Raw genomic sequence first — 108,631 nt, 5'->3', positions numbered from 1 at the left:
CTCCAAGGATCCTCTCCTGCCAAGTTTTGCCCTATGGGGGGCTCTTTTCTCTGTGTAGCGAGGCCTCAGCTCTCTCTTTTATCTTCTCCTTTCTCTGTCTAGTCTTCTGCAAGCATCCGTCTCTGAATTTCTCAAAGTAGTTTTGTGAGGGCTTCCTGATGTATTCAGACATTCTCATGTAAGGTGCAGGCCTTGGCCACACAGTTCTGAGATAAGTCTACGCTCATATGGTGTATTCCAGAACAACTATGATCCCAGAGCCTGAAGTTTCTAAGAGTCTAAGCTGTCCAGTAATTGAGGAAGTAGTGCGTGACCTGCCATAGGAGGTATGCAAGCAGAGCCACCTTTTAGAATGCTGGACTGGGGCCTCCTCTGGTAAGCCAGAAGAAGGGGCTGCAGAGTGCAGGGCCTTACAGTTCCTACAGCAATGAAAGGAGGGATACCGGGCACCAGGAAGGGAGCTAGGCAACTAGCCAAAGACAAACGATTCAACAAGCTATTATATGTCAAGCATCTAGAGCTGTACCTAACACACAGTATTATTATTGTGAACGATCCACAGACTGTAATGAAGGCGCTTAGAGATCTAAGTCCCTCACTCCCACACCTGATCATGCAGTACATGCCAGAGTACCTTGGGGGCTGGGCTGGGACTGGAACCCAGGTCTCTGTCTCCCAGGAGAGGCACTGCACAAAGCCAGGCTGTCTCCTCGGGTAGAAGGAAGAGCTCTAGGTGGGCCTCTGCTGACTCTTAAGAACCAAGCTGGTTTTCAACTCTTGGCTGGGCAGTTGAGGGTAAGGGGCAGTGGACTGATGGCAAGACCTGAGCTAAGAGTGTCAGGTGTCTCCTGGGGAAGAAGCTCAGGAGTCAGCCCCATGTCTTGCCACCACTTGGAGCTCTAGCCAGCACCCGACAGACAGCCTTCTTTTGAGAAGTGTTTCCTCTGCTGTGATTACAGTTAGGGCTGTATTTCTGCCCTGTACCTTAACCCATTAGCTCCAATAAACCACCCAGATTAAGGGGGTGGAGTGAGAGTAGCCAGTGCCAGGTGACCTGAGCTAAAACAAGGAAAGACTTTCCCAAGAGACTGAGTTCCCCGAAGCCCTCCCCACTCTGAGGTTCCTAGCCTAGCCCAGGAATTCTGGGCCTAGGATTCTCAGAGCCCTGGGAAAACCTTGGTGACCCCACCCTGGAGAGCTGGGCCAGACATGACCACATCAGCCAGCCCTCCACATGGCCCAGGATCTCAGGACAAAAAGCCCTCCCTGCCCCATTCTGGCCCAGTTCCTTCCACAGCCTTCCCAGGAGCCATGTGGCACCCAGACCACAGCTTCCCACCAGGGCCTTTAGTTTGCCTCCTTTATTTTACCAAAAATAACAACAATAAAATTTCCCTCTGTTTCACAAAAAAATACATCCCCCGCCCCCTGCCGCATAATCAGTACTGGCCATAGCCTAGACTCCATCTTCCAATCCACAGTCCTCCTTGGCAGAACCTTTGACACCACCCCCCACCACCCCCCTCACACCAGAGCTTCTGGCAAAGCTGCTGGGCCAGTGCTTCCCTCGGGAACTTCTCTGGAGGCAGCTGTCCCAGGTCCAGCTGGCTGGACCCAGGAGCCCCATCTGCTTCCCCAGAGATCTGGCAGCTGCGGGGCCATGGAGAGGGGCATGATTTTGGAGTTTTGGCTCAGCAGACAACCCCAGCAGACCACAGGGGTGGTGCGGTACTCTGGCATCAGACTAGAAATCCTTGCTCAAAGCAGGAACAGTTGTATCCTGGAGAGAAGCTCCCTCCTTTGGAGTGCATCTCATCTCCCTGTGTAGCAATCCACAGGCCAGGGGTGGGAGTCAGAACCCCTGGTTTCCACTCCAGCTCCACAAAAGCTTTGCTGGGAGGCCTTGGACAGCTTCTCCCGCCTCTCCTCTGGCTTCAGTTTCCTCCCATGTACGTGGATGATTCTGAGTGAGACTGGATGATCCTCAGATTCCTTCTGGCTCTCCATCCTGGCCCCCCAGCCTGGAGTCTCCAGGAGAGGAGGGCCTTGTCCCTGCCTCAGTTTCCCCACCTGTGGGTCTGGGCGCAGGGCTGGGCATGGCCAGTGTCTCTGTGGACAGCTATGCTCTGAGATCCAACCAGCTGGAATATTTCAGGGATGGTTGGGAAGGAGGCAGGCACTTGCAGGATGGGGGCTCTCCAAGCCTGGAAGAGTCCATTCACAGCTATGTGGTCCTCAATGTCTCAGGTGGGAGATAAGGCTCCGGAGCTTCCCAATTCAAGCTCACTAGCTTTGTGGGTTGGAGGATGATCTTGTGCTGGGCTTCAGATCCTCACAACCACATCTGGAGATTCAGGAAGCTAGACTGGAGTGTATGATTCCTGATTTAAAGACTGGGGATCTTTGTGGACATGAAGAATCACCCCTGACGCCCATGAGGCTATCTATAATCAGGCCTTCTGGAGGCAGAGGGATGGGGGAAATGACAGCTCCTGGGCATCTCTAGCTGAGCAAATCAGAACCTATGGTGGGCCAGGATTTTAGTCAGGGCAGGGCCCCCCTTCCTACCTCCCCCCATCAGTGGCTCCCCAGAGCTCATGCTGATGGAAGATGGTAGCCTGGAAGATTCAAACATGGAGCCACATCTACCACCACAGTTCGTGTACTTACACACACAGTCAGACACACCAAATGGGGAGACTGACTCGTCATCATTCCTAAGTGGTCATGGTCCGATGGCCCTAATCCCTACTTCCTTCCTTCCTTCCCTTCCATCCATCCATCAATTTACCTAACATTTATGGAGGGCCTACTATGTGCCAGGAACAGTCTAAGGCACGTAGCTCTCACAGACACACCCCACAGTCAAAATCATACACGTACACACCGATACACACGTGTCATCCGTGTCCACTCACTCACAGGCTGCTCATGCTCTTGCATCTTTCTTGCCGTCACTTCAGCCACATCCACGTTCCCCAAACAGGCTTGGCAACCACCGTGGAAGGGTCAAGTGTCAGAGCAGACTAGACTTCATGCTAAGGGTTTAGCTGCTCCTTTTTACCTGTCTGCCCACCTTTAAGCTCTTCCCTACTCCACTCACAAACAGTCAGGGGGACATGTGGGCAGACTCCTGAGAACCAGAAGTCCAGGGGCTTTGGGTGTGTGGAGGGGCCCCAGGGCCTTCAGGTCCCTCTGCTACCAGACTTCTGAGGGTCCCCTCCCTGGCCACTCTGTGTTCAGATGGTCCATCTGATGGGCAACAAGGTCCAGGTCTGGGCTCAGTGACAGATCCGCTCTGTCATCTCCCTCTGCAGAGACACAAGGTGGGGAGGGGTCAGTCAGAGCTCAACCTGCCAGGCAGCCCGTTTCCAAACCACAGGGCCTGGCTACTCTTCTGCCTGAGCCTGGCCCCTTCCCGCCACCACCGCCTCCCAACTCCAGGCTGCAGATCTGTGTTTGTAAACTGATACTTGAATGGAGTCGCTATTAAAGTACAAAATCCATTGTTAAATGAATTGCGGTCCCCTAACATATCCACTTGGATATTGGATTTTCTTAAAGCAGGTAGCCTTCGGATCTGAAAACTCAGAGGCTAGCCCTGGTGGGGGAGGGCAGTAGGGGCTTGGCCTCACCAGTGGCTCCAGCTCCCGCTGGTCCACCAGGCTGAACTCACGGATGAAGTAATAGAAGTGCTTGTAACAGGTGTTGACGTGCGCCTCGGCCCCCATGCTGAGAATGCTGTCGAAGTGGTGGATGTAGACATGCACAAAGACGCGGAAGAGGCGGGTCAGGATCTTGGTGCAGACCTGCTGGAAGTTCTTGGGGAAGGGAACTCCTAGGGGGCGGGATGGGCAGATATGGGGCATCAGCAATCTGATGATGAAACTCTGCCCAACCCTGCCCTCCCCGACACAGGCAGCCTCTGCCCAAGATGGCCTCTTCCCTAGCACACTTCCCTGTGGGAAACAAAGATCAAGGTTTGCTTTCTCCCATACTTCCCTTTTTAATGAAGCACTGTGCCTCTCCTCTGCTGAAATACAAATCATCTTCTGATTTTCCCATCACCCTGAACAGGACTCTGCTACTTTGTTGGGTCACTGACCAACCCTTCTTAGACTATAATAGAAGTTATGCCAAAACTCTCCCCAGAAACATGCGCATCTGTAGGTGCTCGCACACAACACCCTTGGATGCAATTCCAAGGAGAGTTCATCAATATCTGGGCTCCATTTTTAAGAATATGGGCCTTCAGGATTGAGTCCTAACTTCCCAGCATGGCGCCTGCTCAAGGCCTTTCATGATCTGATCCTGACTTGCCTCTCCAGCCCTACCGACTCCTTCCCCTTCGCAACATTCACACGGCAGGCCCCAGACGCCAATCCTGAGAATTACTAAATCTTCATGAACAAGTTCTTATATCTCTCAGTCCTTCAAATAGTCAATAAGACTCACAAGAACCTTCCATCTGTGAGCCAGGCCCTGTGCTGGGTCCTTTGCACCTTTAGCCTGGTATGATAATGGGTATGGCAGCCATTCTAGATCTGATAAAACAGAGGTGCATAAATGTGGAACCACTTGCCCAAGGCCACACAACTATTAATTAATACAGACTGGAGGCAGGATTCAAGCCCTCTTTGCACTGCACTGCAGCACCCCTCGGATAAATGCCACAGACCCTGCCAGAGACAAGGTCCAGGACCTGTGAAAAAGGCACAATTTCTGTACAGTCCCCCATGCTCACGGTGGAGATCTTGGGGGCTACTCTCTCTTCTCTGCGGTGGCAGAGCCATCCCAGAATTAAGGCACAGGCACCTGGGATCGCACAGGCCTGGGGGTGAAGGCTAGAAGGGAACAAGCGGTCAGACGCAGGCCCACACTGACTCTCCCCACTCCATGAGGCCCTTCCCCTTCCTCACTGCTCTCGGGTGGGGCTGAGCCCTGTCTCCCTGTGAGCCCTTCCAGGCCCAGCCCAGGTCCCTCAGACTTGTCCTGTCCATCTAGATGTGGGGCCCTGGGCCTCAAGAGACCTGAGCTGGTTCTGAGTCCCTCCTGATTCGGTGCACTCTCCCTCTCTCGGCCTGTTTCCTCTCATGTGAAGTGAAGATACCCATGTTGGACCTGATAGTGCAGGAAATGGAAGGCCACTGACTGTGGAGGGGCGTGGGCACTGATTTGTGACTCAAGGCCCTCAGCATTCAGACTTCTCCCCTCCGGGCCTGACCACCCTGCCCCGCCCATCTCTGATTCCCATAGCCTTTACACAGATGAACAGGAGGCCAGGTGGGGCGCGGCTGCTGTGATGAACACAGGGTCATGCCTGCTCAGCTCCTGAGCCAATACCGTGTCTTGCTGCCCTTGGGTGGGGAAGCCGGACCAGGATGACATCATTCATCTCCTCTCCCCACCCTCACCCGCCCAGGCTGCCCAGCTGAGAAAAGAAAAGGCTCCATGGATTGGGCTTGACAGGGAAAATTCTGCCTTCAGAGCCCACTGAGGAGGACATACCGTCTGGCCCCCATGGGGCCCCACCCCTTTCCCTTTCCTGGGGCCAGGAGTCAGAGGGGACTCCCAGGAGGCTGCAAGTCAGATCAGCCCAAGCAGGGCGGGCGACCTGCTAGGAGCACCTTGAGGCACTTGTTCTGGAAGGTTTTGAGAATCACAGTGGTCTTGCCAGGGTGTTCCCTGGAGGGACACTCAAGCTTCAGACAAAAAGAGGCCCCAAACTGGGAGCCAGGCAGCCCTAGCTCAAGATGCTCAATCTTGAGCAGACACGATCTCCCTGAGCCTCCGTTTCCTCTTCTACAACATGGCTGTATCAAGCTAAATGCCTCATCTGCGTGATGGGCCCCGCTGGCTCCCTTCCTCCCTAGCCAGGCCTGACCTGCCTGCCAGGCGGCACTCACCCACGCGCGTGGGAAAGACATCCTCGTCGTTGATGAGGCCCTCAATCCAGTCCATGAGCAATGCCATGTAGCGAGGCGCCGAGAGCTTGGCCGGCCGCCGGTACTGGCGCTCGTCCTGCCAGCGGTACTCGTAGCGGGGCCCGCCGGCCATGACCGGGCAGCTGCTCTCGCTGCAGCGCTCGGCCATGGTACCGTAGATGAGGTTGATGCGGTTGAAGAAGTCCACCACGTGCACGGCGATCCAGTCGTCGATGTTCTCGCCCGGTGGCAGCCTCACCACACTGCGCAGGTCCAGACCCGACTTGAGCGACGCCTGCGCCTTCTTATACAGCTCAAAGCGCTGTGTGCCCGGCTCGAAGCGCTTCCGCGGCCTGAACGTCTTGTCTTTGGCGAACACCTGCTTCAGGCACAGCGCCATGGCCAGGATAGGCCGAGGGCCAGGGGTCCAGGGGCAGGCCCTGCGGATGCCCTGCCAGGGCCAAGGGCATGGGGGAGCATGGTGGTCAGGTCCTTACCAAATGGGCTTGACTTCCCAACACATCATTTCCCTCCCACCTCTCGGCTTTTGGCCTGGAATTCTCTGCCTGGAATCTAAATCCTCCTCATCCCCACAGTCCAGCATCCTGCCCTATTTCCAGATACCCTAGCTCCCCCTGCCAAGCGTCCACAGCCCTCCCATCTTGTTTAGTTTCCTCTCCACTTTCATTGTGTCTCAGAGAGGGCTGGGCCTGGGCTCCAGACAGGTGCTCCTCAGACTTGCTGTGAACCATTAGAGAGCTGGCAGAGGCTTCCTGCAGGCAGAGGCCCCTGCAGGAGGCAGAGGCCTGGACAAGATGACCTCTGGGGATCCCATGGGCTAGTTGGTAAAGCGTGGGAGAGCCGGCCTGCATTGTCCTGGGGCTAGGGGGAGAGCCCCCACCCTCGGCTTCCTCTGAGATATCCCGCAGTCCATCCGGCCACCGGGGATTCCCAGGGAGCACAAGGGACTTTTCTACCAAAAATGTACTTTCCTTTTATTACCCTGAAAGGAAAGAGCTCTCGTATGGCCCGCTGGGTGGCCTCTGAGTGTGGCTGCAGGCACTGGAGGGAGGGGGAGGTGGCAGGTCCAGAAGGGCACCACTTCCTCCAGCAGTGGCTGGAGATCCTTCCTCCCAAGCTAGCCTCCTCCAGCCTGAAACACAAACCAGAACAGCCGGCGGCCCCTCCCACTGCACCTGACATTCAGTAGACATTCCTACAGCACATACTATGTGCCCGGCACTGGAAGGTAGGAAAATGCAGTCAAATCACCCAGCTGGGCCCATCCAGAATTCAGAAGGATTTGCTTTGCCTCTTAGAATTGAAGGATCTCAGTCTCCAAACAGACTTTGGGGACGGTGATAAGAGCCCCAGGCTTTGAGGCTGGAGACCTGGGTTCTAGTCTCATCCACCACTGCTGGGTGACCCCTACAGCAGGCATGGATTGGGCCATGCAACTTCCTCCGTCAGTCACAGGCCAAGTTCCTGGGACTTCCAGGGTAGTCACCTCATCTCCCCTGTGAGTGTGTGAGCTCTTGGGAAATGCAGAGCCAAGTACCCACTGGAATTTAGCCACATGAGCACTGATCCTGACCCCAGACTGAGCACTAAGGCTAAGTGTAGGCTAAACACTGAGCTTTTGGGCTGCAGGCTGAACTATGACCTGGCCCTGACCCTGGTCAATTTGAGTCCTGGACTCTAACCCTAGACTGAGGCTTGAATACAGCCACAAAGCCTGGCCTTGACCTCAGAGCTGACACTGGAGTATTTTCCTTTCTCACATCTCTAGAAATACTGCGACAGGTTTGGGGAAGGGAGGGTGGGAACAAGGTGACAATTGGATGTAACCAAAGGTACATGTGGGTCATCATGTCAGACAAGTCAAGCTAGTGGAGAAGTCTAAAACACGCAACACACAGGCCATGAAGGGGAAGTCAAGTAAAATGAGAGGAGTTTGGAGAGTAGGGGCAGGTCTCCCAGCAAGATCTTGTCCTCTTGAAAAAACCTCAAAGATGTGGCAGGTCATCCATCCCCCACCCCTCAACTTCTCACCCAAAGAAGTTCCCAGTGTGGGACTTCCTGATCCAAGAGGAGATTTCCATGCTTGAATTGCAGCCTGCATTCTAAACTCTGCTTGGGGCAGGACCTTCCAAAATCATTCACACTGCAATTAGGTTGGGTCCCTGGGCTCTCCACCTTTGCACAGCCCCCCTCAGTGACAGCTACCAACAGTCCCTCACCCTGGCATTCAACACCTCACCCTAGCTTTCCTGCCTCACTTCCCTACAGAAACTACCCTGGGCTTCTTCCTGATCCCTGAACATGCCCCCAACTCCTGCTTCTGTGTGTTTTCTTACACTGGTCCCTTGGCTTGACTCACACTGTCAGGTTGAATGCTACCTCCTCCCACAGCCCCTCTACTGAACCCAGATCTCTTTGTCCTTAGGTGGAGATTACTCTTTGGCCATTTGGTCCCCCACCAGCCCCACCCCCCAGCCTCGGTCAGGGCCTGGCACATAGCGGATGCTCAGGCTTTAAGGAAAGCTCAAAATCAAGAATCATAGGATTGAAATAGCCCTGAGAAATCAACTGGCCCAACCCACTTCTTGTATGGATGGGGAAACTGAGGCCCAGTAAGGGGACTTGAGGAGACTGCATTCACACAGCAAGTTATAGGCAGGGGATCTCCAATGGCAAAACTGGACACTGGGATAAGGTGGGGCATGACAACTAGTAAAGGGCCATTTTCCTGCACTGCCTGGTCGCTGGTCTGGTGGAGATAAGGGGAAAGGAGGGGAGTGAAGGGAAAGGGGAAGCATCTTCCCATCAACTAGACCAACCTAATTCCTGTTCCCCCAGCACACCGAGCCTTCCCCACACCCCACAGCAACTTTGGTGTCCTAACCAGTGAGCTAGAGTCCCACCTTCCTGCTGCACAATTTCAAGGCCCGGGTCTTTCCCCAGGAAAATGAAAGCTTGGGGGTGGGGGGATGGATAGATGCCCTTGTATCCGTGCCACTTGTCTGTCTTCACTTCCCACTCCCATCCCTTTACTGAGTTTCTAACTCTCACAGAATCTCTGTCCCCTCCCTGAACTTCCGAACCATGGCCATTCCCCCTCTTGGCCCCCGTTTCCTAACTCTGGATGTCCCTTCACTCCTAAAGTGGCTAGTGATGGCTTGCTCCCTGGGTGAGCATCTTGGTTTCCCAAATGAAGACCACAGAGGGGCCCTGCCTGCTTCTGATGCTCAGCCACACCTGCCACTCCCCCAGGCCTGACCCAGGATCTTGGCCCCAGTCTGAAGCCAGAATCCAGCCTAGAGTAGTGCAGGTGTGTGTGTGTGTGTGTGTGTTGTGTGTGTTGTGTGTGTTGGTGTGTGTGTTGTGTGCGTGGTGTGTGTTGTGTGTGTGTGTTGGTGTGTGTGTGTTAATGTGTGTGTGGTGTGTGTGTGGTGTGTGTGCATGTGGTGTATGTGTGGTGTGTGTGTGTGTTGGTGTGTGTGTGTTAATGTGTGTGTGGTGTGTGTGTGGTGTGTGTGCATGTGGTGTATGTGTGGTGTGTGTGTGTGTTGGTGTGTGTGTGGTGTGTGTGCATGTGGTGTATGTGTGGTGTGTGTGTGTGTTGGTGTGTGTGTTGTGTGCGTGTGTTGGTGTGTGTGTGTGTGTGTGGTGTATGTGTGGTGTGTGTGTGTGTTGGTGTGTGTGTGTGGTGTGTGTGTGTGTGTGGTGTGTGTTGGTGTGTTGGGGGTGGGGGCAGGCGGGAGGGCTGAGGGCTGAGATCCAAGAGAAAAGTAGAGGCGAGGACTCCCAGCTCTTCCCCGCGGCGCTTGGCCACCTACGACCACTCCTCGGCCTCTCCCAGGACCTCTGACGCCCCTGCCTCCCCAGCCCAGACGCCAGGACAGACGGGTCGTAGGACCCAGAGGAGCAGGCCTGAAATTTCCGCCTCCGAAGACACGCCCTCCTCAACCGACTCGCCTCAACCCCAGCCCCGACTTTCCAGCTCAGAGCTTCGGACACGGACCGAGGGCTGTGGCCAGCCTGCTCGGGCACAGGTCGCCTCGGGACGGTGCCACGCCGGGACGGCCGGAGAAATGAAAGTGGAAACGAGGCTGGGCCGTGTGCGCGGCGGGGCGCGAGGGGCACTCACGGGGTCCGCCGGGTGGGCTAGCGCGAGTCCACTCTGGCCGCGAGGTCACATCCCCAGCAGGCGGTCCCCTCCTTTTGCTCGTCGCCGGCCGCGCCGGTCCTCTCGCCCGTCTGCCTGCCGAGCCCGCGTCGCCCTCCCGCCCCAAGGCGACGCCAACTCCGCCCCGGCCCTCCCTGCCCGGCCACGCTGCGGCCAGGGGGCGGGGAAGGGGCGGGGAGAGGGGACCCCCCCAACACCAATACCCCCGCCTTTCCGGAGAGTCTGTATCGCTCCCCCAGCTTCCCAGGGGCAAAGGACTAAGAGCTGGCCCTCTCAGGAGGGCCAAGGAGGCAGCCTCAACTTCTTCGACTGTAAAATGGGGACAAGCCCAGCTTCTGTCTGGAGCTGGATAATGGTGGTTTCCTTGCCCTCCTAGAATCTTCTGTGTCTCGTGTGTCCCTGAGCTGGAGATCACTATGCACTCCCATACCCTCAGCTCCTGGCATAGTGCCTGGCACATAGCAGGCACTTAATGAATGAATGCCTTGGGTACAATGAGCTGAGTCCCTTACCCCAGCACTGAAAGGACTGGCCCTCAAGAGTGCTCAAATCACAGACTTTCACCTCCCCCACCAGGGCTGGGGTCTTGACTTAGGCTGGGCAGATGGTCCTCACTCCTGGGCGGAAGTCACCCCATTTCCCCCACCACATTTTTGTTCCAGCTGTTCCCACTTTGGGATAGCTTCTTTCCTTACTTTCTTCCAGCCAAATCCAAAGACTTCAAGACCTGATTTGCTTTTGCTACTTTCTACTTGGGTTCTTCCCCTGAGGGCAGACAAATATTCTGCAGCAGCACAAAATGCACACGGTGCGCCCCAGGCCCAGGGACCAGTTGGCTGGCTCTGCCCTAGGGTGGTAGGGAAGGTTCGAGGCCTTCTAGGGTGGGAGAGCCAAGGCAGACAGATGGGCTACAGAAGTCACCTTGGAGGGGTATGAGAGGTGAGCAGGCAGGGATAAGGGAGAGCTCGAGGCAGGAGATGGGCATTTACATGGCACAGAAGCCCCACTGGGCTCCCCTTGTGTCTGGATCTTCTGCTTGCTGGATGGCATGAGAACACACTGGATCCTTAAACATCTTAGCTCATAGAACTGAAGATTCTTTCTTTTGTTGAATACCTATTTTTATCCCAGTCTAAAGCTCTCTTTTTTTTTGGTGTCTGAGTCTTAACTCAGCCCCAGATCCTCTATAGGCCAACATTTGCATGCTCTAGTGTATGCAGAAGGAATTCAAACCTAGTCCTTCATTTATTTGATATCGTAATTAATACCCTTTATTCAGCATGGCTGTGCACTGAGAGCAGGGGATCAGGTGACGGAGCTGACCCAGTTGCTGGCCTCAGGTGCTGACAGGTCAGCTGGGGGGTCAACACACAGAGATAACACGAGGTCCGAGCTTAGTCATCCAGTTGTGAGAACACGGTTATGGACTGACAGCGAGCACTTGGTAAGTGTGGAGTTATCGGCGTGAAACACATGGAATACCCAAAGTGGGTGCTTTGAGGAGAGTTTAAAGAAAGCAGTGTTTACAAGTATAGTCAGGGTGTAAGGAAACCACAGGGATAGCATATCACCAAAGGACTAGTAGCCCTTTGCTGTCTATCCTGAGCTGGAGGGAGGGGTAAAAGTGGGAGCCATGAGGATGGCATTACTGACCAGAGCTGTGGCCCGAGCTTGAGGGACATACCCAGCCCACAGCAATCATACCGCAAAAGACTGGGGGTAAAAGGGGCCCCACTTCCCTCCCTCTGATTTCTGGCAAGATTTCCCCATTGGCCAAATCCTACCAGAAGCCAAGGGCAAGGGAACCAGTTGATGCAGCCCATAGAGGTCAGCCTCCTGGGACCTAGAGCTTGGAGTGCATCTGGAGGGGCAGCGGAAGATACTCAGCACGTGGGCCCAGGGACTTTGACTTCACAAAGGAAGTAGAAACTGCTTGTGCTTTCCTTATCATTCAGTTCTAAATATTTCATAATTTCATTGTCATTTCCTCTTTAACCCATGGATGATCTAGAAGTGTGTTTTTTAGTTTCTCAACCTATGGGAGGTTTATATTTCTTGTTGACTTCTAATGGTATTTCATTGTGGTCAGAGATCATGGACTGTAAGATTCTTTGGAATGTGATGTGACTCCCTCTGTGGCTTTGTACATCGTCATTTGCTGTACCTCTGAGCTGGGTTTTATAAGATAAGCAGGAGTTTGCTTGCTGAAGAGTGAAAAGCATGGAATCTTACACTGTGGGAAATTTAGATGATCCATTTTGAAGAAACTTCAGGAGTTCCCAGCTTATCAACAGAGCCCCTGGGTGTCTGCCTCAATACAAGCTGACAGGCTGGCATGTGGGATGGGAGGCAGGTGGAAGGGTTGGGAGAAGCCAGAGATAGCCCAGATCCCACAAACATCCTGTACCCCCTTCCTATGACTCTCAGTCTGGGCTAGAGAGACTGTGTTCTTCCAGGAGGCTCTGTTGGGGCTGAGAAGACCCAGACCTTGGAGAACAAGGTCCAGGCTTTACCATGTATTAGCTGTGTCCTTGGGTTACTCCTACCCTCTCTGATGGCATGCTGTAATACCACAGCACTGCCTACCTACACAGGACAGGCACTGTTCCCTGACACTGTGTCCTGAGTATGATAAGTGCTCATATAAGGCCATCTCTGAAGCTTGGCAGGAGTCGTCAAGGACCTAGTTGAAGATGTACCCTCTCCCACTGCACAGCCCAGGCTCCTTGATGGGAGAGCCAAGTGGCAGTGGAGTGGTGTCCAGACCTGGGCTCCTGCCCTGCTCTGTGTCTCTGGGAAAGCCTCTGCCCCTCTCTGGGCCTCACTTTTCCCCATCTGTACCACAAAAGCATCTTCCAGCCATACCATTCCAAGTGCCTTATCAAGACCAGCTTCCTGCTCCTGCCTCTGTGGGCCTGTACCCAGTGACTCCACTGATACAGAGTGACCTCTCCCTGTGAACTCCCTAGCCCCTCCCATGCCAGGAAAGGCCCCCCAATCCCAAACTTCTCCCAGAATGAGCAACAGTAGTCCCAGCTCACCCCACCAGACTACAGGCTTCTCCTGTAGTCTGATGGGGCCCACCTTCTCCTCACTCTCCCAAGAAAAGGTTTCTATTTCAGTTTCTGCCCCTCCCTGCCCAGAAGGTAGGATCTCCTATCCTGGGTCTTCCATCCTGGCACACTGAGGAAAAGCAAAGGACACCCTCATGGCAGTAAGAGGAATTAAGGTTGGACTTCCTTTAGCTTGAAGAAGACAAGTTTCAAGGGAATGTGACAGGGGAAGACAAGGTTGAGAAGTATGTACATCAAAATTCTGTGGGACCTCTCTGAGCCTATTTCCGCTTCTGTAATACAGAAACAACAACAACTGGGACTTCCCTGGGGGTCTAGTGGTTAAGACTCCACGTGTCCACTGCAGGGGGCATGGGTTCGATCCCTGGTCGGGGAACTAAGATCCCACATGCCGAGTGGCATGGCAAAACAAAACAAAACAAAACAAAACAAAGAAACAACAACAACAATAGTAATAATAAGCCTCCCATGGAAGAGCTGTGAGGATCAGATGTGCTAGTCCTCATAAGCAGCAGAAGTCTGCAGCCAGTCTTTCTAGGGGTACTGCCTTCAAGCACCCTGCAGGCTTTTGTGTAGAAGAGGGACTGCACTTATTTCTCTGGTCCTGGAGGGCACGGGGCAGAGACCATGATAACACGAGGAGACACTTGGCACATCAGAGCTCTCCAACCATGCAGCTTGGATGGCTACACTCACTTCTCCGGAGGGAAGTGTGCAAGCGAAAATGGCACAGCCCCCCTGTGACATGGGCTTCAAAGGGTTTCAGTCCCTCTGAAGAGCAGGAGTGCCCTCTTGACCTTGAGAACCTTGCCCATGCTCCAAGGTCCTCCTCCCTCTCAGCTCCCCATCCACCTCTCGAGTTGGAGGCAAGGAGACCTCTAGAGGCTGTGGTGGAAACCTGGGGTGCATAAGGGCCTTAGGACAATTTCACAGCCCCCCGACCTGACCCCCAACATGGCCCTGCTAGGCACTGCCCCCTCCCCCAGGTGCACGCCCTCCAATCACTTGGGTTTGTTCTCAGCTCAGAAGTGTCCCATGAGTGGAGGTGATAGTCGGGTGGGGGGAGGTTCACCAGTGTCCCAGGCTCAGACTTCCATAGAACCCACCACGAAGCCTGCACAGGACGTTCTGTCCAACCCTAACCGCTCCTCTGCCACAGTGGTGCCTCACATTCAGCCTCTGAAGCTGCCTGCCTGGAGCACCACCCCAGTTCATAGCCCTTCTCCTACAGGCAAGCCTCTTCAGACTGCTCCAGTCCCTATGGCATTTTCTTCCTTCCTCCGCAGTATCCTTTCTCCAAGTGTATTCAGTAACATATGCCTCAGAGTTGCCAGTAGGGATGGAGGTTCCTTACAGAGAACCATCTGATTCTGACTAGGCCTGGAAATCTAACTATCAGTTATATAAAGGACTGGGAATAGAGGAACAAGTGAAATGACACTGGGGATGAAATCAGCAAAATCCAGAATGAGGAAAATTCTTAGGTTAGATTCTCAATAAATAAATAGCAAGAAAACAAAAGAGATGAGGGGACACCTATTAGTTAAAAGTGACCATATGGAAAATTACTCAGCAATAAAAACAAATCAACTATTGATATTTGTAACAACTTGGATGGTTTCAAGGGCATTATGCTGAGTGAAAAAATTCAACCTTAAAAGGTAATATACTATATGATTTCATTTATATAAATTCTCAAAATAACAAAATGATAGTGATGGAGAGCAGATCAGTGGTTGCCAGAAGGTAGAGTTGCCAAGGTGCATGCAACTATAAAGACATAGCACATAAACCATAATGGAAAAGACTATGAAAAAGAACATATATACATATATATATATATATGTATATATATATATGTGGATCACTTTGCTGTACAGTAGAAATTAACACAACATTGTAAATCAACTATACTTCAATAAAATAAATTTTAAAAAAGAGATCGCACAGAGGACTTTGTGGGTGACAGTTCTGTATCCTGACAGTTCTGTATCCTGACAGTTCTGTATCCTGACAAACCTATGCATGTGATAAAATTTCATAGACTTATATACAAAAGGAGAAAAATGAAAAATGAGTACATACAAAAACTGGTAAAATCCAAATAAAGTCTGTAGTTTTAATAGTATTGTACTGGGCTTCCCTGGTGGCGCAGTGGTTGAGAATCCACCTGCCAATGCAGGGGACATGGGTTCGAGCCCTGGTCCGAGAGGATCCCACATGCCGCGGAGCAACTGGGCCCGTGAGCCACAACTACTGAGCCTGTGCGTCTAGAGCCTGTGCTCCGCAACAAGAGAGGCCGCGACAGTGAGAGGCCCGCGCACCACGATGAAGAGTGGCCCCCCCTCGCCGCAACTAGAGAAAGCCCTCGCACAGAAACGAAGACCCAACACAGCCAAAAATAAATAAAGAAATAAAGAAAGAAATAAAAAGAGTGCCTCGTGAATAAGGCAAGTCAGAGAAGCCTAAGGAAATTGAGCAGAGGTCACTCACTAGTGAGGCGATAAATTCAAAAAAAAAAATAGTATTGTACTGATGCCAATTTCCTGGTTTTGATAATTCTACTATGGTTATGTAAGGCTATCATTGGGGGAGGCTGGGTAAAGGGTACACAGGAATTCTGTATCATTTTTGCAACTTTTATGTGAGTCTAAAATTGTTAAAAAATGAATTTTAAAAAACTGACTTAAAAGACTATCCAGTTGCAAGGTATGGATCTTATTTGGATCCTGATTTGAACAAACCAACTGTAAAAAGAAAAGTTATAGGACTAACAGATACACACTACTATATGTAAAATAGATAAACAGCAAGGACCTACTGTATAGCACAGGGAACTATATTCAATATCTTCTAATAACCTCTAATGGAAAAGAAACTGAAAAAAATACATATATATATCTCAATCATTTTGTTGTACATCAGAAACTAGCACAGCATGGTAAATCAACTAGACTTAAATTTTTTTAAAAAACCACCAAAAATTAGGAACACTATTAATAAAATTCATCATTTATAGATCTAGGGTGAAAATCAAATTATCTCCATATGTACTGGAAAAACATTTGACAAAATCAACACTTGATTTTTAAAAGTAACTCTATAAGATAGAAATCAAGGGCATTTTTCCTAATGTGATAAAATATATGTTTTTCAGAGCCAAATGGAGTAGTTATGGTACTAATATTTATTTTTTTAAGAACTGCTAATTGTTAAGCGGTAATTCAAGAATCATTTCTACTAAAGTCACAAACAAGATGAGGATGCCCACGTCTATTATTTAACATTATATTGGAGGTAATAGCCAATGCAATTAGGTAAGAGAAAGACATCAGAAGTGTAAAAATGGAAAAGAAGGAAAATGCTATTATTTGCAGACAGTACGGTTGTCTCCCTAGAAAACACAGGAAGTCAACTAAAAATTTACTATAAACAATAAGAGAACTCAGTAAGGTAGCAGAGTACAAAAATATACATAAATAAATAGCTTTCATATATTCAAACTACAGCTAGCTAGAAAATATAATGGAAAAAGAAAGTCCCACTTACAATGGCAACAAAAAATGATAAAATAACTAATAATAAATCTAACAAGAGATGCAAACCTATATGAAAAAACTTTAACACTGATGGATACAAAATAAGCTGAGCAAATGGAAAGATATGCATTCTCAGATAGAAACACTGTCATTATTAAAGATGTTGGGACTTCCCTTGTGGCGCAGTAAAGAGGCCGCCTGCCAATTCAGGGGGCACTGGTTCGAGTCCTGGTCCAGGAAGATCCCACATGCTGCGAGCAACTCAGCCTGTGCACCACAACTACGGAGCCTGCACTCTAGAGCCCAAGCTCCACAACTACTGAAGTCCACGTGCCTAGAGCCCGTGCTCTGCAACAAGAGAAGCCACCGCAATGAGAAACCCACGCACTGCAAGGAAGAGTAGCTCCCGCTCGCAACTAGAGAAAGCCCGCTCACAGCAACGAAGACCCAACGCGGCCAAAAAAATTAATTAATTAAAAAAAAAGATGTTGATTTTCCCCTAAATTAATGAATAAATTTAATCTGATTTCAATAAAAATTCCTATCATGTTAAAAAAAGTTATGAGACAATTGGGGAAATTTGAATATGACTGCACTTTTGATAGTATTAAGGAATTATTGTTATTTATTTTAGGAATTTTTAAAAAGTACTTGTCTTTTAGAAATATAAATGGAAGTATATATGGATGAAACAATATGATATCCAGGATTTGGACGAAAAGTGGGTGGGGATATAAATGAAACCAGATTGTCATGTGTTGAAATTTTTAAATGTTGGATCATAGGGACCTGGTTTCATGCTATTATTGGCTCAATGTTTGAACATTTCAACAATAAAGTGTTTAAAAAAGGAACTACACTAAGGGCAGATTTCTGGGCCTCTTCTCATAAAGATTTTGTTTCAGTGTCTCTGGGGTGAGCCCATGAATCTGCCATTTACCAAGCTCCCCAGTGGTGTTTATATAGAAGACTAAGGTTTGAGAACCTCTATTATGGACTGAATGCTTGTGTCCCCCCAGTTTCATATGTTGAAACCTAACCCCCACTGTGATGGTATTTGGAGATGAAGCCTTTGGGAGGTGATCAGGCTATGAGGGTAGGGCCCTCAGGAATGGGATTAGTGCCCATATAAAAGAGACTGGGAATCCCCTTCCCCCTTCCACCATGTGAGGACACAGTGAGATGACAGCTGTTTATGAACCAGGAAGGAGGTCCTCACCAGACACTGAATCTGTGGATGCCTTCATCTTGGACTCCCCAGCCTCCAGAACTATGAAAAATACATTTCTGTTGTTTATAAGCCACCACATCTATGGTATTCTGTTATAGCAGCCTGATGGACTAAGATAACCTCTTCCCGTTCCCCATATACTATTGGTACTTGTGGGTGGGGTAAAAATGGGAGACTTCCAAGAGGGCTAGGGTGATGTCTTCTAATAATAAAAGTGGTAAATTAGTATAGTTTTAACATCTTACAGAGGCAGCATGGTGGGGTGGAAACAGTATATCTATTTCATTCATTTGTTCATTCATTCATTTATTCCATAAGTATTTACTGAGGGCTCATTAGATGGCAGGCACTGTTCTGGGGCCAGGTGCAGATATTGCCCTTGCTTTGTAGGTGATGACAAAGCCTCAGTCTTCTGAGGAACTTCCACTAGGCCCAGGTGTCCCACTTCATAGCTCATAAGACTGAGGCTGCAGAAGATGCTAAGTAAGCAGCAGGTCAGAGAGGGGGTGGTTCTTAAAGGGGAAGGGTCCTTGGCTATCACTCAGTCTAATCTCAACAGAGTACATGAGAAAACTGAGGAGCAGGGAGCAAAAGGGATCAGCCCACAGATAAATACTGATGATGACAGACATTCTCTGAACCGTCTCTACACATGTGCTGGAGATGCATTTTGTCTTTTCTTCCTCTCATCAACCCTGGGAAGGAGGGAGATTTGTCTTTCTGTAGCTGTTAAGTTGTCCTTCCCTCCAGAGGGAGGGATGGAGGGGCATGAAAGAGAGAAAGACAATCCCCTTAAGGGGGAAGAACGCCCTGGACATGTTAGGATGACACCCCAAACTCTGCCCTGCAGTTCTCTTTGGGAGAACCCCTAGGTGCCTTTGTGGCTTCATTTCCTGGAAATGGGAAAACTGTGTCCCCCACATCCAGGAAGCAGCAATTCAGGCAGTGGGCGGGAACTACTTCTTGGTGGAGACCCACACTGCACTCCGTGGAGTCTGGATTCCATGGCAAGTACAGCCTGTGACTTCCTGAAGTTGTTATCCAGCTGGTCATGGGCTGCATTTGGGCCTTTTTCAAGAAGCATCTGTAGGAGCACAGTATTGCCCAAGGCTAAGAGAACTAAGGGCGTGTGCTTTTCTCTTCCAGGAAGTCTTCCTGCCTTATGCCAGCTGCCTGGAACCCACCCTCCTCAGGGGGGAGCCCTTGGCACAGAAAGTTCTTAGTGCTTTGCAGAAATGCTCCTTGCTTAAGCCCATGAGATTATTGTCTTCCCTTTGGATTGTAAACCCTTAAAAGTGGGTTCTTATTTCTTTTACCTTCTCCCCTGGAACACTGTAGCAATAACTAACTGTTGTATGGGATTTTCTGGTTCACAAAGTGTTTTCATCACTCCAGACGTTTTTGAGTCCTGCAACAACCATGGGAGGTGAGTATTGGCAGCAAAAGGTGAAATGACTTGGCCAAGGGGTACAGCCTGAAAGTGGCAGAGCTGGGACTCAAACCCACGCCTCCCAACTCCATTCATGGTCCACCCCCTTGCCCAACATTGCCTGAGCGCTTAGCAGATGTAGTCACATGACCCACCCTGTAGGTTAGGGAAAGGAGAACAAATTTGAAAGGGGGTAGGCACTTTTCTAAGTGTTCTGGGAAAGTAGATGAATGCAGACATGTGTACCTGGATCCGTGTTAATGCAATTAACAGCATTAAGATCATCAACCATCCTCGTAACCTTGACACCACCTTAGATTTCTTGCTTACTCTTTGATACCCTGGCGAAATCTGCTGGGACAGGTCATACTCCATACAGATAGCACCCAAGAAAGTACGTCACTTAGTGTGAGCCGAGGGTAGAAAAGGAGAAGGAGATAGGGAGGAGACCAAGTACAGAGAGAAGGGGTTCAGGAAGCAGAAGGCTACTGGAGGGTCACTTGGCTTCTAGGGTGGAGGGTCGCCTGCCTCTGGGAATAAGGCACGTGGTAGATCACCTCTGAGATACCCAGAGCTTCCCTGACCGTGAGAGCAATTCCTTCTCCACCGGGGCACCCAGAGGACACAGTGCAGGCTGCTGTCTCTGAGAAAAAGTGAGAAGGGCGAGAAAGTTGCAGCCAATCAATCCCAGCTCCAGTGGGGTGTGAGTCTCCCAGCTGAGCTTTGTAGCTGAGTTTCCATCCATTCTCCATCATTGCTGCCTGCCCAGCTCTCCGTACATCATCTGCCTCTGCTCCCTCACCACAGGCGAGAGCAAATGCACATACGATGGATGGAGAGCTTCAGCCTACACAGGCAACACACAATTCTCCATGCAGCTACAGGGGCCAGGCACAATAACCCAGTGCAACAGATAATCCAGCATTGGGCTCCAGGGGTCATGGGCCTGGGGAATTCTCAGCTCTCACAACTGAACGAGGAAGCTATCTGGACTTCAAGGGTCAGAAGGCCTCTGCTTTCCTCTGTCGTCCCTCAAGGTCCTCACCCAAGACATGCTAGGAACAGCTAGTGTCTCCCCAGAAATTGTCCCTAGAAGCAGACAATAATCAAATCCTTATTTTTCAGATATCTTCCACTTGTGTTGCCTGGGACAAAAGTGCAGAGAAAATTTGCAACAAAAGGATGGAAGGAATGTTGCTACCAATACCCTGTGTGATGTAGGGGAAGTCATTTCACCTGGTTTGGGGTCTTTTTCCTCAGCTATAAAATCACTAATTTTTGCAGGGGTTCCCAAACCAGGCTGAGCCTCAGAATTACCTAGAGATTTTTTTAAAAATTGTTTTCCAGACCAAAAGAATCCATATTTCAGTGGTGGGGCCCAAGAATCAACGTCTTTGGCAAGTTCTTCAGGTGTTTCTGATGCCCAACCAGGTGGGTAAATTACAGGCTTTGGTCTCTTTAAGCTGTAAACTGTTATGTGCAGTGAGTCGACAAGGAATTAAGTAAGTAGCGGTCTGTAATCAGGAGTAACTTGGTCTGATAAGCCAAATAATCTGGCAGGCCCTGCACCTTGGCCTGGAACTTCAAGTGCCACCTGGCTCCTGACCCAGATGTCAGCTCCCGGGCTCTGAGTCCTGCATCCACGCCTCCCTTTCTTTGTCCAGGTATGGGCACTGGGTCCAGCCAGCTGGTGGTTAAGGAGAGAGAAATAGTGGTCACTCCAACCTGTATGCTCTGGTCTGGGCTTAACCCAGCCTTCCCCTCCTTGCTCCCGCCCGCCAGCTTGTGAATCCAGCCTTGAGATTCCCCAATTCCTAATGTCATGCTCTCTGGCATGATTACTATTGCTCAAGCCTCTTTAAATTCTTGGAAGAGAATTTCTGAAAATGGCAAATACAGTGCAGGAAAAATAGCACAACAGAAACTTGTGTTCTAGAAGTAGAAGATCTATGTTCCAGAAGCAGAAGTTCCCACCTCGTCTATATAGGAGACGTGTGCCTTGAAAAGATAAGAACTTAATCTAACAGCTACTACTCTGTACTTGTATTATGTGTGAAGTATAGAGCTAAGTACTCTACATGTATCATTTAATTATTTTCTTAACTTTTGAGATAGGAACATTAATTTTTAAATTTACAGGTGAGAATACAAAGCCTCAGAGAAGACTTCCCTGGTGGCGCAGTGCTTAAGAATCCGACTGCCAATGCAGGGGACACGGGTTTGAGCCCTGGTCCGGGAAGATCCCACATGCCTCAGAGCAACTAAGCCCGTGCGCCACAGCTACTGAGCCTGAACTCTAGAGCCCGTGTGCCACAACTACTGAAGCCCATGCGCCTAGAGCCCATGCTCTGCAACAAGAGAAGCCACCGCAATGAGAAGCCCCTGCATTGCAACAAAGAGTAGTCCCTGCTCTCCACAACTAGAGAAAGCCCGCACGCAGCAACGAAGACCAAACACAGCCAATAAATAAATAAATTAATTTTTTTAAAAAAGGCTCAGAGAGATTGAGTAATTTGTCCAAAGGCAGAGCTGAGATTCTAATTTAGTCCTTACTCTTAACATCTTCGATGCTGTCTCCCCAGTGTCCTCATTTGTAAGATGGGAGTAATGTTATCCTCATAGTATTGTTGAAAAATATCAAATGGAAGAAACTTAGGTAGTGGAAGCAAATACCTCAGTCTGTTGGAAATCATACACCAAGTGAGACTCAGGAAAACACCTCTGTGCTTCCTCTTTTCCCCTGCGAAATCAGTGTCAAAATATAAGATCTGTCAGCTTCTTCCCACCTGACCAGAGGCAGAGCCAAAATGCGAAAATAAATGTAGATTGAAGAAATAAGAATGCAAGGTGAGGATTCATGCCAAATCATGAGTGTCGGAACAATAACAACAAAAGTGATCTGGGGGGCTTCCCTGGTGGCGCAGTGGTTGAGAGTCTGCCTGCCGGTGCAGGGGACGTGGGTTCGTGCCCCGGTCCGGGAAGATCCCACATGCCACGGAGCGGCTGGGCCCGTGAGCCACGGCCGCTGAGCCTGCGCGTCCGGAGCCTGTGCTCCGCAACGGGAGAGGCCACAACAGTGAGAGGCCCGTGTACCGCCAAAAAAAAAAAAAAAAAAAAAAAGTGATCTGGGGATCACAATGGACCAAAAGTCAAACATGACCCAGTAGTGATGCTTCAAACCAAGGCAAGGATTTTTGTGTGTGTGTGTGGGGGGGGGAGGGGGTGGAGTAAGTGAAACACTTGAGGGGACACCTCTGATTACCTCTGATTACTGCCATGGCAGGTGTAGAAGAGCACCAAGGAAAAGCGAGTATCACATCTGTAGGGAGGGACATGGGTTCCCGGCAACAGGCAAGGTTCAAGTCAAGATGTGATGGGAATGCTGGGCTGAAACCAGTCAGATGAAATGATATAGGGATAAGTGCAGAGACCCAAAAGTCAAGAGTTCCAGGTAGGAAAAGCCATGTTTGACAGCAGATCCTGGGAAGACAGCTGAGGGTGGAAGTGGGGACGAGGTTGAGGGGAGGGCACGGTGGAGAGGTGACTTCAGAGTGGGCCAGGCCAACTTCCAAAGGACTTCCATCCTAAATCCACTCTGGTCACCCCACAGGATTATCTTTGGCTTAACTCTAGGCCCTAACGGTGAAGCAGACTCTGGTGAGTTTGTCCAGAAGCATGGGCTGGGGTTTTGGGTCATATAAGGAAAGACAGAAGGTTGCTCCATTTGCTGAAAAGACTCCAAGGCAACTTGAGAGCTATCTTCACACATCAGCAGGAGATGCTGTTGGGTAGAAAAGCCAACAGACTTTTCTGGGAGGCTCCAGTTATGTGGGGCAGAACAAAGTCCAGTGAGGGGAGGGAGACATGGTTAGATTTCAGTGCATGGTGGGGACAAACTCGCAATCACTCAGAGCTGTCTCTGCAGGGCCCAGGTCAGCTAGCAGGGTAGAGAGCTTGCAGTCCCTGGAAGTTTTCGAACAGTTGCCCAATGGCTTGGAGATGCTGTAGGCAGGGCTGCTGTGGTGGGTGGGAGGTTAAACCTGACCAGGTTTTCTTCGTTCTTTCTTGGAAACGGTTTCTTCAAATGACAGCTTATGGGAAGCCCAGTACAAAAACAAAAACAAAAACAAAAACCTTGCTTCTCTCTGGGTGAGCTGGGGATAAGGACCAGGCTACCAGGATCCCCACCTCGAGGAACTGTTGGGATGTTCTTGAAGTACAGTTGAAAACTAGTTACTAGATAGTGTATGAGATCTTTTTAATGCTAAGCCCTGGTAAGCCAAGACAGGAGCTTGAACGTGCCAGGCTGGTAAAAATAATTGTTTTGCTCCCCAAGTTTGTTCGCTGTCTCAGTTCCTTTTGCTTACAAACCCTGGACCAGCTGCCTCCTCTGATGGCTCCTTGGCTTTGTTTTCACATGCAGCCTCTGCAGTAAGAACAAGCGAAATGGCCACTGCCTGGGGCTGGCCTGGGGCATAATCGCGATGGGTTTGCCAAGGCTGGGTCTCATTGTACGAGGGATGTTTGCGGACACAGGTGGTCTGAGCTGAGCAGTCATCCAAGAGGAATTTATTTAACAGTCACTGGTATCTTCTCTCTCTGTGCTGGGCTTCATGCTGGACCCTGGGAATACAATGTCCAGTAAGATATGATCTGTGTCTCTGAGGAGTGTCCAGTCTCTGGGAGAGACAGCCTTGTAAAGGCAGAGCACAAAATGCTGGGGACGCTCAGGGGAGTACACACCAGCTGGGGACAGCGTAGAGGGGGTTAAGTGCCAGGGAAGGCTCTGGGAGAGATGTTTCAGTGGAGCTTTGAAAGACAAGTAAGAATTAACTTGATGAAGGGGGAAAAGCTGGCAAAGTCTATGCTAAGATCAGAGCAGAGGGAAGAACAGCAGAGTGTATTTGGGGAACTGCCGGTCATCCGGACTGGCTGGAGCTAAGGGAGTCAGAGGGGCCTAGCAATAGATGCGCCTGGAGAAGTCACCAGAGACCAGTTCTTAAAGCTCTTGTGAGCTGATCCAAAGGGACTTTGTTCTGAAAGCTCTAGGCAGCTTGGGAGGATTCGTAAGTCGTATGAACTGATTTTTGTTGTGGCTCTTGCAGTTCCTGAGGCCCAGAGGGCTCAGCAGTAGCCCTGTGAATTTGAGGGATAAGCCTGCTCAGTGGGCGTTACCAATGATACCATTAAGTCTGGAGCACGGCCTTCTATTCCTGGCTTGGTTCCTGAAGCAGCGACCTTCAAGTCATCTCTTGCCTTTTCGTGCACCAAGTCCCTCCTTTAGCAGAATAGGGATAAACATGCTGCCACCACCCTGCCACATTAAGAGAATTGCCAAGACCAAAATGTTCCACGTGGTATGAAACAGAGCACAAAAAGGTCCTCCTTTAGGTAGAACATGATGGCTCTTGAAAGAAAGTTTGGATGAATCACAAATGTATAATGAGTGCATTCTGTTCTTAAGTTGTTGGCAGGATAACTGGCACACCTGTTTCTCAGAGCAAGGGCTCGTTCAAGAGACACCCATGACTTCTTAAGGCCTGAGCTGGCTATTGGAACGGGTTTGGGGTGATTGGGAAGCTGCCCTCTTTTCTGAGCTGGAGGTGGGGGAAGGCAGGGGGTGCAAGGAGAGCAGCAGCACATCCCACCAACCAGCAGGTTTCTGCTGATCTCATTGGGTTGTTAGAAGGAATGAGACGATCCGAGTAAAGGGCTCAGCACCATGCCTGGCTCATGGTAAGCCCCCAATAATAGATGTTAGTGGTATTGTTAACGTGTATATATTTTGAGACCAACTCTGAACTCAGAGCGCCTCCTGTCTCTTGGATGGAATATATATTCTTTGAGATTTTAATATCATCTACCCTCTATTCCCTGTTAAGCCATGGGTGCTTCAGGGCAGGTACCATGGTCTAGCAAGACATGCATTCCCCACAGCACCCAGTAGTGTTCTCTAACCCTCCTTGCCCCTCTTCTGAGATGGCACTGGTCAGTTTGCCTTGTATTGTAGTTAGTATTCATGTCAGTGTCTTGCCTCACTGAACTCTGAGCTCATCAATGCTGCACTGAACATTTAAATCTGTGCCCAGAGACAAGCGTGCTTAGCTTGGCCCTGCTTCAAGGCCTCAGCACTTGCTGATCTCCTTACCTGGTACTTTCCCCAGCTCCAGCATCAGCTGTAACCTCTGCAGAGACGGTGCTCCTGACCATTGAGTTATTGCCTTCACTTCACATTCTATCATATTTTAAAATTTTCAGTATTTGAAATAATCTTGTTGGTTTATTCATTTGTCTTCTCCACAAGAATATAAGCTCCATGAGAACAGGGGCCTTAGTTGTCCCTTCATTGCTGTATTCCCCAGTTTCCTATAATTGTGCTTGGCATATAATAGGTGCTCCATAAATATTAATGAATGCTGAATTGATTCTAAATTAAATGGCTGGGGGAGTGGGCCTTTGTACCTCTTCTCCAAGACTGAACAACAGGTCAGTATTGCAGAGATTGCAAAAAACAGAGCATGTGGCTCCTGCTTCCCAACTGCTTGGGGAAGAAAGAAACAGCAGTATAAACATCATCAGAACAAGACAAGGCAAACTCTTACCAGGCGCTAGATGTGAGGCACAGAATCAGAGGCAAGAGACACAGGTGGTGGCTGGAACACAGCTTGAGTGCAGGGACCATCGTACTCACTCCACTATGTCAGCACCTAACTCAGAGGTTGTAGAGGAAGTGCTCTGTGAGCGACTATTGAATTGCACTGAGCAGACAGCCCACCAAAGAAGTGCAGGAGGTTAGCTGAGATACAGAGAATCTGTGTTTAACTTGCTATCTTCCTACTCAGTTAAGTTTTCGACCTGTGTGTGTCAAGAGAGCCTCTTAATTTCAAACTATTTAAATATAAGCATATACAGAACAAGATAATGTTTTGGCTAAAATCCATGTCATTTATTTATTTAACAAAAACCTGAGTATCTTCTCTGTTCCAGACCATGTCCTTGGTGCTGAGAATGGAGATAAACCCTGGCCCTCAAGGAGCTCACATCTGGGGGAAAGATACGTACATGAGTAAATATAATGTAACGTATGCCGAGGGGACCCCTACAGGAGGCAAAGAGCAGAGGGACCGGATTCTACGGTTCATGTCCACAGGAACGAGAGACCTGGCTAACGGGTATTTTTTGTGAAGAACAGATAAGGTAGTGGTCCTCAGAGTGTGGCTGGCTAATTATCTACATCAGAATCATCTGGAGCACATATTAAAATGCAGATTCCCAGCACTTCAGCAGGTTGGGCTTTGGGACCTGGGAGTCTGCATTCTAAAGTGCTCTAGGTAATTCCACTGCAAATTAAAGTTTGAGAACCCGTTTGCTTATAAAACTGGAATGAAGAATGATCTGCACATCTGAAATGCTCATTTGTGTTGGCCTTTGGTGAGAGGCAGGGCAAGAAGGGAGGAAGAGGGGAGATGACATTTATTAAGCTCTATATAGTCTCTATATAAGTTAATTTAATTCTCACAATAATTCTGTGAGGTAGATATTATTACTCTCATTTTACAGATAAAGAAACAGAATTAGAGAGCTTAAATAATTTGTTCAACATTTGGAGCTAATGAATCCCAACACTGAACCTAGATTCACTTAACTGTAAAGTCTGTCCACTTTCTGTAACACCATGTTGTACCAGGGGACTGAGTAATGTAACAATTTTCTTTTAGTTCTTTGCCAGATCTTGCTAGGTAAATATAAAGAACAGCCAGATGGTACTCTGATCATGTCCGAAGTAACTGGCCATGGATACATACTTCTCTGGCGAGTGGGGGACTCAGGGCAAAGCTGGGAGGAACAATAAAATGAGCAGCCAGTTCTGGCTTCTTTCCCCATCATTTTCTCACCTTCTGGTGGAGGTGTTATGAAAGGTACTATGGCTAAAGCCTGGGTCCATCTGGAGGGAAAAGGAAACATATCCATGAAAGTAACTCCACCTGATAGCAGAGATTCCTGGGACTCCAAACATCCAGACTCAAGTTTCTCAAAAAAGTTAACTGTCAGGAACAGAGGCCTGAACTTGCATTAGGAAACAGCTCAACCTTAAGAGAAACTGTGAAAGACCAGCAACTTTTCCAGGTTAAACAAACACTATCTCTTTCTACACACAGACTCAGAAGTACAGCAAAATAAACACAGCTCAGAAAATAATGGGAAGTCCAACCCCCCATTTTATAAGCCCAACTTATAAAAAGTCTCCTGTAATAGAGAAAACACACACACAAACTGCAAATCCTGGTTAAATTCCCACTCACTATATTGTGTCATTCGCCAGACCATAGGCAGGAGCAGCGAAGTGGAGCATGTTAGATGAAGAAAAGGAAAGGTGTTATAATAGAGGCAGCTGACAACAATACTGGGGGCGGGACACGCTCCGGGGCCTCGAGTTCAGAAGGCAGGTGTGTAACCGCCACCGGCTTCTACCGCTGAGCTTGGAGCCACAACAGTGGCACTACTAACCAAACCTGAGTTTCCTGGGCTGGAGAGCTTCTTTCTTATTTCTGGCATTTCAAGCAACTGCTGAGTCCAAAGATGAGTTTTGATGAAATCAGTCCACAGTACTGACGCTATGGATAGAACACAGCTTAGATTTCACTATTTAGTGTAACAAAGATTATAAGCCAGACTTTATTTTATTGCTACATTTTCCCCACACCCATTATGGGTACATTTGCTTCCACCTACCTTTTCTATAATACTGGCATGGTTTAGAGTTGTTAAAAAAAAAAAAAAAAAGCCAGTCTGGATTCATCCTCTCTTTACAAAAGTGTTGATTTATTTATACTGCACTTGATTCAGCCCCTCCAAATACACAGCTCCCAACAGGCAGAGTTAGAGAAGCAGGCACCACAAACCATAGTTTAAAAATATGCAGGCAGCAGGCACTGTACCCGTTTAACTATAACTGAAAGCTGCTGATACTTCAAACCAGCTACACTAAAGCCATCTCTGGGGGCATCTAGACGGAGTCTTAATCCTGATGGCAATATCTGGTTGTTCTAGAGTCTAACAGGATACCTGGGTTATGCCTTTGGCCAGCCAAGTGGGAAGAGTACGTAGAGCCCACATCTAACTACAGCAGGTCTTCAAGCTTATTATCCTGTCACAGTTTATAAAGATGAGGAACTAATCATTTGGGAGCTGTGCAGTCAAAATGTCCAGAAAACAAATATACTATTACAGTGTGTAAAATCAAGTCAACCATCTTGTGGATCCTTGGCTGTCTCTGGTCATGACCTCAAACACTTAAAAAGGAAACCTCAAGTATGCTGGGAGATAATGATCAGAACGCTTGGGTACCTTGGTTCCTGACTATCAAGTAACAGGGCTCACCGCCATGTTACTTCTTGCAATAAGCATACAGGGCAACTCCTTAGAGACTGCTCATTATCGATGCTAAGCTCCTGAGAGGTCAGGGGGCGGGCAGCCTCAGGACTATCCAGGGCTGCGCAAACTCTGTAAACCAGCCTTATAGCTCTAGGTCTTATCCTGGTTCTGAGAACATTTCAGTTCTGTTCCAAGTCCGCTTTGTTCCAATTCAGCGATGACAGACATATATTTGAACTCGTTTGGTCTGAAGTTAAAGGTCTCCACTAACCCGTAGGTCTCTTTTCGATCAGTGGCATAGAAGAGCTGAACTTGGTTGGCAATGCACCGTGCCTCAGCAACATTCTGAAAGGTAAAAAGAACAGTCAGGTCCCTTCCAGCACAGGGCCATGAAGCTCTGTGTCTAAGTCCTATGGCAGTTGGGGGCCCTCATCCAGGAGTCACTGCTTGCAGAAAGCTTCCCTGACATCCCAGGTCTTGGTGAGGTGCCCCTTTTCTGTGCATTCAAATTACCCTACACGTCCCTCTAACATATATGCATCATACTGTATTGTATCTGTCCTTTTTTTCCTCTTTTTCTTTTTTGTCCGTCTTCCTTTGTGTGAATTTCTCAAAGTATGTGCTTCTTTTACATCCTGTACCCAGTGAAATCTGGTGAATGTTTGCTAATAAATTAATGCATATGTTAAAAATTTCCCTCTTCATTCAGTTCTTTAGTAACTGTTAAGTTTATCTCAAGGGGGAAAAAATAGCAATAGTTACCCAGCTCCAAGAACCAGTTTGTGAGTTACTACTAAGTTCTTGACTAACCAGACATACTTTGAATAAAACCTGTTCCTCATACCACCTCAGTCAAAAAAGTAGTGCCAAAGCCAGCTGTAGTTTTACAATTCGTCCATAAAGTCTATGACACAATGTTTTTTTCTTTTTTCTTTTTGACTGTGCTGCGTGGCTTGTGGGATCTTAGTTCCCTGACCAGGGACTGAACCCAGGCCCTCGGCAGTGGAAGTGCAGAGTCCTAACAACTGGACTGCCAGGGGATTCTCTATGACACTCTTTCTTCCCTGTGATGGAGCCTCGTTTCTCTTTCCTTGAGTGTTGGCTATACGTAGTGACTTGCTTCTAACGAATGGACTAAAGTGGAATGATGAAAAATGACTTCTGCTATTCAGTCACAGAAGACATTGCAGGTTCTGTCTTGCTATCTCTCTTGAATCACTTGCTTTGGGGAAAGTCAGTTGCCATATCATGAGGACATTCAAGTAGCCTACGGAGAAGCCAGTGTGGCAAGGAAATGAGGCCTCCTGCCAACAGCCATGCAAGTGGGGTCAGAGGTGGGTCGTCAAGCCCAATCAGCCTTCAAATGACTGTCGTCCTTGCCAACATCTTGACAGCAACTTCATGAGAGACTCTGAGCCAGAGCCACCCAGACATGCTGCTCCTGAACTCCTGACACACAGAAACTGTGAGGCGATAGATATTTGTTGTTTTAAGCCACTAAGTTTTGGAGTAGTAATTTGTTATGCAGTCATTTCTAACTAATCCACCCGCAAAGCCCCAGGGAAAAGAAGGGGCCACCTTCTCTAAAGCTCAGTAGCAGGGAAATGGTGACCAGACCACTCTGTGTAACAGAAGTGGGATCAGGACACAGGCTACACTCTTGAAACCTTACAAGAGAGTTACTTCAAAAACTCTTACTTTTGTTTCCTATACATTCTCTGGTGCCAGCTGATCAGAGGCACTTATTCATGATTACAATGTTCACACAGCCAAAACCCAACCCCAAGCGATAATGGAAAATTCCTACTAAAACTGTCAGAAGTGTGCTATGCGTAGCTACAGTGATGAAAAGAGGTTTATAAATACCACAGCCTGCTTCACCTCCATTCCCTCCTATGGGCCTTGCAGGTCATTTCTCATAAGCAGGCACTGATCTCTGAGACTGGATCTTCAATCAAAAGCCATTTTCCAAAATGCTGGCTATTTCAAATTAATAGAATTTTAGAGCTGGAAGGGGCCTTAGAGATCACCCAGTCCTCATTTAATGGACCAGGAAACCAAAGCAGATGAGGGTCAGGGATAGACCCAAGGTCATATGGCTAACAAGTGGCAGACCAAGGACCAGACCTCTGGACTCCCAGGCTGCTACTCCCTCCACTTCACCCTGATAGTATTTCTGGTGGGGCAAATAATTAAGACTGATCAAGGTCGATAACTCTACTTCATCATTTTTATCTTTCTTATATTCAAACATGCCTCAAGAACAAACCATCTCTAAAGCAAGTGCATAATCTGAGGCAGATACCACCACTCTCTGAGGCCCTAAACTGTAGGGCCTGTGAGTCAACTTTTATTTGAGGCTTAGGATGGTGGAGGTAAGGGTGATTTCAGTTGTGTACATTCTAGAACAGTGCTGCTCAAACTGCAGAGTCCTAGGTGGAGGTGCCTCTGGTCCCTTCACCTCTCTTTCAGCTGTTATATCCTGGGGTTTTACATAATAAGATTCTGTGTGGATAAAGGGCTCTGACCACTAGTTTGAAGACCATTAGAATGGTGGGTAGAGAGTTAAGATATGGAGATATGTGCAAATGTCTCTCATGGAGGATTATGGAAAGCTCTCCTGCACCCCAACCCCTGCCCACTTATTCACCCCCTGCCTTTTATTCTCTCAACATGAAACAGTAGTCTCTTCCCTTTCCAAGACCCAAGAAGATAAACATATTAATTCCCTATGTTGCTCAACAAGGAGGTTTATTAACAAACCTGATTCCTCCCTCTTTTCAATCTTAATAGCTACAATCAAATTACCAAGTCTTGCCCATTTTATTCCCTATATATTTCTGGAGACATTCTCTCTCCTCCATCCCTACTACCACTGCTCTAGTTTAGGTCTTTACTACTTCTTGCCCAGACTATTGCAACTGCATTTTAAATGATCACACTGACCAGGCTAGAACTAAAAAATATTTAGGAAGCAAATACTTAAAGTTAATGGTCTTAAAATCCAACTCTTTATGGGTCAACCCCCATTCAAAACCCTTTAATGATCTTTTTGTGCCCACAGGATAAAGCTGATCCTTTAAACACAACCCACCAAACCTCCTTTTTTAATATACCAGTGACAGCAAACTGCTTGTAATACCCCAAGTCATTTTATGCCTCCTAGCATTTATGTATTCCATTTCCACCACCTGGAACATTCCCCTCCCCCTCCCCACTTTACCCTGCTAAACTCCTGCTAATCTTTGAGGTTCAGCTCAGGTGTCATCTCTAGGAAGGCTTCTTCCTCCTTCTGGGCCAGGAACGCTCCCCCTGCCCCCTCCCCCAATGCTGTGCATGTCTCTCTCCTAGCACTTACTACATTCCAATGAAATCATCTGTTAACACACATGTGGACACAAATAAGGCTTTCTAATACTATACTAAATTTTCATCATTAAAGTTAATCAGTTCAGAAGAAACCTCTAGTTTCCAGGTATTTCTATTCATTTGCTTTACTGTATTTGGAAACACTATGCCTAAACTGCAAACTCATGCATGAGTGTGCAGGGGATCATATATTTTTATTACATTTCTAGGTTTCCCATCTCTGAATCGTGTATCTCTACACTAAATTCTAACATGTCTAATTCTGTACTACATTAGAAACTCACAGTCAAGTTGACTTATACAAGGCAAAGGTGTGTTGTCTGGTATGATGTTAAATATAAGGCTAGGAAGCAAATTTTAATAATTATGGGTCTGAGACTACTAGGGTGAGGGGGTATAAATGCTAAAACAGAAAGCGTCTCCTCTGACCTCTAGAGTCCACTTCTAATACAGTTAGATATTATGCTTTGCTGAAGATCAGAAAATGCAGTATAATCTCTATGTCACTCACTCCTGTGGTCAAATTTTAAACTTTATCATTATTGATAACTATATCCCCTCCAAATCTCAATTTGAAACATCCGTACTTTGTCTACTATTTCCTATATTTAACACTCACTCCCAAATTAAAAAATCCTTTAACTCAAGTAGGACTCGCAGTTCTGTCTCTAACCTTTCTCATGTTTCCACTTCCCTCTTTATCCAACTTGCACTCCATTGTCAATAATTACAATCATTCCTTTGCATTCACTTTTAAATTCCTGGTCCCTATCTTGCTTCATTACATCACTTGGCTAAACCATAACCCTAGTTAAATCCAACTCTCGGTCCTCCCTCTCTGTGCTTGTACCCGCACACCCATTCTCTCTTCCATTTTCCTAGATCACACGTCAACAAACACTTTCTGGAAAGGGAGACACTGTTAATATTTTAGGCTCTACGGCCCTACAGTCTCTGTTGCAGCTACTCAACTCTGTTGTAGAGGTAAAGCAGCCATAGATAACATGTAAATGATAAACATGGCTGTGTTCCAATAAAATTTTATCTACAGACACAGAAATTTGAATTTCATATACTTTTCACAGGCCATGAAATATTATTCTTTTTTAGTTGTTTGTTTCCTCAACTACTTAAAGATGTAGAACACATTCTCAACTCATGGGCCTGTCCTAGACAACAATTTCACACTTTCTCTTTTCCACCCAAAAGTCCAACACCTATTCTTCCATCCTCACTCTCAGCTGACGATCTTTCTTTTCACTAAGCAATCTGAAGAGAACTTCTTACAAGCTACCACCACCTCTATTCATTTAACTGTATTTGTGTCATTATACCCTGGCTTCTCTCCTGTTGTTACGTTTCTGGCAAAGATCAACCCCTCATTCCCAAGACTCACCCCACTCAAAAACACCACTTCAACAACTCTCCAGCCTCCTTCTTGTCCATTATCAATATTTCCCTCTCTACTGGATCTTTCCATCAGCCTATACATATAATGTTATTTCTCTCATTTAAAACAAAACCAAAAAAACACTCTCATCCCCACTTCTTCCCCTATTCTCTCCTTCCCTTCTCAAAAACATCCCTTGAAAGATGTGTTTATGCTTACTCTTTCTCTTCCCATTCTTTCTTAAATGTACTCCAATCATGCTTCTGTCCTACCACTCCTTTGAAACTGCCCTTATAAAGGTCCCCAATGACTTCCATGTTGTGAAACCTAGTAAATTCTCAGTCCTCATCTCATTTGCCCTACCAGCAAGTGAGATTTGGCTAGTTGAGCACCCTTGTTCCTTGAAACATTTTATCTTAGCTTCCAGGGGCTTCTACCATCTTAGTTTTCCTCCTGTCTCACTGACTCTTCCTTTTTAATCTTCTTTGCTGATGCTTCCTCATCACTCCAGGGCTCAGTTCTTAGACCTCTTCTCTTTTCTACCTTAATTAACTTCCTTGGTGATTTCATTCAGTCTCATGGCTTTAAATAACAACCTGTATGCTGACTACTCTCATTTTTCTCTCTCTAGCTTGGACCTCTCCCCTGAACTCCAAGCTCATGTATCTAACTGCCTACTACTTGGATATCTAACAGGCGTCTCAGATTTAACGTGTTGAAAACTGAGCTCCTGATCTTCCTCCCAAACCTCTTCCGCCTGCAGTCTTGTCTGTCTCAGTTAATGGCAACTCCATTCTTCTGGGTAGGATTTTGGGTGACTTCCAGTTGAGTGTGATGGGTAGAAGGAAGAATGGGAGAAATGGGACTGAACAGTTACAGGAATAACAGACAAGGAAGGAGAGTCTCAATTATGTCCTAGACTTGGGACTTACTGCTACTATGAGATACTAGCTGAGTAGCATAAATTTTCCCTTTCTTGTATGCAGCTGATTAAGAGACAGAGGAAAAATAAGTGGGTGTTTTAAAAAAGAACCTCAGGAGGAAGAGGCACTAACGTGCCCACTGTCTTGAGGACATCCTGAACTTAAACCCTGCCAGATAAATGAGATTGAAATGAGCAAGGACTAGACGAACAGGCTGAACAGTAATCATAAAACTGCTCCTGGCCCTGGATATGTAAAGAACAAACACAACAGACACCATTACCTACGGGCATATGGTCAATGCTCTATCCCAGCAAATGGGAAAAGGAGGAAGGAAATTCACTATGTATGATGAATGCTGTACATGTGAACAGTGTGGAGGAAGATAAAAGATTAAGAACTATTCTAGACTTTGAACTCTTCCCTACATTTAAGAAGCCAATTTACTTGTCCATAGTCTCTTGCCTGAAACCCCTAGGGCCAGATGTGTCTTGGGGGCAGAATTACTGGATTTTAGAAAGGTAACAAGTGCAGATACCATATAACTGTATCTGAATACCTTCAGGGTCACCAGGTAAATCCAAAAAGGTAAAAGTTGATTCTTACCAGAAACGTGGAATCCATTTCTGCTGTCATCAGCACTATGCCCTTTTCTTCCTTAAGTTCAGGGTAGTGATACAAAATCAGCTGGCTGGCTGCAGCTTCCCCTCGGGTCTGTAAGGAGGAACACTTAATCAAGGCTCAGTAAGGTGCCACCACAACAAAACTGCGACTTCACAGCAACAGAGAGTCTGGAGGGAATTCTGGCTCTTAACAGCCCCTTGGGTGGCTGGTGAGTCGGAGGACTAGCACGTGGCGGTGGCCAGGTCTGCCAAGGCACATCGAAACTGACAGCTTGCACAGTGTTATTTGTGTCTTCAATTGAAAAAGGTTTGGCTTTTCTCCCGGAAAATGTTTACAGTAGGCAGTGAATCCTTCATCACGGCCATATATTTAAAAACAAAACGGCACAAGCAGCTACCAGATCAAGTCCTAAATAAAGCAATATGCCTGTGTAATTGCCGCCTTTATGGACTAGTGCATTTCACAGTTGAAATCTACTCCCCTTGGCTGGCTCTGAGGACTAAGCTCTTTTAAGCTGTAGCAAACAGCTGGAGAGTTTGCACATGGGCCAGATTTGTAATGTGCAGTTTTAAAATATAATCTGGGTGGGAGGAAGGGGGGAAAGAAGAATGGGAACATCATAATTTCATGAAGAAGGGACAGGGCAGTGGTGACTAGACCTCACTCCAGACTAGGAAGAGAGGCTGGGTTCAAAGCCTAAGCCCTCATATAGTATAGAAGGAAACAACTATACATTCAAAAGATCTCTGGGTTTCATCTTTAAAATTTCAGCAAAAGTCCTTTTAATTATCAATACCTAATTATTGCTAGGGTACTCTTAATAATAGTTCAGCCTCAGTTCTCTCGAACGTACTTCAAATACACATCATTTTGGTCATAATTATGTTTCTGGATCTTTTTCCTATACTTGTATATGAGCTTCACGAAGGCAGTCCTAGCGTAGTTTCCAACACAACAGCATAATGGTTAAGTTCATAGACTTTGGAGTCAATAACCTGGAGTCAAGCAACCCCAGCTCTACCACTTACCAGCACTGTGAACTAACTTCTCTGAGCCCACTATTTATTTTTCTTTTCTTTCTACTTTTTTTTTTTTTTAAAAAAACAAACACAATATAACTTTTGGATATAATCACAAGGGCTACAGTCATGAGCAAATTCTCATTCTGTTTTGTGCTCCCTTTACCCCAACTTCAAAGCCACTATAATACATTCTTGTTTTTGCCAGATTCAGCCTCCAAATATAGAATGTCAATCCTAGTGATGATCTCATTTAAAATACTTTTATTTTAAAAGCTTCAAATGCTTTGGATCAAACTTCTTCATCTAATACTTGGGAGTAAAACAAAGAAAAAGGAAGGAGGGAAGCAAACAAAACGACATCTGTGAAATGAAAACTATGCATCTAGCACCTTAGAAAGTGCTGACCTGGTTAATAAAACACACGTAAGACAAAGAGCCTACCTTAAGGTTATAAAGATAACCATCACCACTCACCCATGTTTGTTAAGCGAGGTACATGCAGTAAATGTTATAGACGTATGGGGAAGAGAGCAGAGAGCCAGCAATAGTCAGAGAACGTGTTTTGGGATCTTTTCAATTTCTAGGTAGTGAGCGGGGCCTAAAAAGCTAGCCCAAAAAAGTATGACAATTCATCAGTGCTACAGCAAATCCTGCTGGTAGTTAGTACATATTATGCGTCCTCAAGCCTCAGCAAGGGCTCATAATAACACAGAGGGGTAGGCCTCCTTCATCTAGGGGCTGAGCACAGGCCACCTACCTGAATATTTATAAGTGCAGTGAAATGGAGTTCAGTACCTGTCCACTGCCCGACAAAAAACTCATAACCTTCCCTTCTTGGCAGTGCACAAAGAAACTGTGGGAAACAAATACATGAGGAGACAGATGAATAAATAAAATCATTTGCTCTATGTCCAACCACCTGTGTCATTCACTCCATTTCTTCAAAGTTTGGGTTTTAAAACTTTTTTTAAATTATGAAATTCATATGTATGTGATAATGTAACAAACACTCATGCACTTCCCAACCCACCTAAGAAAGAAGGCATTAGAGATCCAATTGAAGCTCTCTCTGTAAACCCATTCTAATTCCATTCCAGTATAACAGGTAAACTGCATTTGGTGTCTGTCATTCCCTTTCAGGTTTTTATACTTTTAATGTATAGGTATACATCCATAAACAAGAAACAGTACTGTTTGCATGTTTAAAAAATTAAATCGTATCAAACTATATGTATACTTTTTTTTAACATCTTTATTGGAGCATAATTGCTTTACAATGGTTATATGTATACTTTTGCAACTCGCTTTTTTTTACTTCACATCATACTTCTGAGATTTACTCATGTTGATAAGTATAACTTCTAATTCATTATTTTCACTGTTATATGGAATTTGACTACAGAAATTTACCACAATTTTATCTATCCTTCTTTTGATGAACTTTTGGGTCTTTTTCAATTTCTAAACTTTCTAATGCTGCTGCATTAATTTTTGTCACAATTATTGTAATCACTTCATATTCTGCTATCTGAGGCTGATACTGAAGCATGTCTCTAAACACCAAGAAATAATTAGTTTTATGCTCAAGATGAATTGGGGAGGAGTGGTGAAGAGAATGGTGCCAGAACCAAACAAAGTATAATCGGTCCAATATGCATTAGTCATGGAATTGTCTCCTTACTGCTAACCACCAAGGCTCTGTTTTATTATTATCACATGAGATAACCTCAGTGCCTAATGGGTAAACATTTTTTTTAAAGCTTTATTAAGGTATACTTGAACTATAAGTTGCATATATTTAAAGCGTACAATTAGAATCGTTGTGACATATGTATACAGTGAAACCATTACCACAACCAAAGCAATGAACATATCTATCATCTCTAAAAATTCCTTTGTAATTCATATCTCCCTCTCTCCCACTGCTCTTAAGCAGCTACTGACTTGGTTTCTGTCACTACTGGTCAGTCTTCATTTTCTAGAATTTCATATAAATGAAACCACAGAATCTATACTTCTTTTTGGTCTGGCTTCTTTCACTCAGCACAATTGTTTTGTGATCTATCCATGTTGGTGCATATATCAATAGTTCATTCCTTCTTATTGCTGAATCTTACTCCATTATATATGTATTGTATATGATGTATATGTACACACACACACAATTTCTTTATTCTTTCACCTGTGATAGAGTTGGGTATCTTCAGTATTTGGTTATTACAAATAAAGTTGCTATGAACACTTGTATACACGTCATTGAACGGACATATGCTTTCAGTTCCCTTGGGAAAATATCTAGGAGTAGAATGGCTGGGTCTTATGGCAGGTATATGCTTAACTTTTAAAGAAACTGCCAGACTCTTTTCTAAAGTGGTTGTACCATTTTACATTATTACCAGCAATATATTAGAGTTCCAGCTGCCCCATATCCTCACCAACATTTGGGATGGTCAATCTTTTTAATTTTAGTCATCTTAGTGGTATCTCACTGTAGTTTTAATTTGCATTCCCATTATGACAAATGATGTTGAACATCTTATAACTTCCATTGCACTTCATTGGTGAATTGTCTGACTCTTTTGCTCATTTTTAAATTGGGTTGCTTGTCCGCTTATAAAGTTGTAAGAGTTTTTAGTATATTCTATATACAAGTCACTTGTCAATATATGTTTGCAACTATTTTCTCCCAGTCCGTGGCTTACCTTTTCATTTTCACAACAATGTCTTTTGAAAAGTAGAAATTTTTAATTTTTTTTATTGTGGTAAAATAGACATAACAGTTACCATTTTAACCATTTAAAGTGCACAATTCAGTGGCATTAAGTACATTCACAATGCTGTGAAACCTTCACCACCATCCATCTCCAGAACTTTCTTCATCTTCCCAAACTGAAACTCCATATCCGTTAAACAGTAACTCCCCACCCTGCTTTCCGCTCATCCCCTGGCAACCACTGTCCTTCTTTCTGTATATGAATTTATTCTAGGTACCTCATATAAGTGGAATCATACAGTATTTGTCCTTTTGTGACTGGCTTATTTCACTTAGCATAATGTCTTTAAGGTTCATGAATGTTGCAGCATGTGTCAGAATTTCCTTCCTTTATAAGGCTGAATAATGTTCTACTGCATGTATGTATCACATTTTATTTAACCATTCATCTATCAGTGGACACTTGTGTTGCTTCTACCCTTTGGCTACTGTGACTAATGCTGTTATGAACATGGGTATACAAAGAGAAAATTTTAATTTTGATGAAATCTCATTTATTGATTTTTTCTTTTATGGTTTTGTGCTTTTTGTGAGGTATCGATACTTAAATCTCTGCCAAGCCCAGGTCACTAAGATTCAATCTAAGATTTTTTTTTCTAGATCATTTTTTTTTTTTTGGCGGTACGTGGGCCTCTCACTGTTGTGACCTCTCCTGTTGCGGAGCACAGGCTCCAGACGCGCAGGCTCAGCGGCCATGGCTCACGGGCCCAGCCTCTCTGCGGCATGTGAGATCTTCCCGGACCGGGGCATGAACCCATGTCCCCTACATCGGCAGGCGGACTCAACCACTGCGCCACAAGGGAAGCCCTTTTTCTAGATCTTGAGTTAATTTTTGGATACTGTGTGAGGTAAGAGTAGAGGTTCATTTTTTTGCGTACGGATACTCAAATTGTTTTGCACAATTTGTTGGACATGTGTTGAAAAGATTATCCTTTCTCTATTTAATTACCTTGGCACCTTTGCTGAAAAACAATTGACCACGCATACACTGGTTTACTTCTGAATTCTCTATTTTGTTCCATTGATCTATTTGTCTGTCTTTATGCTGGTACCACACTGTCTTCACTACTGTAGCTTTATGAAAACATAGTCTTGAAATCAAGTAATGTAAGTTCTCTAAATTTGTTCTTCTTTTTCAAAATTGTTTTGTTATTCTAGGTCCTTTGGATATCCAAATAAGTTTTTAAAATTGGCTTGTCAATTAAAAAAAAAAGAAAAAAAAAGCCTATTAGGATTTTGATTGGTATTATATTTTATCTAGAGATCACTTTGGAGAGAAATGACAACAATATTGAGTCATCCAACACAGTATATCTCTCCATTTACTTAGATGTTTTTTATTTTCTCTCAGCAATGTTTAGAAGCATTTTTTGAGAATCTTAGAAATTAGTATAGACACCAAGTCAGCTGATCCATCTCACCTATTCCCTTTCTCTTAGGTCTTCTGCCAGCTCCATACCCCAGCAACAATTTCTTAATTCCTTTTAGGTATATATAATCAAAATAGCATGGCCAAAGCTGAAAAGAAACCGCCAATAAAAGAGAAACTTAAAGGAGGCTGAAAAGATTAAGGTCTCAGGTATTGCTTCCAACATTCACTTCTATTAATAAATAAAGATCCACATCAGAAAGGGCTGAGACGTTTCAGAGAGCTGAACAGCCACAGGCTCATTGGGCCAAACCCACATGATTTCATAAGGCTAAAAATCTTACTTATCAGTACAATCAATATGTGAGCATCTTTGTTAAATAACTATAACATGTGAGATGGTATGGAGCATGAAGAGATTGGTTAGGAAACATCCTTGTCTGGCAGCACTGATAAGCAATCCTCATATGGTCACTGGACACTTACTGTTGGACAGGACTGAGCTCGGTTCCAGATCAAATCAAACTTCTCTTTCTGTAGGTTAGAAAAGAATAAAATTCAAAAACAAGAAAACATAAAAGGCCACAATCACATTTAAATTCACCAAGACTGAACTCTAGAACTAAAATACAACTAAAACAACCCCAAGTTCCATCATCTACAAATCCCTCTTACAACAAAGAGGAAAAAGTAGAGGTACGCTTTCCTGTTCAATATCAGAATTCTGTGTGAAGAGTGGATACTGCAAATGCTCTAACTCTTCAGGGGACTCTGCCCAGTGTCAGAGACAACAGGTCACTGAGTTTGTCCAGGGAGAGCTAAGAAGGCCTGTTCAAACAATGAGTCAGCATTGGAGACCTAAAATATCATGAAAAGTGCCGAGCCTTCTGAATGTTGCACTCATGAAAGGAAAGGGTATATATGTAAAAGATCTTTTTATTTTCTTGAAAGAAAACAAAAGATAGCAATACTCTCACAACAACCAAAAGGCCTGGCTTTATTTTTCCATCTGTAAGTTTTCCTCCTTAAACTTACACGTGTAAGCTCAGTATATATTTGGGTGCTTGATATAAACTTAACCTAAAGCTACTTCCTCTTCAGAGAAGAACAATTAAAGAACTAGCTGATAACCCAGTACATTAAATGCTTTCTTCTGGTAGAAGGCAGCAGGACATAAACCAGAAGAAGTCGGCAGCCTTCCTTCCCAGTCACAGATCTTAATGGTCAAGCAGTGGCCCGTTACTATCTCCAAGAAAGCAATTTTGAGAAAGGAAAAAAAAAAAAGCCACTTGCTAAGGGGAAATGCCAGAAAAAGACTAGGAGGAAGCTCCAAGTCAGCTCAGGTACAGGTCACTCATAGACAGGAAGGGAAGAAAGCTAGGCCAGAGGCCCTGTCCTAAATTCCAACAGCTTGGCTGGAAAACACCAAAAAGAAATAAAAGACACTTGGAAATTGCTCAGCAACATAAACTTACACCATGCTCCCTTGTCAGAGACTTGACTCAAAGAGACATTTCTAAACCAGAAAGATGAAAAACAAAAGCCATAAATATACCATATGGAGCTCCCAATCTTTGGTGCTCAGGGTATAATAAAAACCCTCAGAGCTACAAATGTAAGTTCTCAAGAGGCAATAAACATAGGAAAAGTAAAAGCAACTGGCCTGCTAAGGTTAGAGCCCTGACCTTCATGTTATAACACTCTAATTTTCCCCTCCAAACTACTTACAGGAATAACTGCGTAGACTGTATCTTTTGCTGCAAAATACTGCTGCCAAATCTGTACAAAAAAGAGAGAGTGTCTGTGACCATCAGTAACCTTTTCAACCTGTACCAAGAAGTGGTGACAGCTTTCATTGCTCAGAGTAATATGCTATTTGATAACAGGGAGGAAAACCCAACGTAACACTTTTATTACTAGTACATGATTACAAAAAAGATTTAATACAACCTACTCTTCTAGATGATTAAACTGTAACTCTTAATAACAAATTCCTATCAGAGAAACGGATTCTGAGACCTTGTTAATCACTTCTCCCAAGGTGTGCCTTGTGTGTAATAGACAAGCTTTTTTTTTATCATATGTTCTCTCTTCTCTCCCAAAACCCGCACTGTCCGGCCAACTGTGGGCCCTCTCAGAGAGCCAGGATCAGTCATTCGGAACCCAGGGTCTGAAGTCAGGCAGATCTGGACACATATCCCAGCTCTTATCATTTGCTGGCTCTGCTACTTTGGGAAAACTACTGGAAATCCCTAAATTATATCAATATACTCATCAATAAAATAGTAATATTAACCTTAGAGGATTACCGTGAAGACTACTGAAATAATGTTTGTGCTTAGCACAACAGAATTACAATGCAAACCAAAGCCAAGGTGCTCCGAGGGCAAAAAAGAGGCACTTAATCCAAGTTAGGGAACAAGTGGCAGAGGAAGGGACACTTGAGCTGTATCCTGAAGAATGATCAGGAGTTAGCCAGGTGAACAGGGAGTCTGGGAAGAAAAACAGGTAGGAGAGAAGATAAGAGACACATTCTAAGCAGAGAATGACAAGCAGTAGCAAAGGCATAGAGGTTGGGGAAGGCATCATAGCCAAGGTGACACCTGAGGGAGCTGGTGTTGAAGACTGGGTCACCTTCCTTTAGAGCTGCTCTGCTTTGTCAACATTCCCATGAAAATGGGGGGGGGGGGAGGGAGGCAACTGAAGATACTAATCAAAGTGTGATCTCACCAACACAAAGCACAGAAGGACTATTACCTCCTAGGACCTTACTCTATCAATGCAGTAAGGTTGCTTTTCTTTTTTTCCTTTTTTTTTTTTTTTTTTTTGCATGTCAAAACACTGTCTCATTTTTTTTTTTTTTTTTTTTTTTTTGCGGTACACGGGCCTCTCACTGTTGTGGCCTCTCCCATTGTGGAGCACAGACTCCGGATGCGCAGGCTCAGCGGCCATGGCTCACGGGCCCAGCCGCTCTGCGGCATGTGGGATCTTCCCACCGGGGCACGAACCCGTGTCCGCTGCATCGGCAGGCGGACTCTCAACCACTGCGCCACCAGGGAAGCCCTGTCTCCTCATTTTAAGGACAGCATATCCAGCTTATTTTTATTTAATTTGTATTAGAAGATAGTTTATGAATCCACACTGAATTTATGAGACTGACAGACGTTCCCTAACATAGTTGACCTTGGTTACTCAAAATTATATTAATGAACACAAATTCGTATCTAAAAATATAGGTCTAAATGATATTTGTCATATGATTATCAGGCCTCCTGGGCCTGGCTTCGCTCCCCCCTAAAGGACATGCCTGGTGTCCACTTTCTATTGGCACTTCTTCCCAAAGGCAGTTTGAGGTCTCCCGGAGACTTTGCATTAAGCCTCTATTAACAGAAGTTAGAACTCTGCGCTGTTTTCTTTTTGTTTTTCTGTCTTTCCACTAGGCTGAAACCCCTTGAGAGCTGGGGATTCTCTCATTTATTTCTATGCCTGGCACAGAGGCTGACATTTAATAACTGTCTGCTGAAATCAATGACACAGCGTTCAAGGACACCCACAGCAATTGGCACAGCTTCCCGTAAGGGAATATGATGCAGAGTCAAACAGACAAGGCTTTGAGTCCTAGCTCTGCCACTAAGTTGCTTCATGTCTTTAAGTTACGGTTTCCTCAGCTGTAAATTGGGAATAATAGCACCTACTTTATAAGGGGGTCATGACAATACAATGAAATAGTGTATATAAAGCACTAAGTACAGTACCTGACACGTAGTATACTGCTTTTATTATTATTTTGATTCTCTCAATATACCTAAAATATAATTCATGGAACTATAAGGAATGCCAATAAATAGCTTATTATATTCTAATTAAAGAGAGAAGAATCAGATGTGAAAATGTAAATAGCATTTACAAATGCTAATTCAAGCAATACGGAATGCCTGGTATATGGAATGACCAAACAAGCGGAATAGATCACACGTGGTTTGAAGGTGTCCAGGAAGCTTCCTGCAGAAGGTCCTAAAATAATGGAGGACTCTGAATGTCAAGCAAAGGAATATGGGAAGTCACTGAATATTTGAGAGCAGGTTACTAACATAATATTTATTTTTATTTATTTATTTAAAAACACAAATATAGCACTTATTCTGTGCTAGGCACTGTTCCAAGTACTTTATAAATATTAACTCATTTAATTCCCCAAATAACTCCATGAGGTAAGTATTATTATTATGTCCACTTTACAGATAGGGAATCTGAGGCCCCCAAAAGTTAACTAACTTATCAAAGTCATTCCGCTAGTAAGTGGCAGAGCTAGGACTTAAAACTGGCAGCTTGGTCCTAGAGTCTGTGTTCTTAACCAATACACTATGCGAAGTAGAACTTTAGGAGGATTGAACTGGTGAGGATATGATAGGGGGAGAGGGGGTGGGAGAAATAAGAGCAGGGAAACCTATTTAGAAAGGTAATCATCCAGGCATAGAGGAGTGATGATTTTAAATAAGATGTGGACAACAGGAATGAAAAAGAAAGGGGAAATGTCAGTTGATTAGATATATAGGAGTGAGACCAAGTTTTTGTATGCACTATTTTTCATGTAATTCATCACTTTTGTTTTCAATGATTGCCTTTCATTTTGGCTAGAAAGAGGTGTCAGGAAATGTATGCTCCTTTCTACTTTCAGATTTGGTTCACAGAGCACACATTTTCATAAAGTATGACAATTCATTTTCATTCATTACCTGTTTTATTTCTTCTGCAGTTTTGTCTTTCACCATCTCAATGTTAAAGATTGAACTGAGGGTCTGAAAGAGAAAATAAAAGGCAATTAACACCCACAATTAAAAAAATAAAACCGTTTAACTCTATCTGTAAGCCTTGTGGGAAGCAACATGGGAGGACAGTACAGCAGATCTTCAATAAGTGGAGAATGAGTATAAGAAAACCCACATGCTCAGAAAAGGGAGCCCCCAGGGCAGGTTTCACAGTTCTATTTTCAGGGGATATCTACTGGTACTTCCCAAATGTTTCACGCTCACTAATAAGTGTTGCAGCACTTTGCAGCTCCTAAGAGGAGAAAGTTCGGTTGTTACCTTTAACTGCTATTCTGCCAGAAGTGGCTCCTTATTTGCAAGTTAAATGACAGAGTAAACATGTTTTTATTTGATTTTTTAAAACTACTTCCTGGGACTTCCCTGGCGGTCCAGTAGTTATGACTCCACATTTCCACCGCAGGGGGCACGGATTCAATCCCTGGTTGGAGAACTAAGATCCCGCATGCTGCGCAGCGTGGCCAAAAAAAAAAATCTACTTCCTATAGAAAGTAGTAAGTAGTACACTACATTTCCTTCACATTTCCTCTAGCACCCCCAGGACCCACACTATACTAGGAGTCACATCAAGGTCACAACAAAAATTCGTAGAAATATCTCTCATCTCCACAGTTAGAAAATCACAAAATCACTGAACCACAGTAAATATGTTCAAACTTGCAGCCTCTTGTAATAGATGTTCCATATGAATTTACGCTTGGATATTTAATTAAAAACCTACCTTGTCCTTGGTGAATCCTCTGCTCATACGCTGTTTCCCCAGTGTGTCTGTCTGAAATATACAGTGGGACAGGATATTAATCTATACTTTTAAGAAGAAGACCACCCTCCCTAGGTGAGGTGCCCAATAACTCATTTAGTAATGTTGCACCTCAGAACTCACTTCTCTCCACTCTATACAGTAACTGTACATACTGTTCTAAGAGTTACTGTTTGTGAGACGACTTTTCTTTGACTGATTCTGAGATACAGAGATGAGAAAGGAGCTCTTTGTTAGTAAACACCGTCTACTGGTACTGAGAGTCCATTATATCCCTGCCACCATGGATGAGGGAATCCTTCTCAGAACAAGCCTACTCGGGTTTCCTGTGCTCTCTTTCCCAGTGAGCCACAGAGGAGGTAAGAATGGAATGATGTATTTTCCAAGCTGCTTCTTATCTGTGACAGCATTTCTGAAGTCAGGCAACCTCAGCAGACTATTGAGTCTTTTCTAGTACTCCATCTTAGTATTCCCTCCCTCAAATTAGACTCCCCCTCAAAAAAGGCCAGGAACAACTGAAAGTGATTATTTTCTCTCCTAGCCCACTCTCAGATAAAGGTCACGGCCAGGAAATACAATTTTGAGTTGTTTCTGACAGTAGGGATGTGTTGTTCTGAGTTTTCCATTCAATTTCTGTGCCTTTCAGAGAGGAGTGCAATCCACACCTGGGATTCTGAAGCTGAAACATACTTTCTGCATTAAACCCTGTTTTTCATTACTCTGTGCTTTAATGAATCCAAACCTTTCATAAATGATGTCGGTAGAACCAGTACCCACAAACTAGACAAAAGCGTGCTGTAGAAAAACCTGCTGGATACACCCTATGTGCCCAAAGTCTCAAGAGCAATTAATGAAACATTTAAAGCATGTCTACTACAGATGCTTTGGAAACCTATGGGGACCTGTTGTTTTGTTATCACAATAATTGACTGGATGGTTTCACCTGCATTTATGGGAGAGGCAGTGGCGCTAAATGAGCTGCAATTTTGCAGATGAGTTCTACATAATGAATTTTCCCTCATCCCACACAACTTTCCAATTCTAGCCAGACCTTCCCTCCTTCCTCCCTCCCTCCTTCCTCCCTCCCTCCTTCCTCCCTCCCTCCTTCCTCCCTCCCTCCTTCCTTTCCTTTCTCTTTCTTTCTCCTTTTTTATTCAATACTGAATTTTTCAGAAATGCAACTACTATGTAACTTCAGAGAAGACTGTACATTGTGGAATCTCATGAGGGTCACTGATAACAACACTGTTTATGGTTTGGGAGTTTTTATAATTACCAACATCCCGTACCAGTTTGCATTTGTTGCTTACGTATTCATGGTGATTCCATACAGAGGTGAAAGAACCTTATGACGGTACTAGGTCTCACAGCATAGTTGTGCCCAAGAACTTACATGCTGAAATCTGTATTTTATTTAAAAAATACTTCCCTTTATTACAGTTAAGGCATTATATTTATTTTTCCCCCTGAAATTATGTGTGTAGGTGGGTTATATTGTCTACATTTCATTTCAGGGTAGAATTAGAGAGAATTAAATACAATTTATTATAAAAAGGGGATGTTGGGTATCACGTGGTAGGGAACCAATGACTCAAAGTAAAGAAAAGGCTTTAGAAATGTAGCCATTAGCTATTAGCCTTCCTCTAGCTAGATAAGAAAGACAGTAAGTGAATATTTACCTAAGAGTTGCCATAATTTAAATTAAATCTGTACTTATTCTGCTCTTGTCATCGTAAAGCTGAATTTCTAAGTCTTGTTTCAAAAAGCCTTCCCAGATAATATTGAAAGTTTATAATACAGTAATATTTCCCATAGCTATTTATTTGTAATCTTGACACTATGTTTGCTAAAGGAAATTACATTTGATAAAATATTTGTAGTAGAAAGTTATTTGTTCATATAAAATTGTAAACTACGTTTATCACAGGTTGAATTTCTCCCCAACCTTGTAATGATTAACCCATTAACTATTCTTATTCTAATTAACTCAACCAGTTATTAAAAGACTGAGTGGATTCTCTTAAAATTTAGGATACCCAAGGCAAAAAAAGTTATTTTCCAAGTAAAATAAACATCTCTCCTTTTACAATGTAGAACCCCAATTTTCCACTGTAACTACCTTATTTCAGGCCCCTGCAGCCCACACCTGGATATATTCTCCCTGGCTTTGCCTCTCCCCCCTCCAATTTGTTCTGTACACCACCTTAGATTAGTATTTTTCAAATCATAGGTTGTGAAATCAATTTAGTGGACTGTAGCCAAAGTTTTTTAAAAGATGAAAATAATAATAAGAGTGCATTGCATGTATCAATAGTAAAAGTAAGCATTTGTTTCAGTTATAATTATATACATATATGTGTAATGAATTGCAATGTAAAATATATTTCTTACCGTGGGTTATGGTCAAAAAGTTTGAGAAGCACTGCATTAATCTTCCTATACAATTGTCCCCTGGTATCAGTCAGGGATTGGTTCCAGGACACCTGAAGACACCAGAATCTGTAGGTGCTCAAGTCTCTTATATAAAATGGTGTAGTATTTGCATATAACCTACGCACATCTTCCCATACACTTTAAACCATCATACTTATAATACCTAATACAATGTAAATTCTATGTAAATAGTTGTAAATACAATAAATGCTATGTAAATAGCTACCTGTAAGTGGTAAACTCAAGTGTTGCTTTTTGGAACTTTCTACAGTTTTTTTTTCCCCTGAATACTTTCTATCAGCTGTTGGCTGGATCCACAGATGCAAAATCTGTGGATGCAGAACCTGCAGATAGGGAGGGCTGACTAGACACAGCTTTCAACATGCTTTTCCCCAGCTCTGATTCTTGTTTAAGGGTAATAAGAGCTAACATGTATTAAGCACTTTTTCCCTCCCTGATCCCTACATGTGTGCCTTGACCACTCGACTATACCCCCTGGGAGCAGAGATTACCCTTTTCATCCCCTTATATCTCCACCATGACTACAGTACCTTGCCAGAAGGAGCAGTATACCATTTATGGATGGAGCTGATCCCCTCAATGAGCCCACTCCCAGGATAAGGGTCAGGGGTGGGGATGTAGAGCACTGGTGAGCCAACAACACCCAAAGGGGTAGGTCTTACCTTCTGTTCCACACATTTGATAAAGTCACCTTGCTTGGAGTGCCCCACTGGCTGCTTCCGAAACTCACTGCACTTCTCCAGTCGGGACTCAAAAGCAGTTGGGTCAGACCTGATCAAAGGTAAACCAAAGGATAAACAACCTGGGCCTTTCTTTCTTAAATAAATTTATTTATTTAATTTATTTTTGACTGCGTTGGGTCTTCGTTGCTGCACGCGGGCTTGTCTCTAGTTGTGGAGAGCAGGGGCTACTCTTCGTTGTGGTGTGCGGGCTTCTCATTGGGGTGGCTTCTCTTGCTGCAGAGCACAGGCTCTAGGTGCGCGGGCTTCAGTAGTTTTGGCACGCGGGCTCAGTAGTTGCGGCTCATGGGCTCTAGAGTGCAGGCTCAGTAGTTGTGGCGCACGGGCTTAGCTGCTTTGCAGCATGTGGGATCTTCCTGGACCAGGGCTTGAACCCGTGTCCCCTGCACTGGCAGACGGATTCTTAACCACTGCGCCACCAGGGAAGCCCGCCTTTCTGGATTTTGAAATAACAAAGCACCATGTTCCACTTTCACAGAGAGAGGACACAGTCAGAGGCTGAAGGATTTGTCTTAATTTAGTTAGGCCTGAGCACAGGCCTACAAATCAAGAAAGTGGAAAGAGAAATCCACTTATTCAACTGTTATTACTCCTCAAGGGGCCTGTGTAACATTTTTCGCCTGCAGGATATTCCCTAGGGTGACACAGGGCTTGCTCCCTCAGGTACTTACACTCTGGGTATTTGGAATTTAAATCCTTAAGATAGGAAAGGTACTTTGTGGTCATCTTGCTGGGTTAGATGCAAGAATCCTCAGGCAGGAATCCCAGGTGTCCAGCTCTTACTGGAACACATCTAATTCTTAGACATGTCCCTTCCCTCCCCGACTAGGGCAAATCTCTATTTATTCAGATCCCAGCAACTCAGAGGCTTCAGGCAGCCTCTTTTGCAGATTTAGCACCTGAGTTCTCCCTGACCCTCTCTCCAAAGAACCTGCTCCAGTTGATGGATCATCAGAATTTGTCCTTATGTCAAAATGGGGCTGGTCTTCAGGCGTCAAGTCCGGGTTGGGGCTGCCATCTGTTAAGAATGCTTCAGGCTGTGTAGCTGACAATATTTGGCTGTGTACACTTTGGTGAAGATGTCATCCAGGGGCTCCAGCTCCCAGGCCATGAGACCTGTAGTGTCATGGGTGACGTCTGCAGGCTCCAAGGGCATCCTGGTTACCCCTCTGGTCCTTCTTGGTCAAGGCAATGGAAGGCGCTCGTCCTCCATGTAACTCCTTTCTGGAGGTGTTGTCGAACACCACTCCCTTCACTGCCATGTACTTGGATAGATCATCCTTCCTTCCGGAGAAGGCCAGCTCCTCCTCGATGAAGAGCTGCACCAAGGGCCTCACCTGGTAGGGTGTGGCACCTGCCTGGCCAGGGCTGCAAGTACCAGGGCCTAGGTTAGTGTTGCCAGTGAGCAGATGGAGATGGTGAGGGGTGGCCCAGGCAGTGGAGCCCTGTGTACTCTCACCCTGGACATCTTTCATTACTAAAACATTTTGAGTCTAAGTCTACCTCTCTGTATCTTTCACTCCCCCAGGAACAAGAGAAAATGTCTAGTTCTTTTTATGAGTACCTGAAAATTGTTCTTATGTCACCTCCTAAGTTTCTCTTCTCTAGGTTGAATTTCTTCAGTTTTTTCAGCCTCTCTTCATATACATGATTTGTAAATCATTCCTTACTGTGGACCTGCTCTCTGGGCATGTTCGTTTATGCACACGCTAGATACAGTGGGCCTAAAGCTCTCACCAGTGTAGAGTGTGATGCAAAAACCCAGGTACTGGACTGGAGTGGGGTCAGCAGGGCACACAGCCTTGTCTTGCTGTTGGCTCACACTGAACTGGGGTTATAAGTGCTCCAAGAGCCCAGGTTTTAGTGAGTATGCTACAGCACTAACCAATCAGGACTATAATTCCTTTTAAAATATCTCACGATAGCCTACCTGTTGGTCTTGGGCCTCACGGTGAAGCTCTGTCTTGCCTCTTTCCTCGATGACTTGGCCCAGGTTCTACTGATCCTTTCTTGGCCCTGCTTTCACTGCATACCTCCCTTTTCCTCTACCTCATGTTCTTTTCCCTTTTGTAGCCGCAGTTTTCCCTCCCATCTCACTCAACTTCTTCTAGAACTTATTCCTTCCTCTCTCCCTTTCACTCATTCAACAAACTTGACTTGTTGTCTCTCGCCTGTTGGTTGACTTGCTGGGCTTCAGAGATACAGAAATAAATAAGAAAGAGTCCCTACCTCAAGGAGCTTACTATCTAGTAGGACAGAAGGACATGTAAATAAGTACATGAGAGTGCTACAGGTATTAAGATGAAAATTTGCTCAGATATTCCCAAATGGCTAAGGTCGTTTCAGGCTCTGTTGCTCCCCATACCTGGAACACCTGCCCCCAACGTCAGTCCTTTATTCCTTTGCACTGGGCCATAGAGCTAAAAGGAAGTTTTGGTATTAGATAAAGCTAGGGAGACTGGCAGGTACTAGAGCACAAGGGCCTTGCATGGAACACTAAGGATATGGAGTGGCCTTGGAAAGCCACTCTTTAGGAGACAGCAGTAGTATGTGTAAACACTGACACAGGAATGATCTAGTGGGGAAGGAAAGTAAAACCAGTCATTCATTTGTTATGAATAAGAATGAACAGGAGCTGTGAAGTACTCAGAATATTAGTAGACCACTCTTCTGAGATGCTTGTCTGTGAAAGGGATCAGTGAGAAAAGGCTGAAGGGGAATGTAGGTCAAGAAAAGGTTTTTAAGATGACAAATACTTGAGTATATCTGAATGCTGTTGAAGGAGAGCAAAAATCCTCATTCATTTATTCTGTCATTCTTTCAAAGAAAGATCATTATAGTAGCAGTGACATGGACTGAGGGTAGATGGGTCTAAGACCAGAAGTGAGGAAGACTAGTTAGAGCAGGGGTCCCCAAGCCCCGGGCCACGGACCGGTACCATTCTGTGGCCTGTTAGGAACTGGGCCACATAGCAGGAGGCCAGCAGCGGGCAAGCGAGCGAAGGTTCATTCTGTATTTACAGCCACTCTCCATCCCTCGCATTACTGCCTGAGCTCCGCCCCCTGTCAGATCAGCGGCAGCATCACTCTCATAGGAGTGCAAACCCTACTGTGAACTGCGCGCGTGAGGGATCTAGGTTGTGCGCTCCTTATGAGAATCTAATGCCTGATAATCTGAGGTGGAGGTGAGGCGCTGATGCTAGCGCTGGGGAGTGGCTGCAAATACAGAGTATCATTAGCAGAGAGGTTTGACTGCACAGAGACCATAATAAATCAATTGCTTGCAGACTCCTGTCAAAACCCTATCAGTAGGGACTTCCCTGGCGGTCCAGTGGCTAAGACTCCACGCTCCCAATGCAGGGGGCACAGGTTCAATCCCTGGTTGGGGAACTAAGGTCCCACATGCTGCACAGTGTGACCAAATAAATAAATGTCTTGGGGCTTCCCTGGTGGCGCAGTGGTTGAGAGTCCGCCTGCCGACGCAGGGGACACGGGTTCGTGCCCCGGTCCGGGAAGATCCCACATGCCGCGGAGCGGCTGGGCCCGTGAGCCATGGCCGCTGAGCCTGAGCGTCCGGAGCCTGTGCTCCGCAACGGGAGAGGCCACAACAGTGAGAGGCCTGCGTATCGCAAAAAAAATCAAACCAAACCAAACCAAAACAAAAAAACCCTATCAGTGAGTGGCAAGTGAAAACAAGCTCAGGGCTCCCACTGGTTCTGCATTATGGTGAGTTGTATAATTATTTCACTATATATTACAATGTAACAATAATAGAAATAAAGTGCACATTAAATGTAATGTACTTGAACCATCCCGAAATCATAACCCGCCCCCCACCACGGCAGTCTGTGGAAAAACTGTCTTCCACAAAGCCGGTCCCTGGTGCCAAAATGGTTGGGGACCGCTGAGTTAGAGGATGACTGCAATATTCTGGGTGAAGATGACAGAGTAAATTAAGGCTGTGGAAGTAGAGATGAGCTAGAACTCAAAGAAGTTACAGCATCAGTCTTAGGTTTCCTTTCCTAAGACAACTGTGCCCACCCTGCCAGATTCTCTCCCAAGTCCCTTCGATTTTCCCTTTTGATCTCTTTCAGCTCTTCCCAGTTCAACTCTTTGGACCCTCCAAGGCCCCCTTATACCCACCTCAACCTCCTCTAATCTCCAGGTCCTTCTCTCTGGAAGGTGAAGGGTAGTGTTAGGAACCCCGGATTCCAAGTCAGAGAAATCCCAACCAGCTGTGTGACCTTTGGCAGGCCTCTTACTCTCTCTGATCCTCAGTTTTCTCATCTTAATGAGAGAGTTCAACTGAGAGCCAACTGTAACACTATTAATCTTTGATGCCCTGCCCCCACCCAATCTCCTTTCCTTACAGTCAGGGTCCTCAGCTAGAAGCCTGGGAACCCGAGTCCTAGGACAAGGCTCAGCTGCCTCAATAGGTGACCTTGAGCAAGTCAAGTCCCTTCTCTGGAAGGCTCCATTTTTCCCATTTCGATAATGAGTACAGGTTTCTCGGAGTTGCCTGCCTCTTAAGGGCTGTCGTAAGAGTCGACCTCAGCGTTTTGAGAACTAAAGCAGACAGAAAGACAACTGGGGCTTCGCAGAGACTCCCGGCTCTCACACTAGCTGTGTGATCTTAGGCAAGTGACCAAGCCTCTCTGAGCCTAGATAACCATCTGTATAGTGGGGACAGTGCCAGTGATCCTCTAGCAGGGCTGCTGGAAGGGCTGAGAGCGCCAGATACAGATACACCAGGAGCGCGGGCCGAGCGCCGCCCCTCCTCCCTGCCCGCCGCCCGCCGCCGGCCGGGTCCGCACCTGCGCAGCTGCTGGATCTTGTCGCGGTAGCGGTCGTAGAAGGGGTTAGCCTCGATCTCTTTCCCGACCCCGCTGCCTTCGACGCCCCCCGCGGGCCGGCCCGAGCCGCGGCGCACCGGGAACACGCGCAGCTGCGCGGGTGACACGAGCCCCAGGCCCAGGGCGCGGCTGCGCACCGCGCACAGGCCGCGGTAGAGACCGGCCACCTGCAGGACGGCCGGGCCCGCGCCACCCGCTGCCGCCACCACGGCAGCCATGGCTGCCCCCGCCTCCTCCTCCTCCTCCTCCCCGGGCACTTCGGCCTCGGCCCGCGGCCCGCGCGCCCGCTCCATTGCCCTCCGGGTCCGCCGCGCCCGCGCTCCAGCAGCGAGGTTCCGCGCACTCAAGGTTCCGGGAGCCGGTGAAGGGCGCGGTGGGAGGCAGGGGGTTCGCCGCTCCTGCCCCGGGCCCTGCCCGCGCCCCGCGTGCTCTGCAGCTTTAGCGCCCCCGCCCAGCCTTCTCGCCGAGCCTGCGACCAGCAGCCCTTGCGGGTTAAGTCTCCTCTTGAAAGCTGCTCGGACCTACTGGTCCTCACCGAGCTTGCTCCCTTTTAAACTCTTTAGGCCCGTGCTGGAGTAGTCATCCTTCAGCATCGAAGGCCCTTTCATCAGCTGTAATCACAGTAGCAGCTTCTCTTTATTGAGCGTTTCTATGTGCAGGACACTATTTGCTTCATACTGTGTGAGGCAGGTTTTATCCCCATTTTATAGACGAGGAAACTGAAGCTGAGAATCATTAAGAGACTTGTCCAAGACTTGTCCAAGGGCTGAATTCTTTTAAAGATGCCAGCTGCCTCCGAAGCCTTTTCCTCCTCTGCTTCCTGACACCCACCTTGAACTCCAGCCAAACTGAACTACGCTTCTCCCCAAAGAGACACCTGGATTTGTCCTTGACAAGTCTTTATACCTGGAATGCTGTCTCTCCACCCAATGCCACCATCTTCTTCACCCCCTGAACCAGGTGTGAGTGAACTCCTGGGGTCAAGAACGGTGACATCAACACCTGGTCTCACCTGCGCCCAGCACAGGGCCAGGCCTGGAGCAGGCCCCCTGTGATGGCACTGATCAGTCTGCCCTCATGAAAGTCCTCCTGTCGGGTCTTACATGATAGAAACCCCTCTTGAATGATGGACCTCTTAGGGTCAGGGACAGTGCCTTCAACTCTGCTCAGTCCAGCCTGCACTTTTGGACATGGGCCTTGGGCCCTGGCCTGTGCTGGGAGTAGTGTGGTAAACCCTGAGATTAGCAAGTCCTTTAAGTGCGCCAGCCTGTACCTGCCTTAGCATCCTTGCACTGGCTGCTCCCTTTGCACATGGCTATCTCCTCATCATCTAGGGCTCAGTTCACAAGTCAGCACCTCAAAGGGACTTTTCTTGATGCACCCCCATCACTTTATATTCTTTATCCCACTACCTTATTTTCTTCAGAGCAGTTAAGGCTACCTGAAATTCTTACGTATTTATTTCCTTGTTTACATTAATTCATGGAGCTTACATTCTAGTGGGGTGAGACACAATATGTATACATACCTACATACGTACATAAATAATGTTAGGTGATAATACACGTTATGAAAAAACAAAGCAGGCTAGGAGAGACAGAGCTAAGGGGCCAGTTGAGCAGAGACCTGAAGGAAATGAGGCATGGTCTGTGTGGATACCTGGGGGAAGAGCCTTCCAGATGGAATAGCAAGTGCAAAGGCCTTGATGCAGGAGCACGCTTGCCCTGCTTGTGGAACAGCAAGAAGGTTATTGTGCGAAGGAGGCATGGAGAGGGGTAGTTTGATCGTTCAGGGCTTTGTAGGCTTTGGTTAAGGACTTTGGTTTTAAATCTGAGTGAGGGTCCTCCTTGGTAGTGCAGTGGTTAAGAATCTGCCTGCCAATGCAGGGGACACGGGTTCGATCCCTGGTCCGGGAAGATCCCACATGTCATGGAGTGACTAAGCCTGTGTGCCACAACTACTGAGCCTGTGTCTAGAGCCCATGAGCCACAGCTACCGAAGCCCGCACCTAAAGCCCATGCTCCGCAACAAGAGAAGCCACTTCAATGAGAAGCCCATGCACTGCAACGAAGAGTAGCCCCCACTTGCAGCAACTAGAGAAAGCCTGCACATAGCAACGAAGACCCAACACAGCCAAAAATAAATAAAGAAATAAAAATAATTTATAATAAAAAAAATTAAAAAGCCTCATTCTGACTGCTGGTGGAATATAGGGCGTGGGGGACAAGGATGCAAGCTCTCCCAAGGGTGATTAATTTGTCCTAGTTTACCTGGGATTTTCCTGATTTTAGCATCAAAAGTCCTATGTCCTGGAAACTCCCTCAGTCCCAGGCAAACAGGGATGGTTGATCACCCTAAAGGGAGACCAGGTGAGAGAGGGTGGTACTTGTATTAAAGTGATGATGATGGAAAAATGGTCAGATTCTGGGTATGTTTTTTTTTTTTTTTTTTTTTTTGTGGTATGCGGGCCTCTCACTGTCGTGGCCTCTCCCGTTGCAGAGCACAGGCTCCGGACGCGCAGGCTCAGCGGCCATGGCTCACGGGCCCAGCCGCTCCGCAGCATGTGGGATCCTCCCTGACCGGGGCACGAACCCGTGTCCCCTGCATCGGCAAGCGGACTCTCAAACACTGCGCCACCAGGGAAGCCCCTGGGTATGTTTTGAAGGCAAAGCCTAAAGATTTTGCTACTGGAGTGAACGTGGGTGTGAGAGAATGAAGGGCGTCAAGGGTGACTGTCAGGTTTTTGGCCTGAACAACTGGAGGGAGAGAGTTGCCACTTACAGAGAGGAGGAGGCTGGAGTAGGTTTTGGAGATGGACCATCAGGAGTTTGGTTTTGGACATGGTAGTTTGAGATAACAGACTGGCAAGGAGGGATGTCAGCCAGGCTTTTGGGAGTATGAGTCTAAAGTCCTGAGGAATGGTCTGGGCTGGAGGTACAACGTTGAGAGTTGACAGTGTATATATGGTAGATACGCTATTTAAAGCCATGAGTCTGGGTGAGATCACTGAGGGAATGAATGTGGACAGAGGGCTGAGGACTGAGCCCTCGGGCACCTGACATTTAGAGATCAGGGAAAAGAGGAGAAACTAGCAAAGGAGACTGAAAAGCAGAAGCCAGTGAGGTAGAGCCCAGAGTAAGTGGAACCTGGAGAGAAATCTGTGCTCATTAGTGCCCCAAGTCCCACGCTGGGGACTTAAAGAGGGAAGTACTTAGATGGTGCCCAGAAGCTGAGCTAGGCCTAGTGGTGCAACCTTCAGGCAGGCTGACGTGGGTTTAGTTAGGGGACGGCTTTCTAACTGAGCTGCCCATAAATGGATGAAGCTGCTTCAGGAGGTGTGGGCAAGTCCCTGACCCAAGCAATTCCCCACGTATTAGTGCTGGGTAGGGGAGATCTGCCTCTAGGGCTCAATCATGTGCTGGGAGTTGGACTACACAACTCTCAAAGTGCCTTCAAACTGGAGACGGTGTGATTCTGGGAAGCCAATTGAAAGAACTTTGTCACAGAGTAGGGGGTGTTGAGCTGAGCCTTGAAGGATAAGCAGGTGTTCCGTGGTGGGGAGAGTGGGGAGGGGCACTCCTAGGTGGAGGAGCAGTGTGAGCAATGCTCCAGAGATGTGAATAAGCAGGGTCTGTTAAGCAGGGTCTGGTCAGAAGGGAAAGGTGTGTGAAGGATGGGGAGGAAGGTGAAGCTGAAAAGAGATGTAGGGCCAGATGGTGGGGAGCTCCCATTCGGCCTGATGCCCCGGAAGCACTTGCCAATACTCATTGAAGGAAGGTAATGAAACAAAAGAGAAATTGTAAGAGCCAAGGAAGGACCACATAGCTCCCTTGAGTGGGTTGTCTCCTGACAAGTCAGTCATAGCAGACTTGACGGCAGGGCTGCCCACTGCTCTGGGTGCTCCCTGCCCAGGGATCCATCAACTGTTCCTTAAAGCCTAGGGACAAAATAAGCCCCCGAGGAATCTAGGGCCCTTTCCTGGGGGCTGCTCTGTAGGTCAGAGGTAGGGGGCCGACAATTCAGAGGGTGGGTCAGTCCCTGGTAGAAGCAGTAGAGACGCACTAGGCCTAGGAAACACCACTGGTGGCGTCTGTTCCTCCCATTAGACTTCACAAGCATCGCCCTTGGATGCTCAGTGTTCAGAACTCTGTGAACCACCTTTAGGGAACAATGGGGTCTGGGAATTCTGGGGACTCCTATTGGCTAGACAGATGGGTAGGTGAACTCCCTCTCCCCAGAGCCATCGGCCAGCTAGGTACCAAGGTTTGACGTTATGGATTCCCAAAGGGAGGACCTCAGCCTCCCTGGTGGTAAGTGTGCTCCCTCCCCAAATCCCTGCCCCCTGCTTTATGCCCTAGGCTTGGGGGCACTCAGGGAAGACCTTTTGCATGGGTGGGGGTGATGGCTGCCTGTGTGGAAGCATGCTAAGAGTTAGGACAGGGTTTCCTCTAGAAAACTATGGATTTCTTGAGGGCATAGACCATGTCTCTCTGACAGCCCCGAGGGGGTACCACAAATACCCCAGGACATCACAGCTGAATGGTTAGCGGTATGGTGGAATGGGATGGGACATTGGTGTCCCGTCGACTGGTAAACTTTTACTCTCTTGATGGGCTTTGCCTTTAGTGAGGCTTCTCATTCTGATGGATCAGACGGGGCCAGGGTTGGGAACCAGAGGCTTGAGTAAGCCTGGGCAGGTCGTGCCCCTCTAGACCTAGCTTTTCTTATCTGTGAAGAGCGAAAGGTGGCCTCTTAAACTCCCTGGAAATCCTGCTTTGACTGAATAAAAGAATGATGAGGCCAGTCAATGAGAAAAGGAAGGAATGGAGAGAGTGGTTAAGTGGAGGGAACGATTGGTGAAAGGGCTAAGCAGAGGAATGAGAAACAGCTGAGACCCCAAGCTACAGCTATCAGCCAGCTTGCTTTTTTTCTTATTGCCTTCCTTAGTGTGGGTGCCACTGTACTTTGGATTCCTGGGGCTGTGTTCTGTGATAACCGGCGGCTGCATTCTCTTTCTGCACTGGAGGAAGAACCTGCGGCGGGAAAGGCGTGCCCGGGAGTGGATGGAGGTGATGCGAGCAGCCGCATTTACCTACAGCCCGCTGTTGTACTGGATTAACAAGCGACGGCGCTATGGCATGAACGCGGCCATCAACATGGGCCCTCCCCCTGATGCCACCAAGACCGAGACTGACACCCAGAATTCAGATCACCCGTGGGAGATGGACATCCCCGAGAGCAGGAGCTATGCTACTCAAGACAGCAGCCCCAAGGTGGAGGCCCCCAGCCCCCTGCAACCTGCAGTGCAGCTGATCCCACAGCAGCCCCTACCTTCCCCGGTGCTGCGGCCCCAGGCCAGCTCCCGACCCCCGATTCCCATTTTTCAGGAGGTGCCCTTTGCCCTCTCGCTGTGTAACCTACCCCCGATGCTGAACCACTCAGTCTCCTACCCTTTGGCCACCTGTCCTGAAAGGAACATCCACTTCCATTCCCTCCCCACACTGGCCCAGGGGGACCACTGCTTAAATGCCAAGCTGTCTGCTTCAGAAGTGTAGCCTCCTCTCACTGAGGATGGGAGCTGGAGGTATCGGGGCAGTGCAGGAAATGGAGCTGACCTCAGGGAGGTGGTACTGACACAGAGGCCAGGGCCCATCTAGATGTCACATAATGAAAGATTTAAAAAAGTCCAAGACTCCCTTGTGTCTCATTTGCTGTTAGGAGGGAAAATGTCTGAGGGGGGCACTTCACAAACCAAGCTGAAGGTCAGAGTCTCACCAATACCAATGGGAACTGAGGGCTTGCTGCGGGGAGACACGCTGAACCAGTAGTTGTGATGGGCTCAACATCCCTCTAGACAGTATTTAAGAACAAAACCATATGTCAGACCCTGGGCTAGGTACCCAAAGGGAATGACATTCTGTGGGACATTAAGCACAGTTGCGACAAGAGTGGCAGCCACTGAGGATGCATGAACGATGGTGATTGGTAGTGGCCAAGTCAGTATGAAACCCATGAGCCACACTGCACTGCTGCTGGAATTGCATTCTTTGTTAACATCTAAGATGTATTGCGTTCTTGTGTGGTTGTCTACATTATTTCTAATACAAGAACACTGCCAAACAGATATCACAATCCTCTTCTTACAGATGAAGTTTCCAAGGGCATTTGCCGTCTCATTTTTTTTTTTTTTTTTTTGGTGGTACGCGGGCCTCTCACTGTTGTGGCCTCTCCTGTTGCGGAGCACAGGCTCCGGACGCGCAGGCTCAGCGGCCATGGCTCACGGGCCCAGCCGCTCCGCGGCATGTGGGATCCTCCCGGACCGGGCCACAAACCTGTGTCCCCTGCATTGGCAGGCGGACTCTCAACCACTGCGCCACCAGGGAAGCCCTGCAGTATCATTTTTATGTTACAGAGCAAGGTCTCAAATTTATGTCTGTCTAGCATCAAATTTCCTGATCTTCCCACCATATACCGTGGTGTCCATTCCCTAATGAAGTCTTGTTTGAAGCCACTTGGAAAATGATTTATTGTGTGTGTAATTAACTTGGTTCAAGGATTGGCTTGGGGGAAGGGCTGGCCAATGAACCTCCTAAAAAATGTATTTTTTTTTTAATCTTTCTCAAGGGGATTCATGGCCTCTCCCAAAGTTAAGCTCCACTGTGTACAAATATTAATTTTTGTACCTTCTGGAAACTATTCTAAAAGGAGAGACAAAGATAATACTGGCTATTTGGTCCCAGTTCAAAGATAAGAAGACCCAGCTCTGCTCCAGGATATAAAATTTTCCCTTTCACTTTGGAAATGAGAAAATCATCTTACCGTATTTGTAAATGAGCTAAGCTTTTTTCCTCCTGAGAGGAAAGGCCACCCAGATTGTGTGTGTGTGCAATCCCAGAATCTAGCGGTCATGTAAAGCTATTAAAAATTTTTTTTTCCTGTGTGTGAAAAAAGCCCAGCTCCTCCCTATATGACCCCTTATCTTGAAATGGATTTCAAGCCTTTTTCCTTCTTTTTTTCCAAAGACATTGGAATATTTCTTGTAAACATGCTCTCATATTGAATCTCAAAATAGAAAACAGGCGTAAGTGGAACTTCTCTGGTTGATACAGAGGCAGGGGCTCACTCTTCCCTCATCCTGCTCCCTTCCCACCCTGCACATGCCAAAACAGCCTTCATTTCTTCAGGCCAAATTGGGCGGATCTTCAGGCAGATTCTTCAACGTTACTTTCTGTCCACCATCTGTTAGGCTTTGCATTCAAAAGAAGGAAGGAGTCCAAAAAAATACGGATCAAAGCAGATTTTTTTCTTAGTAATTGGGAGGATGGAGGGGCAAGCCTTTAATCACAGACACAGCGAGAGAAAAAAGAAATGTTTTATTTAAATTAAAATTGTTTTATTACTGATATTAAATTAGCAAAGCCCAAATCAAGTGATGGAAATCTTGAATTCCCTCCCTAAACAGAACCAAAATTGCTTAAACATTACCAAAATAGCTCCACTTAAGCAAAGTAGATTTACATTTCTTAATATGAGAAAACAACAAGGTAGGTTAGGTTCGTATAACAAACAGTACACGCTCTATAAAGTCTCAGGAATACCCAAATGTTTTCTGGTTTGGATATGAAAGAGGGGACCATATCAAACTGGCGTTGGTAAGCAAGCCAATGAGGTGTAGCAAACAAAAGCTGTTACTAAAAACAAGTCAACAGCAGGCCATATGAGTATGAGCCTATCACAGTCAAAATCTTCAACTGTGACCGGTAGGACCAACATGGGGGGCGTGGGGGCGTGCAGATGTGGTTACGGCCAGAGATATAACGTGAGGGGGAACGCCAAAGGAAGGGAAAGAAACCAGCAGCAGGTGAAGGGTGTCCACTCTTCAGCTGTGCTGTATCAGACACAATCCTAAGAGCCAGGCCCTTCTCGGCCTTTAAGACGACACTACAGTCATCCCTAAGCCAGGTTCTCTCTTCTTTTGGTTCTTCTCTTCCTATAATATATTGCCTCTCTGATTTATGGGGGAGGCTCTCTAGGTAAACATTATACCAGATAAAAGGCGAAAGAAAAACAGGACCAAGAAGACATGCTTTGGGTAACTCAGGAAAGCAGCAGGAGGAGCTGCCGGAGTGCAAAGGTAAAAGCATTTGAAACGAAAACCAAAACCAAACTCACTACTACTACCTAGCTGAGGGCTGAGGTGTGGTAGGTGAGGCTTGATTAGAGATCGACACAAATCATAGGCTGGATAAGTTAAGACAACTTTCAAATAAAAATCCCAAATTAGTAATGATAAAGGCTTATGAGAATTCTTTTTTTAAGCCAATGAATACGCTCAACTTAGAACAAAGGAGTTCAAGATGTCCTAGTTCTGCCTGGGAGATATGGCACCTTCCCAGGCGGTGTGGCAAGGGTACTCGCAGGTCTGAGGGTGCAGCAGGAACACCTCTGCCAAATCTGGTGGGGAGAGGATGGAACCATCCAGCTGGCTCAGGGATGATGGTAGGTGGCGGACAAGCTTCAGGTGGGAAGAATGGAGGCTAAACTAAAAAGCACAGCTGATGCAAAAGAAAAGTATATACGAAGAGTTAAGGTGTCCTCCAACTATTTGCCTATGAATAAGAATTTGAAACTAAAAAGGACAAGCTACATTACCCTCAAGTATACTTCATATAAATCAGTTCTCAAAAAAATACCTTCCAGGTACAGACATACTATTTATGGTACAGTACATATAAATATAGCAGTATAATTCAATTTATTGCTAGAATTTTATTTGGTTGTTACAAAATCTGCAAGGGTATATATATTAAAAAGGGGGGGGCATGAAAGGCAGCCAGAAGAGTAAGTTATCTTCAAGTTACCTAAAGTGCCAGGCTAATTTTATACTATATTTAAACCTTTCCAAGAAAGTAAAATAGCATAGGTAGGCAAAGGAATTGTTTGAGAGAAATAGAGCGAGAAGCGTAAGCCATAATGAGGTAAGCAGACACATTCATGGGAAAAGACTTCATCCTACTTCAACTAAATTTTAATATTTCTAGAAAAAAAACCCAAGGTTAGCCAACACCGACCTGAACATCATATAAAGAAAAAAAACAGCCCTTAAATATTTAAGGGTGCTCCACCACATCCATGGCTAACGGGCAACTTGGACAAAGTTAAAATGGAAACAAGCTTTACTAGAGAAGTCTGAAAGCTTCTCCAGTTTCTCCCTGACTTGGCCTACAGCACAGTTAAGTTTTGCAGGTTTCCTTTTGTGTTGCCTGAAGATTGCTTCTAAGATCAACACAGCACACACAGAGGTGACATGGAGGAATAATTCCTTCCAGTTCAGGGACCTTTAGTAGCAGGGCTACAGAAGCATTTAATGGGAGAAGTACTGCACTTGCTTGTATTAGATTTGCTGCCATAACGTGAAGCCCCCCGCCCTAGGCCTGCCTGCCATGTTTGGCATCCTCTGGACAGAAAGCCTCTAGCTATTTCTGAGCTGTAATTGTCAGGAAACCTAATATGATTTCAGGTGTTTCATTTCACAACCTTTTTGGCCTTAGCCCACAGAAGAACATAGTAGGTTCTTGGTTAGGCCCCAGGTAAAATCTCAAGAAGTTTCCTGGATCAAAATTAGAGGCAGAGCTTTCCTCTATAGTTCCTGAGTAGCCAGGCTGAGACAGTGGCCGAAGGACTGCAGCCCTGCCATTCAGAATGGAGACAGTATCAGAAGTGAAAGTCAGCTACGGCTTAAAGGTAGACTCGAGTGGGTGCGTGGGGGAAGATAATCTAGTTCACTCAGGGAGGAAATGTAGCTCCCACTGGATAACTTTTTATGCTCATAAATCCTGAAACAGGATTAAAAGAGAGAAAATCCCCAACAAGACTTCTCTGGTTCACAGGTTGGGAGGAGCTGAGAGGATAGACCAAAGAGCCAGAATCCTGAGCCTGGAGGCAGCACCGTCCCCAGTGTCCACTCCCTAAATCTACTCCCCCAGCACCAGGCCAAACCCCATGGCAGCACCCAAAGAGGATGTCTTAAGGAGATGGGGACACAGCTTCAAGCTGCTACCAGATCAGATTAGCAATTTTTAACAGCAAGTCATTTGTTCACGTCCTGTTTCAAACCATTCTTCCTACTTCCCACAAAATATGCACAACTCTTTCTTTCATTTTAAATATTTACAAACAGAAAAGGTCTGTCTGTTAAAGCAAAGACATTTTCTGAGTCTGTATAAAGTGCAGCTAATTTAAGGCAAATTTATGCGAAATATAAAAGGTGGCTTATTCTCTCTATATACACATTTTCCAGTTTTAAAAGATAAGGTCTCCTCCCCTCAAAAAAAAAGGAAAGAGAAAAAAAGAGGGCTTGACTTTTCTTCTGGCAATTTTAAAATTAAGATCCTACTGGTTTAAGGAAATCATAGATTTCTGAATATCATATTATAAGTAAAATGGTCTTTTTTAAAAAAATAACTTTTACATAGCTTTTTCAAACAAGTTAAAAGGTGGCAATGTGTCTGCTACTGTAGTTTGGAGGACTGGAGGATTGATGGGTAGGTAGAAGGGTTGTTTTTGTTAGCTGAGTAGATATTAGGTAGTCCAGGGCATACATCCATTTTTAAAGTAAGCCTGATGAGGCTAGACACCTAAAGCTGCTCTTAGCTCCAGGAATGAGTATCTTCCGTCTCCATCAGAATCAAACTCCCTCAAACGCTCTGGTTCTGGCACAGCAGAATGTAAGGAGTCCCAGATTTCCTGGTAGGTCAGCTTCCCATCCACATCCTGCCCAGTCTTATGGAATAAATCCTGAAGATCTGTTAAAAAGGAATTACAAAAAAATGTATATGTCTATACATATAACTAAATTTAGTTAACAGTTTAAAAAGTAGTCTCAACAGAATTTTAAGCACTGAAAGAAAAGCTACTTTGCAGACTTTGTTCCCAAAAGGTAAAGTTTAAGATCTCACTAAATCTGAAAGACTAATTCTTGATCCTTTAAGAATGAGAGGAACACTGTAGGGTACTATCGTCCCAAAATAGAATCAGTGACAGATAATCACAGGAGAAGTGAATGGACTGGCTTTCTCTCTGTTCAGGGCCTTTCTTTTAGATTTTCCAGATTTTATTCTTACGTTGAAGGGGTGGAAAGGACTGTAGAAGCCTTAAGAGCTAACTGATAGGAGCTCTGATAGCCTATAAAACAGACTACGTACGGCATATTGTCAGTTCAACAGTTACTATATAACCCAGCAATTCCATTCCTAGGGTATATACTCAAGAGAAATGAAAACATGTTGTCTACACAAAAAGTTGTATACGTATGTTCATAGCTTCATTGTTCCTAATAGTCAAAAAGTGGAACCAACCCAAATAAATGTCCATCAACTAATGAAAGGCTTAACAAAATGCAGTATATCCGTAGGATAGAATATTATTCAGTCATAAAAAGGAATGAAATATTGCTGCATGCCAACCTTGAAAACATTATGCTAAGTGAAAGGAGCATATTGAAAGAAAGAAGCATACATAAGACCACGTATTATGATTCCACTTATATGAAACACCCAGAACAGGTAAATCCAAAGAGACAGTGGTTGAGAGATTAGTGGTTGCCAGGGGTGGGGGCAGGGGGATAACAGGGTGTAACTGTTCTCTCTTGGAGACTGACCCCCTCCCCGACCCAAGAGAGGGCCCTATAATAAATACCTAGGAGGGCTGCTTGTTTACACGTCTAAAAAGGGCTTGGATGTGTCCCCACTGAATGACTTAGTGGATTCAGTCTCTAATACCAGAGGACAGTACTGTCAAGCAATTTTGTAGACAAGCTTTTGGGTAAGTCCCTACTTTTAGTCCTAAGACAGCTCCAACAAAGCAGCTGAAGTCTCAAAAGCTCTCCGAAAAGCCAGAAAAGCAGTGAGACACTTGTTCCCAATGCCTGCCACCAAGTGGCTAGCTGGAAAATGTTTGTGTGTGTGTACATGGGGCATGAGTTTTAGAGCATGCTATGTACTCTATAGCAGTATTCAAATAAAAATCTCATTGGTGCCTCAGGTCATTTATAAAATGTAGTCATTCAAAAGTGTGTAAGGTCTCCGTTAGGGATTAAAGTATAAATGTTAAATTGGCTATTTCTTAATCTGCTCTAACAGTCTTTCCTCTTTTTATTCTCATCAATTCTTGATGTAATAATGAAGAGTAGGAGGAGGCAACTTATGTTGCCAATAAACACAACTTAACACTCTCTTGTCTCTCCAGAAAACAGAAAAGAAAAATTGGGGACAGGGAAAAAAGTAATTGCATTTAAATGACAATATAAATTTAAGCCTCTATGCTTTAAAAGCATTAATTGTAGCCTGTAGACAACTCATTCACTTAACAAATATTCACATGTACCAGGCACTAGGCTAGGGGCTGGGACTGAAGTTAAATGTTATAGGTCCCCAGGAAATTACAATGGAGTGACACGTGCAAATGTAAGATATTATGAGTGCATACACAGGAGAAGCCTAATCCAGTCCTGGGAGGTAAGAAAATGTTTCCTGGTGGAAAGGTATCTAAACTGAGGTGAAGAGCCAGGCAGAGATAGGGTGACAGGAATGGGTGATTTTTCAGGCAGTTAGCAAGTGCAAAAACAGGAGACCAAACACCACGAAGAGGGATGGAACACACACTGTTGGAAGCAAGGCAAGCACATTTCTCTGTGAATCATATCCTTCCTACTAAAGTTTTTCTTGCTGATTTTCAGCCAAAGGACCCCTCATTTTTGGAGGGCTCTGACAAAAAGGGTCAACTTTTACTTTATTTTGCTAATCTCACAGTATTGTGTTTGCTTGCTTGTCTTCTCCACTAGACTGTTATATCCATGAAGAAAGTGAGAATGATTCTTACACTGTATTCTTACTGCTTACACTGGGTCTAACCAGGCACTCATCGAATGAATGAAGAAGACTCTAAAAAACATTCATAGAGAGATAATATAGTGCAATGTGGTTAAGAGTGCAAACTTCAGCGTCAAACTGCCTTGGTGTGAATTTTGCCTCAATCGTTTGCTATGTGGACTTAGGTAGTTTCCCTATCAGTAAAATGGGTATAATACATGAATATTGATGGTCCCAGGACTGTTATCAGGATTATATGATATAATGTATATCAAGTATCTGGCCTATAGGAAGTGCTCAATCAATGTTAGCTATCATTCTTTATCTTACAAGTTTAAAAAGTCAGAAAGTTATAACTTTGAGCATTTTCTCTATCACTCCATAATATAAAAATTTACCTTCGATGCTAGAAATTCCTGGTAGGGAGACAGGCCTTAGCTGAGCAGCTTTCTCAGTCTGGCCTCCAAGAGACCGTGGGAATTTTGGCAATGCTGATGGCTTTGATGTGAAACTCTGAACTTGCTCTGTAACAAACAATACAGTTTTAGATTACTAATGTGACACCAAATAAAACCAGTATTGAAGGTCCTAACCTTTTAGGGCAAATTCATATTACTTAATTTAAGAGAAACAGCTGAGAATTAAGTAGCATAGTGACTACATGAAGTTAAAGATACAAATTGAGATGTTTTGTGGATAAGTGAAGATCAATCAATATTATGTAACATTAAGGTTTGAAGCCGTGGTCCCACTGGTTGCTCTTATAGTACAAGTTAGCATTCCACATGTTTAGAGGTTGAGAGTTCAAGCTGCAAGTGAGAAAAGCATTGGGTATTTGACATCCTAGGAGCTGTGCTATGAGCCCGATCTGGGGGTATCTGCCACCAGACCAGCTGGTGCTGAAAGAGTGCTAACATACGATTATGTAGCACAGTGTTAGGGCAAGGCCTCCCACTGTACTTTGTCTCTCACTTAAGAGAGAATAAGAGAAGTTGTATTGCTTTCCCCAAAATGAAAAATACTTGTGGGAGGGTAGGGGTCAAAACCAACATAATATAATGCCGTGGTTACATCTTCATAGAGCAGTACCAGCAGAGGTTAACGCACCTGCTAATACTGATTAGGTTATGTCCCTGACTAAAGCCAAAGGCCCTTCCAACCCAATGATCCCATTGTTATTTGTTAATGGTTTTTTACAAGGACTAATATTTATTTTTAAGTAAATTTTTATGCATTTACAGAAATGAAGACTCCCGTAAACAACATTTAGGGCTGGTTTAATACATGCTACGGCAGTAATGTTTTTGCCTATAATTGGATGCAGACAGCATGGAGAAGTCTATTTCCAGCTAAACACTACCCATTTTTCCCTTAATAGACTGGAGTACAAATCATGTGCAAAATGGGCTTTTTGTAAATGAAAGCAAAGTGTAGCAGCTTCATCTCAGTGCGCTCAGGCATCACTCACTCAGTGCCATCAGTCCTGCTGGAACACCTTTCCCCACTCTCTGTGTGGGAGGCGAGCTGCCCAAGCCTGCGTGAAATATTCAGAAGCCAACCCTGAATATCTCACCTTCATCGGCAGTCTCTGGAGGCCTGCTGCTCTCAGGTTTGTTTGTGAGAGCACTGATCAGCTGCAGTTTCTCTCTGAGCTTGGATACCTGAGAATCTGAACTATCTTCTTTCTGTCCAAAACAAAGATCACAGAAGGTTTAAGGCGGAAGGAAGACCTCAACTGATTCTTCATGATATACCCAGAGCCTATTTAGCCTGTAGTGCTTGACCCCAAGTAGGCTTCCTCTGAAGGCAATGAAGGAATGAATCAACAATTACTAGAGATATCTTCAGTACTCAGTGTTGATTAGGGCCTGGCTGGATTTGAGCCTAGACCATCAGGGAACATTATGCTACAGATGATCTGATTCACTGTGTGCATTTGGCGGACGGGGAAGGCAAGCATGTGTCAGCAGTAAAGGAAACATATACTTGCTCAGGTGCTGTTGTGATACCCATTTCCTAAATGGGTAGGATATTGTTTTCTAGGTACTATTTCACACTAACTAATTTTCCTGAATAGCTTACTTCACCTTGTGACTAGATCAGTTTAGGCAGTTTTATGCTTTTATCATCTTAAAAAAAAAAAAAGCAACCAAACCACAAGTATTCCCCCTGATCTTCCTTCTCTGCCACCATGGTAATGATTCAACTGGTGGCAGAACTGTTAGGAACATAAGGGAGCTACAATATTTTTTTTCCTGTTCTTCATTCATTTATTTGTTTATTTTTTAACATCTTTATTGGAGTATAATTGCTTTACAATGGTGTCTTAGTTTCTGCTTTATAACAAAGTGAATCCGTTATACATATACATATATCCCCATATCTTTTCCCTCTTGTGTCTCCCTCCCTCCCACCCTCCCTATCCCACCCCTCTAGGTGGTCACAAAGCACCAAGCTGATCAGGGAGCTATAATATTTCTAATTCGAGGCCTTACTTGTATCTTTAAAAAAATTTTTTTCCCCTACCCTGTCTCATTCCCAGATGATATAGTAGCATATAAAAAATACAATTAATTATAAAAAGAGAGAAGTCTGGTTTCTGTGAGGTCAGTTTCTAACTGCATAGGCTAGTGTGAAAGGTCCTGAGTCCATGTTTAGTTAGAATATCGACCATTACACATTTCTTTTATTCAATATTTATTTACTTATTTCTCTCCTATCCTTATTCTACCCTAACAGTTACTGTACAGTAGATCACACTTAGTTTATTTAGGGAGCTAAAATATGGATGTATATAGCTAAAACTAGGTACTAAATGCTTGAATAATTTATGGCAAGGAGAAATTACATTTCTTTTGGACACTTAGATGAGGTAGGACAAAGGGACTAATACATTGGGGTAAGAGTTAAAAACACAAAGTGTCAGAAAGTAAAGCCAAAAAATTCAGGCAAAAATGTGTACTAGCTCTATTTTATTCTGATATTTACTGTCAAAATCTGAACTGTTGCTGAAATCACTATTATTTTCCAATAGTAACCACCCATTACTTTTTTTGTGCTTGAACATTTTTATCTGGATCTTAAATTTTTCTTGTCATTCTCTAGGTGAATATAAAATTTTTTTGGGGTAGCAGCAGTTAGAAAACTCAACAAAAGCCTAGCTTATAAAGCACTAAAATCTTAATGTATGTGATTTTTATCCAGACAATACAAAACTGTTAAGGAAGAACAAGTCTAGATGCAAAGCATTACATTGAAAACTGCCTGACATATGTGGTTCATTTCCAAGTTCATTTCCTGTGAACCCCATCCTTGAGCTCATCGAATGCAATGTGCATCTGAAATGATATTTTAGTCACTCAGTCACAATCTTTCTGGCTTTTCCTTTATTTTAGCCAAGATCTTATAATATTAAACAGTACTCTAATCACAGAGAATGCTGAAAACAAACTTTCTTTCCTGGGATAACAAAGCAACATCACAGACTACTTGTCTTATCTTGACAATATGTCTGGGAAGAACAAAAAAAGGGAAGGTACAAGGTGAAGGGAACAGGCTGAAGCTTAAAGAGACTATGTATGTACTGAGGCTGCAATCTTTCTTTTCCCCCTTCCACCCCCCAAGAGTCTGTAATTTTAAAAATAAGAAATAATTTTTAGTTTAGACACCATTTTTAGATTATCTATGCCTCTCATCATTAGTACAGATAACTTACTGTCTTAGCTTAAAAGTCACTTCCTTAGGGAAGCCTTCCTGTTCTCTGTTAGCACTGTTATACCCTATACCTTTCCTTTGTAGCACTTATCATACTCGTGATTATCTGCTCAATTATGTGTTAACGATCTTCTGGCTGATGGACTTCGAGCTCCACCAGAACAGGTGTCACGTGTCTACACTGCTCACTGTGGTCACACCAGCTCCTAGCAAAGAGCTGAGCAAGGGGCAGGTTCCTGATAAAGTACTTGCTTATTTACAAATATACTAATTTACTAATTACTTTGTCTTGAAGTTTCAAAAAAAGACCAAAGTGCTCCCTTTGAGAAAGAAGCAGGTGCTCATGCATTTATTCTTACTTCAGAGAAAGCCTCCTATTATTTACCTTTATGCTCTGGGATTTTACTGACTCTGTTCTGTTGGTCACTTGATGCAAAGACTCTCTCTTCAGAGTGGCAGCTCTATCATTCATCTTAAAGGGTAAAAGGAACAAAACAAGAGAAGATTAAAGGAAAACATTAAAACTTAAACAACATCCAGCATTTTAAAAACAAACTGGCCAAACTTATTTAAAGGGTCTCGATATACAACTGATTCACTATGCTGTACACCTGAAACTAACACAACGTTGTAAATCAACTATATTCCAATAAAAATTTTAAAACAATAAATAAATGAAGGGTCTCAGAACACTTTCAACAGAAAACCAGCAGGAGAATGAGAGGAGAGAGGGAGAAAGGCCTCAGAGAGACAAAGCTGAAACTGGTGCTTCTAGTTTCTGTCACAAACTTTAAAACTTTGAAGTATAAAAGGCGAGAGGACTTCTACCCAAAACCATGCTGGGTATGATGCAGCTGGAAGAAACAGTAGGACAGATGGCACTATTAGCAATTTCCTCTTCTGGAAAAAAAATAGGGTGAGGAGAGGAGGGACAGTATGGAGAGCTTTGGGGCTGGTGAGTTTTCACTATAAGCCTTGAAAACCAACCTTCAAGACCTAATACTCATCAAATCATCCAAAATTCCTAGCCTCTACTGTACTCAGTTTAGCTAAGTTCAAAAAGGCTTTTAAAAATGAGGAGGCTCCTTTGATCTTCACAGCTTTGTAGTAAATCACACACCCCTGTAAAGGAGGAAGAGGAGCAGGTCCTCCTACTCTACCCTCAAAGCCAAGGCCGGGCCACTTGCCAGGGCTCCACTGTAGCAGAGCCAGTTCAAAGGCTGCTTCCTATGTGCCAGGGCTTGACTTTACTTGTAGGCTTGCTTGCTTCTAGCTTTGGCAGTTACTTGATTTACACAATTTATACAGTTACTTGACTTATACAATTTATACAATCTCCTGTATTTGGTTTCCATTTCTATATGCCTATGTCTTGGCTGTGGGAAATCTTTAAGAGTGGGGCTCGCAGCTATTAAAAAATGACCCACGTGGATTCTAGAACAATGCATATGTGAAAGGTGATTAAAAGAAACAACCACCACATCTTATTTGCAATAACATGAAAACCAGTAAACCATACGGTCTGTCAGCATCAGTGACTTAGTACGTCATTCAGGTTCCTCTTATGTAAAATGAGAGGGCAGACTCAATGATCTCTTAAGGGGAGGAGCTGGTCTGACTGATTTGTCTTAAATAGCTTTCCTGACATTATCTGCAAGGGGATCCCCCTCATATGCCCATGAAACAGGACAAGTCTGAAAGCCGAGTCTGGGCTTAAGGAAATGACAAAAGATTCTCTAGTTATTGTCACTGTCATTGTTCCCATCCTTAATAAATTAAAAAAGTAAAGATCAAGAAGACCTCCCTTGGAAATATGTGCCAGAGCTTCCCTACCAGATGAGTCACTGGCAACATAAAAGGAAGCTTGTCGTCTCTGCCAACTACTTGTGGTGAGGCCTTGGCAAGCAACTGAACCTCTCTACATCTCCCTCCCAAATCAGGACTGACATTGTCTGTGCCATTCACATCACACAGCTAGTGTAAGGATTAAAGGAGACAAGGATTAAGCATAACACAAACGTGGAGCCTCTCAAGTGTCCTAGAAGTCGTGGTCTGAAAAGGTTGTGGAATGTCATCCATGTACAGACAAAACACACTGCAACACAGAACATGTCACAAAAGACGTGAAGAGGCTTACCATGCTGAAGGACAGGTTCGCTCGCTTTTCTACCTTGCTCATAGCAATCAGATCTCTTTCTATCAAGTTGACTCTCTGGGTAAGATTACTGACTGTCTCATTCATCCCCTTGAGTTTAAGATCATTCTCTCTCTGGTACCCCACTAGGGCACTGTTTACCTCCTCTAAAAAGTTGTGGAGGTACAGGATATCCTGGAGTGGAAATAAATCAAGTTGTGGAATCCAGCTAAAGACATGTACTAGACAAGCAGGCCAGCAGCACTGAACAACCATTATTATGTCAACTTATTGAAGTAAACTCCTTTTCCTGCTCTTGACCATTGATTGTCAGTCTCTGTTTTGTCCCTCCACTCTGAACTGCTCCCAGTTTACTCCCTCTGGAATTGTCTGACCTCAGTTAGACAGGAGGGGGAAAGAGGGAAGAGACTACCAACATGATTCACTCTCTGGTCCCAGAAAGCTGAGAGCTTGAGAATTGATTTCCCAATGTTTACCTCACCTGCTGGCGAGAAAGCCTGCTGGGTTATTGACTGAAACGCTCAGTAACCTAATTTGTCAGAACAAAACTACCGTAGAAACAATACCAATTACTGAATTGGCTCATGTAGCAAAACCATAACAGGTAGTGCATTATTTAGTACAAGATTCAATTATTTTTGACATTCTCCAGTACTGATTATTTAGAAAGGAATGATGATTATAGGCTTTAAAGGGCATTAAATTCAGGACAGGAATTCTTCGCAGTGAAGATTTCTTTTATTCTTTTTAATGTGATTCTGAACTCATCCTTTTCCCTCCTCTGGTCTTTAGAAGATCTTGATTTTCCAGGATATGCTTTCTAATGTTCTTAGTACTTACTGTGACCCCAAACAGCCATCACTTTGAATTAATCTGCTATCCATCCATCTTTAACTTGCCCAGATTGCTATTCAAAAACTGTTCAAAAACAGTTTCAGGATAATCTGGTCACTTTATGACTTTCAAGATGTGAAAAGGAATTTACTCCACTGATCGACATGCAGGGAGAAAAAGCAGACTGCCAAGGAAGACACAGGCAGCACGCTGGCTCCCTGACAGAGCCACACCCCCCCCAACTCTGCTCAGCTCTCAGGCAGGCAAACGTGTGCACGAGATGCCTGCTCAGGGATCGCAACATGGAGCCTACGCTACTCAGGCCGCCTCCAGAGTTCAATGGTCATAGGGAGTTAAGCCAGAGACAAAAGTACCTGTTTCAAATTCTCACTGTGGGTTTTACTGTCAAGTTCAGATGTAGCTGACGGTGATGGAATGATCTGGTTGCTTCCACTGGTTTCCTTTAAGGTGTGCTGATTCTGTGAACAGGAATGAAGGTTGGTACAGGCAATAAGTAATAACTAAGTTTGCTTATCCATCAGGGACGGTCCTGGAACATTCCAGCTTCTCACAGGTGGCATCCACAGATTAATCAACAACTATTTCCCAGGAGCCTTGGTATGACCAATCCTGTGCTAGGCCTGAGGGCACCAGGTACTTCTGGGATCCCCAGCCTAAAGCCTGGACTGGATCAGCAGCACCCAGACTGCGTCAGGGAACTGAGGTCCTCTGTTTCTCAGTCTCTGAATGGAATGAACTCCCTAGAAACCAGGCCTCCTCTCCCTGTCACCTGTACTCCCAGAGAAACTATACAACCACTGTATCTCCCAGGACCAACTCAGTCTGAACCTGGTTAGTGTCATTGTTTCCCCAGGACTAAAGAGCTTTATACATTCAAAGAACAGCCAGTCAAGGAACCACTGGCTTTGGGCACTGAGCACAGTAACCAACCGTGCACATTATTAGCTTCTCAGTTTGTACAGCACATGCCAAGAGTTATGAGGGTTACCCTTCCTTTCTCATCCCCTTCCCACTGCTCAAGTCTCTCCTGGCGGCGACTGAAGTATAACATGCTTATATACACTTTTCCCTCTAATGGAAAAACTTTGTATGGCTTATTCAGTAGGAGGATTACCACTGGAAACCATGGAAGTTTAAAAGATACACATTTAATGATAACAGGATGCAACTGGTAAAAATAAACTGTTTTCCTTGAAATCTGAAATCCTGGACATTTGTCAACTCTGCTTTTATAGGAGACAAATGGTAACAACAAAGAGAAAAGGAGGAGAGGATGAGAAAAAAAAAGAAAAAACCCCATGGTTCTATAAAGTATGACTTTTTGAGTTAGTAAAAAGTATTTTAGAAAATAATTACTTTGAGAAAATGCTCAAGCTATTAAAATAATAATAATAATAAAAGAACTGTTGAGTTAGAGAAGTCTTTATTATTATGGATCACACAGTTACTCAGTGGCAGAGTTGGAATTAGAATCCAGGGTGTCTGGATACCTAGATCAAGGCTTTTTCCTCTGGGTCAGCCCCACTAAATAAAAGTGAGGAGTATTTGTTCTGAAGAAAATGAAAAACCCTCCTTTCTAGAGCTCTAATACAGCCCAGGTCTCCTTGGCACAAACTGCCCAGTTTAAACTTGAAACTCCAAAGCTTGAAAAGAGCATGTAGGGCAGATCTAGAAATTGGGGGAGAAGCTAGGGAACTTTTGTGTGCCTTGAACTGTCCTGATTTCATACATGTATAACTCATCTCTCCAGCAGGACAGCGAGGGCTGTGCCATCCTTTTTCACCCTTCATAAATCTTTCATGGAGCTGAGTATCCGTTAGGAGATTAATTAAGGCCTCTGAATGACTGCAGACAGCTTACATCTGCACAGCATTAAGCAATGTTTGAAAACAATTCCCGAGCACTGCAGGGGTTTGCTTCTGTCTCAGTTATCTGTTGCTGTAAAATAAATCATCCCCAGGGACTTCCCTGGCAGTCCAGTGGTTAAGACTTCGCCTTCCAGTGTAGGGGGTGAGGGTTTGATCCCTGGTTGGGGAGCTAGGATCCCACATGCCTTGCCGTCCAAAAACCATGGCATAAAACAGAAGCAATACTGTAACAAATTCAATAAAGACTTTTAAAACAGTCCACATCAAAAAAAAAATCTTAAAAAAAAAAAAGAATCATCCCCAAACTTTGTGGCTTAAAACAAGTTTATTATTTCTCATGATTCTGTGGGTTGACTGGGCTCAGTGGGGGTGGGGTGGCTTCCTGTTCCCCGTGGTATAGGATGAGGTCACACATGTGGCTGTATTCGACTGCGAGACAGGCTGAAACTGGAACACCCAAGATGGCCTTTCATCCTCTGGAGCTCCTCTTTGCTTTGCCTCTAATCATTCCCAGTCTAACAGCCCTGCCCAAACTCCTGATCCACAGAACAGTGAGAAATAATAAACTGTTGTTTTAAGCCACTAAGTCTCAGGGTGATTTGTTATGTAGCAATAAATAAGACACTTCCCCACTCCCCTTTCCTTCTTTTCCGTTTTCCTTCCTACCCATTCAACTCTAAGGACAGTGTCTTAGTGCTGTAACTCCTCTACCACGTTTGCAAAAGACTCAGCTTTTAATCCTATCTACCTCAATTTATAGATTGTAGTAAAATCAATCAACACTGCTTATTTTATCTTTTAAAAAGGTGCCTGTGGGGCCTGTTTAGGTAAATGGAAAGTTGGTATCACAAGATTACACAGAAAAGGGTAGGCAGGAGTATGCTAACTTTCTGTAGCATTTGTAGATTTCCGTACCATATCACTCTGCAGTGACTCCATGGTTTTCTTGTGTTCGTCCACAGTCTTCTGTATTGCCTCCACAGCAAGATGGACGCTGTTTAAAGTATTGCCAATGGAAGCAACACTCTGAACAGAAACATGTAGTAGGGTCAGTGTTTTTTCCTTTTTAAAATTTTTTAATAACTTTATTAAGATATAACTGAGAAACAATAAACTGCACGTATTTAAAATGTATAACTTGGTAAGTTTTTACATATATATACATACATATATATATATATATATATATACACACACACACCTGTGAAACCATTACCACAATCAAGATAATAAACATCCATCACCCCCAAGTTCCCTCATGCCTCCTTGTAATTCTTCCCTCCCTGTTCCCAGGCAACCACTGATCCACTTTCTATCACTATATATATATGTGTCACTATCTATCTATCTATCCATACACTTATATATCTCAGTTTGCATTTCCTAGAATTTTACATGAATAGAACAGTGAGTGAGCATGTACTTTTTTTTGGTACGGCTTCTTTCATGCAGCATAATTATTCTGAGATTTATGCGTGTTGTAGCTACTCAGCATGTTGTGGAGTAGCATTCCATTCTACAGATACATCACCTTGACCTGCTGATGGTGTTTTAGATTTTAGGTTGTTTTCAACATTTGACTATTACAAATAAAGCTGCTATGAACATTAACGTACAAGCCCTCATGTGGGCATATGCTTTCATTTCTCTTCATCATAAGCTTTCTTGTTATCACAATTCCTAGGAGGTGAGTGGCTGATCACATGGTAGACGTAGGCTTAACTTTTGTACTCCATCTCCTCATCAATACTGGTATCCTCAATCTGTTCCATGTTAGCTGTTCTAGTGGGAGTGTAGTGGTATAGCATTGTGATTTTACTTAACCACTGACCTAATGGAGGATTATTTCAAATACCTTCGAACTATGAACTCCATGTAGTTTATACTGACACAATTAACCAGAAAGTACACATACACACACACATAATTTTCATAGACGAAAGCCAGATCTTTCCTTAAAAACAAAACAAAACAAACAGAACAAAAAACCCCCCAAAAAACTAGCTTATAAATCTGGGATCTGTAGGTAAAGTTCTCCCACAAACTGCCTCTATGAAGCCCTGCAGGCAGATGGTCAGAGCTATCATTGTAGATTGCCACTCTCAGGAGCAAATGATGACTTTTGAGTGAAAATGGGTGGAACCATTTTTGGCCTTGGAAAACCCAGCATTGTAGAGATGAAGGGAAAATTCCATTTGGCAGCATGTGTTCTGCTTTAGAATCCCATCAGTAACTACTGAGTAGAGTTAGATACGGCTAGTAGCTTACTTGCTTTCATTAGGTCCAAGGAGCCCAAGTGGATTGCGGACTTAGGAATATAATTCAGAAATGATCTTTTAAAACAGCCTTGTCCTACAGGAACATCTATAAGAGTGTTACTAATTTGATAGGTTTTGGTCTTTCATTAAGATATACTGATAATTTTATAGTGTCCCATTAGTATTTTTAACCAAGTGTGTTTATTATACTGATAGTCAAGAATCCAAGAGAAAAAGAAATGACATTTTCAACATTAAAAAAAAAAATTACATGAGATACACTGGAGTTAGGTTTTTTGAGATGACCTACCACTTCAAAACCGAGCCACCTGTAATAAAAGTAGTGCCTGACATGATAAATGCACAGATTTGCAAAGAGACAACATACTGGGTAGAAGTCTCTAAGCCGGGATTTTGTCTATGTAAGGTCTGTTGTTACAGCAGCTACAAGCATTCAAAGACATCCACTGTTAGAGAATCTTCACTGGCTGGATGCATGAGCCCATCAGGACGCAAGAAGATAGTAAGCTCTTGTTTAAGATTTTTTTTTTAAGGAAGCAGCTGACAGAGCCATGTGAACTCTAGAGCAAAACCCTGAAACTAGTATTCTCACCAACTGCAAAGTGCCTGGCACATACTGGAGGAAGCCCCACAAATGTTTGTTGAATTAACGAATGCAAGAATAAACCAATTTCCTTTTTGAATGCAAGACTGCCAGAGTTGCTTCTGTATTAAAGGCTACAGAGGCCTACCTTTTTCCCCACTTGACCCTTGGGAATAATGGCAAAAACCGTCTGGTCTCATCAAAGTTGTCCCTACTTTTTTTTTTTAAGTTGTAAGCAGATGACCATATTGGACAAACAGCAGACTACAGAGACTGAGCACACACAGGTGGTGTGGCTATAAAATAACAAGTTTTGTTTCTGGCTTAGGAATTTCTCACTCCTTTGAGGAAACAATTTGTCTGTTTATAGAGCCTGGTATATAATCAAATCAAACTCAGCACACACTGACTTTTAAAAGCCAAAGATTCTAGATTTGATACCCGTTGTTTGGGGTTCCCTGCTCCAGAATCCTTCTTCCACTTACTGCTACAGGAATATATATTAAGATATAACTGAGAAAAAATAAACTGCACGTATTTAAAATGTATAACTTGGTAAGTTTTTACGTATATATACATACATCCTGCTTCCACTCCTGGCAGCTACAAGATGCCTAACCCTCATGTTGCTTGTGTGCCCATTAAGCACTCTTTTCCTTCCATTCCCTACCCACTCTCCCCACCCAGCTCTAAAGATCCCAACATATTCTTCAACTGGTTGGTTACTGCCTCCTGCTCTAGGCTGAATCCTAGGGATCAAGTAAATAGAAATTCTAAAGTAATGTTTGCCTAGGCCCTAGAGTCTAGGGCATATACCTAAGAGTGATTTGCTTAGAGGGTGTGTCTCTCTACCTTTATAAAATAATATATATTGTTTTCCAAAATGCTTCTTACCAATTTATACTCCCAGCAGGAGTGTTTGGAAGTTTCCCTCTATCCACATCCTTGCCAGTATTTATCACATCCTGACTTTTTATTTTGCACTTCCCCAAATTATCTTTAAAAAACAAAACCAATGAAAACAAACAAAAAAAATCCCCTCTCTTTCTCAATCATGGAAAATAATAGCAACTTAGAGCAACTCTCACGTACAATTGCTCTGCTTTCATAAAGACATTGTGGATGATGAACTGAAACAGGCAAGTAATGAAAAGCAAACCCACACATGTTAACACAAGAGTCCCAGCAAAGCAATCCTGGGACTTGGAAAGCCAAATAAAAAGGTGTGAATCTATATAAACCATAGCTAAAACCACCTGCTGCAAATTAAAGGCCCAACCAACCAGACCAAAGCAGAGATGTCTTGAACTCTATTACTGTCCTTGGAGTAGCTGATTTCAAACGCCAGCCTTTCAAAGAGAATTTGTAAGAAGACAGAATTACAGTAGGTTAATTTCAGTGCCCATACACAGCACTTACCTTCTGAAGTCCCTCTACAGTGGCAGGCAGGCTAATTAAGTCTGCAGCTGACTTGACATTGGCTTTGAGGTGGTTTACTGCAGAAGTCAGCAGAGAAATCTGAAAGGAAATGAGTAATAAACAATGAAAACAGAACTTGTAGAACAATGCTCCCTTCACACACTCTACAGCTGATGGTGATGTCCAGCACCTTTGGGCATCATGTGATTCTGTGATCCAGACGTTCTGCCCGTCAGGTCACAGGAGTAGAAGAACTCTGCAGAATACCTTGGATAGACTTGAGATGTGGGAGGAAGCGGTAACACCCCTTCTCTCCCTGCCCAGTTTAAATACCAGCGCCAAGGAGGGAAAGGCAGGCATTATTCTTTACCCCACTCCTGGCAGCTACAAGATGCAAAAATCTTAAATTACCCAAAAGATGTAGTAATTACAACACAATCCTCAACAACTGGACAGGAAGAAAGCTAATGATCAAGGACCTCTGAAAGATTTTATTTTGGTAAAAAATACCACCTCAGTTATTTGCTGAACGTTTGTTTCTGCCCAAGTGGGAACATACAAAGTAAAAGCCCAACATCACAATATACAGTTGACAGCAACTGAACCCTGACAACTTGAATGGCACTTTCAACTGCCTGGGGATTTAGTTTTGGTTTAACAATGTGATTAACATTTCAAACTCAATAGCTCAACCAAAGCCCTACTTTGTACCCTGAAGGGGCTCAATAAATACCCACTGACCTGCTGGCTGACTGAATGTATTAAAATAGGAATTGAATCAAAATAAAAAGTATCTTCCCTTCTGCTATTTATGGGTAAAATTCTAAATAGCTGGACTTCTCTCTAGAATGAGGAACCTGTGTAATACTGGAACCTGTGTAATACTGTTTCAGGTTGCAGAGATCATATTCTAAAAACCTTGCAATGTGGCTCAAAACTTGGTTCCACACTGCTTTCCTGTCCCAAGTTCTAGGATGAGGACACAGATCTACCAATAGCAATTATATTCAGAATGGCCTCACAGAGTAACCATGAAAGTTTCTGGGCACTTGTGACATGCCTAACCCTGTGGTAGGCATCAGATGGATACAAGACAAAGTAAACCTGACCCCTTATTCTTTTCTTCAACAAATGTCTGGCACCTTCTCTGTGCCCAGAACTGTGGAGAAAGTGGCAAATAAGACTGTGAGGTTTTGCTTTCATGGAGCTTACATCCTGGTAGCAGGTGACAGAAGAACAAAGAAGCAAAGTATTAGATAGTAATAAGTACTGTGTACAGTATTTAAGGAGAGCTCCTGGAGTGAGCCCCAGCGTGTTCTGAACAACGGAGTGCAGTGAGGAGCCTTGGAACTCTTCTCCCTCTTTCCTTTTAGGAGGGATGTGTTCAGGGGCGTCAGACCATTTTCCTTTCATTCACCCACTCATTCATTCATTCCTGCAACAAATATCTATTAAGCCCTATTTTATTCCAGTGGTGAACAACACAGATGTCAGTGATCTTTGGAGTTTACATTTTAGTACAAAGAGACAGACAATTTGATATAAGAAAAATTAGATAGCGGGATACATTAGAGGAAAATGAAAATAAGGTGACTTCTGTTTACAACAGCCAGGACATGGAAGCAACCTAAATGTCCATCAACAGATGAATGGATAAAGAAGATGTGGCACATATATACAATGGAATATTACCCAGCCATAAAAAGGAACGAAACTGAGTTATTTGTAGTGAGGTGGATGGACCTAGAGACTGTCATACAGAGTGAAGTAAGTCAGAAAGAGAAAAACAAATACTGTATGCTAACGCATATATAAGGAATTTTAAAAAGCGGTACTGATGAACCTAGTGGCAGGGCAGGAATAAAGACGCAGAGGTAGAAAACGGACTTGAGGGCATGGGGAGGAAGGGGAAACTGGTATGAAGTGAGAGAGTAGCATTGACATACATACCCTACCAAATGTAAAATGGATGGTTAGTGGGAAGCTGCTGCACAGCACAGGGAGATCAGCTCGCTGCTTTGTGACGACCCAGAGGGATGGGATGCAGGGGTGGGAGGGAGGCTCAAGAAGGAGGGGATATGGGGATATAAGTATACATACAGCTGATTCACTTTATTGTACAGTAGAAACTAACACAACATTGTAAAGCATTTATACGCCAATAAAGATGTGAAAAAAAAATAAGGTGACGATGAGTGACTGGGTAGCTACTTTAGATTGGACTGCCAGAGAGGGCCTCTATTAGAAGATGAAATTTAAACTGAGATCTAAATAATAGGAATTAACCAGAGAGAGAGATAAAAAGAAGTACATTTCAGGGCAGAGGGAATTGCTAGGGCAAAGGTCCCAGTGTGGGGAAGAGCTTGGCATATTTGAAGAATAGAAAGAAGGCCTGGGGGCCAGGAGCAAAATATGAGTGAGAAAAGGAGAGGGAGAGGGGGAGGGGAAGAGAGAGGAGGAGGGAGAGGCAGAGGGAGGGAGGGAGAGGGGGAGGGGAAGAGAGAGGAGAAGGGAGAGGGAGGGAGGGAGAGGGAGAGGTAGAAGTAGATAGGTAACATTAAAGAAACAAGTACTAAATGTGATACTGAATACAGTCTAAGAAAATATTAGTGCAGGTTGAAAGGGACAGGCTTCACTGAAGCAGGACTCAAATCAGACTCTGAGAGAGAAGTAAGAGTTTTATATATAGAAATAAATCAGCTATCCTTTCTAGGTTAGAAGGGTGAGTGTGGCATCAGGGAAGAGGTAGGGAGCAATAGCAAGAATAGGCCCAGGAATACTTTTCCTTCATAGCATTTCTCAGAGTGACAATGATTTATTTATGTGTGTGATTTTAAATTAAGGTTTCTCTCCTCCACTACTAGACTGTAAGCTCCATATCATCAAGGACCATGTCTGTTTTATTTTCCATAATACGCCTGACACAAAGACAGGCATTCAATAAGCATCTACCAAATGAATGAATGGCTAAGAATGAACACTCTGTGTCTGGGATGGATGCTGAGAAGGGTAGACCAAGCAGAGTAGAGGGTAGAGTCTAGGAAGCAGGAGATAAGGCTACATAAGTGTGAACTCATTTTCCTCACTGGTAGCATGGTATAACAACAACCATCTCATAGGGACATGTGATGGTTTTAAAATATGTCCACAAAATCTTTGATAGTCCTCCCTTCAAGAGGTGGACACAAATTCCCTTTCCTTTGAGCATGGCCTGCACTGAGTGTCTCACTTTTGGCCCACAGAATAAAGTGCAAGTGACAATGGGCAACTTTGAAAACTAGGTCATAAAAAAGCACTGTCTTCCTTTTTGCTCTCTTTTGGATCACTCACTCTGGATAAGCCGGCTGCCATGTTGTGATAACACTCAAGCAGCCCCATGGAGAAGCCATGGTGGGACAAACTGAGACCTCCTGCCAACAGCCATATGAGTGAGGATGCTTCAGTCCCAGTCAAGCCTTCAGATATGCAGCCCTGGCCGTATATCTTAGCTGCAACCTTAGAGAGATCCTAGCCAGAACAACTCAACTAAGCTGCTTCCAAATTTCTGACCCAGAAAACCTGTGAGATAATACATGTTTGTTGTTTTAAGTCATTAAGCTTTGGGACAAACGTAACACAGCAACAGATGACTAATACAGGCTATGAGGCTTAAATGAGATACATATCTAGAGCTCTCAGCACGGTACCTGATACAAACAAAATACCAAGTAAGTGTTAGCTCTTTAATAATGAAATTTAATAAGCACTTAAACATGCAATTCTCCATAAGTGCTCCAAAATACTCAGACTAATCTTCAACATTCCAACTCTATCCATTTAAAAATAAAATGGGTGAGAAACTTCAGCTCCAGAGAGATACTCTCAGCAAACTATAAACCTCTTAAGAGCAGCAGTTACATCAAGGAGGTTTTAACACGTGCCCTTAAAAAGATATGAATAACACTGAGGTCTGAAAAGCACATACGGAAATAGGTATTCTCATGCACTGTTAATGGAAATGTAAATTGGAGAAGACTTGTTAGATGGTTATCTAGGATTATCTGTCACAATTTGAAACATTTACACCCTTTAATTCAGCAATTTCATTTCTAGAAATCTATCCTAAAGGTTACTTGTTAAATCAAAAAGAATAAAATACTTAGGAATAAATCTAACTAAGGAGGTAAAAGACCTGTACTTGGAAAACTGTAAGACCCTGATGAAAGAAACTGAAGACGACACAAACAGATGGAAAGATAGATCGTGTTCATGGATTGGAAAAATTATTCTTAAAATGAGACCATACTGCCCAAGGTAATCTACAGATTCAATGCAATCCATATCAAAATACCAATGGCATTTTTCACAGAACTAGAACAAATAATTCTAAAATTTGTATGGAAACACAGAAGACTCTAAATGGCTAAAACAATCTTGAGAAAGAACAAAACTACAGGTATCATGCTCCCTGATTTCAAACTATAGTATAAAGCTACAGTAATCAAAACAGTATGGGACTGGCACAAAAACAGACACATAGATCAATGGAACAGAATAGAGAGCCCAGAAATGAACCCACACTTATCTGGGCAATTAATCTACAACAAATAAGGCAAGACCATACAATGGGGAAAAGACAGCCTCTTTGATAAATGGAGCTGGGAAAACTGGACAGCTACGTGAAAAAGAATTGAACTGGACTACTCTCTCATACCATGAACAAAAATAAATTCAAAATGGATTAAAGACTCAAATGTAAAGACCTGAAACCATAAGACTTCTACAAGAAAACACTGGTAGTAAGCTCTTTGACACTGGCCTTATTAATACTTTTTTGAATATGTCTCCTTAGGCAAGAGAAACAAAAGCAAAAATAAACAAATGGGATTTCATCAAACTAAAGTGTTTTACACAGTGAAGGAAACTGTCAACCAAACAAAAAGGGATCCCACTGAATGGGAGAAGATATTTGCAAATGATATATCTGACGAGGGGTAAATACTCAAAAATATACAAAGAGCTCATACAACAACATCTAAAAAACAAACAACCCAATTAAAAAATGGGCAGAGGATCCGAACAGACTTTTTTCCAAAGAAGACAGGCACATAAAAAGATGTTCAACATCACTAATCATCAGGGAAATGCAAATGAAAACCACAATGAGATATTGCCGCATACCTGTCAGAATGGCTACTATCAAAAAGACAACAAATAACAAGTATTGGCAAGGATGTGGAGAAAAGGGAACCCTCTTGCACTGGGAATGTAAATTGGTGCAGCCGCTATGGAAAACAGTAGGGAGATTTCTCAAAAAAATAAAGAACAGAACTACCATATGATTCAGCAGTTCCATTCCTGGGTATTTATCCAAAGAAAATGAAAACACTAATTAGAAAAGATATATACACCTTTATGTTCATTGTAGCATTATTTACTATAGAAAAGATATGGAAGCAACCTGAGTGCCCATCAATAGATAAATGGATAAAGAAGTTGTGGTGTGTATGATACACACACACACACACACACACACACACACACAATGGAATATTACTCAGCCATAAAAAAGAATAAAATCTTGCCATCTGTGACAACATGGATGGACCCAAAAGATGTTATGCTATGTGAAATAAGTCAGACAGAGAAAGACAAATACTGTATGATATCACGTATATGTGGAATCTAAGAAACAAATGAACAAACATAACAAATCGGAAACAGTTACAGATACAGAGAACAAACAGGTGTTTGCCAGAGGGGAGGAGGCGTGGGGGAAGGAAAGAACTAAGTGAGGGAGATTATGAGGTACAAACTTCCAGGTGAAAAATAAATGAGTCACAGGCATGAAATGCACAGTGTTGGGAATGCAGTTAATAACTATGTATTATCTTTATATGGTGGCATAAGTAACTAGACTTATTGTGGTGATCATTTTGAAATGTGTATAAATATCAAATCACTATGTTGTATAACAGAAACTAACAGTATTATAGGTCAATTATAGTTCAAAAACAAACAGACTCATAAAAAGAGACCAAATTTGTCGTTGGTTACCAGAGGTGGGGTGGGGGGGAATTGTGAGGGGAGGGGGAGTGGGAGGAAGGTGGTCAAAAGGTACAAACTTCTTGTTATAAGATAAATAAGTACTAGGAATGTGATGTACAACATTATAAACTTAATTAACACTGCTGTACGTTATATATGAAAGTTAAGAGAGTAAATCCTAAGAGTTCTCATCACAAGGACAAATATATATATTTTTTCTACTTCTTTAATTCTGTATCTATATGAGATGATGGATGTTCAGTAAATGTACTGTGATAATCATTTTATGATGTATGTAAGTCAAATCATTATGCTATACACCTTAAACTTATACAGTGCTGTGTATCAATTATATCTCAATAAAACTGAAAGAAAACAAATTAAAAAAAGATTACTTTATGCTCACCAGCATAGAGATGTACGCTCAAGACTATTCACTGCTTTCTTATTTGTAACAGCAAAACTCTAGAAACATCTAAATGTCTAACACTAAGGGTGTAGATATATTGAGTAAACAGAGAACGCCGTAGAATATATACCTAATGACTCCATTTAGTTACACACACGCCTGTGCATGTGCACACGCTAACCTAAAAGCTAATTCACATTAAAAGCTATTACAATTCTGTAAATGCATATAAAGGGGACTGTAAGAATGTAGCCCAGACTATTGACAGCGAAGAACTATGGGGACAGGGAATGTGTGTTATGTGTGTGTATCTGTGTGTGATGGGGGCACATACAGAGATGGGGTTGAAGGGGAGTTTTCGTAAGAGTTCTATGTGTATTTTACTATTAAATCTTATATAAGAATACATTCACATATTACTTATGAAATTTTAAAGACAAAAGGTGGGAAAGAAATATACACATAGGAAAACACATCACAAAGCTTTAGAAGGGGTGTGACAGATTTCCTTGGCTGGCCCTTTCCCCATGCCCTCCACTGGGCCTTCGAAGACTATCTTAACATGCTCAATCATAAAGTACTTGGAAGGGGTCTCCCCCATGTGTGTTTTACTCAGCCCCAAATCATGTACACAACTGGCTCTACACCAACTTGATGGGAAAGGATATGATTATTCCAAATGACCTATCAATTGTGTGGTTCCCTTTTTTTCACCTGAGGGAACAACTCCTTCCACTGACAACTGGCCAGAGCTTACAGGGACAACAAGCTGTGTTCTAGGTGGAACAATCTGGGTAGAAACTACTCTCCCAGGTACGGCTCTATCCTGAGGCTGCGGCAGAGCCAGATGCTAGTCACAGGTACCTCAAGAATGGTAATGGCTTCACGAATGGCCAGTGTGGCTGGTTGACAGCTATCATTTCACCCAAAACCAGAGGAGCAGCCTGAAAGCCGAGGCAATGTAAGGTGAGGTGCTGTTCCACTTCTCCCCATGCCCCAAACGCTCTAGGCCTAGGGTATCAGCTGCCTCACAGAAAGAGTATGCTCTGGAGAGCTGACCACTAGTGCTCCAATTACCAGGCAACACTTAGGACTTCTTACTCACTTATAAGACCTGGACCACACACTGTCAGTAGGACCCAGCTACAGTCCCAGAAACTGCAAAGCTGGATTCCATTTTTCAGCATTCCTCTCTTGGGTGGAATAATGCCCAAATCTGTGGAAAACTACAGCAAAGCTACATGTTTAACTAGAATAGAGAGACAAGGGGCACTCTCCCATTATTGATATCTGGGACTGCTTTGGTCTCTGACAGACACATTCTAGCATAGCATGTCAGAATGGATTCAAGTGTTATAGAACTTATCTCTAAAGTCACACATTGCAATTCAAAGAGTCTAAAAAGTTGAATTAGGTACAAACCATTAAGGAAAAATCCCCCACATTCCAGCCAAAAGATGAGTCATGACTTTCATGCATATTACATGACTTTTCATTAGTGAAATTAAAAATAGCTACTGTAGACCATTTTATTAGACCATTTTACACTATAAAGCCTGAAATGCTGCTTTGGGGTTAAAATTAAGTGCTCTTTAAATAGTAAGTAAAAAAGTTACTAAAACAGACAATCATCAATGATGAATGATTATGAGCCCTGACAGGGACTCGACTTCACATCCTTTCAGCTTTATCTACTAAGCACCTACTGTGTCCTTTAGAGGTTATAAAGATGGAAGGCAGAGTAGAAAACTGGAAAGAAAACAGGTTCCTACAACTTGAATATTTTGTTAGAACTGCTACACAGCTGTTGACCTTGGTCAAACTACTTAACCTCATTGAGCCTTAGTTTTTTAATCTATAAAATGGAGATAGCACCTCCTACTTCACAGAGTTATAGAAGCGAAAAAGGAGAAAGGAGATCTCATATGTAGTACATCTAATAGGGGCCTGCATAAAGAAGGCATTTAATGAGTGGCAGTTACCATCATCATCAGTCTGTGCACAAAGCTCAGAACACAATATACAACCTTCTGGTGTAATTAGATGCCTCAGAACGGTAAACTCCACGACTGGCTACTATAAAGAGCCCACAGTTTGCCCCAGAGAGAGATGCTAACTGTCTCTCAGTGCTTCATGATGGTTTACTTTCACCTGAGGTACTCTCTGGACAAACTGCTCATGTGCTCTGTGAATACAAGCAAGACCACAGTTTATCCTATTTTTCTTGTAAAAACGGAGTGAATACCTGCTTTTCCCTTATAACTCAGAGTCCAAGGCTAAATGATAACTAGTAAATACTAGGTGCTGCAACCCATCAATTATTTCACGAATACTTTTTAAAAATGAAAGAGAACTGAATAAAAAATAATAAAATATCATAAGGCAGCATAATATTAAGGACAAGTGACTGTTTTCAGAAACTTTTATTTCAGTCACATACACGTATGCATGTGTTTACCGGGTAATGATGGAAAATATTTCTTACTGTGGGTTCCAGGAAAAAGTTTGAAAGCTTCTGCCCCAGGCCACTGATCTCTGGTCGCAAGTGCTGAACCGCCCCACTCCCAAACTACTGCTGAAAGGAGGGGGTAGCTTCAAAAACAACAGCAAGCACTTCATTCTAGCATGGTGCTCTCTGCCCTGGCTGATTCTGAACTTTGTGACTCCACTCTGAGAATAGAATATCCTCTTAGCCCCGACAGGGATGACAAAACTATTTTTAAGCACTTTGTGGGTGTACCATTCACTTGGCACTTGAGTTTTCTTCTCGACGCACACGTCTTTCTTAACTAAGCCACAGAAACTGAGAACAGGGGCTATAGTTACCAAGTGGCAACTGCAGCACCTTATTCGTATAAGCACAAGGTTTGACTGCTGAATCCTGACAATGCTGCATCAACATCTTCTGAATATGCCCTTTTCCTCTGGCAGAGTCTCTCTTTCGGAATGAATGTGAGATCTGGCCAATTTAGGGGCTGGAAAAGTTTAGGCTCTAGTCCTTCTTGCCTGGTCAAGGTATTTAACCAACTCTGCCATTTCCTCCAATGCTATTCTAGAATAATACTTACCATTAGCTGCTGATAAGTTTTTAGTACAGCATATAGCACTACACCCCAAGGCTGTAAGTTTGTAAACTATATTAAACAAAATAAGCTCTCACTATCTAATAAAAACAATTTTCTTGGGCGTTAGACAACACTGTTTTTTTTTTTCTTTTTTTTTTTTTTTGCGGTACGCGGGCCTCTCACTGTCGTGGCCTCTCCCGTTGCGGAGCTCAGGCTCCGGACATGCAGGCTCAGCAGCCATGGCTCACGGGCCCAGCCGCTCCGCGGCATGTGGGATCCTCCCGGACCGGGGCACGAACCCGTGTCCCCTGCATCGGCAGGTGGACTCTTAAGCACTGCGCCACCAGGGAAGCCCAACGACACTGTTCTTAAATTTAATACCTACACTGTTCCTTAGGAAAAGTTGATTCAAGAATTTCTAACTTCCTCTAAACTGTTCTACTTGGTAAAACTCTGTTCCTCTGCAGAAAGGGTTAACATTTTAAATATTGGGTAAATGCATAACTATTACCTATTTTACCTGACTTTAATGTGTTGGGATCACAGTATGCAAAGCACCATTTCAAAAAGTAAAACAATCTGAAGTGAGTTCCCTATACTTACAGATACATACTGAACAGACAAAATGAAATATTCATAGCTTACACAGAAATAGAATCACACTTTTGCTACCTGCTTATTCATTTCTGTGATGTTTATCCAGACTTTGTTCAATCCCAGCTCTCCAGATTCAATCTTCTCAAGTTGTTTCTGTTTGCTAAGTAGTTCTTCGTTAAGTTTGGGAATTTCCTGGAATGAGCTTTTCTGATTAGATTCCACTGAAAGCAAAAATAAGAACAATAATAAATAGCCATAAAGTTCCCTCATGGCTCCAAGATGAAAAAATGATCCTACAGCAGGAAAGAAGACAGATTAGTGAAAGTTAATTCTGGGAGGATAATGACAATTCGTATCTATCAACTCCACTATTCTTTTATTTACATAAATGTATATCTCTAACACTAAAGCTCCATTTAACTGGGGCTATTTCACTACTGGCAATACAACTTCTTAAAGTCAGGTGGCTAAAAATGATAACCAACAACATCAGCAGAGAGTTCGATTTGAATTTCAACTCTGTAACTTACTGGGATTTTGAGCAAACTACTCAAATTTTTTGAGCTTAGTTTCTTCACCTGTAATACAGTGATAATTCTAACCATCCTGTGAAGTATATTTTAAGTGAAAGAATGGCTGTAAAGCACTACACACAGCTGGCCAGGCATACAATACGTGATAAATAAATGTTAAGTACTGACCTGCTCAATTAAGAAGCTTTCTGACTGGTCAATGAAGATTTATAAACCTTACTCCATTAATGCTCAAGGTGACATCCTAAGTTATATCTCTAAATGTTTAAATCTATTTTTTTTCTATCTCAAATTGGTCAAACGCAAGATAGATTCTTGCCACCTTTCAAGTACTGTTATGAGAGCGAAGATATTTAAATCTTTTTCATAAACAGCAAATAGTGTTTTCTTAAATCAACCCCAAAGCTCAAAGTGAAACAGAAGATAAAGGAAAATGTTAGGTGAAGTATAGGGTATTATCTGGCCTTTCTTTTGGGAAACAACATCTCATGGATGGTTTAGAGATTTGCCAGCCTGCAGGTAGAGGCCTGAAAGAGTGCTTTCTCTTCTTTCTTTAGAGTATCCTTTCCTTTTCATGGAAAATAAAATACTGATTGATAGTGGTTGGTCCTCTAGGATAAAACCTATGTCTTTCTTTTAAAGCCACAGACTGCCTGATTAGTTGTCATATGCTTTCTTTAAAACCAAAAAGTGGCATAATGGACAGATAAAAAATAATTTACTAAAGTGTAAGTTCCCAGACTTTTTTTGTTCATTTCTGTATAGTTGGCATTTAGAATATACCTGGCACACTTCAGGCACTCAGTAAGTATTAGAGACTAAATAAATCTGGCCTTTGCTTACCTCCCAACCATATTTCTCATCACTTTAGCTACCACTTCAATCTACTTTCTAGCCAAGCTGATTTTCCTGACACACCAACCTCTTTAAGCCTCAGTGACTGCACACACTATTCTCTCTGCCTAGATGCCCTTGGCTTGCCCCTTCTTCATTTCTGCCACCTTAGCCTAGTTAATTCCTTTCAAGATTCAGCACAAAGAGCTGGCCCCCACCTTGGACCACCGTTACCTCTTTACCACTCCAAACTCTACTGAGCACTGAACACACTTATTTACTTGTCTGTCCCCTCCATCAGACTGACAGAGAGCTGCCTGAGGACAGGTCTTATTGGGTCCTGTATTCCCAGGGCCCAGCACAGTCCCACGTACACAGAAGCATGCAAATGCCTATCCAGTGAAATGACTGTATGGTATGAAATGGAGTTAATGTTATCCTATTAAGTTAAACAAAGAAAACTCAACAAATAAATAAATTCGACAACAAAAAAATCCCCCCAAAAATCAGGGGGTGGCGGTGGTATCCTCACTGTAAGCAAACCCACTACCTGAAAATTCAGAACTATTAAAAGAAATTAGATATTTTTATTCACTTTTCAAAAATATGTGAAGGATTTCTTTAAAAGTAGTAGACTTGGCTAAGTGCTTTTAATGTAACATTTGATTTACACACAGTTTGCAGGAATACATTCATCTCATATGGTAGGAATATTTTACCAGTCGAAATTAATGTAGCACTTATAGCACCCAACTGAATTTCGTATACATATCCAGTTAGGTTATAAAGAAAAACTTATCCCACACACGTCTGCCATTCTCTGGTGGTAAAACATCCTAAGGCTGGGGGAGAGTCTCTTTTTTTCCTGCAGTCTGTATGAATTAAGTAGAGGAGGAAGTAGGACAAACACATAAATAACTTGGATTAAAATTATTAACTAATAAACATGTGAGTCTGACAAGCCCTGAAAACACTCTGGATCCTGAGGATTGTATGAGCTAAGAGGGGATTATATTCATGATCTGATTTGGGGCTTTTTAGGAGAGATAAGACAAGTAAAGGCACTCTGATTACATAAGGGAATGAAGTATAGTAAACAAACAACTTATGATTACTAATTCATGTTCTTTCAACATGGAAAGCAACTTATTTAAAATTTAGTATAGTCATACTCAAAAGAACTTACTTAGCTCTTTTCCTGATCAGGAAATGGAGATTTTTGCCTACACCCTTTAGATACAACATATAATGCCAACAACAATACTTTATAATTATACATCTTTATAATTTGCAATAAACTTTTATGTAATTACTCATCTTGTGATCAAGCCGCTACTATGTGCCCGGCCCTGTACTTGGCACTAGTGCATACAAAAGACCCTGAAGCTCTCAGTGTAGTGGGGAGCAAGGCGTCGCCCCAGAATTACTATACAGTGTGACAGATGTTATGACAGAGGAATGCCCAAAGTGCTTTCGTAAAACAAGTACATCTTTACATATTATGGATGGGAAAATGAGGCTCAGAAAGAATAAGTGACTTGCCTATGTTTCATAGCTAGTGATGAGCAAGTCAGGATTCGACAGTCAAACCTTGTGCTTCTAAGACCAATACTCTTTCTAGTATACTTCAGCTGTCACAGATGCTTATAGCCTAACAAGACCATTTTTAAGTTCTGCACTGAATGACCAAACTGCTACTCTCCCTGTATGACCAGCAATGAAGATGTCTGATTTATCAATACTGTCCTTTTCTTCCAAATTCTTTCCCCTCACTTTAGCCTTGAGCGATAGGGAAGATTGCTTGGGAATAGAATCTTCTTTATAATAACTGTGGAGGTCTTCTGGAGTACCTGCTTCTAGAAGAAGAATACTAAGCTTAGAGTTTCAGGCCAGCCAGCACTTCAAGCTTAAGGATCAAGTTACTCCTTGGCCTCAAGGGAAAAATACCAAGCCTATCTGCTTTGCTTTCTGTTCCAGATATTTCAGCAATCCTGCCTCCTTTCCTCACAAGTGTCTTGGAAGATAATGAGACAAAGGACAAGGGGCTCTGAATTTTTCAAAAAGGTATTTAAACCAGGTCAGCAGGTGGTCTTATTTCCACTGTCCTCTTGAAAAACAAGAAATAAAAATAAACTTATTGAAATATATTGAAAGTAGAAGCATAATTCAAAGGAAGACTATTTAAGTTTAACAAGATTAACCTCATTTAGCCAAGAAAATGGTTTTCACAAAAAAAACTCTTGCCAAGTAGTCCACAATGGTTCAGCCTGCGGATTGATTTATGCCCCAGGCCCTACCCCATCCTCCTTCAGGAAGTCCTGCTTTAGACTGTATAGGTGCTGGTGTATCTATTGCAGCAAACCAAAGCCCACAGAGCAGCTGGACTGACAATTCCAAATCTGCTTCATTCAACTGGCTGACAAATGCAGTCAGGGTCCCAGGGGAAGGCTGCTCAGTGATACAAAGTAGGTCTCACAGTCCAGGGTACAACTCCTGGCATTTCCTGAATAGAGTATTTCCAGGTATTAACATGTGCTCAATAAATATTTGTATTAACATGTGCTCAATAAATATCTGTTGCCTGATCGATTGTCAGGTCTATTACATGTATACATTTCAAATATGCTTTTTTTTTTTTTTTTTTTTTTTCTCGGTACGCGGGCCTCTCACCGCCGCGGCCTCTCCCGTTGCGGAGCACAGGCTCCGGACGCGCAGGCCCAGCGGCCATGGCCCACGGGCCCAGCTGCTCCGCGGCACGTGGGATCCTCCTGGACTGGGGCACGAACCCGTGTCCCCTGCATCGGCAGGCGGACTCTCAACCACTGCGCCACCAGGGAAGCCCAAATATGCATTTCTAAACAAAGAAATTTCCTGAAAATGAAAAGCTCAGCTAAGGTACAAATTACACTGGTGTTCTAAAAACACAGGCACAGAGCAATCAGAGAAATGAATCCCTGGAAGGCAGAACTGAGCAATGTTTTGAAATGTATAAATAAACAATTGCTATATGTAACCAAAACAAGCTGTAGTACAAACGGAGGAGGCCCAACTAGTTATGGAGAGATGATGGCACAGACAGGTGTCGTCAGTGGTTATTTATAGTTAAAACACTGCTTCTCAGAACCTCATTTCCAAGTTATGATTACTACTTACCAAGAAAACACTGGCCTTAAAAACACCGTGTAAATACTGCTAAGGACAACATTCAGGAGAATACAAATACAAATCTCATTCTTACACTGTACTCTGATCCCACCAATTGATAAAACATATAGGTCAGGATGATCCTGGTAGAGAACTGTGGCCTACCCAATCCCATTCCCTGAATCAGAAGCTCAGAAGAAAACCAAAGTTAGTATTTCAATATATTTTTTTCAAGCAACATCACTAGGAACGTCATTAACATACTCACTAAGGATTAGCTGTCCCTAGGTCAGGTTTGGAACTTAACTAACTGCAGGCAGCAAAGAGAAGCTGGGGTGAAGGAAAGCTAGGATGTTGTGATCTCCTATGGCTTAAGAGAGGAAGTGAGGAAACAACTCTAATTCTAGTTCTGGGGCCAGATCTCTTTATGGCTTTGAGAAAGCCTGGTGGTCAGTTTCCTGGTGTGTTAAAGCTGCTAAAGTTAGGGTATTTTTGATTAACCTGAAACTGCTTCCTTAGCTTAGAAACTTTTTTTAAAAATTAATTTTATTATTTATAATAAAATTCAGATTGTAATTGTAGCTATGCACTAATTGTTAGTTAAAACAAAGACTGAGTAAAGCATCTTTTGGGCATAACTTTACTTTCTTTTTTTTTGTACATTGTTTTTATTGTTGTTTTTAAAAAATTTTTACTAGTTTTAGAAAATTAACCCTTGAAACCTAGAACTAAACATCTCAGTGTTGCTAAAGGAAGATCTTTAGGTTAAAACAGGTTGAAGCTACCATGCAAACACACCTTTCAGAAAAAGTACTTTGGATGTGCAAAATACAACTTGACAATTTTGCATACATAAAACTCTTCAACTTCAAGTTTCTTAAACTTTAAAACACTCAAGAGACAAATATTTATTTCTGAGTTGGCATACAGTAAGCACTCCACACATGCTGGCTACCATTATTACTGCTCAGTCCTATGTTTCTATAGGTTTTTATTAAGGAGGAAACTGTCTGACAGACACTCCCACATGCTTTCTCAAATGTCCCTGTGAGGAGGAAGGAAACAGCCTAGTGTTGCTATTGCCACTTTATAGTTGGGGAATATGAAGTGGCAACAGGTGGAGATTAACCAAGATTCTAGACTTCTGGATCTTAGCCCTTGCCTTCTGCACTGTGTTGACTGCAATACCATTATTTCAGATGCTATTTGTCCTAGTGGTGCATAAGCACTGTTTTTTGTTTGTGGATTTAGAAATGAGTAACTGTTACTGCCTTCAAGCTGACAGCTAAGAAAGAGTTTAAAAATGCTGACAGGGGCTTCCCTGGCGGCGCAGTGGTTGAGAGTCTGCCTGCTGATGCACAGGACACCGGTTCGTGCCCCTGGTCCGGGAAGATCCCACATGCCGCAGAGCGGCTGGGCCCATGAGCCATGGCCGCTGAGCCTGTGCGTCTGGAGCTTGTGCTCCGCAACAAGAGAGGCCGCGACAGTGAGAGGCCCGCGTACCGCAAAAAAAAAAAAAAAAAAAAAAAAAATGCTGACAGGAACATATAATTGCTTCATCAGAGTGAGCAAAAATCTTAATTCAGTGTGGTTCACTTTGTCCTAGAACCTGGAAAAAGTCCAAAATTATACTCTGAAAAGGGTGACCACTTACTTGTTCTAAATTTTTCCTTGAGGGCATCCAGATCCTCCTTCAGAGCAACTTGCATCCACACCAAGCCAACACAGGCCACGACGCAGGCGGCAAGGATGACGAAAGCACAGAGGGGGTAACAGATCCTGCAGCATCGCAAATAGTCTCCCCTGATCGTAAGAACAAATTCAACCAGGAGTACAGAAGAGATTGGAATACAGCCTTACTCAAAATAGCACGTTTCGCCATGCAATTATCATCTCTAATGAATACCAGTTAATTCACCAGGGAACACGGGGGTAACACACTTAAATCTGAACAGCAGGTTGAATATGTCTAAATAATATGACCTATAAAGAGTTCATCTATAGGGGACAAAGGTTTCAAACTTCACATGAAACAGAGGGAGTTCCTGTGAGCTACAGGAAGCACCTGTGGGCACTGCCGCTCACTGCCATCTTCAATTCATCATCAGTTTCTTTGGAAACTGGCTCAGGTTAGCGAAGTGTAAAGACCAGAGCTTCTCTGACATTCCATCACTGTACTGTAATTCACTTATCTATTTCTCTCTCTTAAATACATACTCCAGAGAACCTCGTTTCAGTTTACTGAAACTTTATAAACTTTTGAGTGAGTTTTACTCCAAATGGAATGAAAAAAAGTAGACAGTAGGTTTAAGTGGACACCTGGTACACTCCAGCTTATTGGTTCAGAAAGAAGGGAAACATAGAAAGGGGTCAGATTTCACACCAAACTTCAACCAGCACTCAAGGTCTAAACTAACCCAACAGGATAACTATTCCAGTTAACTATTCCACTTCATCAGATCTTCACAGCCCAAACCCAGGATTACCCTGAACTACCTCACCTGGCAAAGAAACCAATCTCTTCCTTTAACATAAAAGGACACAGGCATTCTAAACAAACCTCAAAGGATTCAATCTCTTTTCTTTTAGCATCCCAACCTTCTGCCTAGCTCTTGCTTCCACAACCTCAGCAGCATACTCTTCTTTTAACGTGCTCCTTAAGAGAGTCCAAGGGCACCTTCAAGGTTCCCTTCAGCCCTTTCCTACCGTAACCCCCAATTCGCAATGTCTTTGTGCTCACTACGGGATTTGTCTAGTGACTGCACCATCTAAAAGTGGTTTGAGAAAACCTGCTTCTTCTTTTTGTTTCCCACTCGTCATTTCTCTCAAGACTCATGCTTTTTACAGAATGTCCCTCACCATATTCCCCCATCACCAAGATTCAGACCCATCAAGAGTGCAAAAAGAAACAGAAACAAAAAAACCCTCAACAACCCCCCCTCCGAAAACAACAACCAAAAAAATCCAACCAACCTAACAAAAAAACCTGCAGTCCTAAGGTCCCTGTCTCTCCTATACTTAACAAAAGGTCTAGTCCCCCAAATTTCTCTGTTCTTTGTTCCCTATTCTTAGCTTCTTTGCTACTCCCGCCTTGGTCTCTCTGGGCTCTTAGCACATTCCCCAAGTCCACCTTTCCACCCTAGATTCAGAGCTCTTCTTTGTATACTCAGAGATAGATCTCTAATTTATCCTTCATTCAGAAACTGAACTCATCTTCTCCCTAACATTCTTCCTCCCTCTGTGCCTTCCAAGGTCTACACACTTTTTTCTTCCTAAGAACTCCCTTCTCCTTCCCTTTAATTTGCCTCCTTGGTAGTGCAAGGAGATGCCTTTTCCCCATCCCACCCCTGAGTACTGCATTACTCACTTGACAAAGCGAGAGCGATTTCCAGCTACACCAAATTCCTCTTCCTCCTCTGAGCTGGACTCAGAGTCTGAGTCAGGAGGCTCGGTGCGAAGCAGGCGGTGGCCTGAGCCTTTCTTGGGCTTCTTTCTCCGGCTGTCCCCAGCCAAGCCGATCAGTGCATTGAGCTCTTTGCGCTTTTTCATCTTCTTGTGTGGGGTAAGTGGAGCACCCACTCCTGAGCTGCCAGGTTCGTACCCGACGCCCAGTTCTCTCGAGGCCTTGGAGCCGCCTTCCAGGGTGAGGAATCCTGGGCCAGAGCCCCTCTGGTCAGTCCCACCCAGGAGTGGGACTGACCAGATCCGCTGGGGGCTGGAGATTGGAGCCCAGAGGAAACCGTAACTCAGATGGGTAGGGGAAGTCACATAAAGATGGCCAGGGAGCTGGTGATCCAAATGGATAAAGCCCTAGGCATGCACTGTCAGTTACCGAAGGGGGTGTTGGACGTGGACGAGGGGGGAACCTTTGTCTCCCAAAGAGAATAAAAAGTCAAGTCAAGAGACTCTCAGACCTGGTCAGTATATAGTATTTCTAAGGGTGCTCCAGGAGCTGGGGAAGGACACAGATGGGTGTTTTGGACTTCCGGGGTAGAATTTCCAATGCAGAGAAAAAAAGAAACTTGTTCTTCAATGGGAGGAGAGAGGGAGATGCAGAGCGAGACGCTGGGAAGGCGCTGTTCCCTCCCTAGCTGGCAGCAGGAGGGGGCTCCCAGCCGCTACAACTCCGACAGAGAAAATGCCTGAGTCTGAGATGATCACCGTCCTCCGGCCTCCGGCCTGAGTTTGAAGGAAGCCAGAGGCCGAGGAAGACCCAGAGCCCGGCCTGGAGGGCTTGGCCTGAGAGGAGCCAGTCCCGCGCCTCGGGAGACCCCAGCCCTGCTGTCTGGGCCTGGGGGCGCGGTGAGGAGGGGCGACGGCGGCTCAGCCCACCTGAAGCGCTCCCACCCAGAGTTCGAGCTGTTCCGGCACGGGCGACCCTCGGCAACTCACACGTGCCGCCTCCACTGCAGCCGCGACTCCGGCCCCCGCTCCGGCTGCAGCCGCCCCTGCTCCCGACTCGCTGCTGGTGGCGGCGGCGGCGGCGGCGGCGGCGGCCGCGGGCTCCAGACCCGGGCCATCGCTCCAGCCCCAACTCACTTCCCTTTGGCAGCGACCGCCGACACCGCCTGCCAGTAAGGCGCGCTCCCATTGGCCGCCCGTCTGGTAACGTCATGCGAGGGGGCGATGGGGAGGCGGGGTGTTAAAGGATGCAGGCTCAAGTGAGGGCAGGTCCCACCCGCCAGTCGAGGAGGCCCCGCCCCCAGGAGGGTCTGGGACCTGTAGCTCACCTGACAAGGGCGAGTTTCGTTTCTTGAGGAGCAGGGTTGGGCCAGGCAAAGCATCCAGCTGCTCGATCTGCTTGGGAAGTTCATCAGCCGCCCGGGCCCCCCCAGTTGTGACTAACCCAGCCTAGAGGCTCCAACCCTCTGACTCTCATGCTGTTTATTAAAGGTTTAGGCCTGTTACAGATTAATGACCCGGTTGAACAGTTCATTCATTCATTCCGTAAATATTTACTGAGAAATTACCATATGCCAGGAGCAGTTCTACCGCTGAGGATTGAGCAATAAACAAGATAACCACTATCCCTGCCTTCCTGCATAGGGTTGCCCAATTTAGCAAATAAAAATACAGGACACTCAGTAATGTTTGAATTTCAGGTAAACAACGAATATCTTTTTGGTATAAGTATATCCCATGCAACGTCTGGGACATCTTCATACTTTTAAAAGTTAATTCTATTTTACCTGAAATTACTTTTAACTGGGTGTCCTGTGTTTTATCTGCCAACTGTTTTCCTGCAGCTTATACTCGAGTGGGAGGACAGCATATAAAATATCAGGAGATGATAAATATTATGAGGAAAACTGAAACATGATAAGGGGACAGGGAGTGCCTCTGTGATAAGGGGACCTTTGGTTAGAGATTGGGAGGCAGTGAGGGAGTGAGCTGTGCAAGTGGCCAAGCGGAAGGAGTGACCTGGAAGACCTGCTGTGGCTGGACCTGAAGAGCAAGAGGAGAGCGGTAGAAAATGAGGTCAGACAAGCATCAGGGGCAGATCTTTTTTTTTTTTTTTAATTTTATTTATTTATGGTTGTGTTGGGTCTTCGTTTCTGTGCGAGGGCTTTCTCTAGTTGTGGCAAGTGGGGGCCACTCTTCATCGCTGTGCGCGGGCCTCTCACTATTGTGGCCTCTCTTGTTGCGGAGCACAGGCTCCAGATGCGCAGGCTCAGTAATTGTGGCTCACGGGCCCAGTTGCTCTGCGGCATGTGGGATTTTCCCAGACCAGGGCTCGAACCCGTGTCCCCTGCATTGGTAGGCAGAGTCTCAACCACTGCGCCACCAGGGAAGCCCCAGGGGCAGATCTTGCAGGGCCTTATGGACCACTGTGAGGACTTTGGAAAACCCTTGGTGCTTTAAGCTCTGGCTTAGATTTTTAAAAGATCTAAGCCACTGTGTGGAAAAGAGAATCAGGGACCAGTGAGGGACAAATAAAGATGATGGCAGTTGTGGAGATGGTGAGCATTCTGGATGCTTCTTGACCACAGAGCTAACAATATTTGCTGATGGTTTACAAAGAAGGTGAGCAAAAAAAGAGGAGTAATAGATGACTCCAGGGTCTTAGGGTGGAACAGCTGGAAGAAAGGAATTGCTGTTTACTGAGATGGGAAAGAACAGATTTGGGGCAAACTTGAGAAGTCAATTCAGTATTCAGATGGACTATTTGGTATATCTATTTGGAGTTCTGGGCAGAGGTTGGGGCCTGAAATGTAAATCTGAAAGTCATCAAATGTAGATGGTATTTAAAGCAAAGTGCTTTGAACTACTTGGAAAAAAGTCACTTAAAGTGATTTTTATACCCACATTCTTATTGTGGCAATCACACTGTCTTTGTCTAGGGATACCCACCCAAAGTCTGGGTCTGTCTCTTATTTATTTTTATGTGTCTAGACCAGAGGTAGATGATCCAATATATATGTGATGCCTACATGAGTGGGCAGAGTCATACAGAGGTATGAGTGGAGTTTTGGAATCAAGAGATCTGCAGTGAAATCATGCTTTGAATGTTTGCTAACTCTGTCAGCATGGAAGCCATATAAATTCTGAGATTCAGTTTTCCTCTCTGCAAAATGAGGATTAATATCTATTTCACAGGACAGACCAATGAGAAGATGCTTGTGAAAGTGCTTTTGAAGCCCCCAAACATGGACAGTTACTTTGGGTTTTTTTTTTGTCTCATTTTGTTTCTAGAGCTGCACTGCCCAATATAGTAAGTAGTCATTAGCCACATATGGCAATTTAAATTTACATTTAGCTTAATTAAAATTAAATTAAAAGTTTAAATTAGTTCCCCAGTCTCACTGGCCACTGTGCTCCACAACCATATGCGGCTAGTGGCTATTGGGCAGCACAGAACAGTACATTTCCATCATTATAGAAAGTTTTATTGGACAACTCTGCAGTAGCACTTCCCTGAAGGTCTGGGGATGGACAAGAAAAGGTCTTGACTTCAAGAACCATTTCACAAACAAACCCTATGTTCATAAGAAGACACAGGCAAAAGGGGTGACTGGCCCAGGATGGCCCTTCCCATGGCCTTCCTGTGCTGTAGATCTTGCATGTTCACCAAGGGAACCAGGGGCTGAGGAACCCAAGGGAGTAAGGCGGAGCCAAGGATGTATCGCCTAGTTACAGTGACATCTGGTCAGCCAGGCCCTGACCTTTCATGCAATGGACTGGTCATGGGTGGGGAGGCTGGAGGAGGGTATTTGAGAGCTAATGGGATGCTTCTGCTGGATCTACCATTCAGTCCCTCTGTCTGACTGTTCGTCTATTGGTCTATAGATAACACACCCTTCTGTGTTGGGTAAACATCCCATGAGATGCTGAGTTATCCTTTGAAAACTGATGGCCAGATGTTTTTTTTTATCTCAGGAGCTCTTGGTACCTCCCTAGCCTCCTCCCTCATACCTGGGACCTTCAAGGCCAATGATTAGATTAATCCAACCGTCTCAGAGCGAGGGCTCCAGCACTGCCCTCCTACACCAGGACTCCTCAAGGTTGTAACCCATCTTTTCATTTGGGGAGGTTCATATTATGATCTTGTGTCTAGGGAGGCTTGTTACCCATTCAAAACTTGCCTGAAACACAATGTGATCTTGGGTAAGTCACTTTGCAGCTCTGGTACTCCAATTTTCCTGTCTGTAAAATGAGAATGAGAATATTCCCTGCCCAGCCTTCTGCTCTGTGCTCTTTGGGGGAGGGAGCAGCATGAAAGTGTTTATATGCTGTGAAGTGTCCTGTAGGGTGGGTGATGCCTGCTGAATCCTCCTAACAGCTCTGTGGGGAGAGTGAGCAAGGATGACTTCCCTGTGCTCAAAATTCCATCCTGTGTGAGTGGCAAAGCCTCTTGAGATGCTGTGCTATCTTAGAAGACTCCACAGAGCACTTTCACTTGGGAAGACTGAGGCAGAGAGTGGGGGCAAACTTGCCTAGGGCCATGATCAGAAATGGGATCCAGGACTTCTGATTCCTGGGCTGAAGCTCTTTAAGATCTCAGAATCCTCTCTTCTCTGGGGTCGAAGTCCACATCTGAACTCTGCCACTTGGCAGCTGTGTGACCTTGGGCAAATGGCTGAGCCTCTCTGAGCCTCCACTTTTGAGAAATGGTGGTAATAAGAGTAACCAGGACCAGCCATATAATTTGTGGGGCCCAGTGCCAAGGAAAATGCAAGGCCCCTTGTTCAAAAATCAGGAAAAAAGCTTTTTACCGTTCTCTCATGATTTCTTGCTCAGCACATCACGCTGTTTATTGCTCACTAGTTAACGTCGTGTTCCCTTGGGTATGGGGACCCTCACGGGGCGGGGTGGGGGCCCTTCCTTATGACTTGGCATGCACCGCCAACCCAGCCCTCTTTGCGCCTGCACCCAGGCCCCTGTCTAGGATGAGGCGGGGCAGGCGGACAGGCAGCTTAGAACCCATCCTGGGGAGGGGGAGAGGGAGGTTAGGAGAGGCAGGACTATGTATGAGTGAAGCTTCCAAGTCCCCAGTGTATGCTCCATGTTCCATCAGACTTCACTTTCAAAACAAATTCAAAAATAAAATGATTAAGAATTTCAAGATGGCGACCACAGAGCATTAAACCCCAATTGTGGGGCAAACTTCTGAGTTATGGGTTCTGTGCAACTGCGCTGGTCACATACCCATGAAGCTGGCCCTGACAATACCTAACTCACAGAATAGCTGTGCAGAAGTAATGTGCCTGACTCATAGTAAATGCTCAATAAATGTACCTCTTCCATTAATGTGATTATTAATTATTAAATGTGATTTATTACAGATTTATTAAGTGTGATTTTGATGATGACCCAGTTGTGGTAATACATCTTCATTTACCTAATAGAAAACGCTGCTTCCATCTGCTACAAGAACCCTCTTTGCCATCATCTTTCTTGGTGTTTTTCTATGGTTAAAGTCGGGGGAAGGAACAGAAATGAACATTTAAAAATACGCAGGTATTAGGCATTTTCGTGTTAATTGTGACTGCAATAAGCTAATCCTCACTAGACAAGCATCTTATCCTTGCTCTAACTGAGAAGAACATAGATGCTCAGAGATTGTAAGAGGCTTGCTCAGGGACACACAGCACATCAGTGGCAGATACTGGGGCTTGAATCTGGATCTGAGCCTCTGCCTGAGTCCTGCACCCGGTGCCCAGCTCCATACTGGCGGAGTCCGCTGCCTGGGCCTTTGTCTGGAGCTCATCTAGGAAGGGACAACCAGCTGAAGCGTCTTACCTCTCCTGGGACGGCCTCATCTGCTCCCCCCAGCCCCTTCCCCATTCTTTTTGCTGCTGTGTCGGCAGCTGCTTCCTGTACCCTGATGAGAGGGCTAAAGACAATGGGAAGGGGAAGGATTGGGTGGTAGGAAAGGGGCCAAGCTCCAAGCTAAACAATGGTTTTTCTCCCAGTGGGTCCCAGGCAGCAGGAAGCTGCACTGGTTCCCAGTATTATTGTGGGCAGGGGTGAGGGCTGCCCCCGCCGTGCTTCTTCTTCTATTCCAGGCACAGTCTCCTTCGAGTTGCTGCAAGCTTTTGTTGCTGCAAGCCTCAGTTTCCCCATATACTGACTGTGCCTTAGCACCCAGAACAGGGTCCAGTGTTGGAGGGACCTCAGGGACTGTTTGCTGAATTAAATTATTGGAAGAGCAGAGGAGACTCTAAAGAGTTTCCAGGCATTGTCCTTCATCTTGGTGACTCCATCCATCCGTCCATCCGACAATCCTGCCTTAAGGAGGGCCCTACCATGTGCGAAGCCCTGTGTGTGGCCCTGGAATACACCAGTAATATCCAGGTTCTGTTCTGTAAGAGTTCCCAGGAAGCAGGCAGTGGTCCCCAGGGTTTATATTGGGAGGAAAAAAAAGAAAGTCTGGAGTGACTGGGTTTATTTTAGGATGAGAACAATAATCCTGGGAGGAAAGTATGTACACTATGGCCTCCAGACCACCTGCTCCTGCCCTCTTCCCTGGGGGCTTGGGCTGGAGAGGGGGTTGCAGCTGGACCAGAAGGAGCCCTGGACCAGTACAGTCTGGTGTTGAGTCTCAGCCTCTTCACCCACTAAACTGTGTGATCTTAGGGGAGTTCCTTTTCCTCTCTGAGTCTGTTTTCTCATCTGTAAATTGGAACTAACAATGCGCACCTCCTGGCAGTGCCTGTGGTAGGATTAGATTTAAATGGTGGGCATTAAAGGACTTCAAGGGAATTGCTAAGTGCATTGAGTGGACAGGGAGGCCAGGAAACAGACCTCCGAGAAATCCTATTTGGAGCAGGGAACTTAAACAGCACAGGCTGGGAGAGAAGGTGGTGGGATTGTGAAGGGAAGGCTCTTCTAATTGAGGAAGGGCTGTGTGTGTGTGTGTGTGTGTGTGTGTGCGCGCTCCCTCCATCAATGCTGGGTGTGGATGAAGGAGTAAATGGCAGGAGATGCTGAATCAGCAAGGGGTGGGGGTAACCAGGAGAGGCTACCTGGGCCCTCCTGAGTCCTTTACTGAGGGAATAGCACTGGCTCTGCGTGTCTAAGTCAGCCTGAGACTACAGTCCAGCTCCATCTGAGACCAGTCCCTACTTACCTGAGAAGACTGGCACTAGAAGACAATAGACATGCATGACCTCGTGCTGCCCTCTGCTGGTTTCCTGCACAACTGCACCTCTTGGATGGGGACAATTTCCATTTAACACAAATGATAACTCTCCTGTGTCCAGCCCTGTGTAGGGAGATGGGGACACACAGATAGACATGATCACACTCCTGTTGTGTAAGAACTTCTGGAGTGTGTGTGTGCGTGTGTGTGTGTGTGAGAGAGAGAGAGAGACAGAGACAGAGACAGAGACAGAGACAGAAACAGAGAAACAGACACATGAACAATAAAGATGTGATCAGCACCATGATACAAGATGCAGAATGGGTAGAGATGGCATTAGGGAAAGATTTTGAAAGGAGGTAAGCTTTCATCCATCCATCCATCTATCCATCATATATTTATTGAGCACTTAATGTATTCTAAGCCCTAATCTTTGTGCTAGAGCTATAACAGATAACAAAATATACAGATATCCTTGCCTGCATGGAACCTACATTCTAATGAAAGGAAAGAATTCATAAATAAGATGGTAAATATATACAGTGTTGGATGATGAGTACTAAGGAGAAAAATGAAGCAAGAAAGGAGGACAGAGTATTGTTGGAGTGATTACAACTTTTGAAGTGAAATTTGAATAAAAAGACCCAAGGGAGAGGGATTTTAGCTTCTGAACATGATTAAGTTGTACTGGACTTTCTGTCCTGCATAAATAACTAGAAAACTGGACAAATATATGAAAAAACTTTTTCAGTCATTGGACACCTGTTAGCACTGAACTATGATCCTTGAGAGAAGGAAAACAAATAAGATGATTCTGATGATCACCCTAGCTTTATGCCTGAGGCAGTTTCTGGCAGAGCAGGGAGAGAAAACCCAAGTAGACCACAGGGGTATTTTTGTGTTGATGAGAGGGATATTGGAGTTTGGAAAGGCTGACACATTAGAATTTGCAGGGTAAGAGTACCAGAGAGGAAGCAGCTACTCAGAAATGAGCTCAAGAAATATATATAGGGGGTCTCACTTGAGTTTTTGTCTAAATGCTAAGTTGTGCATGCACAAGATGAAAATCCATAAGTGTGGGTAAAAAACTACTGGGGAGTTACACTTTCCAGAATTCAGACTGGGCTGGGAGACATTCATGTTCCATCTGTATAGAGTGGAGAGAACTTGTTGAACCAGGGACATTCAGTAGAGACTTCAAAAGAATCATAATAGTAGGGCTAAAGTAGCCTTAAAGACTACTCTAGAGATACCTTAATAAAGCTTGAAAAAGGATGGAACTGATCCACAAGTAACTTAATTGCCTGCCCAAACAAAACACACTTCAACATTCTTTAAAGAAAGGAAACAAAATTCAGACTCTCAACAATGAAACATTTACAATGTCCAACAGCCAATAAAATGACTAGACATGAACAGAAGCAGGAAAATATGATCCATAACCAGAAGAAATCTTAATCCATAGAAATAGATCCAGAAATGACAGAGATGATGGGATTAGCAGACATAGACTTTGAAGCAACAATTCTAAATATACATTAAGAGATTTGAATGGAAACATGAACATAATGAGTAAAGAAGTTGAAGTTACCAAATGGAACCTCAAGAGTTTAAAAGTACGATATCTGAACTAAAGAATACATTGTATGTCTTTATAGCAGATTAGATACTAAAGAAGAAAATATCAGTGAATTTGAAAACACAGCAATAGAAAATATCCAAACTGTAGCACAGAAAGAAAAAAGACTTAAAAAAATGAATAGAGCCTCAGTACCTATGAGCACTACAAGTAATCTAACATATTTGTAACTGGGGTCTCAGGAAGGGTAGGGGTGAAAAACATTTGAAGAAATAATAGCCCCATTTTTCCAAACTTGAAGACTATAAACAACAGACCCAAGAAACTCAACAAACCCTAAAAGGATAAACACATTAAAAAAAAAACATACCAGGCTTCCCTGGTGGCGCAGTAGTTCAGAGCCCTCCTGCCGATGCAGGGGACACGGGTTCGTGCCCTGGTCCGGGAAGATCCCACACGCCACGGAGCGGCTAGGCCCGTGAGCCATGGCCGCTGAGCCTGTGCATCTGGAGCCTGTGCTCCGCAACGGGAGAGGCCACAACAGTGAGAGGCCCGCGTACCAAAAAAAAAAAAAAAAAAAAACCAAAGCACATCATAACCAATTTACTAAAAAACTAGTTATAAATAGGAAATATTAGAGGCAGACTGAAAAGAAGATATGTATTATATACAGGGAAATAAAAAAAGAAGCATCACTGATTTCTCACTAGGAACAATGCAAGGCAAAACACAATGGAATAACCTCTTTAAAGAGATGAGAGAGAGAGAGAGGGAGAGAGAGAGAGGGAGAGAGAAGAGAGAGAGATCAAACTAGAATTATACACCAGTTAAAATGCTCTTCAAAATCAAGTGAAAATAAAGACATTTTTAGACAAACAAAAGCTGAGAGAATTTACAGAAACTACTTTGCACTAAAAGAAATGCTAAAGGAAATTCTACAAGTTGAAGTAAGGTGATACCAGATGAAAATTTGGATCTATACAAAGAAATGACAAGCACAGGGAATGTTAAATACAGAGTCCTTTCATCTCAGTTTAAAAAAATTTAAATTAACTATTTAATGCAAAATAATAACAAGGTACTGTGGTGTTTTTCACATATGTAGAAGTAAAATGTATGACAAAAAAGGATAGGAAGGAGAAATGGAAGCATATTATCATTTCCTTCAGTATGTGTGAAGTGGTATAATATTGTTTGAAGGTAGAGTGTGATAAGTTACAGATGCATATTTTAAACCTTAGAGAAAATAAAACATGCATGACTGATAAGCCAATGGTGTAAACAAAATAGTAAAATAAACAAATAAACAAACAAAAACCCCTCTATCCAAAAGAAGGCAGGAAAATAAAAAAGGACATCAAAATTTGAGGGTAGTGACTAAAATTACTTAAAATGAAATCTGTAATTTTAAATTCTTGCATTAGAAAGAAACAAAGGTTGAAAAGTAATTATATAAAAGTTTACCTTAACATAATAAGAGGGACTTCCCTGATGGCGCAGTGGCTAAGAATCTGCCTGCCAATGCAGGGGACATGGGTTCGAGCCCTGGTCCAGGAAGATCTCACATACTGTGGAGCAACTAAGCCCCTGCACCACAACTACTGAGCCTCCGCTCTGGAGTCCACTAGCCACAACTACTGAGCCCACGTGCCACAACTACTGAAGTCCCTGTGCCTAGAGCCTGTGCTCTGCAACAAGAGAAGCCACCACAATGAGAAGCCCGCGCACCACAACAAAGAGCAGTCCCCGCTCTCCGCAACTAGAGAAAGCTTGAGCATAGCAATGAAGATCCAACGCAGCCAAAAATAAATAAATAAATAAATAAAAGGCTTTCCTTAAAAAAAAAAAGCATAAGAAATAATTTTTAAAAACGTAATACGAAAAAGAAGGAGCAAATTAAGTTAAAAACAAATATGGTTGACCCTTGAACAATGTGAGGGTTAATCTGTGTATAACTTAGAGTGGCCCTCTGGACCCATGGTTTCTCTGCATCCACAGATTCAATCAACGATGTAGATCTGTGGTATTTATTATTAAAAAATATTCGCTTGTAAGTGGGTCCATACAGTTCAAACTAACGTTGTTCAAGGGCCAACTGCAGAAGGAAGGAAATAATGAAGATATGAGTGGAAATCAATTAAGTAGAAAACAAACAATAGAAAAAAATTAAACCAAAGCTGGGTTCTTTGAAAATATCAATAAAACTGGTATATCTCTAGTCAGACTGATTAAGAGAAAAGAGAGAAGCTGTGAATT

The 108,631-nt window shown here is 44.2% G+C and overlaps 4 protein-coding genes across 7 annotated transcripts; 1 reads left to right on the top strand and 3 right to left on the bottom strand.

Annotated features, from left to right (window-relative positions):
• Positions 1-3,182: 3,182 nt before the first annotated feature.
• MOB3C (MOB kinase activator 3C) lies at positions 3,183-10,201 on the bottom strand. Its single transcript, XM_082672095.1, has 4 exons — positions 10,075-10,201; positions 5,907-6,375; positions 3,636-3,838; positions 3,183-3,311 (listed from the first exon to the last, which is right to left on the bottom strand). Exons 2-4 carry the CDS (start codon positions 6,322-6,324, stop codon positions 3,282-3,284), a joined length of 651 nt encoding a protein of 216 aa, XP_082528221.1. The 5' UTR covers positions 6,325-6,375; positions 10,075-10,201; the 3' UTR covers positions 3,183-3,281.
• Positions 10,202-15,432: 5,231 nt separating this feature from the next.
• ATPAF1 (ATP synthase mitochondrial F1 complex assembly factor 1) lies at positions 15,433-54,156 on the bottom strand (the record flags this gene model as incomplete). 3 transcript variants are annotated; one of them, XM_082655517.1, is made up of 10 exons in its annotated part: positions 15,433-21,073; positions 29,033-29,106; positions 35,050-35,157; positions 36,847-36,942; positions 40,718-40,765; positions 41,960-42,010; positions 44,968-45,030; positions 45,779-45,829; positions 48,934-49,042; positions 53,825-54,156. In XM_082655517.1, the coding sequence occupies 10 exons, from the start codon at positions 54,154-54,156 to the stop codon at positions 20,860-20,862; spliced, it is 1,146 nt and encodes a 381-aa protein (XP_082511643.1). In that variant the 3' UTR covers positions 15,433-20,859. The 3 variants fall into 3 exon arrangements, with proteins under 3 accessions (XP_082511643.1, XP_082511645.1, XP_082511644.1); XM_082655519.1 differs by lacking the exon at positions 15,433-21,073 and adding an exon at positions 26,320-28,001; XM_082655518.1 differs by lacking the exon at positions 15,433-21,073 and having other exon boundaries at positions 28,033-29,106.
• Positions 54,157-58,136: 3,980 nt separating this feature from the next.
• Positions 58,137-59,418, top strand: TEX38 (testis expressed 38; the record flags this gene model as incomplete). Its single annotated transcript, XM_082668621.1, has 2 exons — positions 58,137-58,173; positions 58,811-59,418. 2 exons carry the CDS (start codon positions 58,137-58,139, stop codon positions 59,416-59,418), a joined length of 645 nt encoding a protein of 214 aa, XP_082524747.1.
• Positions 59,419-61,245: 1,827 nt separating this feature from the next.
• EFCAB14 (EF-hand calcium binding domain 14) lies at positions 61,246-98,737 on the bottom strand. 2 transcript variants are annotated; one of them, XM_082654062.1, is made up of 11 exons: positions 97,582-98,737; positions 95,869-96,017; positions 89,779-89,924; positions 79,606-79,704; positions 76,240-76,350; positions 73,810-73,914; positions 72,584-72,775; positions 70,832-70,918; positions 68,306-68,417; positions 67,131-67,256; positions 61,246-64,668 (listed from the first exon to the last, which is right to left on the bottom strand). In XM_082654062.1, the coding sequence occupies exons 1-11, from the start codon at positions 97,761-97,763 to the stop codon at positions 64,493-64,495; spliced, it is 1,485 nt and encodes a 494-aa protein (XP_082510188.1). In that variant the 5' UTR covers positions 97,764-98,737; the 3' UTR covers positions 61,246-64,492. The 2 variants fall into 2 exon arrangements, with proteins under 2 accessions (XP_082510188.1, XP_082510189.1); XM_082654063.1 differs by lacking the exon at positions 72,584-72,775.
• Between the last annotated feature and the right edge of the window lie 9,894 nt (positions 98,738-108,631).

Source organism: Grampus griseus (genome assembly GCF_964374135.1).
Source record: "Grampus griseus genome assembly, chromosome: 1".
NCBI classification, from domain to species: domain Eukaryota; kingdom Metazoa; phylum Chordata; class Mammalia; order Artiodactyla; family Delphinidae; genus Grampus; species Grampus griseus.
Note: the sequence above shows the minus strand (reverse complement) of the source record. Positions and strands in the feature narration are given on the sequence as shown.

Bases quoted from the DNA above. Each gene is read 5' to 3' on its own strand.
- MOB3C (XM_082672095.1), bottom strand. From the start codon at position 6,324: ATGGCGCTGTGCCTGAAGCAGGTGTTCGCCAAAGACAAGACGTTCAGG. The intron at 3,839-5,906 runs GTGAGTGCCGCC...CCCGCCCCCTAG, and splicing joins TGTCTTTCCCACGCGCGTGG to GAGTTCCCTTCCCCAAGAAC. The intron at 3,312-3,635 runs GTGAGGCCAAGC...GTGTCTCTGCAG, and splicing joins AGCGGGAGCTGGAGCCACTG to AGGGAGATGACAGAGCGGAT.
- EFCAB14 (XM_082654062.1), bottom strand. From the start codon at position 97,763: ATGAAAAAGCGCAAAGAGCTCAATGCACTGATCGGCTTGGCTGGGGAC. The intron at 79,705-89,778 runs GTAGCAAAAGTG...ATTTCCTTTCAG, and splicing joins TCACAGAAATGAATAAGCAG to ATTTCTCTGCTGACTTCTGC. The intron at 72,776-73,809 runs GTACTTTTGTCT...TTTCCACTCCAG, and splicing joins ACAGTGAGAATTTGAAACAG to GATATCCTGTACCTCCACAA.